The sequence below is a fragment of the Molossus molossus genome, unplaced genomic scaffold, assembly GCF_014108415.1.
Source record: "Molossus molossus isolate mMolMol1 unplaced genomic scaffold, mMolMol1.p scaffold_m16_p_1, whole genome shotgun sequence".
NCBI classification, from domain to species: Eukaryota; Metazoa; Chordata; class Mammalia; order Chiroptera; family Molossidae; genus Molossus; species Molossus molossus.
In genome coordinates this window covers 184150524-184294702 of record NW_023425344.1, presented here as the reverse complement: position 1 = coordinate 184294702, position 144179 = coordinate 184150524, and the positions used below count along the sequence as shown (strand labels likewise).

The 144179-nt window shown below is 43.0% G+C and overlaps 2 protein-coding genes across 2 annotated transcripts; both read right to left on the bottom strand.

The window, feature by feature from the left end:
* Positions 1-50578: 50578 nt before the first annotated feature.
* SQOR (sulfide quinone oxidoreductase) lies at positions 50579-98907 on the bottom strand. The gene is made up of 10 exons (XM_036261434.1): positions 98846-98907; positions 76227-76477; positions 73703-73873; positions 70223-70276; positions 66741-66935; positions 64845-65054; positions 59224-59407; positions 52574-52641; positions 52132-52310; positions 50579-50889 (listed from the first exon to the last, which is right to left on the bottom strand). The coding sequence occupies exons 2-10, from the start codon at positions 76458-76460 to the stop codon at positions 50832-50834; spliced, it is 1353 nt and encodes a 450-aa protein (XP_036117327.1). The 5' UTR covers positions 76461-76477; positions 98846-98907; the 3' UTR covers positions 50579-50831.
* Positions 98908-115296: 16389 nt separating this feature from the next.
* Positions 115297-129800, bottom strand: BLOC1S6 (biogenesis of lysosomal organelles complex 1 subunit 6). Its single transcript, XM_036240276.1, has 5 exons — positions 129655-129800; positions 123553-123694; positions 118008-118095; positions 116315-116401; positions 115297-115880 (listed from the first exon to the last, which is right to left on the bottom strand). Exons 1-5 carry the CDS (start codon positions 129716-129718, stop codon positions 115761-115763), a joined length of 501 nt encoding a protein of 166 aa, XP_036096169.1. The 5' UTR covers positions 129719-129800; the 3' UTR covers positions 115297-115760.
* Positions 129801-144179: the final 14379 nt, after the last annotated feature.

The following is a 144179-nucleotide window of genomic DNA, read 5'->3' as shown; positions in this document are numbered from 1 at the left end:
TTTTTGCTTCCTTAGATTCCAAATCAATGGTTTGCTTCTTGGCTTTACCTACTCTACTATTGAACCTGTGTAAATTATTCTTTACTACAGTTAACGCCTCCTTCATTTCTGACTGTGCATCCTTCATTTCTGACTGGTCCTTTTTTATGCTCTTGAGGCCCTCACAAAGTTTGCTGAGGTTCTCACTAAGTTCATTGAGCATCCGTATAAGCAGTGCTTTGAACTCAGCATTTGTTAGGTTGCTTATCTCCATTTTGCTTAGTTCTTTTCCTGGGATTTTGTTCTGATCTTTCATTTGGGACCTGTTTCTTTGTCTCCTGATTTTGGCTGCCTCCCTGTGTTTGTTTCTATGTATTACTTAAGGAGAGGTATGAGGCTAGCTGAGACCAGATGCTGCTTGTTTGAAAGAATTTAGGAAAACCTGAAGCAGGATCCAAGACAGGCCAATCCTATGGTTAACCAACTGGCAATAGCTTGGGTAGGCCTGAAAGTTGGGCGGGGTGGGGCCTCAGGGAATAACCAGGGCGGGACTACTGGTATTAGCCAGGTTGCTGGAGTCCCAAATACGGCAGCCATCTGCCGCCCCAAGGAAGGGCTCACCAAAGGATCAACGGCCTCTGACAGTAAGTCTGTCCAGGAGAAAGCCACCTCTCCAGCCCTCGCTCCAATTCCAAATAGCTCAGTTCTTCCCTGTATATCTCTGGTGCCCCTTGAGCTGCCTCCCCTCCAGGCTTAGAGGGAGTGAGTCCGATAAGTGTACAAGGGCCCTTTAAGAGGAGCTGCCTGGGGTTCCAGCTGCCTCAGCCTCCCTGAGCCTCAGTTCCTGCTGGTTTTTCCAGCCAGAAGTTATGGGGACTTATCTTCCTGGCACTGGAACCCTGAGTAGGGCTCCTGGTATGGGATGGAGACCCTTCAGTCTTCAGGGAGGACCTTCCCAGCCAAGGTGTCTTCCTGATTTTTATCTGTCACACGTGAGTGTGGGGTCAGCCCCTTGCGCCTCTGCCCCTCCTACCAGTCTTGATGCAGCTGCTTCTTTAATTTCTTAGTTGTAGGACTTCCATTCAGCTTGATTTCAGGTGGTTTTGAATGATGGTTGTTCTGTAGTTTAGTTGTAACTTTGATGTGTTTGTGGGAGGATGTGATACCACGTTTACCTATGCCACTATTTCATATTTAATGGTCAGGAGAATTGGTTATTTGATATACAGCCAACTTTCAATAGTCCAGGTTAGGGACGTGCAGGAATAATAAGTGGATAAATGATATATCTACCTAAAGTCTTGTTTTCTACCAAGAAATCTTCAAGACATAGGGACCAAATAACAGAGAGCAGTCGGGTGGCTTGGGGCCAGGTGTTGTGAATGGATTCTCTCCCCTGGAGGAAAGCATGGCACGTAGACCACCAATGAGAAGGGTATCTATAGATACTTCTCGTCCCAACCTCACCTCAGACTGATGGGTGGGAGAGACATCTTCCTTTGCTTCCCAGGTCACTCTCCACACTTGTGCAAGCTACTCAGTGCCAGGAGAGTGACCAGAAAGGACTTCCTTTCTGGCTTAGAGTTGGGTTTGACAGACAGGGAGCACCAGCAACAAATTTACAGGATGGAAGAGAAGGAAGCCGAGGTATTTGTTCCCCTGGCTTTCCCCCTTGTGGTGTCACAGAGGGGTGGCTGTGTCCCTCCATAAAGGTCTTAGCTCTTTGCAAATGGTCTCTCTGTATATCCCTCCCTTTCTCTGGGTTCTGCTAATTGCTCCATGCCTTTAGCCCTAGACGTAGTAACAGCCCACTTCTTATAGCACTACGATTCTGTACTACCTCTTTTTATTTTTCCCTACACCATGTGTAAACCCTTGTAAATATGTCATCTCTTCATTAAACCTGCCTCGAATGATCCTGCTTTGCATGTGCCAGCACTGAGCTGCTTTGTGACACTAGGGTGGTCCTCTTACCATATGTGCCATCTTCCTAATCCACAGAATAAAGACAATCTCCCCTCGCATGGAGGGTGGGCAGATTTTTTTTCTAAGACCCTCAGGCAAACATCTTCGAAAGGGTGACGTGCTACCGAATGAGTGAAAAGATTATGTCAAGTCAACTTGATATCTTAAAGCCTTATTGGGATTGCAGAACAAAAAGGAATTATATGCTAGAAATATGAGGTGGTATGGATGTAGGGGAAGTATCTGACTAAACATAGGGATTCGATGTGGAAAAAAAAAAAAAAGAAACATGGAAGGGATGAAAAGGAGCAAAGATTAGACTTTCACTGAACTGCTCGTCTTTGTGGTATTATTCTGATAGTGAATCAGATGTCCTACCCACCTTGTTTTCTGCTCCTTTTCATCACCACCAACTACTTGGAGTCCACTCAGAACAGTCTTTGCTTTGTTGAAAACAAAGGTTTCTTGAAGTTTGTGACATAAAACATAAATGTACTTGATGCTGACCATCCTGGATGAAAAGTGAAAATTTTACCCAGATCTGTACTTGTTGACACTGTGCCCCATACTTCTTCCTGGTACCCACACCTGACCTTGGGGCCTGGTCCCTAATATTGCACCCAACTGACTTTCACATTGTGATGTTAACACACAGATAAGTTGTTAACTTTTAATAATATTAATTTATTTGTTCATATTTATTTATTATATACTCACCATGTGCCAAGAACTCTCCTAGGCAGTGATGAACAAGAGCAAGGTTCCTTTTCTCTTAGACTTAGAACTTATATTCTAGTGCCATAGTCCACAGGGTATGTATAATTATAAAAGGAAATCCTAGAGAGGGAAAATAAAAGCACTAGTATTGATTTGCATGCATGCACAAACATAAGTGACTATTGAGTAGCCCTGGCCATTGTGGCCCAGTAGTTAGAGCATCGTCCTGCACATCAAAGAGTCGTGGGTTCGATTCCTAGTTAAGGGCACATACCTGGGTTGCAGGTTTGATCCCCAGCCCCAGTTGGAGTGTGTGTGTGGGAGACAACCAGTCAATGTTTCTCTCCCTCTTCCACTCCCTCTCCCTCCCTCCCGCTCTCTTTAAAAATCAATGGAAAAGCCCTGGCTGGTTTGGCTCAGTGGTTTGAGTGTCAGCCCACAGACCAATGAGTTGTGGGTTCGATTCCAGTCAAGGGCATGTACATCGGTTGCAGTTTGTCCCCAGCCCTGGTTGGGGTCATGCGTGAGGCAACCGGTCAATGTGTCTCTCTCATATTGATGTTTCTCTCTCTCTCCGTCTCTCCCTCCCACTCTATCTGAAAATAAATGGAAAAATATACTCCGGTGAGGATTTAAAAAAAAAAAAAAGAGCAACTTCTTAGAGTTATTCACATCATTACATAGAGTTCCACTTACAATGTTTGAAATAAAAGCCTTAAAAAAAAAAATAGCCCTGGCTGGTTTGGCTCAGCAGTTAGAGTGTCAGCCTATGTACCAAAGAGTTCTAGGTTTGATTCTGGCCAAGGGCACATACTTCAGTTGTGATTCGTCCCCAGCCCCAGTTGGGGTCATGCACTGGGTGGCAACCAGTCAACGTGTCTCTCTCACATTGATGTATCTCTGTCTCTCTCTCTCTCCCTTCCACTCTGTCTGAAAATAAATGTAAACATATCCTCTGGTGAGGATTTAAAAAAAAAAAATCAATGGAAAAAATACTCTTGGGTGAGGATTAACAAAAAAAAGACAGACAGAGAGAGACTATTGAGTACTCAAAAATAGACTCTCAGACCACTAAATTCAACCCTTGTGCTCCCACCCCATTCTCCACACACAGAAATTACAAATGAGAAAACAGACTGTGTGACCTTAAACAAATATCACAACCTCTCTGTTCCTTAATAAATGGCAGAACCAGCACTAGAATCCCTGAGAGCTAATGTCTCCTGGGGTTTCCATGCTGCAGTTACCCTTGCAGCAGCTGGGTGATCATCAGCAAGGTGTCGCCCCTTGCAGCCTTCACACCTGTCTTCTCACTCCTCCTTCAAGGCTCCCCAGAAAGGCCTCTCTCAGAATTTCCTGACCGGCCAGTTCCCCCATCACGCGCACCTCCAGTAACCTACCCTCCCCCGTTGGCATTGCTCACCACTCACACTTCCTAGTTCCTGATCATCTTCCCCCATTAGACTGAGGTCTGAGGTCTGCAAGGCCCAAACCTGTCTCTCCCCTGTGCCCAGCAGGCGTGAGGCATGTTGAAAGGATTTGAATAAACCAAACTATTTTTTATAGAGAAAGTCAGTGAGAAAACTGGGTTTATTCACAGAATTTTACATGGTAGAAAACTCTTAAGAATGCCACAGTTCTACACCTCAATGTTTTAAAGTAATGATAACTGGGGGGACGGAAGGGGCAGGGGCAGGAGGAGGGTGTCTGTGGGGGGGGGGGGACATCTGCAACAAAAATAAATTAATTTTTAAAAATTAAAGTAATGGCCCTGGCCGGTTTGGCTCAGCGGTTGGAGCGTCGGCCTGCGGTACAGAGAGACCCGGGTTCGGTTCCCGCTAAGGGCACGTACCTCGGTTGCAGTTTGTCCCCGGCCCTGGTTGGTCGTGCGGGTGGCAGCCACTCTATGTGTCCCTTTATATCGATGTTTCTCTCTCTCTCTTCCTCTCTCTCCCTCCCGCTCTATCTGAACAAAAAATGGAAAAATGTCCTCGGGTGAGGATTAAAAAAAAAAAAAAAAAATTAAAGTAATGATCATTAATTTGATCGTGTTTTTGAGCCAAAGAAAAGAGAAGGCTACCCTCTCTAGTCTGACTAAGTGAGGAGCTAGGTTCTCCTTCCCACTCTTTTTCTCATTCCCTGTTAGGGCCCTTCTCTTGTGCCAACGGTAATTAACACAAAACAGTCCCTTCCCTTCCCTTCACCCAGAGCAGTGTAGAAAATGTGTCTCCCAGCTTAGGAAAAAGCAATCTTCTCCCAGAGTCTAAATGGGAGGAGAATTGACGATTCAAGGGAGGGAGCCTGTTCCCTCCGAGTGCGAGGACGGCACAGTCCTCGGGGTGGAGAAACGACGACGGAGAAACACAGATGGCACGCTGGCAGTTGGATGAATTAATGTGATTGCATCTTGGTAATGTTTCAAGGGAGATATTCATGTAATTCATGCAAATTCAGAAATAATTGAGGTTCATGTTTCTAGGATAAAGTCGTGGCATTTTGCTTTTACCTGAATTACCCCCAAAAAGGGTCATTTTTATTATTCTATATTCAGTTATTCATGACCACACACTCGTGGATTTCAGAACCGGAAAAGGTCAGCCCTCTTTGATTCTGCGGTTGTTTTCCTCTGAAGTCGGGAAGCGTTCCATGAATATGCACGCGCACACGGTCCTGACACTTCCCTCACTGTTCATTAACAGTGTGCTCACTGTATATCTCAAAGTCAAACAAATAATACCTGTCATGAACATGAATTTTTAATATCTCTGATATTTCATTTTAAATGAAATGTCAAAATGATGGAAAATATTTCCATGGAAGTTTGGAAAAGGGCAGCCTCTCACCAACATCGCCTTGTGAAATTCAGCACTGGTGCAAAAACATCGTTAAATCAGCACCACCACTACTGGAATCAGGTTGTTTTTTGGTATTTTATTGCCTTTGTCATTCCCGGGAAATGTCAGTGCAAAATCTGTTTGCCGAGTCAATATGTGTGGGGGGACTGATGGGACCTCGGTCCTCTTTTCGTCTGAAAATGGATGCTGTTTGTTTGCAACCTGTTTCAATACCCTACTTCGGGTCTCAAACTGCGCTTTATTTGCATGTGATGCTCCTCTTTGCATATGTGCCCTTGGTCCCTCTTCATCCTTTAAATACTACTTCCCATTTCTAAAGGCTGGAAAGTCCATCTGCTCTGACCTCCCTTTTCTTTCCAGTCCCTGATCAGAGTCTATATGTATGCTGCTATTGAGCACAGGCACCTTGGGGAATCCTTAGAACAGGTCTGCAAGGGAGTTAGTGCACACGCCCCTCACCCAGCTCCCACCACAGCAGAAGACAGTGCATAGCCACGACATTTTTCTGTGCCCTAATTTTATGACCTAACACGGAAAGGGTGAAATGAGATTTATTCTGCAGTGTGAAAGGTAGAAATAGATAAATGCTACTTAGCAACTAGTCTTCACAGGGACCTTTACACATGAGCCAGCACAGTCCATAGAATATGGTAATGGCTTTGCAGGAATAGTGAAGGGGAGATGCTGCCCTGGCTGGTTTCACTCAACAGTTAGAACGTCGGCCTGTGGACCAGAGGGTCCCAGGTTTGGTTCCCGCTAAGGGCATGTACCTCGATTGCAGTTTGTCCCTGGCCCTGGTTGGGGTCGTATGGGTGGCAACCACTTGATGTGTCTTTCTCACATCGATATTTCTCTCTTTCTCCCTTCCTCTCTCCTTCCTGCTCTATCTGAAGATAAATGCAAAAAAAATTTCCCCAGGTAAGGATAAAAAAAGGGGGGGAGGAGGAAATGCTGATGGACCTGTGGTAGGAACAGAAGCCACAGAAATGTACGTGGATGGAGGAAGAGGGCACCCATAGACGGCAGGAGAAAGAAGCAGTTGGTAAATAAAGACGATGGAGAAAAAAGTCAGAGAGCCTGAGTCCTTTGTCTGCAAAGCTACTGGAGGACTGACTGGTCCAAGTTCCCTTAGAGAACCTGAATGATTAAATGTTCATTAACATGAAAAATGAAAATCTTCCACTCCTCTGAAAACAAAGCTTCTCTCTTATTTTAATTTTTATTTATTGCTTTGAGAGAGAGATCCAACTGTGGTTCCACCCACTGATGCATTCATTGGTTACCTCCTGACCAAAAATCAACCCACAACCTTAGAGTATCTGGACAATGCTCTAACCAACTGTGCTACCTGGCCAGGGCAAAGCCTCTCTTGAATTAATGATTTAATGAACAGCTCCATCAGGAGGCAGTTGGCTGCCACCCATGTGCACAGCCCACAGAAACATATGCCATTCAGCCGGGCAGCAAGGCACAGGGAATGACTGGCTACTCAGTTTTGGAGAGTGTGGGAGATAAAATGATGCCCACAGGCTTTACAGCCATTCCCTGAGGACTTCTTATAAAGCCCCCTCCCCAATACTAGGTATCAGCAGTATTTTTTTTTTAATCTTCACCCAAGGACATTTTTCCCTCTTTTGTTCAGATAGAGTGGGAGGGAGAGAGAGGAACAGAGAGAAAGAAAGAGAGAAACATCGATGTGAAAGGGACACACTGAGTGGCTGCCACCCACACGACCAACCAGGGCCGGGGACAAACTGCAACCAAGGCACGTGCCCCTAGAAGGAACCGAACCCAGGTCTCCCTGGACCGCAGGCCGATGCTCTAACCGCTGAGCCAAACCAGCCAGGGTGGTATCGGCAGTATTTTTGACCACTGAACAAATATTTGTTGAGTTACTTGTCCCGCCCCCTATTTTCTATTAATCACTGATACACACCAAAACTACACAGCTTCTGGTCAGTGTTGGATAAACACTGTTCCATGCTCACATAATAGAATCTTGCAGCCGGTGTTCTTGTTATTCCATACAGCCATTTCAGAGAAAAATGCAAGATTTCTTTCTGACTTTTAGAGATTCAGAAAATTGCTCATAGAGTCCCAACACAATATGCCTAGACCTCTAACATCAAAGGATCCTAGGCTGGAAACCACTGATTTAACTACGACTTCATCTAGAAGCGGGTTGACCCCCTGGTAAGCCTGTACAGTGGTTCACTCCAATCGCCTGTTTCTGTGGCTTTATCCTTCTCTGTCATCTCCCTTCCAACCCTTCCTTAGATGTGTAATATCTCCCCACCATATCATAACTTTGATCAATTTATTATTTTCCCTTTTTTATCACATTATTATATAGGTCAGGTAAAACTACTAAATAATACAAGAATCACTCAAATTCTTAAAACTTGAACATAATTGTTTTCTATATCATATCTTTTTTTTTTCAGTTATAGTAATTATAACAGTGCCTCAGTCTTCAGATGCAAAAAATATCACATTTGTTTTCCTCAAGATTGGTCCGAGTCCAGCATTACCTTCCAGGACCTCCCCATTCTCCCTCGGATGGTTCAAGGGCCCTGAGCATTTACACAGTCCAGAGAGAAAGGCCCTGACCTCCTCCTTGAGGAGGAACCTGGTATCAGTTTCCTTCCATGCCCTTCCCTGGCCTTGCCTTTCTCTGCCTCACAGTGGTGCTATCAACCCTTCTTCATTCACTGGTGGTCCATGAAGCTTTGCTTAAGCAGATTCCAATTCCACTCCCTTCCACGAGAAGCAATCTGGGCTCTAAACATCGCCATAATTAGTTACCAACCAGTACAGAGCCTCGGGCGGTCATTCTCCAAGACTTTGCTGCCTTAGAAGCATCACTCCTGCATGAGACCTGGCACCCACTAACCCCTCTCACCATATGGAACGTGTAAGTGCTTCTCCTCTCCCAGGCATCGTTTTACCCCCCTGAAACCAGTGTGCTGCTGTTACCTGAATAAGACTGTAGAAACACAGAGGCCTGTTTTCTCCTGTGAGGGTCAAGGGATGGAGAGAGGAAGAGGAAGTTGATGGGAAAAGGGGAATTCCTTCCACCTTTCCCTAATGAGGCACCCACAGACAGAACTCCTTGCTACAGCAATGGAAAGCAAACTCAAAGTCTTCAGCAGGTCAACCCCGCCCCACACTAGGTATATACATCCTACTGCCCCAACTTTATAAAATTTCAAGTGAAATTTTAGTACATTTTTTTTACTTTTTTTAGTAATTAATCTATTTATTTTTGTTATAGATGTTTCTCCTTTTTCCCCCACTGATTCCGCCCTCTCTCTCCCTCCCCGCCCTGTCCCAGCTTTGTTGTCCATGTCCATTGTTCATGCATACATGCATATAAGTTCTATGGTTTATCTCTCCCCCACCACCCTCTCTTCCGGGGATTGTCAGTCTGTACCCCACTTCCACATCTCTGGGACTACCCCATTCTTCAGACTGTCATGTTCATTATATTCCACAAATAAGTGAGATCATATGATACTTGTCTTTCTCTGGCTTATTTTGCTTAGGATAATACTTTCCCTCCATGTCGTCTCAAAGGACATTTGGGCTGTTTCCAGATCTTAGCTATTGTAAATAGTGCCGCTATGAACATGGGGGTACATATATTCTTTCTGATTGGTGTTTCAGGCTTCTTAGGGTATATTCCTAGAAGTGAGATCACTGGGTCAAATGGAAGTTCAATTTTTAATTTTTTGAGGTAACACCATATTGTTTTCCATAGTGGCTGCACCAGTCTGCATTCCCACCAGCAGTGTACTAGCGTCCCTTTTTCTCCACACCCTCACCAACACTTGTTGTTTGATGATTTGTTGATGGCGGCCATTCTGACAGGTGTGAGGTGATACCTCATTGTTGTTTTAATTTGCATCTCTCTGATGGTTAGTGATGTTGAGCATTTCTTCATATGTCTCTTAGCCATTTGTAGTACATTTTTAATTATAAAATACATTTTCACTGTAGGGATTCAGAAAATGCAGAAAATTAAAATAGCCTATGTAACTCTTCCAAGCCAATAAAATAAGAAGGCATGGATTAGCATAAAGAAGATCAAAGTGAGCCCGGGCCGGTTTGGCTCAGCGGTTTGAGCATCGGCCTGCGGTCCAGAGAGACCCGGGTTCGGTTACCACTAAGAACACATACCTTGGTTGCAGTTTGTCCCTGGCCATGGTTGGGTCGTGTGGATGGCAACCACTCCATGTGTCCCTTTCACATCGATGTGTGTGTGTCTCTCTCTCTCCCTCCCACTCTATCTGAACAAAAAATGGAAAGAAAAATGTCCTCGGGTGAGGAATAAAATGAAGAAATAAATAAATAAATAAATAAATAAATAAATAAATAAATAAATAAATAAAAAAAATCATGAAAAAAAAAAGAAGATGAAAGTGAGATTTTCCATTGAAGCCATGCTAAGGAGATTGCCACTGGGCAGCAAAGGGACAACTCATGTACAGGTTTATGGTCCCTCATTCATAGTGTTCTGACATCCAAACCACTATCTTTTCTGTAATTCATTTGGCATCAAAACCTAACCTGATATGTGGTTATTTATGGTCTCTTTTTATCCTAGTTAGTATAAATATTCATATACTGCTATAGAAATATTGGTACATTTGATTATTATGTGCTGTCCCAGACTATACTTGAGGTGTTCCATAGTATATATGTTACATTTGCAAATTCATACAATTCTGAAACCTACCTGTCCCAAGTTTTGGGAAAAGGGATTGTGAACCTATATTCCAGTTCTTTGAGGAACAGCATATGCCAGGAGAAAGCAGGGCTGAGAACACTCATTTCTTCAAGACCTTAACCAAGATATTTTGTTTTAATATTGGGTCATTTTGCAAGGCCTAAAATTTAAACCACTAAAATACAAGATTTGTACACTATAGACTTTATTTCATCTCCAAACTCCTTACCTCTGGGAAGTCTTGGGGATGGAGTGAAATTCAGGGACGCTGAATGATGAGGGCTTGAAAGTCAGAGATGGAGTGAGGGTTAAAGGCATCGCTTGATTTTTTTAAGTTCAATAGCTCTTCTTTTATGGTCATAAAATAGATATGAATATCATTACAGCAACCAGATGGCTATATCAAAATGTCATGAACCCCATGAGAGAAAGAAAGAAATCTTAATAGCTACTAAAGGAGAAATTGTATCTGCTCCTAGGAGGTCTAAGACCCCTGAGAGATAAATGGCACCCAGAAGTCTGGCCAATAAAACACCACAAGCCCATAGGTCAGAGCAGGAAAGCCATAGACCTGCTTTGTTTAAATGGCATTGATCCTCGCAGACTTCGTTTTGTTTTGTTTAATGTGAAGAGTTTGCCATCGTTAAATCTTGGAAGTTTTCACATAAATACCTTGGTATATGTTTTCTCTTGAAAAATCTAAAGACCCGGCAACACTGGGCCCTCATTTGTGCTTCGCCACGATCGTCTGAAGCTGCGGACAAGTCGTTGCCCCACTGTAGACAGGCATGATCTCTCCATCCTACCACAGTCCCACATTCTCCTGGGAGCTCCACAGGACCCCTGCCACTTTCGGGAGAGAGACACAGCTTTGGCCATCCCGGGACCGCTGGGACATGCCATGGATTCTGAGATGGACCCAGTGTGCATGGGGGTTACACACACTGTGGACAAGCTGGGAAAGGATCTTTCTGTGCAGGGGGTCTGAAGGCTGTGCTCCAAAGCACACATGTGAGCAGTAATGACTAGTCAAATGATCCAGGCAAGCCCCAAAGGGCAGCACTAAGAACTGGGAAGTCAATGAAGATTTTTCAAGAAGTCAAACAACAAGACCAAGAAGCAGTGGATGCGGGTAATCTTAGCTGAAAAGAACCACAGGGAACAACTAATATAATTACTTTCACTAATGAGCAATTTTTTGCTTTTCTCCCAGCCAGATACAAACATCCTTAATATTTCCAGTATACCTACTAAGAACAGGTGTCGCCTCATTTATTCTCTACAACATCCCCGGGAAGCAAGTATTATTATGTCAGTTTTAGAAATACAGAAACTGAGCCCTAGAGATTTTAAGTAACTTACTCTAGGACACTAGCTCATAATTGTTATAACCAAGACTCAAACTTAGGTTTTTATAACCCCAAATTAATCCACTTTTCATTACACCACCAGCCAAAAGTAAATGTTTATCTTTGTCCACCAAGAAAGTAATTACTCACATAATCAAAGCATCCTATTTCCTCTCTCCTCTTAATAAAAACTACTCTCAGGATCTGACATAGGCCAGTTACACCGTAGTGTGAATATAAGTCGTTTTGGAGTCATAATGAACACCTGAAAGATTTGTCACTCAAATGAAAAGAGATAAATACTCTGGGGAGGAAGGGCACTTTCTGGTACTGCTCAAGTTGCAATATTTTTTTTCATCATATGTAAGTGTTGGATAAGGTCATCAGGAGGACATGATTGCTGATTGACCCACCAGCTTGAACCCTGGTGATGGGGGGCTTTTCATCCCCCGCCCCACCTTGGTGTCAGAATGTGCTTCCTGCCCACCATTCCCATAGAGCGAGACGTTTTCAGGGATGCAGCCTTAAGAGAGCAACGTGTTGCTGGGACCATGTGGACAGTTAAGCCCTTTATGTTAACTTTTAAGATTCTGTCAAGAGGGTGCAGAGATCTACTCTTCTTTCAGCACCCAAAGTAAGCCTCATATGTAAGTTCCCTTGCTGATTATACCTGCCACCTACCAATCTGGAATGATCTGCCTCTTTCTTTGGTCTCTCCCTGCCCTCCACGTACTGGGGCCATTTTGCAAACTAACACTAAGGTTCTTGCCATACTTGCTAACATGATCCAGGAAGCATGCTCAGGGCCATGTGTCTGTTTCCTCTGTTAAACCCTAATCAGTCCAGTCGCAACCTCCTGGCAAGGAGACAGTTTGGAGAACAATAAAGCATTGATTTTTCAGGCAATGCAAAAACCTCTGGCGTCCAGGTACCTACCGCATGATGTCAGAAAACTCAATTATTAATATGAGTATATGAACATCATTTTGTTGTGATTAGATTTCACTTTAATTTAAATTTTGTTAAAGCCACAAGGGAGCAAAGAAGCAGTCTCGTGAAATAAATGAGTCAGTCTCAGTTTTATTTTTCATGTTTGCAAGCCGAGATTATCGGCAAATCTTATCAGTCAGGCGGCAAATTACCAAGAACTCCATTTAAAATGTGTATAGTCATTTTCATTTTTGAAAGATTCAAGACTATAAATAATTAAATGCATTAGACATCTGTTATTTATGAGCTAAAATGACAGTTTTAATTTAGTTCTTCATTTAGCCAAGCCTGACATATTGTGACTCTGAAGGAAAACACAGGAACTATCTAAAAATGACATCTTTTGGAGCCTGCCGTGACCATAGGTGCAAATCAAAACCTGGTTATTTTCACTTCCCTTCAAGGCCTGTCAAGACACAATCTTCATTCATGACCTTGTGCTGTCTGTCCTCAGAAATTCTTATTGGCTGACAGACCAGGCCTGCATCTGCTAATTATGCAAACAAGGCAGCTTAGTAGGATCTGTGGGCATGCTCTCAATTAATTATACATGCACAACCAAGTCACTAGATCAGAACACAGACCACTACAGGGAAAATGCGCAAGAATTCAAACCGCTTGCATGTGCCTGTTCCCATACCAGAGAAGGGTTACTTCCCAAAGATGTGCAAAGCTTCATAGATTGTGGAAAGGAAAAAGGAAAAAAAAAACAGATGCAGGAGTCATGATTTGGAAGCCAAGGGATAATATGTTAATAATTAATTAAGAGGCACTATAGTAACTAGTAAAGTCAGAAAATGGGGGGAGGGGGTGTCATTTTTGGAAATGTAAGTTCCCTAAATCATTCAGCCCCACAAACCCACCCACATCAGCCATGTGCCCTGTGACAAAATGCCTTTGGACTCCTGGCTCAGAAGGAAAGCAGTGATCTGCACTTCGGAGCATTCCAGAACTCTGATGAATCCTGAAGTGACCCCAACCTCAAGTGATGGGGAATCACAACACCTGGGCCTCTGTCGGAGCTGCTTGGAAGTGTGACAGGTCATACTGCCTGTGCCCAGCCAGCTAAGAGCTGTGTCATTTGATTGAGCACATCAAGCACTGGCCACGGGCTATAGTTTGAAAATTACTGCAGGATTTCATGTTTGCTGATTCCAATTCATTGATTCATTGACTGATTTGAAGTTTGTCCATTTTAAACAATATGCCTGGTGCATTTTTGTCTGTGTGTTTGTGTTTCATGTGTACAAGGCTTGAAGCACACGGACACCTGAGGGAAAAGGACAGCACAGAATTAGGTGAATTCTGAGCCCTGAGAATTGCTTAATAGTCTAACATGGATGTACTTTTCAGGATCATTTGGAAACAGATTCCCTTTGGGGAAGGAACCAATGTGTTGTTGTTTTTTCCCAATATACAAAATAAAAATCAGGAAGCAAAGCCATGCATTCCAGCAGAAATGGTGCACATAAGGTAAAAGTCCCCTGGCTCTCCACTCCTGTGTCTTTCCAAACCCCCGCTGGACCACTCTGCTCTTCCTCAGGCACTGGGGCTAATTCTGTGGTCAGAGAAATACAAGAACCACTAGATCTGTGGGGCTCACCTGTTGAGTCTGGAGGTGCTCCTGCCCAGACCTTGGATCCCAAAGGTCTTGCCTTGTTTCTTACAACATCTGTCCTTTCTCCCAGTGTCCACGTTGACCTCAGAGCTCCTGAACACTTGGCTTCATTCCTTCCAGTTCCTCTAGGAGATGGATTCAGCCTTGCTTGACCTTCTGTGCTTCTTCCTCAGAAACGAGTGTCCTGTGCTTTAAATCTATGGCCAGTAATGAGCTTGGCCTCTGTGATGTAGCCAGCCTGGATGCTGCCATGACCCTCCTGTGGCTCCCCAGCCAGGATAGCCACCAGTGGCCTCTGCTGGAAATCCCTAGGGTCTGTTTTGTCCCCTCTCCTTCTCACCTGCCCCACCCACTGGGTCTCCCAGCCTCTGAGATGGCCCATTCCCACAATGGCATCCCAGATCTGGTAACAAGGCAGTTAGCTTTTCCCTCTGCTCCAACAACAAGCCTAATTGACAGCTTTTCAGGGATTTCTGACTTCCCCAGCTGCTAATCCTGCTCCTCACCCAGCTCTGTATTCCCCTGCTCAAATTAATCTAGCAGGAGCTGATTTAGCTTGTAATGTGAGGTTAATTACAGAAGTGATAACATTTCTAAATAAAAATGAGCTCCTCCGTTTTGAAACTCTAAATTAAAATAAAACCAGAAGGAATCATTTTTGGTTACAAACCACAACCCCAGTTCCTGACTCCTGTCAACGCGTCTGCCGGCAGAACTTGTCCTCTAAGCAGAGCCAGCTCCGTGCAAGTACAGCCCGAGCAGTCCCTCAGAGCCCTGCCTGCTCGGTTTAATGTTCGAAGATTCCTGCCCAGAAATTCCTAACTCTATCTTTGAAACTGTGTTTTGTAAGTGAAGCCCAGTTGGACATTGGAGCATGCTAGTGAGCGGAGTCAATGTGCTTGATACGCAAATTCTCCGTAGTTCCTTGCTGCCCAATAGCGTAAAGGGGTCTCATTGCCCCATGAGCCTAGAATCCCCGTGGACCCACGATGCGTCTGCAAGACTCAAAGGGACATGTTACATCTACAAGTGAGTCTTCAGGGGTTCTGACAGCCCCAAGAGGCCATGCTTTCTGTTCCAACCAGAACTTGCTTCGAACAAAGAGAGGAAGCAATGGTTTTCTAAGAACGCCCAAGGAACCCTATCACATCCCTTCTTACTTGTTGCTTGAGTTCCTGCCAGTTACTTCCAACCAGTTCTATTGAAGATGCTGACAAAAGGGAAAGGAACCGCCCGAGCCTGCCACGGCTCCCTTCCTGGTCTGTCCTCACTCCTCGGTGAGCAGAGGCGGAGATGCTGGAACACGCACATGCCCAGAAGTGAAATTAAAACAATTGATTAGTTGTGTGACATGTTTCCACTCTTCTGGTCAGAATAAAATAGATATGCATGTGTTGTGCATGAAATACGAATCGTGTCATTTTGGTGATTCTCCACAGGCATTGAATGGTCTTGTTTGCTTTTAAAATTGGCACAACACACTATAAAGCTGAACAGCAAAATTCATGCTAATAATCTGAAATTTCCATTTGTCTTTACTTAGAAAGACCTTACATAGCGAACAAAAATCACCATGACGAGTTGTGAGAGAGAGCATGGGAAGAAAGGGAAAAGCTTTCTATTTTAGTCCTTTTAGCATCACTTCCTCATACTTTTTTAACAAAGGGCCCCACATTTTCATTCTGCACGAGGTCCCACAACTTATATGGCTGGGAGCAGGCTAGTCTTTGCCCCCACAGTTGGGTTCCAACTCTAACCTGATAAACTGACCTTGAGTCCTGCATGGCTGACTCTGGTTGGCACAATCTCGGCCACGGTGCCTTAATCCTCAGGCCAGACACCTGAGGGCCAAGCCCCACATCAACTCTCCACCTCTGCTCACCAGGATGTTCCTGGTCCCACACTTACCACTGTTCTTTTTTTTGCTCCAACAGCTGAGCCAAACCGGCCAGGGCACCACTGTTTTTTTGATAAACGAATATGTTGGTAAGACACAAACCCACACTTACCAGCAACATTCTCAATTATCCCTATTATTTATTTTTTAAATGTAACCCCCTTATTTATTCAGAGAGATGTTTATTAAAGCATAATGATCTCTTATGTGGGTAAACCTGCCCAATCCTGCTCTTTAATTTAAAACACCCCAGTCAAGAACTCCAAGGAGCCCTGGCTGGTTTGGCTCAGCAGTTGGAGCGTCGGCCTGTGGACCAGAGAGTCCCAGGTTCAGTTCCCACTAGGGGCACGTACCAAAAAAAAAAAAAAGAAGAACTCTAAGGAATTGTGAAAGCAATGTGTCTTCTGCTTGTCAGCAAGTTCTTACTTTGTCTCTTTGTTTTCTTTCCTCTTCCTCCTTCCCCTACTTTTCTCTCGCTTCAGCTTTCTTTGCCTCTCTTCCATCTCCTCTGAGCAAGTCACATGAGGAAGATTTTCTAAAGCCATCTAGTCCAGTTCTTCGGCTGATTCCATTAATAAGAGTCGGCCGTCTACCGAGGCTTCTCTCGTGTCACCAGGAGCCTCAGAGGAGACAACACAAAAATGTCCCTGTAGCACCTATTATGGTGGCTTCTCTCTCTTCCCTGAGCATAACTGGTTCCCAGCCCACGTGTAACATCCCATTTGATAATTAGAGCTTTCCTGCTTCTTTTCATCCCTTTCTTAAGACTAAATCTTGTGACTTCGAAAGGTAGGCAGTTTTCCTCGATGTCCTCACCTGTTGTTTTCATGGGGCCGTGATGGGGATGGCTGGGGGTCTGCTCTCCAAGCCCTTCCCAGCAGTCTCTCTGTGGAGCTGGCTTGATCCCTGGCTGCTTCTCCAAGTGGGCTGCAGGTGGATCAGGTAGTCAGGCCCAGAAATTGAAAACAGTTGCCAGGAGCAGACCTCAGGGTGGACTTGGCTGTGGCAGGCAGGGTCAGGGATCAGCGAGAACCTCTTCCTCTCGGAGGCAGCACAGCCCTGGTCAGCTCAGACTGCCCTTGGGGAAGAATCGAAGAGCGATTCATTACCCTGTTGTGCCTACGACTGAGTATGCCAGAGGGAAGGGGCGGGGCAGTAACGTGTAAAGGGGGCCAAATCTACGGCGATGGAAGATGATCTGACTGTGGGGGGTGGGCACACAATGCAATACACAGATCACGTATCGTAGAAATGTACACTTGAAACCAACATGATCCTAGTAACCAAGGTCACCCCATAAATTTAATTAAAAAATAAAAATGAACAATGTTATCAGAAAAGACCATAGGAAGGACACTTGTTTTTCCTCTTTTGCCTTTTTCTTAATTCACAAAACTCACACACATTCCGGACCCACACACTCTCTGTACAGCGTGGGGGGAAAGTTGGTTTACAGTTTTGAGTACACAAAACAGAGTTTGTTCTTGTATCATTATTTATTAATGATTGCATTATTTTCCATACAAACAACTGAAAACTTACTTTTGCCCCACTCTGTATCTATCTTTATAATTTTTCTTCCTCAACTTCCTCTGTTCCTTTTTCTTCCCATCTCTCTCCTTCCTTCAGACTTGAACACAATTAAAGTACATACATCTTCATTAAGTAATGGGTGAGACACCTTAGTTGTGGTCACTTAACCCTATCAGAGTCCACTCTTTTTTTTTAATAGACTATCTTTTAGAGCAGTTTGATTCGTAGCAAAATTGAGTGAAATATACAGAGAGTTCCCACATGCCCCCTCCCTGCCCCCACACACACAGTCTCCCCCACTATCAATATCCCCCATCAGAGTGGTACATTTGTACCAACTGATGAACCCGCAATGACATTCCATTTCTACCAAAATCCATAGTGTACATTAGGATTCACATTTAGTGCTATACATTCTATAGGTTTGAAAAAAAATGTATGACATGTGTTCACTATTACAGTATCATACAAGTAGTTCCGCTGCCCTGAAAATCCTCTGTGTTCCACCCATTCATCCCTCCCTCCTCTTAACCCCTGGCAACCATGGATCATTTTACTGTCTCCACAAGTGTTGCCTTTTTCAGAATATCATCTGTTGGAACCATGCAGTATGTAGACTTTTCTGACTGGCTTCATATTTTAGCAATATGCATTTAAGTTCCCTCCATGTTTTTTCATAGCTTGATCTCTCGTTTCCTTTTTAGCGCTGAATAGTATTCCCATCTGAATGTGCACAGTTTATTTATCCAGTCACCTCCTGAAGGACATCTTGGTGGCTCCAAGTTTTGGCAATTATAAATAAAGCGTCTCTAAACATCTGTGTGCAGGTTTTTGTGTGGAAATAAGTTTTTAGTGCCTTTGGGTAAATAGCAAGGAGCAGATTGCTAAATCATCTGGTAAGAGTATGTTTAGTTTTGTAAGAAACTGCCAAACTGTCTTCCAAAGCGCCTGTACCACTTTGAATTCCCACCAGCAATGAAGAAGAGCTCCCGATGCTCCCCATCCTCGCCGCGTTCAGTGTTGACAGCGTTCTGGAGTTTAGTCCTTCTGACAGGTCCGTGGCAGTGTCTCATTATTGTCTCTATTTGCATTTCCCATAATAGCATATGATGCGAAGCATCTTTTCTTATGCTTATTTGTCATCTGTATATCTTCTTTGTGAGGTGTCTGCGTAGGTCTTTGGCCCCTTTTTTATTAGATTGTTCATTTTCTCATTGCTGAGTTTTAAGAGTTCTTTGTATATTTTGAATAATAGTCCTTTATCAAATACATCTTTTACAAATATTTTCTACCTGTCTATGGCTTGTCTTTTCATTCTCTTGACAGTATCATTCACAGAGCAGTTTTTTTTTTTTTTATTTTAATGAAGTCTAGTTTGTCAATTCTTACCTTGATAGAGCATGCCCTTTTTTATCCCTGGTAAGTATCCTTGCTCTAAAGTCTGCTCTTTCATGGATCCACTCTTTAAAAAAAAAAAAAGTATTATGGCCTGACAAGCAAACCCCACCCTCAGCGTTGTCACCTGAGTAGTGACTTGCTGAGTCCCCTCATCGTGGAGAATGACCAGGGCATGTGCCCATCCCTGTGGCACAGCACAAAGAGTCAGCTTCAGCTTGTAAACTTCAGAGTATTATACATAATCAATACTTAGGACAGATCTGCGTTTGTTAACCAACCCCGTCGATTCTTATCTAGGTCGAAGAACAAGGATTTTGTGGTCCTTCAACCTCTCTCCATCTTTATGAAACGTGAAGTCAGTCCCTCATGGCGTCGTCCTTTAGCTCCTCCCTGCTAATGACACGGTTTACCTGGGTGGGCAACGTGCCTTGTCTGAGCACCAGGACTTCTGGACATTGGACTGTTCCTGGGGAACACTGTGTGAGTGACTTTGGAGTCACAGTCATGTTGCATGACCTTGGATTGGCCTCAGTTTTCCCATCCATAAGATGAGAAAGGAGGGGGAAGTGAGGAATACAAAAATAAATGTCTTCATGGTTTGTTAGAAAGATTACATGAGATACAGTAGGTAAAGTACCTAAAACAGCCTGGTACTTAGTAAACGCTCAGAAAATGGCAAGAGCTGTCTCCTTAAAATTGCTCATTAATTTACAAAGGGGAAAAACAGTAACAGTGAAAAAACCTGAGAGACGTCACCTTAACCAAGTAATCATTGTTAACATCACCAACAATCTGACATCAAGTGCCTCCTGATACGATGCACTTCTATTATATTCCTGCCACAATGCATAACTGAATCTAATTATGAAGAAACATCAGACAAATCCAAATCGAGGGATGTTCTACAAAATAATGGGCCTATACTCTTCAAAAATGTCAATGTCATAGAAGACAAAGGAAGGCTGAGGGACTGTTCCAGATTAAAGAACTAAAGAGATATGACAACTAAATGCAATGTGTGATCCTGTGTTGAAACCTGGACCAGAGAAAACAATAGCCATTAAAGATATTATTATTGGGACAGTTGCTGAAATTTCAATATGGGATGCATATTAGATTATAATATTATTGTAATGTTAAGTTTTATGAATTTGATTATTTTGCTGTGTTTATATAAAAGAACATCTTTTTCTTAGAAAATCCATGCTGAATATTTAGAGGTGAAAGATGCATCATGCCAAAAGATTCAGAAAGAACTAGTCATTTCATATATGTAGGCAGATTAAGAGAGAGAGAAAGCTAATGTGGCAAAATCCAACAAGTGGGTGAAGTAGACACAGGAGTTCTTTGTGCAACGTTTTGTACTGTGTGTTGCAATTTTTCTCTAGGTTTCAAATTATTTCACAGTTTGGCTCAGCTGTTAGAGGGTTGGCCCTCAGACCAATGAGTCACGGGTTTGATTATGGTCAAGGGCACATAACTCAGCTGCAGTTTGTCCCCAGCGCTGGTCAGGTCATGCAGGACACAACCAATTGATGTGGCTCTATCATATCGACGTTTCTCTCTGTCTCTCTCTCTCCCTCCCTCCCACTCTATCTGTTAATAAATAGGAAAATATCCTCAGGTGAGGAATAAATAAATACATAATTAAATAAATTATTTCAAAAGGTGTTAAGTGGCAGTGAAGATTACTCTTCAGGGGTAATTGGAGAAGGAAATCAAGGTACACTGTCACACTCTCGAAAAGGAGGAGGACCCTTTGGGGAAGAACATCTAACCTGAGTGTAACCCTATTCACAGACACAATATCTGGGCAGTTTCACCCAAAGCAATGCTCTGACATTTGTGCTGGTGAAGCACTTCCCTGGTGGTACAATGTCCCTCCTGGTACACACACACACACACACACACACACACAAATACACTGTGCATACACATACAGAGATACAAACACAACCGTACAGAAACACAAACACACAGAGACAAACTGAATATGTTTGGTGGTAGAATCTTAAGATCTGTCTTCCCCTTAAATTTCAATTTATCTGTTGTTCTACAACCTGGAGCCTTATAATAGCATCCTAACTGATCCCCTATTTTCAGTCTTTTCCTCCAATTTATCCTTATTACTATCTCCAGAGTACCAGTAAAATATAAATGTGATCACATCATTCACCTGTCTAAAAGCCTTCCTTGCTCCCCAAATGCTCAACAAATCCCTTCTTACTTCCTCAGACCATCTCCAGCAAGAGCCGCAGCCTATAGATGTCTCCGGAAAGATTAAAGGTAACTGGAGGAGCATTCCATTGCATCACAGAAAACCTCTGTAAGTTGAAAACGATTGCCATTCATTTTTCTTGAAGCAGAATAATTCAACTCTTTTATGCTTAACCAAAACTACCTTGGAACACCCAAAGGGAAATGGATTCAAAGTTTCTGTCCTTTATGCGATGACAGTCACCCTAGTTGTGCATGTGAATGAGCGGAGGAGCTGGAACTACACCCCACACTGGATTTGGAATCAGAATGTCTTGGGGTGGGGCCCTCCTATGGTGCCCCTCCCACAGCCACACACTCAGCTAGTTCCTATAAATGAAAGGAAAACTACATAGCAATCCATCCTTCTCCAGAGCAAGCACACCCGAATCATGGTGGTTGTATTTATTCCCCTTCTGGCCTTTCAGCATCTGGAGAACCAGTGTTGTGTGTCTTTGTCAAGTACCATAGCAAGACCTCAACAGGTAACACTGGGTTACTATTTTTTGAGTAGCATATATAGATTAGGCATTTTGTATGTTTTACCTTATTAAACAAATTGTAAAAATCCTTCAAGTTAGGTATTATTATCTCTATTTTATAGATGATGAAACTGAGGCTCAGGAAAGTAAGTGATGTGCCCCAGTCACATGCTAGTATAAGGTGATATCTAAATTTGAACTCAGATCCATCTAACACTCCAGTCTTTGCTATTTCTGCTATTGCCTCCCATGATGCCTCATGTTTGTTTAGCAAATAGGATGCAAAGAAGGCAAACTCTTTAATGTCTCTTTTCTTACATAACTCCCAACTCTTTGGAGCAATTAACAAGTTTCGTATCTCCTTAGAACTAACATCAGGAACAATCCTTGGATGTAGACACTGCTATGGATAACCCTGGCCACCAAGGCTGAGCGTCCCTGTACATCATCCCTGTCTGAACCTGCATCTCGCAGGACTGAACACAGGAAAGAGCCTGGGATAACTTGCTTCCAAATGTCTAAGTGAATAGATCTCAAGTAACAGGGGTTGGTGAGTGCCCTAAAATGCCCAGAACTGTGTGGAAATTCATGAGATCTCACACAGAACTTATAAGTGCTTTAACCCTTAACTGGAAGATAAAAAAAATAATAAGTAGGCCATGCTTGATGGTGAAGGTAACCTGTTAATGTTGAAAGCGCTGGATAAAAATAATTATTCTCAATGTTCTTCAGATGCTTGTCTGTAAACATTTCATCACCTCAGAACTCAATGATACAAGGCCATGGTTGATGCTGTGAAGCTTGTTAACTATCAGAACTTCACGACTGCTAACCATGAGAAAATAAACCTTTCCAAAGATTAATTCACACCTGTAGCAAGCTCATAATCTAAAAACACTAACACGGGGAGGCAAGATGCGACACTCTACTATATCCTGCCAACAACCAGTCTTTGATGAAGGTAAATGTGTCTGCATTTGTTGTCTATGGCTGCATCACCAACAACCTCAATATTTAGCAGTTTAAAAAACACACATTTATTATCTCACAGTTTCTGTAGGTCAGGAATTCTGAAGGGCTTTGCTATGCCTCCTGGCTCAGGGTCTCTCAAGACTCAGCTGGAGTCCAGCCGGTGTGGCTCAGTGGTTGGGCATCGACCTATGCACCAAGAGGCCACCAGTTCAATTCCCAGTCAGAACACATGCCCACATTGTGGGCCTGATCCCCATTGGGGGGCATGCAGGAGGCTGCCAATTGATATTCTCTTTCATTGATGTTTCTATCTCTGTCCCTCTCCCTTCCTTTCTCTCTCAAATCAATAAAGGAAAAAATATCTTTTTTTAAAGACAGCTGGAGGAGGGCCACTTCCAGGCTCACGCACGCGGGTGGTGGCACGGTTCAGTTCCTTAAGGGTTGTTGGACTGAGGACCTAGGCTCCTCGCCGGCTGCTGACTGGAGGCCTCCCTCCATAGTGATTTGCTGTGTGGGCCTCTCCACAGGCAGCTCACAGCCTGGGAACTTATTTCCCTCGGAGCGAACAAGCAAGAGAGCAGAACACGGGGTGCAGGAGGGAGCCAGTCTTCTCATAACCTGATCACAGAAGTGACACTCCGTCACCCCTGCTGTAGTCTATTAGTTAGAAGCAAGTCACTAGGTCACACTCCAGGGGAGGGGATTACCTAAGGGCCTGAATGCCAGGAGTTGGGGCTCATGGGAACCAACAGAGAAGCTTGCCTATTCCAGGGTCACTAGACTTGGTACAACGCATCCATGCCAGGCCCTAGGATGACCCCTCCCCACTCTCACTCCATAAACACTAGCTCCTGCTCAGGCACACCTATCCCAGAGGAGGTAGGTTTTGTTCCCATGGGGTTGCTTCCACTTTGTAATGGTCCCTGATCATCTCTGCTTCATCCTATTAGAGTGATTCTATACAAAAGCACACACACACTTGGAGTAAGCAGACACACACACACCACACACACACACACACACACACACACACACACAAAACAACAACTTTTCTCATTATTTTGAATGCAGACTGAGTAACAGCCCAAAAGAATAAACCTCACAAAAGTGGTAAAAAAGAAATGGCCTTTTAAATATCAGACAAGAGACCTAAGTTCAAGTGTGGCCTTCAACAGAAAATGACTGTACGACCTTAGGCACATTACTTAACCTCTCCTCACCTACCAAAATTTTTTTTTAAAAAAAGGATTCTAGATTCTAATACAACTGCTTCAAAGGCCCCCCTCCAACTCCTCTCCAAGGAGCATTCTCACAACTTCTCCCTTATGGGTCCAAGGCCAAAAGAGGTCATTTTCCATATTTTCACATATCCCCGAGGCACCCGGAACACTGGGCAGTCAGTCACCTCTATCAGCGAATTTAAATCCCCTCGGTAGCCAAAGGCTTTTGGGGAGAACACAGATGTAATTTTAATTTTATTAATAAATAGAACCACATAGTGGTGTGAAGGGTCAGGCTTATAAAATGACAGTTAGGGACAACATAATTCCAAATGTGGATATAGAGCAATCACATTACTAGTGAATATTTTGAAATAAAAGCTGTTTTCTAAAAAAAGCTGGTTCTAATTTTTGTTGTCGTTGTTTTGTTTTGTTTTTTGGTATATGCCCCTAGCGGGAACCGAACCCAGGACTCTCTGGTTTGCAGGCCGACACTCCAACCACTGAGTCAAACTGGCCAGGGCCTGGTTCTATTTTTTAAATAATATATCATATACAATCAGCACCATTTAGCTTATGTGTGACTTTGGATAAGTTACTTAACTTTCTGAACTTAAGTGTATTTATGGTAAAATTTTGGGGAGGAAATAACTCTTTTGGGCATTTTTTTGTGAGTAGTAAATTGAATATACTATCTACAGTACCTGCCGTAATACGTGGTTAAAGCACGGGAGCTCTAATCATACACACACACACACACACACACACATACACACTTTTTTTTAAATCGTCACCCAAGGATTTTTTTTTCCCCCATTTATCTTCAGGTAGAGTGGGGGTGAGGGAGAAAGAGGAGAGAGGGGAGAGAAAGAGAAAGAGAGAAATAGAGAGAGAGAGAGAAACATCGACGTGAGAGAGACACATTGATTGGTTGACTCCCGCATGACCCCATCCAGGGCTGGGCACCAAACCGTAACCGAAGTATGTGCCCTTGACCGGAATTGAACCCTTGACTCTTTGGTCCACGGGCCGATGCTCTACTGAACCAAACCAGCCAGGGCTCTAATTATATTTTGTAATTATATTTTATTGTTATTATTTATTCTTTTGACTGGTTCAGAAAGAAAAGTTCATGTGGTTTGTTTAAGGTGATGGTATTAAAGTTTAGGGTTATCGTGAACAGACTTTGAATAATTTCTCTTCTTAGATGGTCATCTTTCTGCTCTTTCCAGGACCAAAGTGTTAATCAGGAAACTTTTGAGATCAGTTCCCAGGAACTTCCAGGGACTAAGGAACCTGGAATACCCCATCCCCAAGTGTTACAGGGTTCTCTTAGAACCTGGAATTTCCCTCCCTTAATATATGTCATCTTTATAACCTTCGTATTTCTTTAAATTCTATGTCCTCTCCTTTTTTTGTGTGTCACCAAACTCCTAGATGCATATGTTTTTTTCAGGCAAGTTAATATCATTTCACTCAGCACTTATTAATTGTTTCTTTTAAGCTTTATATGTAATACCTTTGGAATATATCTCCAGGTCTTCCATATTATTTTCATTTTATGGCAAAGAACCTTCTGATAATGAGTATATGAAATGTGCTTATAACAGTTCCTAACACAAAGTTCTCAGTGAACGTTGGCATTAGTGTGGCGGAAGCAATGTTAGCTAATAGTTATGGAGAACTACCCCTGTGCCAGGCACTGTTAACCAACAGCTTGTTCGATGGGGCCAGATCAACCAGGATCAATGCATTTACCAGGACAATTTTAAGCCATTTAATTGGTATTCAAATTGATGGTCCAGATTCTTTCTCCTTCACAAAAACAGATGCTAGATGATGCACAGGATGCTGAAATATTCCTGTGGAGGGGGCACTTTGAACAAGCTCTTGCAATCTCATCATTCCCAGCAGTCTCACACATAAAATTTTTGATAGCTGACAATTTAACACATCCAACCAGAAACAAATCATCATCGTTAAGCATCACTGATAGGCCATCCACTAAGCAGATGTGTGAGAATTTGTGTTGTAATGACCTCCAGAAGAGTTGCCAGCAGCTATTGGCCCAGAAAAATTTTCCAAGCTCACAGGAATATTTTATATCTATTGTCTAATATGCCGGGAATCAAAGGTAATTTCGCAGCAGTATTAGCCATCCAACTATCTGTAATAACCTCTTTGGTGCCCTGAGTCTCAAACCAATATTCTTCCCAATTACTCTGAAGTCCTAAAAGTTCACGATTCGTCTTTGATTGTAACTGTGTTTCTGATCTATGAAAAGTTGAGAGTGAATATCCAATGGCCCACCTCCCCGCCTCTACTGCCAGCACACCTTCCCACAAAAAAAAACAGCAATAAAAATTGCCTGTGTGTTACAGTGTAAGTACAATCTTTCATATCCATATCAAAACCTTGGAGTGAGATCAACTACGTTAACTTGTCCAAGGGCAAATAAACAAACCCCTCTCAATGCTCCCAGGTTTCCCTCCCACCCCCAGCACTAGCAGGACCTGCCTCTTTGCCCCAGTGACCCATAATTACTATCCTAGGCTCAAATAACTGCACATTTTCCTTCCAGACTCCTTTCGGTCCTGTCCAACTCTCCTCGCCCCCCACCCCTGGCTGAATCAAGCCTTCTCTTCTCTTCCATCATGTTCAAACCAGAAGAGAGATTTTTTGATCCCTCTGCCTCTCATCCTCCACGTCCTCTCCCCTGCCACTTGGTCTCATTTGAAACACTCTCCTCCCTTCTCCATGGTTTCCAAGGAAGATCATGTTCCTACCACTCACTCCAATTCTAGGATCCAGAAGGAAGGATCCACATAGTCCTTAGTTTACTTCACCAACTCCACTCACATCCTCTTGAATCAATTATCCCACCTTCTCCCCTTTCTCATCACCGCTATACACTGACATTCAGAACTATTCCCTGCCTTCCTCACAACTTTCCGACCTTGTTACCACCCTTGTAGCCAACATCTCCTTTCATCACCTGCAGAAGTGTAAACCTCATCCATGGTCCTTAAACACCTGGTGGCCTCACCCTCTCCTTCAAGCACCCTCATGCGCTGTGTGAGCATGCACCTGCTTTACCTCCAAAATATCAAAGCAAGTGCTGATGTTCTGAACGTCCCATCCGACTGAAGCCTCTCCCCCAGAGCCCAGTCCCCTCTCTCACTGAGCCTGCTCTGCCCTCTACTCACATTCAGTCCCATTCCCGACTCAACTAGTCCCCTGTGGCCTGGTGAGTCCCCAAGCTCGTACACATAACTCTGCTTCTACTAATACCCCGAGATTTGGCTGCTCTTGACCTTCTACCCACCTGCCTACCCCACACCTGGGTGATCCCACAAGCAAGAGGATCAGCCTGGAAGTGAGATGTCACCAGGCGACACTGGAAAACTCAGGCTGTTCACCCATAGCTGGGTCCCAATGGGGGTGGGAGGAGTGCTGAGCCCAGCCCCCCCCAAGCTGTTCCCAGTCATCTTCACTGCCACTCACCTTTGCCCCATCATCTCACTCTCAGAAGATGGCCTCAAGTCCTATTTCACTGAGTAGACTTACTATTTTAATATCTTTTTTTCCTTTTTGAGATATAATTGACATTATATTTGTTTTTGGCATACAATATGATGATTTGATAAATGTATATATTACCAAATGATTAGCACAGTAAGTTTAGTTGACATCCATCATCTTACATGGTTAGAAATATTTTTCTTATAATAAGAATTTTTTTTATTTATTGAATGTATATTGGGGTAATATTGGTTGATTAAATTGTATAAGTTTCGGGTGTACAATTCTAAAATACATCTGTATACTGTATTTTGTGTTTACCACCCAAAGTCAAGTCTCCTTCCATCATCATTTATCCCCACTTATACTCTCTCCTACCTCCGCCCATTCCTCTTTCCCCCTGGTAATCACCTGCTGTTGTCTGCATCTATGAGTGGGGGGGGGGGGTGTATTTGTTTAATCCCTTCATCTTTTCACCCAGACTCCCTCCCCTCTAACAGCTGTCAGTCTGTTCTCTGTATCTACGAGTCTGTTTCTGTTTTGTTTATTAGTTAATTTTGTTCATTAGATTCCACATGTAAGTGAAATCATACGGCATTTGTCTTCCTCTGACTGGCTTATTTCACTTAGCATAATGTTCTCCAGGTGCATCCTGGAGATGCTGTCACTAAATATAAGATTTCCTTCTTTTTCACTGTTGAGTAGTATTCTATTGTGTGAATGTACCACAGCTTTTTTATCCACTCATCCACTGATGGGCACTTGGGCTCTTTCCAGATCTTGGCTATCGTAAATAATGCTGCAGTGAACATAGCGGTGCATATACTCTTTCAAATTCGTGTTTCAGGTTTCTTCGGGTATATTCCCAAAAGTGGAATCACTGGGTCATAAGGCAGTTCCATTTTTAATTTTTTGAGGTAACTCCATACTGCCTTCCACAGTGGCTGCACCAGTCTGCATTCCCACCAACAATGCACCAGGGTTCCCTTTTCTCCGCATCCTTGCCAACATTTGAGGTTGTTGATTTATTGATGATAGCCATTCTGACCGGTGTGATGTGATATCTCATTGTCATTTTAATGTGCATGTCACTGGTGATTAGTGACATTGAGCATTTTTAGAACTTTTAAAATCTACTCTCTTAGCAACTTCCAAATATATGCTATAGTGTTGTTAACTTTAGTCACCATACTATACATTTTATCTCCAGAACTTATCATTTAACTAGAATTTTGTACCTTTTGACCACCTTCACCCATTTCCCCCCTCCTCCAACCCCACCTCTAGCAACCACCTATCTGTTTTCTGTCACTTTAAGTTCAGTTTTTCTAGATTCCACATATAAGTATTTGTCTTATATTTGTCTTTTTCTGTCTGACTTATTTCACTTAGCATAACACACTCAAGACCCATCCATGTTGTCACAAATGGCAAGATATCCTTCTTTTTTATAGGTGAATAACATATATGTTTGTTTTACACACATACACACACACACACACACACACACACACATGCACACCTCACATTTCTTTACACATTCATCCATCATTGGACATTCGGGTTGTTTCTGTATCTTGGCTATTGTAAATAATGCTGCAGTGAACAGGGGTGCAGATATCTCTTCAACATAGTTATTTCATTCCCTTTGGATATATACCCAGAAGCAGAATTGCTGGACCACACAGTAGTTCTATTTTCAATTTTTTGAGGAAACCCTACACTGTTTTCCATAGTGGATGCAACAATTTATATTCCCATCAATAGTGTACCAGAGTTTCCTTTCTCCACATCCTTGCCAACACTAGTCATTATTTTTTGTTTTTTATAATATTAATTATTATTTATATTATTAATTATTATTTCTTTACTACTTACCTTGTTATTTTTAATCATCATGAGGATATGTTTTTGTTGATATTTTAGAGAAAGAGAGAGAGAAACACTGATGTGAGAGAGAAGCATCAATCAGTTGCCTTCTGTACATTCCCCAGCTGGGGATCAGACTGCAACCTGGTTATGTGCCCTGATCTGGAATTGAACCTACAACCTTTTGCGTTTCCCTGATGATTAGTAATGTTGAGCACCTTTTCATGTAGCTGTTGGCCCTTTGTATGTCTAAGTAAAGCTGCTTTTAATTCCTCCTGGCATCCACCCCATCTCTCCCACCTTCCCCCTGTGGAATGACTTCTTCACGTGGTTTTTGCCCAAGATGTATGCACAGCTTGAGCTGGCCACTGCCTGTGCCCTCCCCAACCCCAGCTGGTTGAGTTACAGAGCAGCTGCCATGTCATTGCTGTGAAAGACAGTGTTGACGGCAGGGAGTGCAGAGAGTGCGGGCTTCTAGGCAAAGAGGCAGCTCATCTGGGCCCTGCTTTTCCATCTTGCCATGAGTGATGCGGCCACCACAGGTGATTCTCCAGTGCAGGGACCCAGGCCCTCCTTGGGGACTTAAAACAGATGGATTTGTTTTGGTATTTGTTGGTATTATCAAGGAAACATTCTGGGTTTTTCACATAGACTTTTAGCTTTTTTCCTTTGCTGTTATTGCTGGTAACTTTGTTGTCTTGATTTGTGCTCATTTAAATTTTCCCTTCCTTTACTCTTATTTTATGATCTCTCCCTCTCAGTTCAAGCTTCTTTTATTTTCTTTTTACAGTATTTTTCTCTTAATCCTCTTTGGTAAAGTATTAGCACTCAAAGAGCATTTTTAATTCCTTCATCTTGTACTTAAGCTTCAAACCCATCTACTTTTAGGTTTTTAACATTTTTCCCCATAGGTTTTAGTCTGTTATCCTCTTTATCTTTTCTCTCTTTTACTTTGATGTGTTTAACCTTTTACCTTATTGATTTATGTTTTTTTATCTCTTTTATCTTAACTCTTATTTATTTGTCCTGACATTATTCTTAATTTTTATTTTTTTATTTCATACACACCTTGCTTTAATTTTAATCTCATCTTAGCTTTATTTTTTCTTACTCCTCTTTCTTTCAATGATTCCATTCTTCTGTTCCCTTTATCCCAAAACTGATTTATGTCCCACAATTACTTTAAGTCTTAGCCTTTTATCTGTATTGGGCTTTTATTGTTTTATTGTAATATTTATTCAACTCTTTTTCAAATTTCTCTTATGAAATCTCAATGTTTTTATTTTACTATTCTCTTAGACTTCTGCCCTGCTTTTATTATTTTAGCTTAAGTTTTCTCTTCTTTCTTTTAAATATACGTTTTTCAAAGAACTTATATCAGATATGCATAACCAATGGACCCAGACAACAGTGTGGTGAAGGTGGGGGTGGTGGGATGGGAGCAGGGTGGAGGGTGTTAATGGGGACAACTGTAAAAAAAAAAAGTAATTAATAAAAATAAATAAATATATGTTTTTATTGATTTTTTAGAGAGAGTAAGGGAGAGGGAGAGAGATACAGAAACGTCAATGGAGAGAAACATCCATTGATCGGCTGCCTCTTGCTCTCCCCTCCCTGGGGACCTGGTCCCACAACCGGGGCATGTGCCCTGACCAGGAATCGAACCAGCAACCTCTTGGTGCATGGGATGACGCTCAACCAAGCCACACCGGCCAGGCAAGTTTTCTCTTCTTTCTTTCTCCTCCTACATTTTTATTTATTGTATGACTTAGTTTATAATCACATGTAGAAGTAGCCGTGAGAGAGAAATCCCACCTCCCTCGGGCAGAGATTGGCAGGCTTCTTCCCCAGGAGTTATCTTTGCAGCTGCTCCCTGCCCCCCACCTTGTGGGTCCCCCAGCGCTTCAAGGAGATTTGAGAGACCCTCATGTAACTCTTCCCACGGCTGACATTCTCTGAGTGGTTGGGCGTGGGCCAGTGGGCAGGGTGGGTTTAAGAATGGGCACTACTTCCTGACATTTCAAGTTACCCCATGTTTGGATTTGGGGCTACCCTAGCCTCATTTTACACTGAAGTATTTTCAAAGAAACCGCCTTACGAAACCAAACAATGGGAATTGTTGAAGATGAGTCTCCTGCCGTTTTTAAGGGCCCATAAAAGGAACATTTTCCTGAGTTTGGCATCAGAAATAGGAAGAGCGACACCAGTTTTCATCTCTTGTACAAACTGCTCACGTTTTCTGTGTGGCCTTGGCCACTACCCGCCTCAGTGCCAAACGTGTGGCCTACCCCAGGCAAGCTCCAGAGCCAGAGGGCAGGCCCTGTGAGCAAACCACCCACCCGATTCACCCTGCCTTCCAGCTACAAGTTCCTAACTTCCTTATGTTATCCATTTCAGGTATTACATACATTTTTATGCATCATACATTTTTTTCTGAAATAAGGCCAATTTGAATAACTACCTGAGTGACCTGAGGTTCACTTCTTTCTCATCTGTGAAATGGAAATAATGGAACCTACCTCATGGGAATGAGACTGTGAGCAGATAATGTATGCCAAGCACTTGGTACAATACCTCACATACACCAAATGTTTAACAAATTGTAGCTAAAATTAAGTAAAGGACTTGAGGAGGAACTGGAACCATCTGACAAGCTGAATAAAGAGCTACAATGAGTAGCAACAGACTGTATTTTGCAAAGTTGGCAGCAACTATGTTTCCCATCCTCCCTGCTCTTCTGCAGTGTGAACGTGCTACTCCCCGGTCATACTGAGTCTGGGCTGGCCCTGTAATCGCTTTGACCAATAGAAAACGGCAGGAGTGAATGTGCCCTTCCAGCCACAGCCCTTAACTTTCCTGGCAGCTTTAGGGGACCAGTCAATATTAAAAAGTGCTACTACCCTGAAACCACCATACTGTGAGAAACCCAAGACATGTAGAGAGGCTCTAGAGGATGAAGCCATGTGGAGGAAAAGGGGTCAAGGAGCCCCCAAAGCACCAGACATGAGAGTGAGGAAGCCACCTTGGAAATGGATCCTCTCAGCCCCCAGCCACCTAGCAGACACTCAGCTGAGTCCCTCCCAAATTCCTGACCCACAAAATTGTGAGAAAAATAAAATGGTTGTTTAAGTCACTAAGTTTTGGGGTGATTTGCTTTATGGCAGTAGATAACTGAAATGGAAATGCAAGTTCTTTGTAAAATATATAGCCTTCTTGGAGCCTCACATCAATTCATTACAGGTGAGTAGAATCTAATTAAACATATTTTTTACTCATATGCTGAAAGTCGCCCTCCAGTGAACAAAGACCATGTCTGGCATTTATTTAGGACTCCAAAATAATTTCTAAATTCTAAGTAGGACATCTCGTTATAAATGCCACATACCCAGTTACTCAGAATATTTTATTCATTCATTCAACAGATGTGTTGAGCACTCTGTGTCCAACACCGTTTCAGATGTTGGAGATAAGCAATGAGCAGTCCGATCCCATCCTGCTCTCATGCAACAGGTGCAGACACTTCACCGCGCTGGTTACTCTGGCCCCGTCCACGAGATCCACCATCCTCCCTTCTCTGTCCCCTCGAGGCTGACCTCTGGTCTGCATCACCAGAGCTCCTCCCCCGCTGGCTTCCTCATTCAACAGTAGACAATTTACTGAAGGGGCTGTTTAGTAAGTAGGGTTCAGACTGGAAGGTACCAAAAGAACAAACAGCAGGAGGAGAGAAGGGTCAGGGTGTTTGCTCCCCCAGCTCCCTCCCTGCCTCTTCTGCCTCAGTGTTCCTCAGCCTAAGGCCACAGTTCCTGGAGAGGGGCCCCTCTTCCAGGTCTCCGGTTCTTCCCCAAACCCTGTAACACTGTCCCCTCTGCTTGCCCATTCAGGCCAAGGACTGAGAATAACTTCCCACTTTTGCTAGTACCTAGATGCTTCACCATCCCTCTCTGGTTCCCTTGACCCAGCCCTGACCTCTGTCATTAGTCCCATCAGTCAACTTTCTGCAGTTTCATTGCTTTCAGTGTATTGCCTGTTATTAGCCAGGAGTATGGCTGATACATTCTAATTTCAAACACTGAACCTCATTAGAGCCTTTATATGGAACACATCTCTCATTTACGTCTAAACAAAATGTCGTCAGCATGGCTACTGAGGGCTTCCAGAAGTACTGACCACTGAGTTACTGACTTTACCACAGCGCTGATACCCAGCATTCAAAGATACAGATATATGGACCCTGATGATTATTGACTATGCATAAAGATGATAAAAGAGGTCTCATTTCATGTTCTAATTCCAATTAGTTGGAAGTTGTTTCCTAGAGTACTATATTGAAAAGAATTACAGGGCTAAATCTGGGCTTTGTAGGAATGAGTTCTGGCATCAATTAGCAATGTCTGCTGTGAGCACAGCATGGGCAGCAGCAGCAGCTGAAACACATTTATCCCATTTCAGGCCATGGCTTAGGTATCACTGCTATATCACTGTATGCCATTGGTGTCTTCCACAAACACTTTTTAAAATATAAATCAATACATTAAAACCCACAATAAGTAAATCCTGTACTTTGTACACATCTATTTCCATGAGTCAGAGATTTTTTTTTTTTTTCCAAGTCAACTAGAAGATCAAGAAACTGAGCTGACCTGAGGCCTACGGTCTTGAACCTACCAATGTAGAGCTCTGGCTGAATCAAACTATACTAAAAAAAAAAAACAACAACAACTGTACTTCTTTAACTGTGGAAATATCACTGTGATTTTACATTTTTCTTTAGCAACAGAACCCTAAACAGATTAAAAGTAGAGCTGCTCTGATTACAGGGAGAAAAGCAGAGTCCCACTTTACCTGTGGCCCCCACCTCAAACACCTTAGCAGATCTCTGAGACCTGGGGGGCACAGCTTGAACACTTGGAGGAAGTTCACAGGTCCCTTGGGGCTCCACACAGCTGCAGCAGTATAATATATGATGGATTAAGCAGTTCTTTCCACCTCCAGATTCCCAGTCACCCTGTGAGCCAGCCCCATGCATGCATCTAGACATGCGGTACCCATTGCCTCGAGAGGATTCATCCCCCGGAACTACAGAACCAAAGGGTCAAGTGCTTGGCTTTTGTTTTCAAAAAGCAAGGTCCGGGTTGAATTAACCTGCCCAATTAATGTCAGGTTATCCTAGAGCAAAAAATGAACCAGACATAGCAGTGGCTTGGCACAAGATCACATATTTGGGTTGGACCTTCCTCCTCCATCTTTCAGCATCATCATTAGACCACACGGCCTTGAAGGTCAGGGCAGCAGAGGAAGAGAACAGAGAGCTCGCGCTCACTTTAAATTCCTCGGTCTATGTATGAGTCTTCCTGGGCTGCCACAACAGCAAGCCACAGACTGGGTGGCTCAAACAACAGGAATTTATTTTTCACAATTCCAGAGGCTAGAAGTCCGAGAGCAAGGTGTCAGCAGGTTTGATTAGTCCTGTGGCCTCTCTCCTGGGCTTCTAGGTAGTTGTCTTCTATGTCCTCACATGGTGCTTCCTCTGTGCACACATCCCTCGTGTCTCTCCCTCTTCTTATAAGGACACCAATCATATTGAATTGGGGCCCCACACTTTTAACATCATCTGACTTTAACTCCCTCTTTAAAGGCCCTCTCTCCAAATACACAGGGGCGGGTTAGGGCTTCAACATGCGAATCTTGAGGGGTACACTATTCAGTCCATAACTGCCTAAAACCAGTAAGTTCCACTTCCATTCACATTTCATGAGCTAGAACAAATCACATGCCCTCCCACCCCCGCTAACTATTAGAGGGGCTAGCAAGTTTCATCATCTTGGCCATGTGCCCAAGAAGGAAAGAAGAACCAGATGTGAGTGAGCATAGAAATCTCTACTTCACAAGCTTAAACAAGAAGACTTAGAAGATACGTGACTGGGCAGTCTTTCCTACCCCTAGATGGGCGGAAAAGGGGAGGGCGAGAAAAAGGAAATAATAAGGGGATTGGAGAGGCCATGTAGACAAACCACAGGCAATATCCAAAGATGTGCCCTGAAACTCTACCTGCATTCAAGCAGCAACCCCAGCACTGGAAAGATAAATGGAAGCTGAGTTCATGCTCACAGCCCAGACCCGTTCCATCTGAGTAGGCACTCTACACCTCCAGGACTGAGGAGCCAAGCTGATCATCCTTTCCCGTGACATCCGAGGGGGATCTTTTAGCCAGCACTGCCCACCGATCACCCGAAGGACGCTGCCCAGGTTCCCAGACCTAGTCAGTATCTGCATCATCATCTGATTGCTCCACACACACTCACACTCAACCTGAGGTTCGCAAAGATCCAGATGCAGAGGACGGGGGCAGTGGTGGGGGTCGGGGGTGGTCCAGGGGGAGAACCGTCATCTGCCATTCTCCTCACCTGCAGGACTGAATAAAACAGCTCAAGATTTCCTGCCAGCTAGGGCAAAAGTGACTTAACCTCATACATTAAGCAGCCCCAAACAAATGCTTGTGGAATCAAGGAACGCCACAGAGCCATCTACTGGTCACAAGTAAAAAGAGACATCATCTGAAAACAATAAACAGGAAAAACAAAAACAATCAAATTCAACTTTAACAACTTCATTATAGAAATGTGACAGGAAGTGTCATCTCATTCCCTTCAATGCAAGAAAACATAAAAGACACCTGAAGTCAGACATGCCTTCAGTAAATGTTTAGGGAATTAGAATTGTAATATACTAGAAGGTCATCTAGCACACGGCTCGGAGCCCGTCTCTCAGTTCTGCAGCTCTGCTGACAAGTGACACGCTCAGCACCCTGCTCTTAGGTACACAATCTCAGAGCCCCCCATAAGGTCGGGAGACTGGTGTCCCTGACTGGTCATGAAGATTTTTAACAAAAAGAAGTTCCAAACACTGGGGGACAGGGTGGGGTCTGTAAAAGCCTCATTTAAATAGATGTCACAATACTGGACTTAGAAATGGAGCTACAACCACTAAAACACCAAGCAGGTACTGCTTACGTACAGGAAGCTGATGAGTTTTGTTCAACCAATTCCCCCACCTTCACACTAGTAGAATGTGATTCTAAGGTGGCCTCTGCTTCCAAGTACAAAACCCAGAAAAGATCCCCCTAGCAAAGGTTTGGACGAAACACCTTAGGGTCATTTTCACAGCCTGTGGGCATAATGCCAAAGCCCAGCCCAGTGACCAGATCCAGCCTTAGGGTGAACGTTCCATTTGAGCACAGAATGGCTGACCTTCTGTTTAGGGTCAAAAATTGGCTAATCTGTTTCTCAGACGCACTCAAAAGAAGCTGAGCCAATAGATCAAGTTTAACTAAAAAGATGCCAGAGGCCATCTCCTCAAACGCAAATCTTAAGAGGCGCGCAGACAACCTGCACTGAGTACACAGCGCCACCTACAGCACTATTGGTGCAATTCATTATAGACCTCTTCAAAGGCAGCATCGGACTAGCAGAATCAATCTGGGAGAACACCTCTGGTACCTGTACAGGGCAGAAAGTATCTAACCTGAACGTTAAACTTAGCAGATATTAAGTTTATCTGGGTATTTGAAAAATAGAAAAGTTTTATAACAGGAAGGAGGTTGGAATGATTGGTTATAGGCTTATCTACTTGCTTTCTCGTCTGCTTTAATCAAAGAGCATTAAATTCTGACGCGGTGACTTTTTTGCTAAGATCTGTTGCAAGAATTCTCCAGAGAGTGAAAACAACCAGACATAAGTATCAAGAGAAGTTGACATTGAAATCTGAAGTGAAACTGTCAGTCAATCATCTGCCATCTCTGAAATTTAGGAAATAAAACCTACCCGCAGGGGCTTTAGAGGATTCCAACCTACAGAACTGGAATTGAGTGTGATCATAGCTGAGGGCTACGGAAAAGGTTGCTACAATCACCTTCCCACCAACTCCTGAAAATCCACCATATCTCCCCTCTCCTGAGTCCATCTTCACTGCATACTTTTATTTACGTTTTCATTCAAACTGATCAAGCATCTATTATGAAGTACGGGGGGGGGGGCAAATATAAAGATGAAATTAGCTCTTAACCTCAAAAATGCGTGCCCTTTATACTGCCTAGCATAACTTTATCACTTAAACATAATGTGCTCTGATAGATGGATCCATGTTTTCTACTGAGTTTTGTTTGTTTCGAGAAGGAAAGACTCACTCACTGGGTCTGTGGCAATCAAAGAAGACTTTATGAAGAGGGGGGACATCTTAGTTCTTCAAATTCAATCTCGAATTTCTGTGGAATGCATGGTCTCTGAGTCTGGTCATGAGAACACATCAGATAGACCCAGGCTGAAGGTCAGCCTTCAAATCTTTTTGTAGGTCATACAAGACAGGGAAAATACTAGACATTACAAGTATTCCAGACTGAAGGAGACTGGAGAGATATGACAATTAAATACAATGTGATCCTGGGCTGAACCCTAAATCAGAAAGGAAAACAATGGCATCATTGGGAGAGTTAAGCACAGGCCTATAGACTGGATGGGAATGTATCAATGTTGATTTTTTTAATTAGAAAAATGTCTTTTCAGGGAAGACCCACTGGAGTATTTAGAACTGTAGGGGTATCACCAGCTTGCTCTTAAGTAGTCCAGGAAAAAGAGCAATAATAATGACTATATATAATAAGGTTTTTATTTTTAATTAACATAAGATGGTATACGTAAAGCCACCTGACATCTGCTCGAACTTCTTTACAGGTTAGTTGTCTCCCCTCACAAAGAGGGAGGAAATGTTAAGGCTGTGTCTGCACACTCTGTCCACAGTAAAGACTGACGTCACACACTCTCACTCCAACATGCCAGGGAGGGCCCACACGATGACAGCAGCGATAATAACAGGCATTTAGCTACATGCTGGTAGAGACCTTTTTGGATTACAAAGCACTTTTGTGTTCATTATCTCATTTTATCCTCACAGTACTCCAGGGAGACAGGCAATTATCATTATTGTTGCTGTTTTTTATTATTATTACGAAGAAATGGCAGGTCAGAGACCTCAGAGTAGGGCTAAGTAAATAATTAAAATGACATTTTACCTTTTCAGGGGAGAAGCAAGACTGTACTCATAACTTACACGCACACATACACATGCACATGCACACACATGCACACACACACATGAATTCGCTAGACCCCAGAGACATCTCTCAAGATCCGAAGGAAAATGCTATCTGTGATTGTGTATTCAGCCACAGTATGGAGCAGGTCCAGCCTCACCTTAACATTCCTGAGAACAGGACCTATGACCCTGATATACAGCCCCATCTCTCCCTGGTTTCCACCCCCACACCTTCGCTCGTGCTCTCTCTCTGCGTGGACCCTTCTTAACACAGCAAACTTGCTCAAGGCCTGTAGTTCCTGAGCGGAGGTTGGAAGGATGCATCTACCATGACCAAAAGGGGTACAAAGAAAAGAATCAAGAAAATTAAGTCAGATACTATATGATCTCACATGTGGAATCCAAAAGAGCTAAATTTGTAGAAATAGAGAGAAGAGTGGTGGTCCCCAGAACCTGGGGGTGGGGAAATGGGGAGAGGTTGGACCAAGAGTGCAACCTTCCTGTTAGAAGATGAGTAATTCTAAGGACCTAACGCACAGCATTGTGATTACAGCTAATTATATGCCATGTACTTGAAAGTTACTAAAAGAGTAGATCTAAATGTTCTCACCACAAAAAAAGAGATGGTACTTGTGTGACATGATGGAGATGTTAGCTAATGCTATGGTAGTAATCATATAAGTGTATCAAATGTGTATCAAGTGTATATAAGTGTATCAAATCAACATGTTCACCTCAAATGTATACAATGTTATATGTCAATTATATCTCAATAAAGGAGAAAGAAAAAGTGTCATCATTACAAAAGACAAAGAAAAACTGTGGAAATGTTTCAGATTAAAGAAATCTAAAGAGCCCTGGCCAGTTTGGCTCAGTGGTTAGAGCGTCGGCCTGCGGTCCAGAGAGACCTGGGTTCAGTTCCCGCTAAGGGCACGTACTTCGATTGCAGTTTGTCCCCGGCCCTGGTTGGTCGTGCGGGTGGCAGCCACTCGATGTGTCCCTTCACATCGATGTTTCTCTCTCTCTCTCCTTCCTCTCTCTCCCTCCCACTCTATCTGTACAAAAAATGGAAAAATATCCTCGGGTGAGGATAAAAAAATAAAGAAAGAAAGAAATCTAAAGAGACATGACAACTAAATGAAATACCTGGTCTTAGACTGGATCCTATACCGGAGGGGAAAATACTACAAAGAAGATATTACATCATTAAGTCAGATGATAGAATTGGACTATGGACAGTAGATTAGATAAAATGTTATTTTAGTGTAAATCTGTGAAGTTGATAACTGTACTGTGGTTATAAAAGAGACTATCCCTTTTGTAGCATGTTATTTAGCACTTAGTATAATGTAGTATACATTATAATGATAAATGTAAATTACTCTTAAGTTATTCAGGTAAAAAAACATATACACCCACATATATAGAATGTATAAATATATTTATATGAATAGATGTATATAAATGTATGTGTATATAAATATGAACACATCAATATTCCATATATATTTAGAGAGGGGAAGAAAGACAAAGAACATGAACAATAAAGTAAATGGTAATAAAATGTTTCAATGGTTAAATCTGAGTAAAAATTATAGGGTGCTACTTGCACTATTTTATATTTGCAGCTTTTTGTAAGCTTGAAATTATTTCCAAATAAAAATTGGGGAAAAGAAAAAGAATGAAATGGCAGTCTTGGCCCCCACTACCGGGTTCTTGAAGAGCCACTGGACAGAAAATAGTCAAGTATGTCTCTGGACCCTATCAGTCCCTTTTCTGTGCCCCCACCTTTGTTAACAATAACAATGGTTTACATTAAAAATAGCTGATGCTTTAACAGCACTCTGATGCTTAGCAGGCACTGTGTTACATGCTTTATGTATATAACCCATTTAATAATGGTTCACACACTATGATTTCATGTGATATCATGATCACAATTCTAGAAATGAGAAAAGAGTATACACAAGTAAGCCAGTAGCTCTCTGTAAAGAAGGGAGTAGCCCTGGGCAAGCAGGGTAGCCAGGACTCACACCTGCCTCTTTCTGCTCCTTGTTCCATCCTCTTTCCATCCCGATGTAAGTCTCAAACCTGGCAGAGCATTCAACTTACCTCAATAGCATTTTTAAAATATAGATATCCAAGTCCTCCCTCAGGTTCACCGGTCAGAATGACCAGACAGGGTATCTAGAGACCTGTTTCTGGGTTTTGTTTGGTTGTTTGCAACCCTCCTTAAGCTCTGGCATTGCCCCTGCTCCTAACTATCTGTGCCCCACTACACACACCCTCCCAGACCCCTGCTCCTATTCATCTGGATGCTGATTCCAGCTGAGGGGTAAAAGGCTCCCAGATGATGTCACATAGGGTAGGCCCTGGGGACTCTGCTCATCTCCCCACTGTCACATCTTCTCTGGTCTGAACGCTGTTACATGGATCTCATGTCAGTAAGCAGGTACTTTGTGAACCCTTGGCTGATACTAGCAGAAGCACGAGAAAGGCAAATGGATATCTGGTGGGATCAATTCCAAAAAAGGATGTCTCCTTGTAGGGTAAAAAAGGCCTAATGAAATCAACTTGCCAGCAAATTCCAGATTAACTCCTTGAGAAGTGGTACCATATCAAGGGCTCATCTTTGGTCTCTGCCACCGACCCTTGGGTATTCAGCAGTGACATTAACTGGCCCAGCTTTGGTCAGAGGGAGCCCATGCAGAGCCTCTGTCCCTGACAGTGTAGCTCCTCCAATCATGGGCTCACTGTGTGAGCACTGGGGCCACCAAGGGCAGAGGATGACAGATTTCTATTGGATGAGTCATCTCGTCTACTTGGTGTTGTCCTGATGGTCAACACAAAGATTTGTGTACTTCATGCCCCTCCCATAGCCTCAGTCACATGTCTCTTCCCCTGACTCGGGCTCTCAAATCCTCCAGTCATGTTCCTTCCAGACTCCTAACCAACGTATTTGCCACTGCCCAGCAAACTCCCTCAGGCCACCTCTCCCTCCATACAAAATGAACAAGCCAGGGCACTGCTCCCAGCCTGCCCATTGAGAGGATGTCCCTTACCCAGTCCTAAAGCCACTGCTAAGTGGGGCAATGGTGTGGCAGCAGCCCACTTTCAGTCCCTGGCCATCGACCCATGCTCTTCCCCTGGTGTCAGAGGGATGCCCCCACCCATGGAGCCATGATATGAGCTGGGGGAGGCATCAGTGCAGCAGAGGTACATGCTATGGGGATGGGCCACCTGCGCATGTAACACAGGTTGCCAGGCTTTGGCCCAAACTGATCTAGGCAGAATACTCAGACAAAGCTCTTTTTGTCCCACCAGGTGTGGGAACCACAGATGTGGCAGTTACCCAGCATCAAGACCCAACCCAGGTGCATAGTAAAGTAGAAACGTGGCCCTTCGAAGCCTAAAGTCTGGTGGCGGGAATCAGTGAATAACACTTCCTTAATGGAGGTTTAAAAACTATCACTGTAAATCAATTAATAATTAGATAGAGTGAGTACTTACAACCAGAAATGGCCTATTGAAATGGGGCATTCAGAAATGATCTATTCCAATCCCAATATTCTCCTCTGCAAAGAATAAGTAGAATTTAGACATGCAGAACCCTCAGCCAGACCAACAGTTGGGAACAAGAGGAAACTGGCAGAGGGAAGTGGAGAAAGAGGGACACCTCTGCCTTTAAAGTTTAGAGTGTCTGAGGCAGAGGAGAGCAGCTGCTATAACTTGTTACCAGGTGAGGGAGAACCCAGGCCTAGCCTGAGAGGAAGCTCTAGGTCAGCCGCACACACCATGTGGCTTGCCGGCCACAAAGCAGGAAGGCCTCTCGCAGCTCTACAGTTTGGGCCCACATGGTATTGATCCCAGATGGTACAGGACTCCTAAATTCAAAACTTCTGCCTACTGTCAGACCAGCTGTAGCATAATTTCCAGTTCCAAAAATGTGCTCATCCTACCTACAGCCCAACTTCCCAATGCTGTCCATCTCCTCAAATAAATAAACCAACAAATATATACATACGTACATACATACATAAGGTGTTCACGTGGGGATTTTATATTTATCATAATATAATGTGGATTCCCCACCCCCACCCCCACCCCCGAAAACTAGACCCATAGGACAATAACGAAAAAGGAAGGAGCGCCCTCTTGTGGCTCTGGCCTGACCCTGTCACTAGCCAAGTCTGTCACTAGGCAAGTCACTTCCAAGTCTGTCCCCGGTAAAACACAGGTAAAAATGCCCTCTCATGCGGTGATCCTGAAGATTAAATTAGAAATTGGATGCAAAGCGCCCAGCCTGGGGTCTGCCTCAAAGTACTCAAAAATTGTAGCAATTAATATTTCGATCATGACTGCGGCTGGGCCGACTCGCGTGAGCAGAAAGCGGTAGGAGGGGGAGCGCGGCGCGGGCCCGGGGCGTGCGGGCTGCAGGGAAGGTGGCTGGAGAGGCGCGCAGGGGCCTCCCGCGATGCGGGCTTGGGGCTCCTTTGCTCAGCGCCTGCCGTGCTGCTGGGTCATGAGGCGCAGGCGGTAACACATACACACAGGTTGGCGTTACTTCAAATCAAGCGCTTCTAAGCCCTGTTTGTAAAAGCTCAGGCAGAGAGGGACCCGGCTGGACCTGGCGGGTTTCCGCGGCCTCAGCAGCGCCAGTTCCCCCGCAGGGGGCGCCCCCAGCCCGGGCTCCAGGGCCCAGCCTGGCACGCTCTCTGCCCTGCTCCCTCGCGGGCCAGTGCATGGCTGGTTCTGAGTCCACTAAGAGGCCCTGTGAAGCTGAAAAGGCCCTTGTCGGCAGGTGCTGGCAGGAATCCCTGGTGTCAACAGGCGTCCTGGAGGAGCTGCAGTTTCCCTTCCGCGTCAGGAGGATGCTTTGTACGTGTCTGGGAGGACCCTTCCTGAGAGCTCGGGCTCCTTCCCACCCTAAACTCCTCATCTTAGCCACCGGAGGGCCCCAGCAGCCAGCCAGGCAGGCCTGCTGCACGTGCATTTGTCGAATGAATAAATAAGATTAACCTTGATCATGGAGAAGACAAGCTGTGTCCACCTGCTTATCCTTGTAGATTTTACATTTCTAACCCCAGTATCTCATTGGCGAGTCACCGCCACCACCTTCTCAGTCCATGTGGCTCACACAGGGCTGACCCAATCTCCTCCCCCAAGGTTGGGCACATGATTGATTCAAGAAAAGTCACAAACCCAGCTTGGACCATCAAATCTTTCCCCTGATCTCTACCATTTTAACAATCAGAAAAGAGGGACTGTGGGGTCTAAGGACCAGGTAAGCCTGACCCTCCCTGGGGCCAGTTTGTCAGTATGTGAAGTGGTATACCTGAGGGAAAACCAACACAAAGAATGGCAGAGCAAGAATAAGAGATAAAGAAATTGAGCTTCTGGATCCAGCCATAACTGATCTACCCAGACTTCTAGAAGCGTAAGCCTAAGAATTTCTTTAGCAAATGAGAGAATTTGAACTAATACAATTTTTTTTTCTTTTACTCCTAAGCAGAAATACAACAGCACTGAACTATGAGGACCCTTGCAAAGTAATCCTGATAATCAACTATTTTTCCAAGACACTGTTCCAAATCCTAGCTCTGCTGTTCATGGGCTAGGTGATCTTGAAAATCTTTCAGGCCTTATGACATCGAACACATGGTTCCTAGTTGCAAATGATAACCCTTTTCTAGATTTATGAATTAGACCCTAGAAAAGTTTCATCTTAACCATAGTCATTCAAATTACCATGTTGTTTTTCCCTAATCCTCCTTCCTTTGTGATGGCCTTAATTCAAGCCCTCATCCTCTCTTACTGAAGCCAGTGGGCCCTGGCCTTTGTTGTAAACAGTTATTGATGTTTAAGTACTTACAGTATTGTATTTGCACATAAAAACCATGAGAAGGCATTCCTCATTTAGAAGACAACCACTAATTAGTCAGATATAAAGTGGATTAGTAGGATCTAAGGATGGATTCACAAGCTGGACTGTTAAGTATTTGGAGAAAGTAAGCTAATCAATTTTGCTGGCGTGAAAAGGCACACAGCTGCGGTCCTTGGTTCTCATCGCCTCCATTAGCTCAGATAAGGAAGAAGTATTGTGGGGAAAGCTTTCTGCCACAATCTTGTTAGATTTCAGAGCATGGCCCCCAGTCCACAGTGGGGCATCTACTCTGCAGGAAGGGCCCTGGCTGACCACTGGGACAGTAAACAAGGTGGGGCAGAGGCCTAGGCCTGGTCAGTGGTTGTTCCAATGCCCTTTCCCCACATATTCCCATTGCCCCCTTATGAGGATTAGGAGACCTCTCACCTTTTTAGTGAGGTCCATCCCCAGGTACACCCCTTTCTCTCCTTTCCACCTCTCCCTCCAGTCTGCTCCCCTCACTTCATTGTTCTGCTTCAGGCCTCAGCAGGCCACTCACAAGACTGCAAGTGGCAGCAGGGCCTTGGACAAAGAGACTGCCAGTGTTTCTCAATTCCTGGAAGGTGTCCTTTAAACCTACCAAAAGGATGACTTATAACTGCTTTAGCCTGAAAGCTGAACATTCATCAGCTGTGGAAAGATCTCTTAATCCCAGGCTTAAAATACCTGTTTTTATATCTAAAGTGTTTTATGGTTTTACTCCATGGATATCACTGTAGTGAAGGAGTCAGAGCAAAGCCTTATTTGGGCAGATGGCTGCGACTCCCAGGGGGCAGGGGTTTGGCAATCTAACCTGCTTGGCGCACTTCTCTTCCTGTCCAGAATCTTCTCTTCTGCTCCTCTCTCTCTCCTTGGAGGGCTCTGTCATCCACCACAGTCACCGAGCCTGGGAGTAGTCCCAGCCTCCATATCCCTCACCCCTTACTAGTCAATCCAAGGCCCTGGGTTTGTGTAGCCTGTCCCTTCTACACTCACCTCTGTATCAAGAAGAAAAGCTGTAAAAGACCAGCAGTTGCATTTAGAGTCGGGGGGTGGGAGCACTTGCACCAGATTAAAAACGGAAAAGCCCTCTGCCCTCTGGCGATGGTGGGCACATGTCTACAGACCTGAGGCTGGCAGGCAGTCACCTGCTTTGCTGTGGCACAGCTGAGATCAGTGGGCCAGTATTCCTGCATTTTGTTCAGCCTCCTGAAAACCACGGTAGTTTTCCATGGTGCGTGTTCCCCCAGCCATATCCCGAGTTCTGTGCGTGCCTACTCCCCATTATTGCAGGAGTTGGCACTTTTTCTGTAAAGAGCCAGACAGTGAATATGTTAGGCTTTGAGTTCCACCTGCAGTCTCTGTCACACAGCTCAACTCTGCTGTTATAGTGCAAAAGCATTCCCAAACGATACAGACGGAGGAGCATGGCTGTGTCTCAATAAAACTTTATGCATAAAAACAGGCAGTGGACTGAATTTGGTCCACAGATCATAGTTTGCAGACTTCCACAATATTTCAGTCCTTTCTGCCTGAACTGCTTACATAGTGTTTTCTGTCATCCTGACTGATGCACTATCTGCAATATCCATGAATATGGCTCTTCCCCTCCCTCCTTAGTGACTCTGCCTTAGTTCAAGCCCTCGTCTTCTCCTACTGAAGCCAGTGGGCCTTGGCCTTGGTGGTTCCATCTGGAGTCTTTGCCTCAATCCACAGCTCACTCACACTGCTATGCTGTCCTGTGACTCCTGTGCAAACTCCTTCGTGGCCCTGCATCCCTCCTCGGTTACCTTGTGCCAGGCAGGGTCCCAACGGGAAGCGGGTAACACAGTCAAGTTAGGATCGTGTCAGGTGGGCTTCTTTACAAAGGTGGCCCGGGTTAGGGAACCACGGGCACCGCGTGGCCCCTCAGGATGGGTGTAGGGAGCAGGCGTAAGAGCCCAAAAGAAGGGAGTTGTCCAGAGCAGGGCTTCTCCCACCATCTGTGCTGACGGACTAGGTTTGAAGATTTTGTTTTATTTTCGTTTGAATTTTTTTTAAATCTAATTTTTTTCAGCCAGTACTTTTATAAAATAGAATTTAAAATTAACTATTTGGAAAAAAGGAAATGTCAAGACATGAAATACAAACCCCAGGTTTTTTGTTTTTTTTTTTAGTATTAGATTCAACAGATAAAATACCTCCTGTCAAATTGCTATCCAAGTTTCTAAACTCTTACTCTTAATTTCTGTTCTTACCTCATCATGAGGCCAAGACAGCCTGCAGGGAAGGGATCGGTGGCATTAACTCCCCAACCTTACTCCACCAACGAGCCCAGCCAGAAACCAGACAGCAGGAGACACCATTCACAGGGCCCATGCCGGTCAGCCTCCCGGGGCAGAGAGCGGGGTGCAGAAGGTAGAGGAACAACATAAGCGATCCCAGCCCAAGACCTGCCATAAGCCCATTTCCCACTCTGACTTCAAGTGGTCCAAGATCTTATCCACCCACCCCCATCTCTTTACACATACAGTTTCAATGCCTGGGAAGCTTCCAATTTCGCTCCTGGCCAAGTCTTGCTCATGGTTCAGGACCACAGAATCATAATGGTTTGGGATGCTCGTGACATTTTTCTATCCATCTCTTTTCAGCAGCAAACCCCACTTCCCTAGCTATGGAGTGGCACACGGCCAACATTCAGCTAATGGGTTCAGTTATTTAACAAGTATTTACTGAGAACATTGTATGTGCTGCTCTAGAACAGGTGTGCTGGCCTTGATCCTACTGTTCTAGGCAACCAATACAGCACTGAACTAAAGACAAATCCCTGCACTCATTCAGATAGGAAAACAACGTATTTGCATGTCAGGTGATCATCATCATCCTTCCCAGAACTGGTCTGTGGACATTTAGAAAGCAAAGTTCCTCTTTTCCTCTCGGGAGGCCAAGCCAGGAAGGCATGCCTGTAGCCCTCTTCCCGGGCCATAGTCGGAAAGTCTGTCTGCCATAAAAGACTGACTCACAGGGGGAAGGACTGAGATGCTGAAATGAAAAGAAAGCACCTTGATTGTATTACTTGACTCCTAGATCTCGCCGAGCCTGAAGCCGACACCCGAGTGTCGCTGTTACATGAGCCAAGAAGTTTCTCTTTTTGCTTAGGCTTATTTGGGTTGGATTTCTGTCACTTGGAACCAGATGAGTCTGACAGGGACTTAGCTCAAACTTTACCTTCTGGATATTTTTTGAACACCTGGTACAAGTCATGTATTCCAAATGCCATGAGCACATACAGATGGGACATCTATCTTGGCACTTCACGTAAGAAATCAAACAGGGCCCTGGCCGGTTTGGCTTTCTCAGCCAGCTCCAATGATCTGTGCTCACCAATCTCCTCCTCCTCTCTACAATCAACCACTGCATCTTCAGTGCACATTCAGTAGAAAACACAAAGCAGCACTTACAGTGAGACCCTATTTGTTTTCAGGAACTTTATATGAAATATTAGGTCAATAGAGAAAAAAGACACCAAGATGTGATTGTCTGTTATAGATGATGGATTTGGAGTGATTTTTATTCCTTTTTATTCCTTTTATTGCTGTTCTCTAAATCTTCTACAAAAGTTAGACATAAGGAAGAAAGAAAATAAAACACTAACATTTTTTTAATAACCAACAAAAAAAATCTGCTAAACCTGAAAGCCTGTGTTTTCCTGGGTGACTTAAGCCCCGTTTCCCTCCCTTACCCCAGTGGCCTCTAAGCTGCCACCCCAGCTTTTTTCATTACACCCACAGCTCACCCAGGGCTGATGCCAAGGGAGGAATTTTAATTCCTGGGAGGAAGCTCCAGGGACAAAGAGCAGGAGTGGCGGGGGGTTTTCCCAAGTCAGCAGTCCTAGCTGGTATCATCTCTGGACTCTGAGGGCATCAGCCACTGAGTCAGAGCCCTCTGAACGGTGGGACCTGCAACCTCACCCCACCTTTCGACACCACCTTTCGAGAAACCACCACCCTTGTCCCTACCCTGGCCTTACTCCCTCTTCCTGCTGCAGAATTCTAGTAACTGGAAGTAGTCCTAGGAACGACCTCTCCCTTGGCAAATCCCACATTCGTGGTTAAGGGGATAAGGTTTTGAAAGCCAAGCTTTTTCTGATATTCAGCACACACATGTCTGATCTTTCCTAGCTCAGAGGAATAAAAGCTGGAGACCAATGTACTGGCCAACAGTGGTAACTGCTCCCTCCAGCCTTGGCAATAAATTCAGCCCAGAATAATGTGAACCCAGGAGCAACTCCCAGATGCTTGGTGGTTTATTCAGAATGCAAATCATAAACGCCCAGGAAGCTCCAGTCTGCTCTGCAAGGGATTTCCAAGTGACTCAACCCAGAGCCTCAGCCATTCCCAGAATCACAGCCCCATTCCCTGACATGCAGAAGCCAGCCTCACCAGAACTGTTGTCCCCGTCTAGGAAGGGTGTGCTGGCTGGTTATTCCCGGGATCTCTTGGGCGCCACAGAGGAAGATCACTCGAGGCGAAGAGCCCCCAGCCCTGCCTGACTCCCACGCCTGTGAGCGAGCAGCCCACCAGGAACCAGACTGCAGCCGTCTCAGGCAGGACTCTAACAGCACGGGGGTCTTTGCCAGGATTCGGAGGACAGGGCAGAGTGATCACAAGCCCCACATGAAAGCAAACGGTGTCAAGCACCTCATTCTTAGCGCTGCTCTCTACTCTGGGGCTGGGGTAGGGGGAAAGTGTGATCACTAGAGTAGTCATATCATCTACTGTCCACAGGGGACATTTTGGAGAAGGAAAGGAGATGCTATTAATAGCTACGCCAGGATGACAGAGGTCAACAGGAGAAGCGCGGACAAACCAGGATGCATGGTAACCCCAGAGAACATCTTCCACTCCTGGAGCCAATTTAGGGGTCTTGCTGGGCTCGTGCCCTTTTCCAGAACATGTACCACTGAAGAAAGTCCTGTTCACCACTGTATCTCCTGGGCTAAGAACAGTGCTTGGCAGACAGTAGGTGCTCAGTAAATATCTGAATTAACGAATGAATGCCTGAACAGAGTTTCTAAAGTCACCTGAACTCCAGGAAACCAGAGAGATGTGGCAAATCCTAGGTAACATACAAAAGCCTTTGAACTCTAAACTGCTGCAAAAATCTAAGGCATTGCAGAGACTGCCATGCACTTCCCTTTGGCGGAGTTTATACTCTTGAAATGTGCAAAACTTTCAAATACCAGATGGGCTGAAACTGTCAACTTCGACAGATAAACTCATTAGAAACAAATGACTTTGAAGCCACTGCTGAACTAAACTGGAACAACGTCCTGCAATATTTCCAATGTGATTTCATTCGAAATTTTCAAGGCCACAACCGGGACTGAATGAAGCAAGTGCTTACCACACACATTGGAATTCCTCTAACTCCGTCCTCACTGTGTGTAAGTTCTCTGCGGGGCAGGTGCCAGGGTAGCACTGGATTTGCAAGACTCCATGGGGGGCTGTCTGGGAAGGCTAAAGGAGCCGGCAGGGAGAGCTCTCAGAACATGACACAGGTAGGACACCTGGGAAAAGAGGAGGGAGCAGCAGCTCGGACCTGATACAGTTCTAAGAAAGTTTCAGCCGAGTGGATGGGGCATCCTCCAGCCAAGGTTGCCCAGTGGAGGGGTCCCTCGTCCCACAGCAATGGGCCGGCACAGTGTGACAGGGCAGCAGAGGGGCGGCGGCTGGGCGCTCCGTCCACTGGGCTCCCACAGCACCAGTTCTAAGGAAGAGATGCTTGGGCTATCCCACACACAGATGGGTTTTGTTTGTTTGTTTGTTTGTTTTGGGGGGCGTGCATTTATTTTCAGATAGAGCGGGAGGGAGAAAGGGGGTAAAAGAGAGAGAGAAACATTGACGTGAGAGAGACACACTGACTGGTTGCCATCCGCACAACCCCAACCAGAGCTGGGGACAAACTGCAACCAAGGTACATGCCCTTAGCGGGAACCGAACCCGGGACTTTCCAGTCCGCGGGTCGACATTCTAACCGCTGAGCCAAACCGGCCAGGGCCCACACACTGTTTAAAATAACATTCTCCTTGGCATGGCTCTTGTTTTCTGTGAATCCAAAAGGCTCTGGTGAATTATGCCAGCTATCAGTTGAACACTCCGAGTAGACAGCAGGAAAGCTATCCCACCACCACCATCTTTTCCTCCCAAGTGCTATGACTTTCATTCCATTCGTCCACATAAAATTTTTTCATAGAATCTCAATGACAAGCTTTTAGTTAAAAAATAGAAGTCTAGTCTTTTATTTTAATATTTCCAAAGAATCAAGCTCATCCTGGGCACGGTGCCTGTCCAGGGGTACTTGAAAAGGACGCATTTAGTCCCCATCATCCATCATCCAGCAGTAAACTCTTTATGGGGTTAGGTCTGCAGTTGTTCACACAGCTCTTGGTCAATCATTGACTGCGATTTTGGTCCAGAAGCCATCCAAAGAGAGCAAGGGTTGAGCCATTCTTAACTCATCCCTAGATGAAACATCTTCCGCAGAAAGGCTGGTCCTCCCCAGTAACCCCTGTAAGAAAGGACAGGGAAAAGCTATTTGCCTCAGAAAAGATAGGAGTGGCCCTAAACTGCATGTTAAAAGGAAAGCCAGACTGCACACGGAACATGCTTAGGAGCACAGAGAGCGAGATCTGTCTAGCGAGATAGAAAGATCCTATGACTAGAAGGAACGACCTGCTTCGAGGTCTGGTTTTGGCACTAACTCACTGTGTGAGCCTGGATATACTGACCCAGTTCAGCAAAGCAGTACGAAACCTCTCCTACATGCAAACTGCAATCCTCTTGGCTTTCATTTGCTTTTAAATAAAGTATAGGTCTGGGTTTCTCAACCTTAGCCCTCCTGGCATTTTGGACCAGGTATTTTTTGTTGGGAGGCCGCCCTGTGCACTGTATGGTGTTCAGCAGCACTGTGGCCTCTGCTCACTGGATGCCAGTAGCATTCCCTCCAGTCCTGACAACCAAATCTGTCTCCACATATTGCACATGTCCCCTGGGGGGCAAAACCACCCTGGCTGAAAACCACTAGTATAGATGCCCTGACTTACCTATCTCACAGTGGTTTGGATAAGTCAAATGAGGTTGTCATTTTTTGGAACCAAGAAGAGAAATTAATAACTTTTATTACTCTATTTATTTACTGAATGCCTACTATGTAGCTGTCTTTTGACGTGGTATTTCATGAATCCTCACCCTCTGAGGTTGCTTTTATTTGCAGATAAAAACTTAAACACAGAGAGGTTAAGGAACTTGTCCTAAGACAACAGCTAGTGAGTGACAAACGCATACTCAGAACAGGCCTGATCCCATGCTTATGCGGTTAATCGCTGTTTTATTTTTCCTAGTAACACAATAAAAACCAAAGTAAGGTAGCAGATGAAAAAGTATTTTAACATGTGAAAATGATCACTATTATTCTTTATCCAGCAGCAAGAAAATAGCCAGAACATGAAAGATAGAAGACTTGGTCGCTGCCAATAATGAAGAGAAGAGGCTGCACCCCCTGTGGGTGGTGGACACAGATCCCTTCCCTCACCCAGGGCAGCCTCTCTCCCAAGTGTGCCTAAGGCTTTAGCATCCTTCACAGGCTGCCATCAGCAAACCATGAGGAATGACACAGCAAGGTGGTTCCCATTCGCCAGTCCTACTGAGTCATGATTTCTCCTGCCCCCACAAGGCCTTCTTGGAACATCCCCCCAGCACAAGTGGGTGCAACATGCTAAAGGGTGTGCCTCTCCCCCTGCGATGCACTTACCTTAGCATCATATTCCAGTACAGGTAGGGCATCATGTCGGCCTTCATGAGGTACATGGACAGTCTCTCTTTGCTCTGGTCAAAGGGGAAGGTCTCCAGTGGCTGACCATTGTAGTCAAACTCCGCAAGAATCACACGGTTGTAGGCAGTCACCAGAGGACATGACGTGTAGCCATCATACTAAAATTATGCATGAGACTGAGTTGAAAAGTGGCTTTTTTTAGAATTTACCCTTTTACCTGAGCAGTTGCAATTTTTTTTCTTTTTTTGTATATTCTAATTTTTGTACACTGAAAAATGGAGATTATATAACAAAAAGTAGTACTAAAGGCAAACACTGAAATGGCCATATTGGAGAAGCTAATTAAGAAAGTGGCAAAATTGTAAGAAAATGTTTTCACGGGGAATGGAAGACGACAGTTGAGACAGTGACTCTTACAAACCTTCTTCACTGATGTTTCATTCTTCATAACCTGAGAAATTGTCCTGTCGAGGATTCCTGACTGGGCAGCTATAAGAGAAGTGAAAAAGTCAGAAAAATACAAGCATCTAGGTTTTCCACGAAAATGAATTCACAGATAACTTTAACGTGAACCAGTTATGAAGGCTCCATTCCCCATCCTTGTAACTTTTAACTAGAATACAGCTCTCACTGTTTGAAGTTCCGGATGCCAGAAGGGGTCCTTCCAAAGGCCCACACAGATGCCTCCATCAGTTTGAAACTGACAAGCCGTTCTCTCCAGCAGGACTGGCAATTTTAAACAAAGGCACTATAAGGGTGGCCACACCCCAAGCCCACTCCCCCTCCTCTTAGGGTTCAGTGGGTAGATGTGTCCAGTATCACCTGCCATCTGGGAGGCCCCTGTATCCAACCTAGATTAATAGCCCTAGGAACATCAATTAGGTAAAACAGCGAGCTATCCTCTGTACTAAACTGCCCTGTCTGAGGATTGACCAGATAAGGACAGACAGACAGACATAGATGATTGATAGATAGATAGATAGATAGATAGATAGATAGATAGATAGATAGTTTTTGTTTTTTGGTGGCAAGAATGGAAGACTGCCTTTTTTACTATGAAAGTTTTCCAACTCGGTCATTCTTGTTTCATCCAGCCCATCACAAATACCACTTTTCTTTCTGGAGTATTTTTATTTTTAGAGCAAACATCCTAACAATTCACCCATAAATATTTCTGTGTATATCTCTGAGAGAGGAGTGATTTTTTTTTTTTTCCTTTATTGAGTTTTAAAGAGAGGGGAAAGGAGAGGGAGAGAGAAACATTGATGAGGACATCGATTGGCCGCCTCCAACATAGCCCCCACTGGGGATTTAGCCCACAACCTAGGCATGTGCCCTGACTGGGAATCGAACCAGTGACCTCTTGGTGCATCAGTCAATGCTCAACCACTGAGCCACACCAGCCAGGCGGAGTGATTTTTTTTTAAAACATAAACATAACATGTTTACACTAAAAATTCTAGCAATAAGTCCTTAATATCATCTAGTACCAGTTTGCATTCAGTTTTAAATTGGTGGTTGTCAGATGGGAGGGCGGTTGGGGCAGCTGGGTAAAAAAGGTAAAGTGAACCCGGTAGGTATGACTCAGTGGTTGAGCACCGTCCCATGCACTGAGAGGTTCCAGTTCAATTCCTGGTCAGGGCACATGCTCAGGTTGTGGGCCTGATCCCCAGTAGGGAGCGTGCAGGAGGCAGCTGATTGATGTTTCTCTCTCACATCAATGTTTCTCTCTCCCTTCCTCTTTCTCTCTAAAAAAATCAGTAAAAATATATTTTTTTAAAGAGTGAAAGTGATTAAAAAGTACAAAAATTCCAATTATAAAAATAGTCATGGGGATGGACACCATAGGGAATACAGTCAATAATATTATAATAACTATATATGGTGTCTGATGGGAATTAGACTTATTGGGGTGATCACTTCATAAATTTTATAAATGTCTAATCACTATGTTTCACACCCAAAATTAATATAATATTGTATGTCAACTATAACTGAAAAATAGATATTTTTTAAAAGACTGCCCTTTTGCCCTGGCCAGTTTGGCTCAGCGGTTAGAGCGTCGGCCTGCGGTCCTGAGAGACCCGGGTTCGGTTTCCGCTAAGGGCGCGTACCTTGGTTGCAGTTTGTCCCCGGCCCTGGTCGGTCGTGCGGGTGGCAGCCACTCGATGTGTTTCTTTCAGATCGATGTTTCTCTCTCTCTCTCTGTTCCTCTCTCTCCCTCCCACTCTACCTGAACAAAAAAATGGGAAAATGTCCTCAGGTGAGGATAAAAAAAAAAAAAAAAAAAAATAGACTGCCCTTTTAAAAATACTAGTTTGTGTCTCTAGAGGTGGTGTTACCAGAGAAATCAGTGGGTCTAATTTCCTCAACATCAGTTGGGAGTGGGGCTCTTGCAATATCTTGAAAAATTAATTTTCTAAGACTTGCACAGGAAAATGGGATGAGATAAAAGAATTTCTTTGTATGGAGTTATATCCCTCAAGTTCCAAAGTCCCATTTTCCTTAGTCCAGTCCTGAAAGAGGGGTAGCTGGGGGTTCAGCAGAGCTAGAAGTAGGGCCAGTGTCCAGAGCTTCCATTCCATGGTGGAGTGGGGTCCGATGGAGCATCAGGCATCACAGTCCATCAGTCCACTGTGTGGGGTCCATGTGGCCATGGGCCAGGTGGGCGAGTACACAGTGTGAGAACCCCGCGAGCCAGGAGTCAGACAGGAGCAGCAAGAGAGACAGAGCTTCCTTTGTCCAGGAGTTTAAATATTCAGATTTCATGCTCTTGCAGTGGCCACGCCCATTCTGGCCACTAACTTGTTCCCAAGTGTGACTGACAGGCAAGCAAGCACCTTCCCACGTCACCCACACCTTACCAGGCAGGCGTCTAAACTGCCTTTGTCCAGTCCTTTGTGGGGAACAGACCTGGAGAGTGTTAACTGCAGCTTCCTGACAAATCTGTACAAATGCATGCCCATGTTATCTGGTCTGCCCCTTACTCCTTTCCTATTAATAATAACCAGCTGCCCTGGCCGGTTTGGCTCAGCGGTTAGAGCGTCGGCCTGCAGTCCAGAGAGACCTGGGTTCGGTTCCCGCTAAGGGCATGTACTTTGGTTGCAGTTTGTCCCCGGCCCTGATTGGGTTGTGTGGGTGGCAGCCACTCAATGTGTACCTTTCACGTCGATGTTTCTCTCTCTCGTCCTCCCGCTCTATCTGAACAAAAATGAAAAAATGTCCTCGGATGAGGATAAAAAAATAATAATAATAATAATAACCAGGTATGTTATTAACGGTATCAGTGGGAGACTGGATTTACCTTTGAGGAAAGATGGATTGCCTATCTATTGTAAAATGCTCATTAAAGTGATTATTTTGCAATCCCCAAAATCAGGGGTCAGCAAAATTTTCCTGTAAAGAAAAATTTTAGACCTTGTGGGCCAAGAAGCAAAGCAGAAGATATTACATAACAAGAGAGAAAAAATTGTATTAACAATATTCAAAATATAAAAATATAATAATTTTTTGTACTATGAGTCTACTAATGAAAAGAATGAAAAAAATTTTTTTAAGAATAAGGAAAAGAGCTAGTGTTCCCTGTCATCAAGTTGATTATAAATGTTCATCTGTAGAAACCATCTCAGCCAGCTGTCCCAAAACAGGCAGCATCTGGCCAACAGGCTGTAGTCTGCTGATGCCCAAAAGAGCAGTGAAATTTACACTGGAATGAGGGGATTCCAAAAAATGAGGAATAACTCTGCTTTAAAAATATTAACCAGCTATCTTTATTGTGGGCAAGGTAACATCTCTAAAGATTGTATTTCCCTTCCGGGAAACTTTGTTCCTCTTTGAGAGCCATAAAGAGTTTAGAATCTGTACTGAGAAAACCCAAAGAGGCCCCTGCAGCAGGACATCAAGGCCAACAGCAAAGGAGAGAAGGGGGCCACTGGGCGCCACCTGCAGGGAGGTCACCCAGGAAGCAGTCACACTGTCCAGGTTCAAAGTACATGTGTGTGGAGGCTTCTGTGAATTGCAGCTTTTCCCCCTCTGTATTATAATCCCCAAGCCTTCAGTTAACTTTTGTTAAATGCCACCTGCTGGTCTTGGCTGTGCTGAATGTAATTCAGGGAGAATCCTGGGGCAGAGAGAAGCTGAGGAATAGGCATGAGCCACAGGAATGCCAGACTCAATGTGGCAAGACAGGGTCTCGCTCGCAATAGTACAATGGTCTAGACTGAGGTAAGACACCTGGCTGATAAACATTGTTTACAAGTGTAAACATTGCTAGGGATACTCAGAGGACCTGGGGAGGGGGAGAAATGCAGGTCCCCTTAGGGAAAGTTAAGAGAAGAGAACATGGACTTTCACACAAGTGAAATGGCACAGGAGCATTCACTGAGCACGGTGTGAAATAAACATGGGCTGGGAACAATGCAAATGTAAGTTAAATGTGAACTTGTTAAATAATTCTGGAGCAACCAGAATTAGAATACAGACTAAAAAAAAAAAAAAGTAAAAACAACAGGGACGCTCTCTGCATGGTCAGGAGAACATAGAAGCTCAGAAGATGGAGGGTAGGGCTGGGAGTAGGACTGTGCACTTAGAACTTCTTATTTAATCATCTTTAATATTATCTATTTGGCACTCGGAATCAAATGTGTGTTTGTTTGAAGAAGGCTAAAATCTAGGTAATCTGGGTCTCGCATACAGCACAGGTATTTTCAACACATAAATTCACCAACTTACATTAAGAGCAATGTAAATTTAAAGTATCATCCCTGCAGGCTACCTATAAATCACAAGGACAGTGAAGCCAGTGACGAAATCTAGCCACACGGAGGACAACACAAATTAGCACATCAGGTTCCCAAGGTGACACAGTAGGAGGCACACGGCCTCATGTGCAGAGGGTCTTCCAAAATGTATAACCTCGATCTAATCCTAAGAAAAAACTAGGCAACTCTAAATTATGACATATTCTACAAGATAACCAGCCTGGACTCTTCAAAAATGCCAATATCATAAAAGCGAAATAAAGTGTTAGAGGAAACCAGAAACATGAAACCAGTGTAGCATATGGTCCTGTTGATGGAGGAAATCGGGCTCTTCCACGGGATCACGAGAAAAGCATCCCAAGGACCCATGGGAGACTGGAGTGTGGCAAGGTTTATTCAGGAAGGCTGCCCCTGCGTGCCTAATGTCCCATCTCCATCCATCCCACCATGAAAAAAGTCCAATTTTGTCTTCATCAAGGCCAAAGCAAAGGCCAGTGTCCAGAGCTTAGTCCTTTGGAGCCCGAGAGATTTGCCGTGGGCCCCAGTTAGCTACTAGATCTGGTTTCACAAGCTCACAGGGGTCACAAAGAAAGATGGAGAGGAGGAGAAGGACGGGGAAGGGGCGGGGAGAAAAAGAGAGAGAGAGAGATTCTTTGTTCCCCTGGGGTTTATAGCATCTTAGGCTGGGGAAGGACCAAGATCTTTTTCAAAATAACTAATCAATATCCCAAGTTTTTGCAGGCTTCTGATTGGTCCACCCCCTGACCCCTTTCCCAGGTTAGACTGACAAGCCTCTGTGGTCAGGCACCTCCCCCTGTACCATTTTGACTTCTATTGCACACGTGCTGACCTCCCCTGCTCCCCCATCCGGTACCAAGGGGGAAGGAGGAGTGTTCATCCTTGGGGGGGTGGGTAATGCTGTGAACCCTGGAGTGTGTGTGAAGCTGTAGCTTCCTGGTGTAGCAAATTGGCTCAGTGTCCAATTCCCTTTGTTTCCCTCCCCTTTTTTAACCTCCACTAACAGACCTTGACTGGTTCATGTATTTACCAGAGGACTGGGCCATAAAAGAAACATTTTAGTCTATGTCAACAATGCTGGGGGTGGGTGGGATCAGGAGTAGGGTGATAATGGGGGAAAAGGGAGAAACACCTGTAACAAAAATAAATTAATATAAATAAATGAAAAGGCAATGCCCCCTCCAAAAAAAAAAAATTTTAGGAAAACTGGAGAAAGTCAAACTGGATTGTATGTGAGGTGATTTTATAATGCAATGCTGCATGTCTTGGACGAGATAATGGTCTTGTGGATATAGCGAAGAAAGTTCTTTTTCTTAGGAAATGCAAGTTGAAGTATCTGAGGGTGAAGTATAATGACGTCAAAACTTACTTTCAAATAACTCGACAAAAAAGTGTACAGAGAGTGATAAAGCAAATACCATAAAATATTAATAATTGATTAATACCTGAAGAGTATATGGGTATTCACTGTACTTTGAAATTTCTCATAGGTTTGAGATTTTTTAAATAAAAAGTTGGGGGGAAATGACTATTCACAGTGGAAGAGCCATCTGTGGGTTTCCTTGAAAGTCTTTCCTTAGGTTGAAGTAGTTGGCGAAAGGAACACAACATGAGCTGCAAAGCACTTCCGCCCCATCGGCAGGGAGGTCTGTGTTTTACAGCATCTAGAGAGGATGCTTCCTGTCCATGGAGGACAGAATCTACAAGGCAAGTCTCCCTGTCACTGCTAGTGCAGAACATCAAGGTGAAGAATTTAGCTTTCCAGTCTGAGTCCCTGACGGTGCACCAATCAGGGCACGCTCCACTGTATTCGTCTTAACAGAACAAGTTTCTGGTCTGCAAGCATTCATTGACTTGCATGTGTTTCCTAACACATGCTTCCCTAACTTTGGTGTTTCAGGCAGAAGAAAAACAGCCAACCTACCTGGTGTCACAGAGAAGGTCAGGGATGAGCATGTGGTACTGTGAGAAGTAACAGAATTCCAGAGAGCTGGAAAAGTGGTACCCTCTCTCTAATGCACCCTCTCCTAAAAGCAACCCCTCTGACCTACAAAAGGCAAAAGAGGTCATGCTACTCTGATGTAAGGCCCTCAACACATTCTTTCTTCTTTATGCAATACTAAGTTCATCAACAACTTGTTTCTGTATCAGGGAAGTCGAAGTCATTTTTATCCCATAGAAGTTTCTTCATTACTAATGGAATACTATATGTGCCAAATTTGTGTTTCTGTTACAATGGTGCCCTGGGGTGACATCATTTGAAGAGGGGAAGAAACGCTGCTCGTTATCTTACCGACTGCAGCAGCGGTCTTGGATGTAGGAAGGTTGGTGCAGTCCCCAATCCCAAACACATTTGAGTACTTCTTATGCTGCAGAGTTTCTTTGTCCACATCCACCCAGCCAGCAGCATCAGCCACAGGGCTCTTCTTGAGGACATCCGGTGAGCTCATTGGTGGTGTAACATGAAGCATTTCATACTACAAAAAAAGGAGAGCATCCAAATGTGTGTCTTTTTTTCCAATATTTCTACAGCCCCACAAGCTCTCCCCCCATCTCCCTCACCCATACATTGCCGTGATTGCATGGAGCACTATACAATTAGTGCTTATAATCTACACCTTTCCAAGACCTTACAGGCTTCCTTGGAGTCTGGTAATAAAATAATAGTCATTCTCTTAGTTGACATGGTCTCCCCATAGAGTCCACGTGATCCCTTTAGCAGTAGGCATGGGGTAATCCAAGGTTAGAGTGAATCTTACTAACATTCAACAAGAACCCACTGATGTGTCTCTTATTACAGAAACTAAAACGGAGAGGGTGGCACATTTCATTTGTGCTTTCCCTGACCCTCATCTGTCAACCTGTAAAGTCTGGGACTGCAAAAGGTGCTCAGAGTCCTTGAAACCTGTGAAGGCTGTGTTAGGAGGTGGTAAGTGAGCACTATTCCCAAATATGGGTCAACCCTAAAAATAAAAAAAAAAAAGGAAGCCATCAAAACACCAATTAAAATGAAATAAAGGGTAGCAATGTTGCGGGAGAAATCAATGGGCCGGATTTCCCCAACACTAGTGGGAGTAGGGCTCTTGCGATATCTTCAGAAAAGGAATTTTCTAAGATTCGCACAGGAAAATGGATGGTTTCTATTTGCATGAAATTATATCCCTTGGGTTCCAAAGTCCCAGTTCCCTGAACCCAGTCCTGAAAAGGGGGCATTCAGCAGAGCTAGAAGCAGGGCCAGTGTGCAAAGTTTCGATCCATGGTGAAGCTGGGTCTGATGTGGCATCATGCTAGATTCAGTCCTTTAGTCATTGTATAAGGTCCACGTGGCTGTGGGCCATGTGGGCAAGTGCAGGACATGGAAACCCTGCAAGCCAGGGGTCTGTCATGGGCAGCAAGAGAAAAGGAAGAGAGAGAGAACTAATAGAGTATAGAGAGTGAGCTTTTTTTTTTTCACACCCTTGCATTGGCCACACCTATTCTTGCCAATTAGTATTCCTAGGAGTGACTGACAGGTAAGCACTCCCACATCACTCAGACCTTACTGGGCATGTGTCTAAACTGTCTTTGTCCAGTCCCTTCCCCCATAAATTAGCGGGGAACAGACCTGGGGAGTGTTAACTGTAGCTTTCTGACAAAGCTGTATAAATGGCATGCCCACATTATCTACTTTCCCCTTTTGCTCCTTTCCTGTTAAATAATAACCAGATTATTACAGTGATATCAGTAGGAATATTGGCTAGCACTTTGGAGGAAAAATGGAGTATTGAGTTTACTGAACAGTGTAGGAGGCAGGGTGGATTTTCCTCCCCTAAATATCAAAATTACCCTTGGCAATAGTGCACTGACCCATCCTAATTGACTCTGATGAGTCCTGTACAGTCTTTGTCTATGTACTATTCTTCTACTTTTTGTAGTGCATTTCTTTTATTCTTTTCCTTTAGTTTTAATCAATTCCATCTACAAACTTCAAATTAATTCAAATGGTCACAAAACATTACATTAAAGTGAAAACTTTAGCATCTTAAGACAATTCCAGCCTTGTGAGAGTCAGTAGGCCCATAAAGAGGTTCTGGTGTTCATCAAGGCTTGTCAACATTGATGGCGCTAGGAAGCTTTGTATTTGTTCCGGCTTTCAGACCATTATAAGCCTAATTAACCCTAAGGAAGAAGGAGTACTGCAAATGGTCAGTGCTTCTCTGCAGGGTGATCTTGGGTGGTTCTTAGGGGCATGGGTCCCTGAGGCTGGGTCTATTATGAAGGTGGAGACTGAACACATGTCTATAAGATAATGGATGGAATGGTCAACAACCATTATCCACCAAATTATTAAGGCAATGTCTGCATTGCTTTAGTTAATTACAACCACTTTTTAAAACTATGGTCTAAATCTTATGAATTCCAGACCTCTTTCTAGAAGTTCTGTATTTTTACATAAACATAAGCGCATGATGTTTCACTTGAGCTAATATCCTAGGCTAAATAATAAAACTAGACCACCTTTTTACACCATACACAAGAATAAACTCAAAATGGATTAAAGACTTAAATGTAAGTCTCAAAACTATAAAAATCCTAGAAGAAAACATAAGCAGTAAAATCTTGAACATTTCTCATAGCAATATTTTTTCTGATATATTTCCTTGGGCAAGGGAAACAAAAAAATAAATAAATAAACCAATGGAACTACATCAAACTAAAAAACTTTTGCACAGCAAAAGAAACCATCAACAAAATGAAGACAACCCACTGAATGGGAGAACATATTCACTGATACAACTGATAAGGAGTTAATTTTCAAAATTTATAAGGAGGTTATGAAACTCAACACCAAAACAAACAAACAAAGAATCCAATTAAAAAATGGGTAAAACACCTGAATAGACACTTCTCCAAAGATAATATGCAGATGGTCAATAAACATATGAAAGATGCTCAACATCACTAATTATCAGAGAAATGCAAATTGAAACCACAATGAGATACCACCTCACACCTGTCAGAATGGCTACCATCAATGAATCAACAAAGAACAAGTGTTGGCGAGGGTGTGGAGAAAAGGGGACTCTAGTATACTGCTGGTGGGAATGCAGACTGGTGCAACCACTGTGGAAAACAGTATGGAGTTTCCTCAAAAAATTAAAAATGGAACTGCCTTATGACCCAGAGATTCCACTTCAGGTAATATATTCGAAGAAATCCAAAACACTAATTTGAAAGAATATATGCACCTCTATATTCATTGCAGTGTTATTTACAATAGCCAAGATCTGGAAGCAACCTAAGTATCCACTGATAGAAGAATGTTAAGAAGATATAAGACATACACACACACACACACACACACACACACACACACACTGGAATATTACTCAACCAGAAGAAAAAAATGAAATCTTGTCATTTGTGATGACAAGGACAGACCTAGAGGGTATTATGCTAAGTGAAATAAACCAGACAGACAAATACAAATACTATATGATTTCACCTATGTGTGGAATCTACAAAATAAAATAAACAAACAAAACAGAAATTCATAGATACAGAAAACTGATAGTTGCCAGACAGGAGGGGGTGGAGGGTGGATGAAAAAGGTGAAGGGATTAAGAAGTCCAAAGTTACATTTTAAAAACAGTCATGTGGATGTAAAGAGCAGCATAAGAAATATAGACACTATAATGGGAACATGTCACAAAGACATTGGAACCATCTACATGGGCTCCCCCAATCTGGGACAATTTGAGCACCAAAGTAATTAAGGATAATAATGAATTATAAACCACTGGGAGAAAAGTAGGAATGTATGAATTCATACCAATAATGAATGAATTAAGAGAGAAGGAGGGCTTTTGCCAACAGAATGCCAAGAGTCTATTGGTAAACATAGAGAAAATGCTGGAAAATCATCATTTTGCAACCAGTGCAGTAGAGATTGGATTAGGCAAAAAAAATCACCAATGGATGCTAAATCCAGAAGACTTTAATGAGGAGCAGGGTGTCTACGTGGTCTTAAACTGTCTCCCCACAGGCTTGCTAATAACAAGGGAGAAAAAGAATAATTACAGTCCTGGCCAGTTTGGCTCAGCGGTTAGAGCGTCAGCCTGCGGTCCTGAGAGACCCGGGTTTGGTTCCCGCTAAGGGCACGTACCTCGGTTGCAGTTTGTCCCCGGCCCACCAGGGCCGTGCGGGTGGCAGCCACTCGGTGTGTTCCTTTCACATCGATGTTTCTCTCTATATATCTGTTCCTCTCTCTCCCTCCCACTCTACCTGAACGAAAAATGGAAAAAAAAAAAAAAAAAGAATAATTACACAGTAGAGAAATTGCACCATATCTTGACCGGCCTAAATGAACTTCATCAATGAGGGGCAGATGAACCCAGTGTGCTTTCAAATGTATTACCCGAGAAGGACATGACATCCCTGAAGCAGCATTTCAGTCTAAAAATCATAGCCTGAAACTAATCACAAGAAAACACAGATAAACCCAAAATGGAGAACATTCTATTTTAAAAATCAAAGTGGTGGTGGGGTGGGGGGGTATTATTCAAAATGCCAGTGTCACAGGAAACATTCCAGATTCAAGGAGGCTAAGGAGACATCACATTAAATGAAATACCTGACCAGACTGGGTTCTGTCCTAGAGGGGAAACTACTATAAATACTACTGAAAACACAACTGGAATACCCATGGTACATTAAAACATTGTATCTATGCTAAACATGCTGAGTTGAGAGCTGTGCTGTGGTTAAGTACGAGATATGTCTTCGGAAATTTACAATGAGGTATTTAGGGGTAAAGGACTATGATGTATGTAACTTTACCTTTAAATGCTTCGGGGAGAGGGACATGAAATGATAAAGCAAATGGGATAAAACTCTATTAAGTAAATCTAGGTGAAGGCTATATACAGTTTCCTATATGTTTTTATGCACTTACTAATTTTATTTCAGCAACTTTCTCTAAGCTGAGATTATTTCCCAAAAGAAGTTTCCAAAAATGATGACCTTGAGTCATCAGTAATATTTTAAACACTAGTCAATACACTCCATGTAAAAAGAAAAGATGTGTGCAATATATTTAGAAAGAGCTTGAGCTTAAAAGCTTATAATGTGAAGTTTTGATGTTTAGAAGACTAATCTTTGGTTTCCTTCAAAATTCACTTTCATAGAACCTGTCATTCTTCTGAAAATGCTGAATGAATAAAATGTCACCATGCCCTGTTTTCTCACTAACAGTTCTTGTCAGGATGATACAAACAAATGATTCTTCCATGCATGCTTCTCCAGATGCCTCTTCATCTTGTTGTTACTCCTCACACGCCTCTACAAAAGGACTGTTCCCACTCCCGGAAGAAGAAACTGAGACGCACAGAAACCGAGGCCATGTGCAAAGGCTAGACCTTTCCACGCAGGGAGCAGCTCCACCAGCTCTTCCCAGGACTTGAAGTGCTTCCTTTATGCCCAGGTGAAAAATGTTTAAAGACAGCCCCTTCAGAGGTGAAAGATGGCCCTGTCATTCTTGAACTAACCACAAGCAGGGCTGTTTCTCCCATTCCATCAACTCAATCAATCACCACATCCTGCATTACAGGAAGCCCTTCCAGAGCTCTGGACAGTATCTGAATTGTGAACTATTGACTGCTTCAAGTGATTCAGTGCCAAGAAAAACAGAGACACAAAATAGGATGAAAATATACTTGGTACCAGTAGATAAACCCTCCTCCCTCCCATGGACACAACCTCCTACCTCTTTCTCTTCCCCACCCACGCTGGTTCACCTTCCCCCATCGCTGTCCTAAGATGCTCATTGTAACCAGCCTCCCCCAGCGCACAGTGATGATGGACAGCGAGGCAGGAGCCATGGTGTCGCCTGCATCCGTGACTCTATGCACCTGACAGCTTAACCTTGCCACTCACGGAGAGCACTTGGGTCTCTCCAGGTTTGTCCAGGTTCTCAAAAACAGCCTCTTGTTTATCGGCTCGGACTTCAATGAGGTTTTGCTTGTAGTTCACCGTGAGGTTCCTCTCCTGGATGATCTCCAGCAGGGCATCTGCATACTTCTTAACCCCAAAAATGGTTCCAAGAGCAGTGTTGAAAATGATGTTGGCCTTTGGTCGATTCCCTGTCTGAGAAAAAGGAAAGAATAGAAACAACCAACACCAAAGCATTACTCCAGCCACCTTTTTTTTTTTCAACTGAGATAAGAATTAAAACTTTCAGAAGAGACCTCGCCAGCTTTCCCCATCACTCTGCCCTGGGGGGGTGAGGGGTAGACAATCCACTGCCCCCGCCTTATTTTCTGTCAGCAACACAGCAACTAAGTGCACATCTGAGTCAGGGGGTTGAGGTGGGTGCTGTTCAACTGAGGACCAAAGAGGGGGATTTATTCCAGGTAAAAACAGAGCTGGATTGTTTGCTCATTTACTCATTTGTTATTCACTCAATAAACACTTAATGAGGTCCTAGAGCTGGCCAGGTGCTGAGGGACAGCAGTGAGCCAGACTTAGCTCCCGTGCCCCCCCTGGCTCATACAGTCTAGTGTTGCTCATGTTTCAGAGAGGCTAGTATTCTCCCAAACACCTATGATCTTAGGGCACCCAAGAGAGAAACTTCTCTCAGGCCACCCAAGAGTTAAGGGAAAAGAGTTAAGCAAAGAGAATTCCCAGGAGGGAAGAAACAGGTAGTCTCTTACTCTTCTCTTGTGCCCAGCTCCTTTTAGGATTTGCTCGCCTGGTTCTCACTATTTAAAAGCAGTTAGGGGAGTAAGAACCTCAAAGGGCTGTGCCAACCGAGATTTCTCATAACCCAGGATGGTCTTTCTTACAAACAGCAGTGATGACTGAAACTGGTCCTTAACTCCCCACCCCACGGGGTTGGTGCTGTGTCACATGACTCAGGTGAGGCCTTCCCAGTCCCATCATCCCCTCCCCTTCTCCCCACCTGCCCCTTTACAGAACCACAGGCTGCTTTGAATCCTGCCACTGTCTCGAGTCAGACCACACTTTAGTAGACCTGAGGTGACATCCTGCAGAAGGGTATGAGGAATGCAGAGACAGCATACCCACCCACACCTCCTTCCATGAAGGTCTGAAATATTCTACATGAACTTTTTTTCTTGCCTTTAATGTATAAAAATAAACAATGTGCAACTAATTATCTAGCTATATGGAAATATTTAAACAGTTTCTAACATATCTCCCCAGTATACACATTAAAAAGTATGTTATGTCCTGGCTGGTTTGGCTCAGGGATTAGAGAGTCAGCCCGAGGACTGAAAAGTCTCCGGTTCGATTCCCGGTCAAAGGCATGTACCTAAGTTGCATGTTCGATCCCCAGTCCCAGTTAGGGTTGTGCAGAAGGCAACCAATCAATGAGTCTCTCTCACATTGATGTTTCTCTCTCTCCCCCTCCCTTCCATTCTATATAAAAATCAATGAAAAAAATATCCTTGGATAAAGACTAACAACAACATAAAAAAGTATGTTACAAAGCCTATTTAATATCATGTAATACATGTACATTTGTATGTACAGTATGACTGTAACCATGTTTAAAACAATAGCATAGGAAAAAATGGAAGGTCATGTCCAATTGATAACAGCAGCTGGATTAAAACAACTGGATTATGATTGACTACTTCTTTCTATTTTATAAACTTCCAATTATACAATTTTGTACATATGTAACCGAAATTTAGAAATAAAAAAAAAAAGTATTTGACATGAATAAAATGGAATTCTGGCAATCATCAAATGAGCACCGTCTGCTCCTCCCTCCCCACCCTCGTCTCTGTCCCTGGAGAGGGCACATACCTTCCTGAAATAGGCTTCCGATAAGTACATGATCTTCTGAGGGGCTCCAGCACACTTGATGGGAGTGTTGGGAAAGGTGAAAATGGCATTGCCCTCCTTGAAGTCCTGCAGAGCTTTCCATGTCTTCTCTACTGTATTCACTGAATAATTGGACCCTATTTTGGGACAGGCAAAACCTTCAGGTAGACCTTTAATCTGCAACAAAGGACACAATGAAAACATTTGTTACCATATGATTTCACTTATATGCGGACTCTAAAGAGCAAAATAAAGTTGAAACAGACTGATAGTCACAGAGAGAGGACTGGCGGTTGCCAGAGGGGAGGGGTGTTGGGGGGCTTGGTGAAAGAGATGAAGGGATTAAGAAGTACAAATTGGAAAATAAATTGAAATACCAAAAAAAAAAAAGGACAAATTGTAGTTACAAAATAGTCATGGGGATGTAAAGTACAGCATAGGGAATATAGTCAATAACATAGTGATAACTATGTATGGGCCAGGTGGGGACTGGGAATATCAAGGGGAACACTATGTAAAGTATATGACCGACTAACCACTAGGCTGTACACCTGAAACCAATACAAATAAAATTGAAAGTAAACTAAAAGAATACATTTTAACAGAAGTGCAAATGGCTTTTCTTTGCCATTTCTACAACCTTGCAAGCATTTCAGTACCATTATTAGCGCCAGTCCTCACACACAATGCAGCAAACAAGTGAAGAATCCACTAAGACCAGCACTACAGCACCTGGAGTCACCTGCCAAGCTGCAGGTTGGACTCAGCCCAGGGGAGCCCCTCCGGTCCCTGGCCTTGAGGCCGTGATTTGAATCATCTCCCACCATCAGAGCAAGGACAAGGATCCAAACATACTTCCTTTAGGGAGAACCAGTTTCCTCACTAGGAAGAAGAAGACTGATAGGCAGAACCAAGAACCACAATGTCAATAATAGCAAACTTAAAGTCCCCTTCATCGAGTTGTACCAGATCCAACTCTTGGTAAAGGCAAGTAATTAAAAACATGGAATTGGGAATCCCCAGACCTGGTATGAGTCCTAGCTTTTCCACTTGTGAGCGCTGTGACCCTCGGCAAATTAACCAATATCTCTAAGCCAGTGAGTCTCAAAGTGTGGTCTCCAGACCAGCATCACCACCACCACCTGGGAACTTGCTGAAAATGCACATTATCAGGCCCCACCACAGAGCTACTGAATCAGAACTCGGGGGTGAGCCCAGAAATCTGTTTTCACAGATGATTCGATGGGCACCGAGGCTTGAAAGGCTTATGTTCACCATCTGGAAAAGAAGATAAAAGTAACAACTTCGGAGGGTTCTTGGCAGGAGTCAGTAAGACCACGCAGGTGAAGTGCTGAGAAAAGTGACACGTGTGGTAATGCTCCCTACAAGGTAGCGTATTCCTGCCAGTCAGATAACCAGTACTTGTCTGTGTGTTAGAAGGGTCACAGCATGCAATAAAAAAGGCACAGACTGAGGTAAGAGGCTCAAGTACCAGTTCTTTCACAAGAGAAGGAAACTCTACAAAACAGTCATCAGGATAGGCTGGTCCTTCAGAACCTCCCCAGACTGTTGTCCAGAATGTAGGGCCACCTCCAGAGTCACTCAACACCTGTCCCTCAGGTCTCCAGGAAACAGAGTTCTATGACCTCCTTCATCACATTCAACGTCAAGAGCGGCTGTTCCTCTGATTACTGATCACAGCTCCTGCTACAGTTTAAGTAGCTATAATATTAGCAGTTTCAACAATAGTCATTTATTATTATAACATTACCTTGCATTTTAATGTTTCTGTAGTTTCACATCTAGGTTGACATTGGGAAGTTCTCTGTATTCCTTCCAAGGGAGGGAGGGAAATATTATTGGTCCATAGACACCGATGAGGAAACTGAAGTACAGAAAGGTTGAGACATCCACCTAGAATCTTACAGAACTAGATGCCAAGGCCTCTGACCGCGGCCTAGGGCTCTTCCCACAAGACTTCTATAGTTCCTGGTTCCCAAAGAAAAACCATCCAAGGGATAAACAAACAGCTCCTCTCTTACCACCTTCATTGTTTTTCTCTGTCTGAAGAAGCTATTGTGAAGGGAAAGGGTACTATCAGGTCGGAGACCTGGTCGTCCAATCCCAGTGCCTCTCTGGGAATCCATTCATTCTGAAGACCCAGCCACATTTGCAGACACCTTGGTGTCCTCATCAAAGAAATCCCCCTTTTGTCTACAATAACCTGAGTAGTTTTCTATTGCCTGTCATCAGGGTGTCAGGTAAGACAGCAGCCTCAGTTTCCTTACCTCTTAAGTGGAGATAAAAATAACTATCTCACAAGTAGCTGTGAGGAATCAATATTAGATTCCCAGCATGTACCTGGTACACAGCAGAGACTCTAGAATAATAGCTACTTTTAAATATTATTATTTCTTGGTTTGCTGCAAAAGGTTGCTAAGGACTCTCAGCACTGGTGTCTTCAAACAGCAATGGGCCCTCAGGGAGATGCACCACCTCTGCTCAGTCAACTCTCCCGGGGCTCTCGTGAGAGACACGGACCTCCCAGAAGGTGTAACTGGCACCTTTCTCCACATGGTCTATCCCACAGCTGGTCTTTCTGAGACTCATGGCCATACCACCACGACCCAAACTCACCACAACTTCACCCCAACTCATCGCTTCTATGAAACGTCGCAGAACATACCCCAGGACATTGTCACCACCTTCACCCTGGACAAGTCATGATTTGTGTTTTACACAGAAACACACTTCAATGACCCTTCCTGAGCCAACTTGCTTGCATTACATTTCTGAAGCTGTGACGTGGTTATCACTACGCTTCGTGTGTTCCAACTCTTCACCCAGAGTCCCCAACCAACTTCTGGAAATCATAATAATTACTGACTTACTCTAGGATGTTTTAGAAAACTAAACTTGAATCTCACAATTATCTGACAGCATCTGGCTCCCTAGCTCGTGGAAAAGGGAGATCGAAGAAACTTCTAGGGTAGTAGCTATATTGTGTCGGTCACTTCGTACCAAGAAACGCAGCCGACACAGCAAACCCCAAACCTCCCTCCGGCCCCTGACAAACAAACTGCTGGAATTCTACCCTTAAAGTCTGCTTTCAAAATTTCAAAATCTAAATCTTACTTCCAAAGAACAACGTAATCTGTCAAACAGCCAGCTCGGTCCTACACAGAAGGCGGTTCTCCTGGAAGTGTGGGCCAGGCTGCTCTCTGCACGAATGCCCGTCAGGGCACGAGTGTGCTGAACTGTGATTAAAGCTTAGAGCTCGATCACATTATCACTGACAGAATCTTCGAGGAGACTCTTTTAAAACCATAAAAAGACTGCTGAGAAATAAAACTAGATGAGGATTTCTTAGTACTTTTTCTTGTCAAAATGAATATAAAGGCACTTGAGGCCGTGTCTGAAGTTGGCATACGCAGGCGAGGGCACACAGAGGAGTTGAAGCGTACCTTCTCATAGTCCAGCTGGATTCCGAGAGCAATGATGAGATATCTGTAGGAGATCTGCAACACAAAACAAGGTCATTTCACACCAGGCCCCAACAGTGGCCGTCCAAGGGCTGACTCCGGCCCCAGGTGAGTGTGGCCAACAGTGTTTCTATTTTTTCATGTGAAAAAAATAATCAGTTATTATTATAACAGTACCTTGCATGTTAATGTTTCTGTACTTTCACATCTACACTGACACCGGATGTTCTCTGTACTCCTTTGAGAGGAAGGGAAATATTGGCCCATAGACACCGATGAGGAAACTGAAGTACAGCAAGGTTGAGACATCCACCTAGAACCTTACGGAACTAGATGCCAAGGCCTCTTCTAACAAGACTTCTATAGTCCCTGGTTCCCAAAGCAAAACCATCCAAGGGATAAACAAACAGCTCATCCCTTACAACCTTCATTGCTTTTCTCTGTCTGAAGAAGCTGTTGTAAAGGAAAAAGGTGCCTTTAGGTGGGAGACCTGGTCATAAAGGGCGGTTTATGACCCCTTATCCAAGGCTTGAGGCTGTGGGTGGTGGGCAGGGCGTCAGACACCCCTCCGGTCTGCCATCATGCCCACATTCTCATGCCTCACTGTGGAACCTGCCTGGCTGCTGAGAGTTGGGGACTCCTATACTTCTACACAATGAAGAATGACGGCAAAGAGGCCACAACTTCTTGTGCAGTGCTTATGTTCACATTTTTTCATGTTAAGCATGGCTTTCTAATCTTAAGAACAGTCAACTTTCTTTAAAATCTATGGGGTAATGTGTGAATCCCAAGCAAATCTGACCTGTCATGTGGATGGATCAAAATCATAGCTGAGAAACTGCTCTTTTGAGGGTCATTGAAAAGGATGTGATACAATGCATTTGATATTATATCATGATCTGTTTGGGATTTAAAAGTCCCCTCTTTAAATAGGGGTCTTGAGACTACTCGGGCTGAGAGCAAGTCTCCATATTCACTGTGATGGAAATGTGGGTTGAGGATCCGGAGAAAGGTAAGCGATGCCAGAAAGAGTCAGCAAGAAGGATGTAAAGTAGAAGGACTTGCCTAGGTGAAGAATGGCTGCAGTGGAAGCCGGGAGCCCAGACAGGACATGGGGTGATGGCTGCCTCACTCCTGTACTAAACAGAGAAGCTCAGACGCATGCTGTGAAGATCACAGCTAAAGAAAGGGGATTCCCAGACACAAGAGTGCTTAGCTCATGCTGGGGAGCTGGAGGAGCAAGTCACCCAAGAGATCCTGCCCTGGGACCCAGATCAGCTCTGTGGTCACCTCCACAGTGAGGTCTTCCTATGGCTCAGTCTTCCTCCGGCCCGCCCCTCCTGGGAGCTCCCTTAGCACAGTGTACAAGGTGCTTCATAGCACTTGTCAAGTTACATAGCAGTCATGTCCTCCCCCACCACATCGAAATCCTAGAGGATAAAGGTTGTGTCTTACTCCTTATAGTCCTAGAATCCAACATAGTCACCAAACTAAAGTGAAGCACGTGGTAATGTTTGTTGGATGAATGTTTGGTTCCAGTTGCTTATGAAAATACAACTTATCAAAGTGGACAGATGACACATACATCATCATCCATGTGACTGGCCTGTCCATGGACAGCAGGTGCCCTGAAGTTCCTTGTTCTGTAGGAAAGCGCACTAGGCCCGTTAAATGGCTGGCTGAAGTGTGCTGGGTCGTCAGCGTATGTGAGGGGAGAGGGGGCATGGGGTTTGGGGAGATGATCTCCACGTATAACATCTCAACACTATCAGCTAGAAACGCTTAGGTTTGTGTGTGCCTTGATGGTTCTACTAGAGCATCATGCTGATTATTTTTTAGGTGCAGGAATAACAAATAAGCTTAAGATTATGAAAAATCATTAAGGGAGAATAAACCCTAAAGTAGCAAAGTCTAAAATGAAAGCCTCAAGCCTTTGAATGAGTTCAAGTTTCCAGGCCAGATGATTTAAACTCTAAAGAATTGCAAAAATTTGTAGACAAGACTTTTGAGCCATTGCCAAGAACAGTACAGACCTCTCCAGGGAGCTAAATATGGGCAAATATTCTCATTTTATACAGAGGATGGAGAAGGTAACTAACAACTTAGTTAACAGGATGTTCACCCATTTCAAAATTCCAGGCTCGTCTACTGGATAGATGTCTCAGCAATTTGGAAAAAGAAGAGCATCGACATGGAATCAAATTGCAAACCTGCTTTAAACAACTATACTGGCACACAGTGGATGCTCAATAAATATTTCCTTTTTTCATGTATTCTTTTAAAAATAACAGCAACATTTTTTGAACATCCACTTTATCTATTTTAGGATGTGGGAAGCCTGACTTGACAGGGAATCGTGTGAGAAAAGGTCTGAGCTGACCACAGGCATGAATCTGCACTGTGGTAACTGTCGCTACACAGGGAAATGCTCACTGAAGCTGTATCTGCCTGGGGAGGGCATGGTGTCACGCTATTCTGAGTTGTTCTGTAGAGTTGCTTCCTCTCCCAGGTGCCTCCTTCATGCAGGACTAACAAGTCCGATGCTGTCTAAAGCAGGGTAAAGAGAGTAGTGAGGGGACTGAAGACCATGGAATATGAGGAAAGGTCAAGGGACGAGGGGACAAGTCTACCTGAAGAGAAGACTGACCCAGACTAAAAGAACCATCTTCGAAAGGCTGAAGGGTTTCTCCACACAGAGAGAAGACATTCTCTCCCACACTACAGGGAGCACAGGGACGAGAACGGTATTAGGGTGCAGCACGACGGCCGCACTGCCTGCTGCTGTCCTGGGCTCACAGTAGATGAGGGGACATGACACTGCAGAGGGTTTCTGAGCCCGCGGTCTCATCATCCTGCTCTCGTCCCCTCAGTCAAACTCAGGGCGGCAGTTTCTGAAAAGCTTTCACCCCTAGGTGGTGGGGGTGGGAGGAGACTTCTAAATTATGCTGCTGAATTATGAGCCTCAAGCTCCAGCAGCGCTGTCCTCCTGAGCTCTGGCACAAAGCTGTCACCGTTCCCTCACAACTCTGCAGAGCGCCCTCTAGTGTGACTGCGTGGATATTTTCCAACATCTCCTTCCTCAGGGAGGCAGCTGTCAGGTAGAGAAACCGGCTGCTCCAAAGGAAAAAGGAGGCAGGTGCCTGCTTTTTAACACGTAGCCGTATTATTTGTTCAGTAAACGCTCAGATGCAAGACACTCTACCAAGCAATATGGAAAACTGTGGGTGTTCATAAATACTTGTCTCCGTTGTTCATTTATTAATTTAACATCATCCAGTCCTTCCATCTGCCCCATCCTCCGTTCACCACACACCCTCCCCTCTCATGCAGTATTAACATGCACGCATACATGCACTCACATATATGTACCACCCTCCCACCATGAAGCTGTCCAGTTTGATTATAGCTGTGCGTTTTACACAAGCCCTTGATTAACCGAAGCCGAGGGATCCCAGCGGTTACCTCCTTGCCGTTGTCTGTGCGAATGCAGTTCTTGTCCGGGTTCAGCTCCACCACTCTAGCTTTGACCCATTCTACACCAGATGGAATCACACTCGCTGTGGGACGGCCAGATGAGGACAACTGTTTGGCACCAGCACCCACCAGCGTCCATATTGGCTGGTAGAAATGTCTCTGAGAAACAAAGTATTTGGAGATTCATTTCAATTTGAGGCTGATGAAAGTGTCATAGTTAAAGGTACATGGGCTAGATTCTCAATTATGCCCTCCTGACCCTTGGAATATTGCATAGAAAGTCTCTGGGTGGTCCTCCCCACCCCCTCCCACTGGTGTCTCCGATTACGTTAAACTCTGAAGGGTAGTCACCTACAAGAATTCTGCCAAGCTCATCGAAAAAAGCCAAAAACTGTTTAGTGACCATTGTATTACTTCTTGCTGACGGTTGATTTGGGGTTTAACATGTACATTACACACACACACACACAAATTATGGATACACTTATGTGCACAGGTATAAAGAAATATTAAGCCCAGCAGCCTAAATATGGTTCCTCAGAAGTTTGTGGGGACTGCGCTAAGCGTGAAAAGTTTACAGCCCCTCTGGGGATCCTCAAAACTTCACTAACTTCCAACTGTGTTTGCAGAGCCTGTGGAAGACACAGATATTCCCCGCCAGCCCTATTAGCCCTCTTCTCCTGTCTCAGAGGTTTTACACCCAAAGCCAGGAGGCACCAAATGCTACCCTATAATGCCCCATCCACCCAAACTTCCACTATTTTTCGGAGTTCTCTTGCTTCCAATGACTCACTCTGGATCTAAGTTAGTTGTGCAAGTTCGAGGCTCAGGGGCGAAGGGCAGCTTGGTTTAATGTCGCTGAGCATTCCCGTTCTCTCAGGGAGTGCACTGGGGACCACGAGTTCTCAGCATCGCCCAAACACCTCAAACTGGCTGGACAGAATTGCCAGCACCCACAGAGAGGTGAAGAGAAGGGAGGGATGGCCTCGCGATCTCCCTGCAGTCCGAGGACAGGGGGCAGAGAGCCGAATGATTTCAAGTCGATCTTGAACAGAAAGAGGAATGAAAACACAAGCCCAGGTTTTCTGGGGACTACATACAAGCATCAGCTCCAGCAATCACTGAACCAGACAGAGGGAACGTGCCACCCGCCTGAGCCCCTGCAGCTCCTTTGAGAGACACTCCTGTGTTGCATGTCCTCTCGGGGCAAATCAGACATGCTTCTGGCCTCCTGAACTGTGTCCAGTGCCTCTGTCTCATTATAAGGAGTAGCCCCTGCCCATGGGCCAGCTACAATAGTCCACCTGACACAGCTCTCAGACCACCGTTGTGTATAATGTTGTCCCTGACTTAGTCACTTTACAAAGGAAAGTAACAGAGAACACCCTCCAGTCTCCTCTCAGATCACAGCACACCTGTCAGAGATGGCAACAAAGCCGGAGCGGCCTCACTGGGCCTGGGGAGACGTCTTGGAAAGCAGTGTGCCCTCATGCCCTCCCCTCCCCACCAAACAGGCGCCAGGTCCACTCTGCTCCCGGCCCCCAAGGATTCAGTTCCCAGCCGGCACATGCCTGGCTCCTTAGGAAACATCAGACAAACCACCAAAAATCTTGACTATTTACCTGCAGCTTTTGGACAATTTTTAAGTGTTTTTCATGAAATAGTGCCTTACATACAAACACTTCTCAACTTCCCTCCTGGTGTTTACTACCTTTTTCTGCCTTATAATCTGTTTAAAGTTAAATTTCTGAAACCCAGTGACACCTTCCCGGAGGCCCCCTGGTCCTTCACTCATCACATTATCTTCAGACTGGACCAGAGATTGGAAAGTGCAGTGACCATCGATTTTCCTCTGGACACTGTATGGGAGGGGGAGAGCTTCATGGATACACTGAAGTCCTAACCTCAGTACCTAGAAATGTTACCTTATATGGAAACAGGATCTTTACAGATGTAATCAAGTTAAGGGAACTATGAGAGAATATGTATCTGTTGTTTTAAGACACTCAGTTAGGCTCTGGCCGGTTTGGCTCAGTAGTTAGAGCCTCTGACAGCAGACTGAAGGGTCTTGGGTTCAATTCCTGGTCAAGGGCACATATCTGGGTTGCAGGTTCAATCCCCCACCCCAGTCGGGGTCATGTGTGAGGCAGACAGTCAATGTTTCTCTCTCCCTCCCTCCCTCCCTTCCACTCTATCTAAAAATCAATGGAAAAATATCCTCAGGTAAGGATTAACCAAAAAAAAAAAGACATGCAATTTGCGGTAATATGTTATAGCAGGCCTAAGAAACATACAGAGAAGAAGAACATAAAAAGCCAAGAGATTTGTCCCCTCTCTCCCTTCCTCCACCTTCTCCAATTTTTTTGGGCTGCCTGACTTTTGTGCCCAGAAGGAGAAACACTAACCTGGAACCCGGGGACATGACAGCCCAGTGCCTGACAGGCATCCCACCCACCTCCTAGCCCACACGCTCATGCACGCACACTCATGCACTCAGAAGGGGGGAACTTACCTCACTGGGCTCAACGATGGCCACATTCTCTGCACCCACTCTCCTCTTCATACGGGAGGCCATGGTGATCCCACCGCTGCCCCCGCCCAGCACCAGCACCTCATAGTGGTTCTTGGCTGCGAGGCCGGTGTCTGTGTGCAGCTGAAGTGGGCCGGCCTGCTGAGCGCCCAGCCTGAGGAAGCAGGTGAAGAGCCGGGCACGGGGGCTGGACACCCCGGCAACCAGCGGGGTCATCTTCTCACTGGATTTGGCTGGAAAGGAACAGGCTGGGCTGAGCACAAGGATCACTGTGCAACCAAGGCATTTTCTTTCCAGAGGAAGGGGCAGCTGGCATCTGGCCAGCTCCAGCTGGTGCCCCCCCCATCTCCCCTCAAAACCACCTCCCCAGCTGGCTGTGGTCCCAAAGTCTCCTGACAGCATAACATTGGTAACTAACCATTGGCTAAGCTCCCATTTCTCCCCTTCCTCCTTCTTTCAGGATGTCTAGGACTTTTTTGTCCATCCAAAAATTCTAGGGCCTCCTGTGGTGCGTCCAGCTGCCACCCATCCCCCACTCGGGCACATGCCTCAACTCTTTCTCTGGATTTTCAGTCCATCAAAGATGTATGAGTCCACAGACCGACAGACACCTGTGCAAGTCCTTGCCATAGGGCCCCTAAGACCGTGCTGAGACAAATAGTCCTGCAAGAAACCCACCTTCTGCAACTCAGAGTTCACACCAAGGACATCAGTGCCTCGGCCCCACTCAGAGCCTCCGGGCTCTGCCTGCCCAGGAACACGCAATTTTAGCAAATCACAGGCTACAGACATGCAAACAAAGGCCCTCCACACCTTTGACAATTTCAACCAGATGACAGAAGAGCCCTGCCTGGTATCATAAAGATATATTTTATATAAAGAATCTGCACATGTTGCTGACCAGTCTTTTATTATATGTAACCAGTAAACAATCTCCTTTTTTTTTATCCTCACCCGGGGATATTTTTGCATTTATCTTCAGATAGAGTGGGAGGGAGAGAGTGGGGAAGAGAGAGAGACAAACATCGATGTGAGAGAGACACATCGACTGGCTGCCACCACCCACACGACCCCAACCGGGGCCGGAGACAAACTGCAACTGAGGTACGTGCCCTTAGCAGGAACCGAACCCAGGTCTCTCTGGTCCGCGGGTCAACACTCTAAACTGCTGAGCCAAACTGGCCAGGCCAATCTCCTCTTAACAGTGCCTCCGAGATGCACTCTGAGCCTTCGGAAAGGGCAGTTCTGCTCTGAGCACTCAGCGCTTTGGCAGTGAGGACATGAAGGCTTCTCAGACACTGGCCTGGGCTTCACCCCACCCTCGGAACTGGCCTGAAGTCTTGGACACCCTTTACTAGCACAACTTGAAGGGCCCAGACTCCAAATATCTCCCTCTCTGGGTATTACCCAGCCCCAAATTCCACCATCAAGTTCAGTCCTTTGAGTTCAACACTGCTCCAGGAACCCTTTATTCAAATGCCAGGACCCAGCTGTAGGTAACACCTCTAGCTGCTCAGGTCACTAACTTCTTAATGGGGCTGATTTAATTACAGTCAAACCTCAGTTCTCCAACATCTCCGGCTGGACCTACAACCCTTTCAAGCTGATATATCAGCATGACAAAAAGCGTCTCTCAGGCCACAAAGGAGAGAATGTGAGTCAGTTTACCCCTAAACCTCCTGTTGTTAACATCTCAGAGAATTGTGCTGTGAATATTCTTGTGTTTCTGTTTTTTTGTTTGTTTGTTTTTTGCTTTTTGCTTTTGCTGCTGGTGAAATGGATGATTAGCACAATTTTAAAACAGAGAGGCCATGGAGAGTGCTGTTACAAAGGGTGTGAGAGAAACAATGACCACAGGCAACTGAAGAGGTAGAAAAGCTGTTGTTGATTTGGATAAAGGTAAAGTGGTTAGCAGTGACAGCATCTCCAAGGCAGTGATAGTGAAAAAGCCATGATGCACATACTGTATGACCTCCTGAAAGACACCCCTGGAATGTGTGCCCTAGGTGACTCGTTTAAGGCCAGTAGGGGTGGGGTGGGGTGGTAAGTTTAAGAAAAGAAGTGTTTGTTTAAAGATTAAACAGTGCATTACACGTGTACTGTATATAAGAAAGGTTAAAATGGAATCATTTGGTGGTCTGGAGTGAATTAATTCAATTATATTATTTCTAATGAGAAAAAAAGGATTCGGTTTTCAAACAAATCATTTCTCAAACAGCCTTCCGGAAGGAATCAAGTTTGAAAACTCAAGGTTCCACTGTACATCATTTTCCCCAAAAACTGGAGAAGCAGGAAGCTCCCCGAGGGGATCAGAGGACACTGGGAGGGAGAGAGGGCCCTGAAGGGAAGAAGGAGACGCCCCGGAGGGGGGAGGAGGGGCAGGAAGTGGAAAGGAGGAGCCACAGGGCTGACTTTAATTAGGATGAATTTATTCCGGTGTCCTGGCACCCTGACAACTTCCGCAACATTTCAGATCTGAAGCGACTCGGTCCCAGAAACTAAGGCAGATTCATACATTGTTGCTGCAAGTTTGAAATCTGTGTGACTCTTCTAGAAAACAACATTTATCCTTCTTTGCCCTTGTATGTCCATTTCTGGGACTCTGGTCTAAGGAAATAACCTCTAATATGAAGAAGACAAACCTTTACAAAGATGTATCTCACATATTCATTCATAGCATAGAGTCAAACCTCAGTTAACTGGCTTGTGGATGGGATCTGATTACGTCCGGGTCACAGAAAAAAACTCCACACTGACCGGGGAAAGCACAGGTCCCAGACTGCTTCAAACAAGGTTAATTTGAGATTACTTCGATTTAATATGGGGAGCTGGGGGGAGGACAGGGATAGCAGTCTGAACGTCAAAACTTGGGGGAAAGGTTAAGTAAAAAATGGTTGCACAAGATGATTATATAAAGCTATATAAAAGACTATATAAGTCCTTCCAAATTATGTTTGCAAAGAGCATAATAAATACTTATGTTATGATCAGTACTGTATACAAATGGGAAATGCAATGAGCTCAACTATGTAAGAGAAAATGCACTAAAAAAAGAGCGAAAGGCCCTGGCCGGTTTGGCTCAGCGGTTAGAGCGTCGGCCTGCGGTCCTGAGAGACCCGGGTTCGGTTCCCGCTAAGGGTGCGCATCTCGGTTGCAGTTTGTCCCCGGCCCTGGTCGGTTGTGTGGGTGGCAGCCACTCGATGTGTTCCTTTCACATCAATGTTTCTCTCTCTCTCTCTCTCTCTCTCTCTCTGTTCCTCTCTCTCCCTCCCACTCTACCTGAACAAAAAATGGAAAAATGTCCTCGGGTGAGGATAAAAAAAAAAAAAAAAGAAAAGAGCAAAAGGTTAACACTGGGTGAGTGGTTTTCGAATAATGGGTGGTTTTCAGTCTTCTGCTTTTCTATATTTTATAAAATTTTTACTATATACATATATTAATGTTATAATGATAAAATATTTTTCCTTTATTAAATTTATTGGGGTGATACTAGTTAATGAAATTATAATGGTTTCAAGTGTACATTTCTATGACACATGACCTGTATATTGCATTGTGTGCCCACCACCCAAAGTCAAATCTCCTTTCATCACCATACACTTGACCCCTCTACCCTTCACTACCTCCCCACCCCTTTTTCCTTCTGGCAACCATCATATTATTGTCTGTGTCTATGAGTTTCAGTTTTATACCCCACATATGAGTGAAATCATATGGTTCTTAGCTTTTTTCTGCCTGACTTATTTCTCTTAGTATGATATTCTCAAGATAAAATATTTTGATGATAATAACTAGCATATATTAAGTCCTTTACATAAGTGCTTAACTTGTGAGTTGGCTGCCATTATTATCCCCATTTTACAGACGATAAAAATGAGGCAGGGAGTAGTTAAATAACTCCCTCAAGGCCATACAGCCTGTAGGTGGTAGACAGTGATTTCAACCCGGCACTCTGGTCCCTTCTTTAAATCCCTACACTCTATATCTCTGTGATCTTTATCAACAATGACAAAATAATGCTAATGTGATGGTTAAATGAGAAAAAGATATATTTCCCACACTTGCCAGAAAAAATAATCCATTTTTCATAATACTGACACTTAAATAAAAGCGATGTTTTGATATAACTAAAATTCAGGTTTTCTTCTTCTTTGTATGTGCTTTTCTCAAGTTTTCTTTAATGAACTCTACTGTTCTAAATTTTTTAAATCACTCAATTTCATTTTTATTTCTTATGATTGAGAAGTGGAGGAAATCGTCAATTAGGATGTTGCTGTTTGGTAGGGAAAGAAAAAGATACTTTACAGTGAATCGAAAACTGTCACATCTTCTTTCTAAAATGTCCATAGAATGACAGAATCACAATGAAACTCCTCACTTCCCAGAAAAGGGAAACCATGTTTTCATGATCCTGACCCTACAAGGAGTCCTGGCTAAGTTTCCAGTTCCAGCCACTCGGTCTGAGGTTGACTCCCACTGCCCGAGCAGCCTAACATCCTATGGTTCTTCTCTTTAAAGCAGCAGCACTTATGCAGATATTTCCCTCATTCAGCCAAGAAGGTAAGTTCTGTTTTATTTCAGCAGTTATCTGTGGCCCATTTCTGGAATCGGTGTTTATAAATACAAAGTCCATCTGAACCAGTTTTATGAACTTCATTAATAACAGCTGTCAAGCAGAATGCCTGGCCTTTGCCGTCAAATTTCATTTGTAAAGTATAAATAATTTCAAAAACACACAAAAACATGTGAGAAGAAGTGTTCTAAGTTTCAAACTCTTGGAAATCTCAGTAACACTCTCACTCTAGTGATATAAAGCCATCTAAATAAACTTCCAGGTCAGAAAAACCAGAACCTAATCTAATGCTGTTTGTGGAGAAGGTATGATACCATGTCAAAGACTACAAACAATCAGGCAGTAATACATAATCAGAATTACATAATAGCCCACTTCAGAACTGTGGTATAAATATATATAAATAGATACACACACACACACACACACACACACACACACATAATTTTTTGGACTTTGTCCCCAATCCTGGCACAAAGCTCCTAAATCCCTTGGAATTTCCTGAGTGAAAAGAGTTATTTGTTAGTCAATAACAAATAAGAATAATAGCCTTGGCAAGTTTGGCTCAGCAGTTAAAGTGTCGGCCTGAGGTCCGGAAAAACCTGGGTTCAGTTCCCGCTAAGGGCACGTACCTCGGTTGCAGTTTGTCCCCGGCCCTGGTTGGGTCGTGTGGGTGGCAACCACTCGATGTGTCCCTTTCACGTCAATGTTTCTCTCTCTCTCTCTCTCTCACTCCCACTCTATCTGAACAAAAAATTGAAAAAATGTCCTCGGGTGAGGAAATAAATAAATAAATAAATAAATAAATAAATAAATAAATAAAATGCTTTAAAAAAAAAAAAAGAAGAAGAAGAACCAGCCTCTTTTGATCATAATTGATTTGATGCTATTGAGGCTACTCCAGGTGAGATGGGGACTACTCACCAGAAAGACCAAACTTGTGATTAGAAGGTTAGAACTTTCAGCCCCACTCCCTCTGCTTACTGGACACTGAATTCTGTGACAACTCCCGAACAACCAGATTCCGAGAGCTTCCAGGCTGGTGAACACATTGGTATGCAGAGAGGGTGAGGGGCATCAAACACCCCTGGAGCTCTCTATATCACCCCCCAAAACCTTGCCCTATGCATGTCTTCCATTTGACCATTCCAGAGTTGTATTCTCTGTAATAAACTGGTTCATTAGCAAAGTGTTTTCCTGAGTTCCATGTCTCATTCTAGCAACTTATCAAACTTGAGGGGAGATCCTAGGAACCCTCAAATTTAGAGTCAGCCAGGCAGAAGTGTGGGTCACCTGGGACCCCATTTGCAGCTAGCATCCATAATGGGGACAGTCTTGTGGAACTGAGCCCTCAACCTGTGGGGTCTGAGATAACTCTGGGAGTTAACATCAGAACTGAATTGAATTGTTGGACATAAAATTGGTATCAGTGAGCTGGTTGATGAAGAGAACAAACCACACATTTGGTGTCAAAAGTAGTGTCTGAAAACATCACTCAGGAACCCATAGGAAGTTCTGATACTGTCCTACATCAGGTCTATAGCAACAACCACCAAAACAACAACAGTTCATTGAAAAAGCGACAGTCACACAATCTTAACCAGAAGTAAAAAAAAAAAAAAAAAAGATAAAGCCAAACTTGACCCTGAAGTCAGCAGAAAAGAAACAAAAACTGTCAACAAAATAACTAAGGAGCATAAATTTAATATGATTTCTTAGTCTCCCTTGAAGGTAGCTTGGAACATGTATAGACATGTTAGGTTAAGAAATAAGAATTAACTACCAATTATACAGAAGAATATAGCCACTTCAATCTCTACATTCTTACAAAGTGAAATATACACACACTTTAAAAAAATAAGATAAATGTAAATTTCATTTAACAAGTTGCACATACATTTTCTAATTAAATAATGTCATGCTTTTAAGTTAGATAAAAATTCCTCACTTAATCTTAAATCAATTGAGTGCTCCTTTCAAAGGATCAAAATAAATGCTTTGCTGTAGGTGTAGTCTAACTGGAGAAGTAAATCCCTGCTGACTGAAACGAGACAGCCTGCTGGGCAGCTCCTACTTACATCACCGCCATGGGCTCCAGGCGCCTGGCCAGGCAAGTCTTGGGGATTTCACAGCTTTCCACAGCCGGGCCCCTCCCAGACATCGTAGATCCCCTGGGTCAAAGGCTCCCTAATCTTTTTTTTTATCCTCACCCGAGAACATTTCTCGATATTTTGTTCAGATAGAGTGAGGGGGGGAGGGGGAGAGAGAGAGAAAAACATCGACGTGAAAGGGACACATCGAGTGGTTGCCACCCACATGACCCAACCAGGGCCGGGGACAAACTGCAACCGAGGTACATGCCCTTAGCGGGAACTGAACCCGGGTCTCTCTGGACCGCAGGCTGACGCTCTAACCGCTGAGCCAAACCGGCCAGGGCACTTCTCTTTTTTTTTTTTTCCAGCTGTCACACCAACTTCATTTATTTATTTGGAATTATTTTATTTTTTTCAACTTCATTGAGGCATATATAATAAAAACTACTGTGTATAGCATGATGTTTTGATATATGCATATATTCTGAAATGTTTACCACAGTCAAGCTAATTAACATATCTATCATCTCACACAGCTATCTTTTTTTTTTTTTGGAAAACACAATTAAGATTTACTCTCCTAGCAATTTTCAAGTATACAATACAGTATGGTGAGCCACGGTGACTATGCTCTCTGTTATATCTCCAGAAATTATTCATCCTGCATATCTGAAACTGTACACTGTGACCAACATCTCCCCATCCCCCACTTAGCCCCTGGTGACCACCATTCTACTCTCTGCTTCGAGAGTTGAACTTTTCAAGATTCTACATACGAGATCATACAGTATTTGTCTTTCTGTGTCTGGCTTATTTCACTTAGCATAAGCCTCTAGGTCAGCAGTTCTCAACCTGTGGGCCGCGACCCCTTTGGGGATCGAACGACCCTTTCACAGGGATCGCCTAAGACCATGGGAAAACACATATTTCCGATGGTCTTAGGAACCGAGACACCGCTCCTCTATCCATCTCCAGGCGGGTCCGCCCACATGCAGATACGCCCACATACAACATGAGGAACTGTATTAAAGGGTCGCGGCATTAGGAAGGTTGAGAACCACTACTCTAGATTAATCTATGTAGTCACAAATGACAAAATTTCCTTCTTTTTAAAGGCTGAACAATGTTCCATTGTATATATATATGTCACCTTTTCTTTTTCTTTTTTAATCCTCACCCAAGAATATTTTTCCATTGATTTCTTTAGATAGAGTAGAAAGGAGGGAGGGAGCGAGAAAGAGAAACATCAATGTGAGAGAGAGACACATCGATTGGTTGCCTCCCACACAACCCCACCGGGGCCAGGGATTGAACCTGAAACCCAGATATGTGCCCTTGACCCGGAATCAAACCTGCAACCCTTTGGTCCCCAGGCCGATGCTCTAACCACTGAGCAACTGGCCAAGGCTATATCATCTTTTCTATATTACTTCATCTGTCGATGGACACTTAGGTTGTTTTCATATCATCTGTTGTGACTAGTGCTGCAGTGGATATGGGAATGCAGATATCTCTTTGAAATAGCTATTTTATTTCCTTTGGATATACACCCAGAAGTGGGATTGCTGGATCATATGGCAGTTCTATTTTTAATTTTTTTTAAAACCTCTATACTGTTTTCAATAGTGGCTGCACCATTTTACATTCCCACCAATAGTAAAAAGGGTTCCCTTTCATCCACATTCTTGCTAGTACTTATCTTAAGGGCTCCCTAATCTTAAATCACATTACATACTGCCCACTGGGTGTCAGCTGGGACACCTGTCTTGGTTCAAATAGAGCCGGCCTCTGAGCGGGGATTACTCAGCATTCTTAACGGAAGCTCCATCACCAGCAAGCAGCCAGCCTTTCAGCTATTTTTGCTGTTGAAGAAACAGTCTTTGCACGATACACAATCGTTTTATTTCAGTCCTACACCAAGCTGGGCTTCAATAACCACAAGGCCATCCTTTGCTCTGGGTTTCAATAACCACAAGGCCATCCTTTAATATATCATTTTTGTAGAAAACTTCCAAAGACAAAAAGGAAAACAACCAACAAACAAAACAGCCTCCCCATTCCTCCCACTCCGTTCCTCCCACCCCACCTCCCTGCCACCGGCTTCCATGGGCCGAGCTTAACTTTGAGTTATTAATGTCCAGATGGTCTGGATGCCTGTGAGATGCCGCCTGGTCTACACAGCACAGGGGCCCAGGCGTGAGACTCCTGCGAGGCTCCTTCTTCTCCTCTGGCTCCTGCCCCTTGGGCTGTTCAGGCCTATTTAATTAAATCAGCCCTAAGGCTGTCATTGGTTAGAAGTCTTAACCAAATTACTTCCAGAAGACAGGATTTGTTAAAAAAAAAAAAAGGGGGGGGGGCTGTCATCATAATAGCTAATAAGAGAAAATTGGGGTTTCGTGTAAGGTTAGAGAACGTGCCTAAGGTCACATCGCTCGTTTAAGCAGCAGAGTTTATTTCTCCTCTATTGAGATCTCACAGCAGACCCCAGAGATGATTCCAGAAAAATGCCTACCAGTCGAACTTTATTTCCATTTAAATTTAAAATACTTGATTAAGCCCCATAGAGTGGAGTGGGAGGGAGTATAGGGTGTTAAATTTTAGTTTACTATGTAAATTGAAAAGAAGAAAATCTGGGGGGTTGTGTGTGTGTGTGTGTGTGTGTGTGTGTGGTGGTGGTGAGGTACAATAATTGTATCAATATAATTTTTTAAATACATACTGGAATTCTTACGGTTGAAATTGAGACAGGTTAGTAAGAAACTGAGACAAATGGCTGAACAAACAGAAAGGCTGAATGATTAACAGCCAATTGATAAATCACAAGAATCTATCCTCCCTAACCAAAGACACCTAAGAGCAGGTGGTTTAAACCTATCCTCCCTAACCAGAGCTGCCCAAGAGCAGGTGGTTTAAATTACCTTAATCAGGGAGATAGATAACAACAACAACAACAAACCAGAGCCAGAGGTGAAACTAACCAGAGAACACCCTGCGCTCTGGCCTCTTTTCTTTTCTGCCTGAATAAAACGTGCTTTGTTTTTTCTCCCTCAAATTCATCCTTGAAATCTTTTCTAGGTGAATCAAGAACTTGGAGGTCACCTGACATGTAAAAAATCCTGGACTGTACCTGGGTAGGGCAGCCCCTGGCGAGGAAGCCATTGGGTAACAAAATGATTTGGAATTTTCTTGACAATATTCCAGGAGGTGAAAGTTGGTGGGAGTGTAGATGACACAGAACTGGCCATGAGTTGATAACAGTTTGAAGCCAACTGATACATATATATATGGGCATTCCTTTCAGCAGTCTATATTTGAATATAACTGGAAAGTTTCCACATTAGAAGGTTTAAATGAATGAATGAATAAAACAGCAAAAAACAAATATCAAAAACCAGTGTCAGCCCGGCCGATGTGGCTCAGTGGAATGAGCACTGTTCCATGGACTGAGAGGTCCGGGTTCAATTCCCTGTCAGGGCACATGCCCAAGCTGTGGCTGGATCCCCAATAGGGGGCATGCAGGAGGCAGCCGATCAATGTTTCTCTCATCGATGTTTCCATCTCTCCCTCTCTCTCTCTCTCTCTCTCCCTTCCTCTCTCTCTAAAAGAAAACAATAAAAACATTTTTTTCCAAGTGGACACTAGCTTTGCTCTTTAGTCACTAACATGTTAAGGTTCTGGGCACATTTCAACTAATAGAAAAATAACAGAAATACAAATAACAACAACACAATTATGACTTCCCTCACAGGTACATCGAGCTTTATAATGCACAGAGCCTACATCTGAGCCTACACTAGAGTACTGATACCACTTTACAAATGGGGAAACTGAGGCTCAGAGAAGAAAGGTGATCTTCCAAAGTTTACACAGTGAGTCAGCAGCCAGAATGCCCTCTGACGCAGCAATGCAGGCATTAGCAGCAGCTAGCAATTCCAAGGTGAGGCAGCTCCCAGTCTAGACCTTCCCCCAGCTTCTAATATTGGAGCGGCCTCATTGCTGGACCATGCGGGACAGAAGAGTCCTGCTACAGTGGGACTCAACCTTCCTAATGCCGTGACCCTTTAATACAGTTCCTCATGTTGTGGTGACCCTCAACCATAAAATTATTTTTGCTGCTACTTCGTAACTGTAATTTTGCTGTTATGAGTCGCCATCAAAAATATGTGTTCTCCGATGGTCTTAGGTGACCCCTGTGAAAGGGTCGTTTGACCCCCAAAGGGGTCGCGACCCACCGATTGAGAACTGCTGTGCTACACCAAGCGGCCCCACTAGCTGTCTCCCAGAGAGGCAGGCCTCTAGGCAGGGGCACATCCAGGTTTTAGGGCAGTGAAGCCTACAATTTAGGGACCTGAAATTATAAATACAAAAGTAGATATAATAGTTAATATTCATTTTGAACGAGAAAAAAATCACATAAATATCTGAATCCTTGGGGATTTGGGACTCTTCTGAGATCTCTTTTAGGCAATTTATCAGAAAAACAAGCATAGAAATGCTTCCTGGTTACAACCTGGCTGCAGGAGACTGGCTACCTCCCTCCTCAAGGCCACACAGCCAATGAAGGACAACACTAGGATTCAACCAGAGGGGATGGAAGAGAGGGAGGAAGGAAACCAAAGCAAACATCATCACTTTCCCTGTTGTATGGAGGACACTCCTGGGAACTGACTCACACAATTATGGGGACTGACAAGTCTCAAGTCAGCAGTCAAGCTGGATCCCCAGAAGAGCCAATGTGGTTTCAGCCCAACGGTCAACAGGCTCAAGTCCCAGGAAGAGCTGATATTTCAGTTCGAGAGAGAAGGCAGGAGAAAACCCGTGTCCCAGCTCCAGGCAGTCAGGCTGGAAGAATCTGTGGGAGGGTCAGCCTTCCGGTTCCATTCAGACCTTCAAATGATTGGGTGACGCTGCCCACAGTGGGGAGGGCTACCAATTCCTCCAGAAACACCCTCATGAACACGCCCAAAATACTGTTTGACCAAATGTCTGGGCACACCAAGTCCAACTGACACAGAAAATTAACCAACATACTCTCTGACTTCAGTTATAAAAAGGACAGGGCCAAATCTGGAAAAAAATCTCAGGAAAGAAACTGTTACTGTGACCAATTCTTACCACCTGAGTGCCAAGAAAATGCCAAACAGTACCCTATAAATGCTATAGTCCCTTAATGTGATCTCATCTTAGTCTGAAATATATGCAGGTAAAGTATGCAGTCATATTGTGGCACTTTTTTTTGTTTGTTTATTTTATTTTATTTTTTTTATCCTCACCTGAGGACACTTTTGCATTAACTTCAGATAGAGCGGGAGGGAGAGAGGGAGAGAGAGAGAGAAACATCGATGTGAGAGAGACACATGGACCGGCTGCCACCCACACAACCCCAACCAGGGCCGAGGACAAACCGCAACTGAGGTACGAGCCCTTAGCGGGATCGGAACCCGGGACTCTGGTCCGCGGTCCGATGCTCTAATCGCTGAACCAAACCGGCCAGGGCTATTCGTGGCACTTCTAATGGCACTAAATTAGACAATAATTTTTTAGTTTTTAATTTTCCGTATTTTATGATTGACATTCAGGGGCTTTGTTAGTCCTAACAAAACTGTCCCTCCCATGCAAAATTACAATGAGATACCACTCCACACCTGTTAGAATGACTATTATCAGAAGTTATAATAGAATGATTATTATCAACAAGTAGTAACAAGTGTTATTACTTTAGAGAGGTTGTGGAGAAAAAGGAACCCTCATTCACTGCTGGTGGGAATGGAAACTGGTATAGCCACTATGCAAAACAGTATGGAGGTTCCTCATAAAAATTTAACAAAAGACTTACCACATGACCCAACAACCTCTCTTCTGGGTATCTACCTGAAAAACTTGAAAACATGTATTCACAAAGATATATGCACCCCTATATTCAATGCAGTATTATTCATGGTGGCCAAGACATGGAAAAACCAAAGTACCCTTTGATAGAGGATTGGATAATGATGTGGTACATATATACAATGGAATACTACTCACCCACAGGAAAAAATGAAATACTGCCATTACGGATCTTGAGAATGTCAAGGTAAGCAAAATAAGTCAGACAGAAAAAATCAAGATCCATATGATTCCACTCATATGTGGGGTATAAAACTGAAAGCAACAAATGAACAAACAAAGTAAAACTTATAGACACAGACAACAGAATGGTGGTTACCAAAGGGAAAGGTGGAGGGCAGGTAGTAAAAGGTAAAGGGGCTCAAATATATGGTGATGGAAGGAGATTTGACTTAGGTGGTAAACAGACAATGCAATACTCAGGTGATGTATTAAAAAACTGCACACTTGAAACCTATATAATTTTATTAACCAATGTCACCCCAATAAATGTTTTTAAAAACAATTTTTAAATGTATCTATTTATTTATTTTTGTTACAGATGTTTCTCCTTTTTCCACTGACCTCCTCCTCCCCACTCCCACCCCCTCACCATCCTCACAGTATTGTCTGTGTCCATTGGTTGTGCATATATGCATGTAAGTTCTTTGGTTTATTCCTTCCCACCTCCTCTCCCTCTGAGGTTTGTCAGTCTGTTCCCCACTTCCATGTCTCTGGATTTATTTTGTTCATCAGATTATTTTGTTCATTACATTCCACAAATAAATGAGATCATGTAATATTTGTCTTTCTCTGACTGGCTTATTTCGCTCAGCATTATACTCCCCAGGTCCCTTCATGTTGTCTCAAAGGGTAAGAGATCTTTCTTCCTTACAGCTGCATAGTCTTCCATTGTGTATATGCACCACAGCTTTTCTATCCATTCATCTCCTGATGGACACTTGGGGTGTTTTCAGATCTTACCTATCGTAAATAGCACTGCCATGAACATAGAAGTTTAAAAAAAAACTGCCCCTCCCAGGACTAGCTAACTCCTAAAGACAGTAAACCACTTGTCTGGGAACACATCTTTGATAAGTAAACCAACCAACCCAGAGCCCATACACGAACCACTTCCCCCATCTGGCTTTTACACACCAGAGGCAATACTCCTCTGCCCTAATCATCCAGGCCCAGACAGCAGACAACGAGGGCAGCCCTAACCCAGAGCCCAGGAAGAGTATTCAAATCAGCCAATCCCAAACCTGATCCGCCTGTGCCCCCGGCCTCACAAACACTACATGTAGGTTTGTGTGCATTCTTTCCCCTCAAGTGTTCTGCCTCCTACCAACCGGGTGCTTCCCCATGGGCCCTACATGGTGCACCCCGCCTCCAGTTCCTGGGGACCTGGGGGGAAGAGCCCCTTCCTTCACGGCAGCAATCTCCCAGTGTGTTGCCCTCACCATACCTGATGAAAACAAATCCCAGGTACATTTCAATACACCTACCTTAGAGTGCATTCACTGACTGTCCAGATGGAAGATTTTACCTGTTTAACAAAATGTTACTCTGTTCCTGCCTGTCCTTACCTATCCACTGAACTGTCAGGTGGCATTTTAAAAGCAATTTAATTACATATTACTGTAGACTCTTATAATTATGTGGGTTAGTGAGACAAATTCTTGCAGCCAAATAACATAACTACAGTATAATTTTTTTAATGAAATAGTTACTCTGGAAGAATACAGCACCTGGCCTTCCTTTGTCACCCTATCACCTGCTCTATTGAAACTTCAGGCAGCTCCTCCACCAAGGAACATTTTCACATCTCTTTAGTCTTTAACCTTGATAAAGGGGAAGTGTCACCAGCCAGAAGTGCTCAGAAAGGTATTTAAGAATCTTCTACAGGATATAAATATAGGTGCAAATTCAGGTTTATACCTGTACTGACCTTGTCTCAATCATAGAGTGGCTAAATTTACAGTTTTATTCCCTACACAAACGCAAATTAAATTACATTTAGCTATGCTAAATGTATAAGTATAACATTATGGAAAGAACAGGGTTAAATGGAACCCACATGGCCACAGTTCTGCAATGTTTCCACAACTACACATTGAGTATCTACTACACACGAGGCACCGTGCTGAAGGACAGAAACTGCCCACCTCAGTCCAGTCCCACTCCCAGTCTATCAGCTTTAGGTGCTAAGGGAGGAACAGTAGGGCTTCTCAGCTACTGATAATGTAGGTCAAGAGTAAGGGGAGCCAAACTTCAGGGGAAAGTCCTTTTCATGTTGGAAGGGCTAATTTACATATGAGAATGATAAGGGTTGTTGGATGCGTGCACATCTTTCTCTTTCTGGCTTGAGTAAGGATGTGCCTAGTGCTTTGTTTTCCCCCACACTCATACAATTTTTTTTTTTAATAAAGTAAGTTCTAGCTCCTTTCACGTGTACACATCTGGCATGTAAAGGTACTGAATAAATCCATCGATCCATTAATTCATTCTTTGGTCTAAAAGTTTGTGTCCCCCTCGCAAAGTCATATGTTGAATCCAAACTGCCAAAGGCGATAGTATTAGCAGGTGGGGCCTTGGGGAGGTGATTAGGTCATGAGGATGGAGCCCTCATGAATGGATGAGTGCTGTATAAAGAGGGTCCAGAGAGCTCCGAAACCCCTTCTATGTGAGGACACAGGAGAAAGGCATTGGCTATCAACTGGGAGAAGGCCCTCACCCAACCATGCTGGTACCTTGATCTTGGACTTCCCAGCCTCCATGACTGTGAGAAATAAACGCCTGTTTTTTATAAGCCACCCAGTCTCTGGTATTTTTGTCCTAGCAGCCCAAACAAATTAAAGGAATGACTGAGATCTTTCACTGTGCCAGGTGCTGTGCTAGGGACTGGGGGGTGGGGGCAGTGAATGTGTCACAGCAGGTCCTGGCGTTGACAGAACTTACATTCTAGTAGAATGGAGTGCATATTCATCCCTGATCCCCAGACTAGATACCCTCTTGAAATGCCCTTTCTTGTTTCCTATCTTAGCCAGGGCCCCAAGTCCCAGCTTCTCTAGTTCCTCCAGCCCAGGTTGATTCTACAAGTCTTTATACCTATCTTGCCCTTCTTGGAACTTTCTTTGGTCACTCAGTTATTTGTTGGCATTTTGATGCATTTATTTCCCCACAGAGATTGAAACCAACTAGTGGTTCCAGACACTGGTTCTAGACTCTGGTCTCAACTATCCTCACTGACACGTGTGGAGTATCTGGGCCCTTCTTGTCGTCCCTTGGGGTGGTCTAGACAGAAAACCTCTGCAGTCTGCTGAGAGTGTCACACTGATCTCTCTGGCCACCTCCTCAGGAACAGCTACAAAAAATGGGGTACCACTGCCCGGCCAGTGTGGCTCAGTGGTTGAGTGTCGACCCATGCACCAAGAGGTTGCCAATTTGTTTCCTGGTCAGAGTACATGCACTGGGCTCAATCCCCAGTGGGGGAATGTCCAGGAGGCAGCCAATCAATGTTCTCTCTCATCAATGTTTCTCTCTCTCTCTCCCTCTCCCTTCCTCTCTCTCTAAAACAATAAAATAAAATAAAATAAATTTTAATGGGGTACCATTATTTTCCAACACTTATATTATCTCTGGATTAGTGGAAGGAGAGCTGGGTTTGGCTTCCAAAAATCTGAGTTGATATTCCAGCTTAGGTTTAACTAGCAGAAGCAAAGTGCAATGCATTCAATATGAACTAAACATCTTAGGCGTCTGACAAGAGAAGGCGTAATCGATGAAAGCTTGGTGAAATGGACAGAATCCAAGCAGCAGGTGAAAGACTGGCAGCGCTGTGACCGGAAATGCATGGGAAGGAACAGCAAAGGTAATGAAACAGCAAAGGTAATGAACCAGAGATGGTGACTGCCTCCCGCTCTCTCTCCAGCCCTCCGGCCCTCTCAGCCCTGAGAGCTGAGCTGGCAGGTGGGTATCATCTGGCCTCCCCTGTCCTCTGGCTTCCAGCTGGGTTCAACCCAGTAGATTTGAGAATGGAAAAGATGTAAGATTAGGGTATTTATTCCTCAGACCCCTCCTTGCTGAGCCGCTAGTCATCACCCCCTCCACCTGCTTCTTCCGGCCCCAAAGCAATACAATTGCTTCACCACTCCTGGCTCCGCTTAACCTTGCCCACACCTTTGTAAATATTTATTTTGTTAAACTTTTCTTAATAATATGTTTGAATGTCCCAGCTGTTTCCCAGAAATCCCTGCTGATAAGGTGGGAAGGCCCAGAGTACGTTTGGAAGTCCCACCAGATCTGACTGGGGTTGTGAGGAGTCAACAAGAAAGAAATAGCACAGCCCAGATATAAAGGGCCATGCTCTGGAACGGAAGCTTTATATTGAAAAAGCAAAGTTTTGAGAAGTGATAGAATAGAGGGGCAGCTTTGAGAAAATGAACCTAGTGAGGGAGCAAATTAAGCTGGAGGAGAGACAAACCAGTTCTGGAAGCCAGTCCGGAGACCAGCGCAGCGGTCCAGGTGCCAGTGATAAGGGCCTGAGGAGGTGCTGGCACTAGAAATGCAAAGAAAGATTCAGATAAGACAGAGGTAAGAAAGAGGGCATGACTGGATGAGAGGTAGGAAGGGCTCTTGGGAGGAAATAAGTGAAAGTTGACATCCAGGCAGCTGGAGAGGAATTATGTGGGCAGAAACAGGACAGTGAAGGCCAGGGCCTGTCCGGGGTAGTTTGGGACAGTTAGGTTTGAGGTTTGGGAAGTAGAATCACTGAGAATGAGGATCACGTAACTACTTGATGGAGGAAGGCAGCCTAGATGACCACTGGGTAAAGGAAGAAACGAGATTGGAAAGGCATATGTAAGCAAGGTTTTGGTTTGGGGCTTAATCCTAGACCATCCTAACCCCATCCAGGGCCACAAAGTAGCCACCTGCAGGCCAATGCAGACCAGAGCTGTGTTTTGTTTTGCTCACAGTGTTCTCTTAAATTCTGAATTAGTGCCAACATTAAAAATGTTGGCTATCTCACAAAAAACATTCCAGATTTGTGGCCTCTCTGACAATAATGGGCCCACATCCTCACATGTCAACACTTGGCCAGGGTAGTTAATGTCTATCTGGATCCAGCATGAGGATGCCGTTCACCCCAGCCCCAGTTGGCCATTGTCATTGCTCAGCCCTGGCACCCATTTTGAGCTTGTGGTCCCTGCTTATGGTGTGAGAGTTCTTGGAAGTTCTTAACAAAACAGATGTCTTTGAAGACACCCTGGGAAAAATTGAGAGGACGAACTTGAGTAATTTGGTTGAGTTCATCACTTTTGAGTGTTTACCATGTGTGGCGTTGTGCTAGGCACCGCAGAGCATGTGATACATAGGATGAGTCTGTCTATTGTGTAACAGGAAAGACCAGGAATGTGAAGGTCTATTAAGTGGCTGTTTCAGAAACTCAGTCACCAGTGAGGACTTAGAATAGACAATGAGAACAGAGATGAAGGTGTGAATGCAAAACACGTGTCGAAAGAATTTCTGTGACAAATTAGCTACAGGGGATAAAGATGGAAGAATGTGAACTATAACTTCGTTCTGGTGGATATAATGAAAAGAAGGTGTGAGCAATAGAATTGGATTACTCAGTGCAGTAATGGTCCAAACCAGGTGAGAGAAGAAAATGAAAACTGGCCTGAGAAGGGATTACGCAGGCTACACTGTTGCTCTTGGCACACCTCCTCTAAGTAACAGCAGTGCTATCACCACCTGCTGTTCAGAAACTGGATTGCTATTTTGTTAACATAATAAAGAAAATGAAGTCTGGGTGGCTCGGTTGATTGAGCATCGTCCTATGCACCAAAAGGTTGCAGGTTCTATTCCCAAAAGGTTGCAGGTTCTATTCCCAGTCTGGGCATGTACCGAGGTTGTGGGTTGATCCCTGGTTGGGGCACACAGGAGAGGCAAATGATCAATGTTTCTCTAAAATCAATGAAAATATCCTTGGGTGAGAATTTTAAAAGAAGAAGAAGAAAGAAAGAAAATGAAGCAATCTTTATTTAGTCCTGCAAGGCCAAGTTGGAACTCTGCCTCCAAAGCTGTTTAAATATTATTAAATATTTGTTTAAATATCAAACTGTGAAGCAAGGCTTTGGTAGTGGACCAGGAATAAGTCACCCAGGAAACAGAAACAATCATCTACAGCTCCCTGGTGATTCAGGGTTTAGAGCCACACTGGGGTTCTTTAGTTCCCGAAGGTGAAAATGTAGGAATTTTCTGTGAAGAGTCACTGATTAAGGGTTACTAATAAGGACCTGGCAATTTAACAGTGGTCACTCTGCTGCTGAGAAATGTCCTACAAGTGTCCCCAGCTTACACTCATTTACATTCAGAAAGCCTCATATCAGGGAGGCACTAACAGTCTCACTAAAGCCATACACTCGCTAAGCAAAAATACAAATTATATTTACAGGAGGAAATTCTTACACTGTGGCTTCAGAAACAGAAAAAAGTCAACTGGATTATTACAAATGAGAGTTAAAGGTTTTGACTGAATTATATGCCTTGTTTTCTTTGTTTGCTTTTTGCTTGCTTTAGTCAATGGGAGCTTGACCACTCATGTTCTAGTGTATAAATTACCACAGTTTAGTTCTTAAAATCCATCATTCACAGTTGGCCTCTAGTCAAGTGTACTGAAGTTTTCCTTTCAAGGCCTGCATATGCTTGTATGTGCCCATCCCCAGACTACAACACAACACACTGGAGAGGGATGTGGAATTAATTTGCTCCCAGTGACAACAGGGATCAGCTTAGGGCTTATCTCCTGAATCCATTCAATGGTCACAATAAAATCACTTACCAGCCTCAGGAATGCTGGGTGGGATTCCCACTCAGAGTCTCACATAGAGAATTCTCTAGGGTGGGGCTTCATTATAAACAGGAGTAGCCAATTAGTCAGACATATTCCCTGAAACGCAGCTTGTGAAATCTTAACACAATGAGAAAAGACTATTTAATTACAAGTTATACATCTGTTGTTTGAACATGATTGAAGAGATGCCAAACCCCTTTAAAGGTTAGGACAGAATGAGCTGTAGACTAGGTAACAGGTGTGCCAGGTTCCCTACGCTCATGTTGTTCCTTTGTCTAACTAAAAGGCACAGTTCCCTGTCCTGGGGAAACTTTGTCTGAGGGTGTATCAGGAGTCAGGAGACCCAGGTTCCCAACCCAGGTAGTGCCAGGTAGGGCTGGTCCTTAACCATTCTTGGGCATGCTTTCTTCTTCAATGGATAAAGGATTGAACTGGATTGCTTCAACGATCCCTTCCTTTTCTAAAACTGTCATCCTCTAAATGAGCAGAAAGAGAAAATAGGTTCACAAGCAGGTACTCAAATGGGAATACTTGTTCTACTAACAGATTGATCAGAGCTGTGAATCACTGCAGCAAAGAATGACAAGTGTTTACAACCAGGCCTGCCCCTGGTGTCTCTTCCTCTTCTTATAAAGACACCAACCAGTCCTATTGGATTAGGGCTCCACCCTTATGTTCTCATTTAACATTAACTCCCTTTTTAGGCCTATCTCCAAACAGTCACATTCTGAGGTACTGGGGGTTAGGACTTCAACATACGAATTTTGATGGGGCACAATTTAGTCCATAGCACCAGTATTTGCCCTCCCAAAGATATAGGCATAGATAGCACCCCCACCCCACCTTGTGTTCTAAATGTCCTGTTTTTTACAAAGTTCTTTCCCCATCTTCCTGCCCCAACGTGGCACTTTTACAATGTAAATCACAGGGATGGCTGGCTGGACCTACCTTCCTTCTTCCTATTACCATCTACGTTTGTTGCATTACACAGACTTTTAAGGCTGGGAATTAAAAAGCAACTAATTGAGCCCTGGCTGGTTTGGCTCAGCGGTTAGAGCCTGCTGACCAGAGAGTCCCGGGTTTGGTTCCCGCTAAGGGCATGTACCTCAGTTGCAGTTTGTCCCCGGCCCCAGTTGGGGTCATGTGGGTGGCGGCCACTCGATGTGTCTCTCTCAGATGGATGTTTCTCTCTCTCTCTCTCTTCCTCCTTCTCTCCCTCCCGCACTCTATCTAAAGATGGATGCAAAAATTTCCTCGGGTGAGGATAAAAAGAAAAAAAGCAACTAATTGACTTCAGGCCTAGTCTGGGCAGCTTCTAACAATTTACCCTCACCTCTCCCATTTACCAAATCTTCAGGTCAAAGAGGAGTTATGTAGTAGGTGGCAGAGCAGGGAAAGGTGAAAGAGTAGAAATGTGCATCTCTGCCCAGAAATACTTCTTCATGGGTCTGTCCCCATTCACTGTAAGACATTTCCTGTGTTACAACATCTTATGGTAACAAGCTTAGACACAAGCAAGGTGGAGGAAACTGTTATGAAAAGACTCCTCCCTTTCATTTTCTCTGGCAGGACACCAGCCACAGACTCTTACACACAGACCCTTGAGCCCTAATTGACATTTCAGCTCCAGATGTGTTGTTTGCATATTTGTTCATCCAGTTTAAAATTTTTTTTAAAGCCCAAATGTTAAATAATTGCTTCTCAAACCACCAGCTCTCTTCTTGATGAACTTTGGTTTTTCAGATAAGTGGTTCTCCAATCCACTTATTCATTCAAAAAATATTTAGTGAGTGCATTCCATGTACCAGGATTGGAAATACAGTGGTGATGACCATGAGCTTGCAGTCCAGTGAGGGAGACAAACAAGTTCTAATACATGGTCCTTATTTCACCTCTTGTGACAGGTGCTGGGCACCTTACATACAAGGTAAAGCATGATCCTCTCCACTGTACAATGAAGAAACAAAGGTGCAAAGAAGGTCAAAAAGCCAGGGTCATGCTGCTAGTCAAAGGAAGTGTCAAGACCAGAACCCATGTCACCTAACTCCATGAGCAGTGCCCTTTCCATCAAGGAATCCTAACTTGGAGCCCATGAACTTGGAGGTGGGTGGGGGGGACGACTTTTTACTAATCTCTAACTGAAATTCAACACTTTCTTTACACACACACACACACACACACACACACACACACATATATATAACAAACCACAGCAACTATTAGCAATACCTGTGATTTTGTCACCAAAAGAAATCACAGGTATTTTCTTATATTACAGGTGTTGCCTATATCTTGAAATATTATTTATGCTCATTACTACTTGAAAATTATGGTAGCTATTAGATCCACTGCTAGATCTTATTTAATGAATTACTTTTAAAGGAATATATTACTATATAGTAAATTATTTTAATATTTGACAAGTGTTTTGGAATTGGTTTCTTTTATAATACTGTGCCTTTTATTGTACACCTTTAAGAGCACTGTCCCGAACTAGTCTTCCCAGAACTGTCAAAAGGGTACATGGCACACAGAAAATGGGTCAGCACCCTACATTACTGCAATGGGCAGCCCATACAAATCCAGGGGCTCTGCTCACCCCTGTGTCTTTGAGCAAAAAGCTAGGTTGGGATTTTTATAAACGAGAGACGTCAACAGGAAAGCAAAGCCGCAGTTCCTCCAGAAGACCCTTTCTTTCTCTCCTTTCCGCCTATTCAGTTCGGCATGTGCCCAAACGCTCTCCTCTGCCTGTGGCAGCCGCCTCAGGGGGCGCCCATCTGTCCCACGCACTGTGTGGGCGGGTAAATGTGTCCCCGCCGTGGGCAGACTGTTGACGTCAACCTCTGACCCCGAGGCTGGGCACCCACCGCGCCCGGGACGGTGCCGAGGGGCAGTCAACAAGACGGAGGCGACAGAAATTCCCGCCCGCCCACCGAGACGGGATTCTGCGGCTGTTACCCGCCCCCAGCAGCTCAACCCCTCGGTGCCGCCAAGGCCCGACACCCCAGAAGGAAGCAAGAGTCCCCAGACCCGGGTTCCCGACGGGGAAGCAAAGGGCCACGGTCAGCGGGTGGGAAGAAAAGTGTGAAGCGGCTGGAACGCGCGGCACAAGTCCGCGGAGCCCCAGCTGCGAGGGCAGAGTCGGACCCACAACCGGTCCCGGGAGCTTCTGTCCCCGCCGCCCCCGCCCCTGGCCGACGCCTCTTACCCAGCGGCGAGCGGAGCCTCCGGCCGCGGTGCTGGCGCAGCACAAGCTGCGGCTCCCGGCCAGGCTCCTGGCCGTGGTGGGTGCCCCGCCCGCCGGCCGGGTGGAGGCTGAAGGCGGGGAGAACGAGCCTGCCCCTGGAGAGGTCCTGAGAGGTCCGCCACTGCCCCGCCCGGCGCCACAGCCCGGGCACCAAGGCCAAGTGCAGGCTGCACCCGGGCTTTGTGAGCTCACAGAGGGCAGAGCAGAGACGCGGGTCCAGCCGGCCGGGCGCCACCCCGGGGCAGACTCGCCCCTACTCCCGGCACGCCCGGAGAGCCGCCCGCGCCCCGGCACCGGCGAGGGCAGGGGACCACTGTGGCTCGCCCCCGCCCGCCTGGTGGCAGCCGCTGAGTAACTGGGAGGGGCAAAGGGGCAAAGGTGGAGGCGGGGCTGTGGGTAGAGGCCCTGCTGGTTTGTGCCTAGTCCTGCCGTGAGTCCCGTGGTTCCCCGGACTGCTCCGGATCCGGTACTCATTGCACAGATATGACAACCGAGGCTCTGAGAGGCCCCATGACTTGCCTTGGTAAGTGCAGGGGTAAGGCTGGGGTCAGCTGCCTTCCAGCCACTGCCCTCCACACCGTGTTCAGTCCCACTTTCATGCCTGCACTTCCAATGGCATGCTCTTTTTTTTTTTTTTAATCCTCACCCCAGGACTTTTTTTTTTTTTCTGTTTTTTGTTCAGATAGAGAAGAGAGAGAAAGAGAGAAACATCGACGTGAAAGAGATACATCGCATGGTTGCCACCCACACGACCCAAACAGGGCCAGGGACACACTGCAACCGAGGTACGTGCCCTTAGCAGGAACCGAACCCGGGTCTCCTCTACTGGACCGCAGGTCAGGCGCTCCAACCGCTGAGCCAAACCAGCCAGGGCTCAATGGCATGCTCTTACCATGTGGGTGCAAAGTGTAAGTGGTTCTTCACAGTATCAGACCCAAACAGCCCCCCTTTAATAATACAGGGTGCCCCAAAAGTCTTACTGCAACTTTGGATGTGTTACTGGCTCCCCACACACACACACCCAAAAAAACCCTTGAAAGTATAAGTATTTACTTTCTTTTACACTTATTTTGTTTTGTGACTTTTGAATAATTTTTTTTAATTTTTGTTACAATCAACATTTTCTATTTTGAGTCAGAGGGACTAACCGCATCTATGATAAGATCACTATGAACACTATAGCTACAAATGCAGTCTGCAGACTTTTATTGGCATTGCCTCTGTTGCATGATTTTCTGAAATGGGGAGCAACTCTGGTAAAGAAGCTGTGAACAGAAAAGGGAACCCTCATTCACTGCTGGTGGGAATGTAAACTGGTGCAGCCACTATGGAAACCAGTATGGAAGTTCCTCAAAAAATTAAGAATAGAGTTACCATATGATACAGAAACCCCTCTTCTGGGTATCTACCCCACAAAGTTGAAAATATTTACTCACAAAGATATATGCATCCCTATGTTGATTGCGGCATTATTCACGGTGGCCAAGACATGTAAACAACCAAGTGTCCTTTGATAGGGGATTGGATAAAAAAGATGTGGTACATTCATAAAATGGAATACTATTCGGCCATAAGAAAAGACAAAATACTGCCATTTGCAACATGATAGATCTTGCAAATATCATGCTAAGCAAAATAAGTCAGAAAAAGTCAAGAATCATATGATTTCACTCATATGTGGAATATAAAACTGAAAGCAACAAATAAACAAAACAAAGAAAAACTCACAGACACAGACAACAGTATGGTGGTTACCAGAGAGAAAGGGGAGAGGGGTGTGGTAAAGGGAAAAGGGGGTCAAATATATGGTGACAGAAGGAGATTTGACTTTGGATGGTGGGCATACAGTGCAATATACAGATGATGTATCATAGAATTGCACACTTGAAATCTATGTAATTTTATTAACTACTATCACCCTAATAAATTTAATTTAAAAAAAATTTTTAATAAACTAGTAAAAAAAGTATTTGCTATTATGGTAGACAAAACAAAAGCTCTTAACAAAATAAGTATAATCTTCTCTGTTTTTCCAATAAATGAATTCCTGGAAATTTCACCCTATGTAAAATTGCATATTTGTAATTATCTCAGCTAGAACCCAATTTATTTTACAGAAAAAAAAAAAAGGTTTTGTGTGTTTGTTCATATTTGAATGTTGTAGCAAAAGGTGGGGACACCAGGAATCATGCAGGACTTATGACAATTGTGGTATAGCATTGTCCACACAGGCCAGGATGTGGGCATCCCTGGCTCCCACCCTCTAAATGCCAATAGATTATGTTCCAATCATCTTGACAAATAAAAATGCCCCGCCCCACATCCTATCACACAACCCTCTCCATCCCAGTTAAGAAGCCCTGGTTTGCCCAGCCAGTGTGGCTCAGTGGATTGAGCATTGTCCCATGGACTGAGAGGTCCCTAGTTCGATTTCCAGTCAGGGCACATGCCCAGGTTGCAAGCTAGATCCCCAGTAGGGGGCGTGCAGAAGGCAGCTGATTGATGTATCTCTCTCACATCAATTTTCTCTCTCTCCCTTCCTCTCTCTCTCTAAAAAAATCAATAAAAACATTTTTTTTCTTTTAAGAAGAAGCCCTGGTTTACAAGAGAAGACTGCAAAAAGGAGAGAGTCACAGGAGACATGCTGCTTGCTGGATGGTTTGAGGTTGGTGGGTGTGTAATCAGATTCCGTTAAGAAATGTGTCCTGAGCAGATCTCACATGCTGGGGGCTTCTACATGTATTCATTCTATTACCTCACATAAAACCCCTCCTTCTCCTTTGAGGAGCAGGGACTGCTACATCAGACAGCCAGGATGGGGGCTGAGAGTTTGCTCACTCACTCATGCAGTGTTCTTTCATCTGATGTTATTCCCTGAGTATCCTGCCTCCTATGCGTCAAGCAAGCCCCCTGTGCCTGCTGCCTGGTCATATACTGTTGACAAAATCAGACTCAGTTCCTACCCACGTGGGGCTTTGCAAAGTTGTTTGGGGAGATGGGAAACTAGGAGAAGCATCATTAAGGAAATAGTAGGAAGAAGATGTGATAGGAGGGGTTGGCATGAAGAGCAACACACCCCAATTCAACAACATTCTAATGAAAAGCAAGCCAGCAGAGCTCTGGGAAGATGCGCAAGGCTAGTGAGCAGGAAGGGCTCGCAACAGGAATTGGGTGAGAATAGGGAGTAAAACAGAGAAAGGGGCCCTCTGGAAAACAGGAAGGGTAGGCCTAGGAGGAAGAGCACGGTAAACAGGCCGTTGCTTCAGGCAAGCAACTTTAAATTGTACCCTCTGTTTTGCCAAATCAGCAAGCCCCATTCTCATCCCTTCCCTGTAGCAAACTCTTCCCTGGGTGAGTAAGTAGGTAGAGCAGCAGCTCATCCCTGGGCCGCAGCAAACCCTCCCTAACCCAGAGAGCAGCCCAGCCAAGGTGACACCAGTTTCTAAGGAGCTGCAGTGAGATTTGTGGAGAAGCTGGGAATGAGTTCCCTCTATGTCCTACTCAGGGACCAAACAGCACAGACATTGTTTATCCTGCCAGACCACCAAGCAGTCTCAGAAACTCAGAGGTGGGTAGGCAGACAGAGTATAATGATGGTGTATTGTGCCAGGTTTTTTAAAGGCAGCCCCACCATCTCTCAAATATGCTGTTTTCCTCACAGCTGTCCCACATATCAAATAACAAAAACGGCTATCAGGCTACAGAGTAGCTAGTTTCCTCATCTGTAACACAGAGCATCAAGATTTTTTTTAGACCAGAAGGTGGTGCGTATGTATATGGAGATGCTTCACAAACTACGAAGGCGCTCTCTCAATCAGGATTCTTGGTCGCAGGCAATAAACCAGCTCTGGGTAACTTACATAGAAAAGAGGCATTAAAGGCTCTCAGGGGTTCACAGACCCATCACAATGATGGAGTAATGATAGCAGGAAAAGTGAAAGAAATCAGGACAGCTCTGCAGAATCAAAACAAAGAAATCACAACACCACATCTTTTAGCAGGAACAGCCTGGCCACCGCAGTCCTCCCCCTGCCTCCACAAGTGACTCCAGGAGGAGTGACACAAATATAAAGGGAGGGAGAATTCAGGTGGAGTGTCCATTGACCAAATCTAAGCCAAAGGCCAGCATCAGGGAGAGAGCATCCTTGGCCCCTCTGACTTCCACCAGGATGATTGTGATGAGTATCCCTCCCAAATGGGGTAAAAGGTTGAATACTAGGCAGCCAAAACAAAAGGAAGATACCTGTTGCGTAAATATAAGAGCTTATTTCACATATTGTCTTCTACATACATAAGCAAGGCAGCATAATGGTGAAAACCCTCAGTCCCAGAGCAACAAAGAGCTCTGCTAAATGTGTGCGTGTGTGTGTGTGTGTGTGTGTGTGTGTGTACACATACTGAAGAGCGAGGGTGTGGCAGGCTCAGACTCTCCATCCAGAGGGGTCTCCGAGGATGCAGGAAAAATACTGAATCTGGAATCAAGTCTTTTTCAGAAACTTAGTCTCAAACTCAGTTTTGGGCAGTTCTTTTTGCCTAAATTTCCTCATCTATAAGAGATAAAATCTGTCCTCCTACCTCAAGGATATGCTGGAAGAATGAACAGGCTATACAACTCAGAATATGTGGGCCTGTGAAGACAAAATGTTATCTTTGTGTTGTACACTACCACTCTCAAAGAGAAAGTATGAATAGGCCTCAGTTAACTGCGTCAGTAAAATGAGTATTTTATACATACCTACCTCCTAGGATCCTTATGAAAGTTAAATGAGTTAATACAGATAAAGTTATTGGTACTATATGTGGCATTGAGTAAGTACTCAGTAAATGGTAGGTAATGTAAATTACTAAAATGACTATAGTATTATAGTTATTTTTGTTATCTAATATTCAGACAGCTGTTACACTAGATCCTGAGGAGAAAGAAGTTCCACATGCCTACAGACAAATGGGATGTATGAATACTGGGCCTGGTATATGAATAGTAGATTCAGTTTCTCTTTTTTTTTTTTTAATCCTCACCCAAGGACATTTTTCCCAATTCTTTTGTTCAGGTAGAGCGGGAGGGAGAGAGAGGAACAGAGAGAGAGAGAGAAACATCGATGTGAAAGGGATACATCGAGTGGCTGCCACCCGTACAACCGACCAGGGCCGGGGACAAACCGCAACCGAGGTAGCCCTTAGCGGGAACCGAACCCGGGTCTCTCAGGACCGCAGGCCGACGCTCTAACCGCTGAGCCAAACCGTCCAGGGCTAGATTCAGTTTCTCAAAGATGGGAGCTGAGCTGTGGAAAAGCTACTTACTGTACAGGCAGATGTACTGCACTGCAAAGTGTCCCTTAGACACAAAACTGAGCCTGACAGTGACAGCGATACTCCCAAGAGATGAAGCAAAAGGTGCGGGAGGCCCCAATCTACCCTCCAGGGCAAATAAATGTTGCAGGTGTTCCTTCTGACTCAAAAGCACCACCAGGCTCTCCAGGGAAATGCTCACTGCCCAGAACCTCGGCTATGGAACTTCATAGCTTCCCCGAGCTCCCTTCTGGATGGACTTCTCCTGTGTTCAAAACATGACTAGAAAGGAGACATAGGAACTAGAATTTCTACCTGCTCCAAGGATCAGGAAGGCCTTAAATCCCCACACTTTCCCCAACTCCTGAGTTTGCCTTGAATACTAACCTTCCAGGTGTTTATCAAATGTGAATTATAAATTTACCAGATTTGTAAATCTTTTGAGGCAGTGTTTTAGCTCATTTAGGTGCTTATTTCCTATCTAGGAACCATTCTGCTGAACCCAACACACTTTTATTAGATGAAAGACATAGTGCGAAGCCCTGAGGAGAAGAAGATGGACAAGATGGTACCTGCCCTCAGTGGGTTTTTATTGTTCTTAGAAAGACACAGTTTCTCATGTTATACTTCACTTTATTAAAGGGAGTAATAAGGAACCATGACATCAAGTACCGAAGCAAGAGAGACTGGGAATGATGGAGCTCGCTGCTAGGACTAAGGCAAGTGTGGGAAGGAGTAACCAACAATGACACCCAACCATCAGCTCCAAAGGAGCCCCTCCCACTCACCAGCTCTTGCTCCAGGTGACGCATTACAAACACAGCCAAGGATCCCAAGGTCACCGCCCACCCCCACACCTCCTCCACTTGGATGCTCTGCTCTATGGTACTCCATACCTGAGAATCCAGACAGAAATGCTGGCAGAGGCTCTGTGGGCAGGAAAAAGACAATACTCACTTATAGTTTGCCTCATGGTTATGTTAACTCTGCCACCTCCTATTATAAGAGTCTGAGAGAGCTGGACTTCTTAGATAGCCAAGAGAATAGCACACTGATCCATTACACTGTTGATATAAAGCTGATTGGACAGGATGAGCAAGAGGGGGCTAATATGCTACAGGTCCCAATAAGATGCATGCACCCCAGATGATGGGAAATAAACCTTACGAAAGTTAGAAACAGGCCATTTCATTTACTACTTAGGCTTTTTAAATTTTTCTATCCAGCCAGTTGACTCTTCTTTAGCTTTTCCCAGGATTTTTCCTTTTGGAATTGATCACAGGATTGAGCCTGATAGGTTAAGCAGGCAGAAAATATCCAAACTTTAGAACTACCTGGCCGATCTGAGACAGGCAGAAGAATGGCTGATTTTGTGACTTGTGAGAGCACAAAAACCACCTTGCCTCTGGGTACCAAAGATGCCCAGGTCAAAGTAGAAAGGTTAAGAGATGAGGAAGTATCCCAGCCTGTAAGAGCATCTCAGAGTTCTCTGAGTGGTCAGCAGACAGTGCCAGGAAGTGAACAAATCCAAGAGGACATTCTGATTAGTCCACAGTCTTCCTCTATAGGTAAAATGTTTCTGTGTTTTTTGTGATGCTATAATGAAGTCAATTCAAGCATTTAAAATAAATATAAATAATCCTATCTAGCCCTTTACCTAAAAAGTTTGCTGACCTGTTAGATACTAAGGAGCACCCCTGCTGACAACTGTCTGCTATTTTGACCCCAGGTGCAAAACTGATGCAGTAACTCTCTCTACCACTTTGTATCTGTAAAGCCCATTGACTATCCTCCAACATGGCCTTGGGGCGGGGGGTCATTATGGCCTCCTGGCTTCTGGCAGTTATGAGCCACCTCCAGCATTCTATCATCCCCAGAGGTGCCAACAAGCTCAGTTTAAAGATACCTCTCCTTCCATCATCCTGGGCCTTAGTGATCTGGTGCCCCTCTCACCAGCACATTTGGATGGCTGGGTGAATGGCTTGGTGAATGGCGTGCCCTGTGCCCTCTCACGGCACATACCTGTGATGGGTCTTTCCAACATGCCCAATTCCCTCAGCCTCTATTCCTTCCAGTACTGTCGTCAGAGTGAAGAGAAGGAAGGTTGAGGGGAAGCATCCTCAACTTCAGAGCAGAGCTTCAGCAAAGCCAAGGGGGAGTCCCGTCGGAGAAGTCCCATGTCTCCCAGGAGTGGGCCACTGGCTAGGAGCAGCCTGTAGAAAGCACGCGTCAGTCCAAATGCAGACAGATCTCAGGGCTCCGCAGCTGAGTCTCGGTCAGTTCCAGTCCCTATAGTTAGAGGGGTGTGAGACACATTCTCATGGCCACAATAGGAGCCCAGAACAAAGATTAGAGTGGGTATGGCCCAGCCTGCTGTAAATTCCGGTTTGCATCTTTAATCACAGGTCTGACCTATAAGGTGGCACAAGCTGCCACAGGACAACACCACTCTTGGCTAGAGAATCAGTGAGAATAAGAGGGCTCCAGGGCGGGCTGCAGAGGGGCAGGGGACTCGTGTGCCTCGCCCCCTCTCTCCTTGCCATTATACTCCATCCAGACAGGATAGGAGCATCTGCCCTCCTTCAGAAGCCAGTCTTCCCTGCCCCCCCATTCCAAGAGGGTAAATTCATCTGAGGCCCAGGCTGTGAGGTAGTTAAAGGTCAGAAACAGCTCATCTGAGATGAGTGCACTGCCTGGGTGCTGTCACCACATCGAGCAGGTGGACTGGTGCCATTATAAGTGAAAACAACAGCCTATGAGCCAACACTCCTGGGGACCCAAGGGACAAGAGGTGTCTCAGAATGTTAATGCTAGAAGAGCCTTCGGGATCACCTCCTGTCTGCATGTTTACCCCAGAGGAAAACTGAATTGCTCAGAGCCCTCCAGTGAGAAAACCTGGCTTCTAATCCCCCCAAAGCCATACTATGTGTAAAAGAGACAGAGCTGAATCATAAGCTGAAGACCCAGAAATGCAGGCCCAGCATGGCACCATCAAAGATAGCTTTCTCATCCAGACAGTGTGGGTCAGTGGTTAAACGTCAACCCATGCACCAAGAGGTCGCCGGTTCGATTCCCGGTGAGGACACATGCCCAGCTTGTGAGCCAAATCCCCCGAGGAGGGAGGGGGGCATGCAGGAGGCGGCCAATCAATGTTCTATCTCATCAATGTTTCTCTCTCTCTCCCTCTTACTTCCTCTCTCTCTAAAATCAATAAAGGAAAAAAAAAAGATAGCTCTCTCAAGGTGCTGATGGTGGTGGTGAAATACCTCAAAAGTGCCACAGTGGGAATGTCCGGGCCATTCTGGAGTTGTTCACTTCTCCCTGCAGCTTGACCTCTCTCCTGTCTACTCCAGTGTCAGCATCACCTCGAGGGAAGGCTCCTGAGCCGATCTCACTTAGTTTCAGTCTCACTGTTGTTTGTTTCTTCCGGCGACGTGTGGAGCTGCACTGGCAGGCCAGAATTAAAAGAGCCTTGCAGGAAATTCCTAAAGAGGAGTTCTGGGCATTCTTCCCACTAGGCTCTCTCATAACGGGGACACTCGTGTCTCCTCCATTTCTGTTCTTCCAATATAATTGGATTAGCAGCTGGAGTGGTATATATCCACATAAGTCCCTATCTTCAGTATAGTTTTATCAAAATATTAAAGTTCCTGAGGTCTATTTCTAGGGTCTCCAGCTTAAGAAAATTCTCTAGCAAAGTGGCAGCTATGGGTTTTTTCCAGAATGAAATCCTAGCTCCACCACGTGAGGTGTATGATCTGGGCAGTTACTCAGACTCAATGTGTCCTCCTCTGTAAATGTCCTCACCTATAACATGGTGATGAGAATATGGTGTTATGGTAACAACCTCCCAAGGTTGCTGTTACGAGCTAGCCCGCATACAGCACCTGGCACGAAACAGATACTCGGCAGAGCTGGGGTTCTGGGTTTTAGGCTTGGGAATGAGCTAGAAGTAGATCTGGGATTAGAAATCCAGCCAGAGATGAGAATACTCTAAGCAACTGGACAAAACCAAGGGAAAACCCAGCAAGCAATGAGAATAGGTATGCATCTGGGTGCTGGTCATTGCCATTTCCTTCCTTGAATTCCTGGATTGGCAGGCATGGAAATGAACTCCTAAGTAGCCATCTTTATTATTAAATTAGATAATGCATATTAAAATGCTTTGAGAAATAGAGCATGCTAGAGGAACCTAGAAGACAATAATAATGTTAGATGCTTATAGGTGCAATAAGTAGAGATTCATTAAGGTTATCTCATAAATGGGGGAAGTAAGGGGGGTGATATTGTGAATATTTGTGAAAAACAGGAATCTTAGTCCAGTAATTATATCCTACGGCAACCTAAGAAAAGCCCACCGCCCAGGTGGCACAGAGCCTTATACAGGAAACGTGCTCAGGATCCAGCATCTTGAGGGTCCTGATGACCCTGTCCTCTTTCAGGAGAAGTTCATGGACCCCTACTCCTGCCCACAACACTCAGATGTTCTCTGCCTGCTTCTGTGTCTTCTCACTTCTCCTTCAATTGCTAAAGGGCTGGTTCTCTAAGTATTCTAGTATCTACTCCCAAGACAGTGATTAACTAAGCCAGTGACAGTCCCCATAGTCCCCATCTAAGCAGAGTTTTCCTGCCTGGAGACCATGGGTTGGCTTCCCTTGGGCCAGATGCCCAACCCATATCCTATCAGCTAAGACCTAATGTGGAGGGTCAGGTGAATAAAAACATACAACTCCTAGGGCTTTGGCTCCCTGAAAAATCTTTGGCCTGTAACAGTTTTCTTGGAGCATGGTTGATGATGATAGACTGCATGACTGGAGGAAAACATTAAATAAAAATTTTAAATCTCAAGCCCAACATCAAACTAGAAGACTCATAAAGTTAGGAAAATGTAATTTTAAACCTTATCAAATGTTCCACACAAATCACTTTTAAACATCTCACTGTTTAAACAAAAGTTCAGACCATATAGAAAATCCTGACCGAAAAAACTTAGGCCAAACTACATCAAATTCATTCATTCAGACACCAGAATTTGTAGAACTGGAGGAGCAAAGAGTACCACCAGATGGCAGCATTGTCCCAGCTATGCTTTCTCAGGTCCCTGCTCATCTGTTGAGCCTACTCTAAAACTGCCAAATTCTTCCTTGAAGCTACTGGGTTTTTTTTAAGAGTCCTGAACAAGCCCTAGTAGGTAGAGAAGGTGTAAATCTGAACAGCAGATGTGGCATCTATTTTTACCGTCCAGTGCGCTCATCATCTCTGGGCTCATTTGATTCCCAAGATCCTGGGACTGGCTATCATTTTCTTAGTCTAACTGAATATGTAATTAGGCATGGAAGCAGTGGCTTGGATTACCCAAGAATTACAAGCTCCCAAGCTACATTTGAATTGCAGGAATTTAATCTTTTTGTTGTAATATTCCTTATTTAGTATTTATGTAGTCCAGTTTTTATTATACCTATTTTTAATATCTGTATATCTCTATCCTACTAGATACCATTTTATCTCAACTGTGATGGTTAATTTTATGTGGCAACTTGGCTAGACCATGGTACCTATGTATATTTGGTCAAATACCAGTATAGACACTTTTTTAAGATAAGTCTAACATTTAAATCAGTAGACTTTCAGTAAAGATTCCCTCCATAGTGTGGATGGGCCTCAATCAGTTGAAAGCCTTAGAAGAAAAAGACCGAGGTCCCCAGAGGAAGAGGAATTCTGCCTCCAGACTGCCTTTGAACTCAAGCTGGAACATCAACTCTTCCCTGGGTCTCCATCCTGACAGCCTGCCCTGAAGAGTTTGGAACTGTCGGCCCCACAATCATGTGAGTCAATTGCTTAATATCTCTCTCTCTCTCTCTCTCTCTCTCTCTCTCTCTCTCTCTCTCACCCTACTGGTTCTATTTCTCTGGAGAACCCTGGTTAATGCACCAACAATAGGCCAGGCACTACTGCATTATGAAATAGGATGATTAAGAAATATCCTGATCTTGAGAGACATGTAACATATACTGTAAATGCTAAGGCAAATGTATTATTAAGTACTATGACAACGCACAAAAAAAGACCTTTGGGAGGTGGTTTGGAAAGCCATAAATAAGTGACAATTGAGTTGCAAAAAATGAATAGGTACCCAACAGGCAGGCATTACTGGATGAAGGATCCTAAACAGTGGAAACCCTGTGAGCAAAAATACACATGCACAAAGGGGCAGAATAAGGACCACCACCCCCATGTGGATGTGACTTCAAGATACTATAAGGTAACATCCAACACTTCTTAAGCTTTTACTCTTTTGTTAAGGGCTTTTATATGGATATAACACCTCAAAACCTTATGAAGCCAGAAACACTTATCCCAACTTTACATTTTAGGAAAAAGAAGTATACAGGGCTTAAGCAAGTCCAAGGCCCCAAATCAAAAAGGAATGTAAGCCAGCAGTCTGACTTCAGAATCCATAGTCCTAAACACAGTATTACTAAGGCCGTATATACTATAAAATTTTAAATGTTATGATCAAAGCAGAGGCCAGGAACCTTCAAGTCTATATACCTGTTTTTGCTGCTTAGTATTCCCTGCACAAAGTGTTCACTACACTTTTGACCACCTTCTCCGAAGTCCTAATGGAAGTCAAGCCTAGCACAGGAGTGAGCAGCACCCATACAAACACAGCCCCCTTCTTACCAGATTTGAGCATTGCGGGTCTCCTGAAACACATTAGGAAAGTATTTCTGATCCAAACCAGAATGAGGTGACAGTAGGGGGCAGCCTTGCCCTAAAAATAGGTGAATTTTATTAATTTATTATTCTTTACATGACTATAAACCTCCCTTATGCGGGGTATGCAAAAGATACATCACCTTTCCCTTCTACTTCAGTCTTGGCCTATCCTTTTCTTTCTCAGTTACCACCCCATTCCACCCCAAATTTTACCTATCTTCTTTTTGACTGCCCTGCTTCACATTGTGGGGGTTTGGGGGAATTTTTGCCTTCCATGTTTTTTAAACTAGTCATAACTGTTTCCCTTGACTATTTTTTTAATGGCTTTGAACATAAACTTAGTCTCACCCAAATGGCCTCATACATGCAAAAGAGCTAAAACAGTACAAGCGAGCTAGTAACAGAACAAACCTTAAGTATCTGACTAATCAATACAAAAATAATATCTGAACAAATATACAATATAGAATCTATCTTCATCCAAATAGAAGACCTAGAAACTAAGTACCTTCCTAAAATATGTGCACTGTGATGTTTAGAGGTTTAATCTTTGAGTCACTGCTTTAGGGAATATCACATATATATGAATCTACTGAAAACCAGAGCCCCAGTCCTGGGAAACACATATGTATAAAATTATATGAGAAATTTTTGAGAGCTCATGTCTCCTCCAAAGGTCATCCACAGAAATCCTTCTCCCAGGGGTCAACGGACTTCCAAGTTAAAAAAAAAAAAAGACCTAATATATTCCACTGGTTGGAATTTTCCATTATTTATAGGTATAGATGCAGGGATCCTTATGAAGCACTTCCTACCAAACCACTAAAAGTAGTAGCTATTATTTTTATTCTCAAATAAACACTTTATGAAGTTGGGTTATTTTAACTAGAATTTTTTCACACTTTCCATCACTTTTTTGAAAAAGATCTCAGGAGTGGACTAGTTACTTTGTGGCACAAATTCCAAGAACATTAAGAGGAAGGTGACAGGAGAGGAAAGCACGGAGCGGACTGGTTAGAGGGAATGGTATACTTCCATAAAGGGAAGTACACAGTGCTATGTACACAACAGTGCTTGATCAATGACTGGATAATTCAGACGCCATTTTTTAATTAAATGTGTAAAAAGTACTCCTTATTTTACAAGCTCAAAATCAGACAAATGCATGAGGGTGTGTAACCGTCACATTTATAAACTGTATCCACCCAAAAATTCAGAGGACACAATCCATTTACATTCCACATCTGCGTATCTACATGACACCTACAAAGTACAAAATTAACTCCCATTACGTATTTTACTTCAGTACATGTGAAATAGTTTCAAAACAAAGGCAGTATTTTTCAATCAAAAAAACCAAAGGCAATTTTTTTCAACCAAAGTACTAATTCATTATTTTGTGCAAAAATACAGTATGAAGGTTCCATCCAGGTTTAGTCAGCAAGATATGTTTCTATGTTACTGATATACACCTAAAGTTTTTTATTTGAATAACCAAGGTAACACTACTTCTGATTTACAATTGACCTAAATACAGTGGATGCTACTTTTTAAATAACATTTTTAAAAACTGTTTTTATTGATTTTTTGATGTTTGATTTTTTGAGAGAGAGGAAGGGAAAAAGGGAGAGAGAGAGAGAGAGAGAAACAACGATAACCCATTGCCTCCTGCATGTCCCCTACTGGGGATCGAGCCCGAAGCCCCAGCATGTGCCCTGACCAGGAACTGAACTTGATCCAGTGATCTCTGGGTGCACAGGATAACCCTCAACCAACTGAGCCACACTGGCCAGGTTAAAAATAGCATTTTTTTTAATCTTCAAAAGTTGCCCTGCCGGTATGGGTCAGTGGTTACAGTGTCAGCCCATGGACCAAAGAGTCGCAAGTTTGATTCTGGTCAAGGTCATGTAACTCGGTCAGGTTGAGGTTCAGTCCTGGCCTGGTCGGGGTCGTGCGGGAGGCAACCAATCAATGTGTGTCTCTCACATCTATGGTTCTCTCTCTCTCTCTGTCTGTCTCTCTCTCTCACTCCCCCTCTCTCCCTCCCTCTCTGTCTAAAGATAAATAGAAAAAATATCCTCAGGTAAGGATTTAAAAAAAAAACACATTTTTTTTTAATCTTCAAAAGTTAAATAATACAATTCTAAAAGTATATGTGCTTTGCCATCCATTCAATAAACATGATGTTAATACAGGTCACAAAAGTTCAATTATAGTAAAACCTCGATATAAAAGACTAATTTGGGGAGAGGGGGTAACCGTTATATAATAAAGCAGGTTTTCTGAATACATATGTTTAAAAATGGACAAATTAGTTAGGTTACCTGTTTTTACTTATGTAGACACATCTGTGTAATTAAAATTATGTATGAAGAGTTTAATTTCACAGAAAATTTTTCTATATGTATTACAGTAATTTTAAATTTACACTGACTAGGTCTAGAAAATGCATGCATTCACCAGTCACAGCTGGGGCATGGTTTGGCGCACACAGGAACATGGGCTACAGAAAGGCATGCCACGTGACAACAGAACCAGTTACCAAGCACGTGTGATCACTCGCTAATCATTCACTGAACATTGTTTACAAGCGGTGACTCTTGGATTTAAATATGTAGACTATAGTTGTAAATACGTAGTATTTATGTCGGCAAAATTACAGTGCTTTTTCCAACATATGGCCTATTCATTAATTTGTTAAAAATAACAGTGAATTAATCTAAAACATAATCTGTTAATTTAATTATAAGCAAATCTTAATTAAAAGCATTTTAAAATTAACAGTGTTATTTTTCATATACGACATTCGGACCACAAATTTTGTCCATTAAATCTGAAGTCTGTTAAATCGAGGTCCACAAAATCAAGGGTTTATTGTAATTAACCTGAAATCATTTCCTTCCTGCTATTTCAGTCTTAAACCTGACTTTATATCAAAAGCAGCAGTTCAGAATTTATTTCATAAGATCAATCCCAAAAGTTACTGGGTGGTTTTTTAAACTACTTCACTCTTTACAAATATAAATCATAAAATAGTTTAGAGCAGTGTGGGGAGCTCTCTGAAATTTGCATGGGACCCACCTCAGAACTAATGAGTAAGAATCTTCCTGAATGTTGGGGTGTGGGTTTTTTTAAAGTTCCCAGGTGATACTGATATGCATCCCAGTGTGGGAACCTCTTCCCTAGACCTCTAGACCAATGGTTCTCAATTTTTAAGATACATGGATCACTTGAGGAAATTCTTTTTAAAAAAGCAAAACGAACAGACAGATCTGCTTCAGTAGACTGAGGGTGGTATGCAGGAACCAGCATTTAAGTAACCACTGCAGCTGGTCCACAAACCACTCTGAGATACAATGCACATCCTTTGTCATATAATAATTGAGTACATTCAGCAATTCAGGGGACACTGTCCTGCCAGCACTAATGAATCCTGCCCTAAGCAGTTTTAGCTAGTACTTGAGGGCAGCATGTAGCCTTTTAAAATATAATGTATTCTTAAATATAATGTTAAAGTCAAGTGAATTGTGAGATCATAATCCATTCATTAAAGAAGGTAAAGGCTTTCAAACAAACTATTTAAACCTTCAAACAAACCAGTTCTTAGGACTCTACTTAAATCTAATGCCTTCTCCATCATTATCCTGCTATGTGACCAGAGGTATTGATTCCAGCTTATCAAGAATGTAATGTAGATTATAAAAGATAACACATTCTAATCACACACCTTCATAGATTCTGTATGGCCTTGGTGTAACAGACTGAAGACCAGCTGGATATCAAAAGATATAAAAGAATAAATAATATATTCTCACTTTAAACAATGAAACTTCATATTTCCCTCACATAAGTTTATACTTATGTTATGGGGAGGGGATCTCTAGAAAACAATAATAGTATCATGCTGCCTCTTTTACGAAGAAGCTAGTTACCAATTTTCCACAATTCTTGTCATTATCTATAAAACTGGTAGTTGGTATCTATCATTCTACTTTAGAATTTTTTTAAAGCACAAAAAAAGTAATCACATGTAAGGCCACAGCAAATCAGAGGATAGAACTAGCGATTAGACCTATTTGGAAAGTTGAGCTATCTTATCAGCTTGATGACAGTGTGTGAGGACTCTATCATAAATATTTCAGCATATGTGAGTGTGACAGCTCTACACCACCCCTGCCAAGCGCTGAACCCAGAAGCTACACAAGAACTAAGTAGCAACTAGGAAGCAGATAGAGTGTATGGTTAGTGGAATCTATCTGGCATCCTCCTCACCGAGCCTATGTCTAAGATGCTATTATTTGCTGCGTACACATGTTCTTCACAAAGATTTATACCACCTCTTTTCCAGTAGCATTTGACTAAACAATTGGCATTTCTTCTTCATCAACCAACAAAAAGACAACTGCCAAAAACCAGCATTGTATTCCAAAAGAGGTAAGTCATTTCATGAAAAAAGGAACTGAAACTTATAATTCCACAGTAATTAGGAAGCTAAAAAACTCATACTAATTTTTAACCACTTAAAGTCTAGACTGTTAAAAAAAAACAATCAAACCATTTTCCAGTTCATAAATGATTCAAAGCCAAAATAATGAATTTTAAAATTAAGCAAAATAGAAGTTGAAAAGTTACCCATAAATATCCAACCAAGTGACATTTTATCTTTTACTTTGGGGGGAAAAAAAGCAGCAGCAGCTTCTTAAATGGCTAAAATGAACATATAGAGACAGTACTTCTGGGGAAAGGATTTCAAACGAGGACACAAAGGTGTAAGGCACTACCTTAACTTCAGTCTACATTTGAGTCATCTTAAAACCCCGGAAACATGGGACAGGGGAAGGAAGAACACGCAGACACATTCAACTGTTCATGTCCTTTTCGCTGGTCTGGCAGTTAACTGCTTTTCTCTCTCAAATTCCTTCTCTCGTTGCTGCTCCCTTTCCAGCTCTTCTTTTTGCCTCTTCTGCTGCAGTTTAAGTGCTCTTTTCTACATCAAACATTCAAAAACCAAGAGAATAATCAAGGCTTATCATTTATGGCGTCATTTAAAAGTAACAGTGCTTTGATTTGAGGTAATCAATACATATAAATAAATTTCATATTTAACTTTTAAAAGCATTCTGGGTAATTAAAAGTCTATTTGAAACAAATAAACAAATATTTGCTACTCCATTAAATGAGAATTGCAGTGACATGCTAAGAGAATATGAGCCTATTAGCCCAGCTATTAGTAAAAAAGCCCAGAGTGGGGTTCAAAGGGATGTTTTAAAATAAACAGTTAAAAATAAATAAAACAATGTACCGTGAATTAAGTATATTATTGTATACGGATACATAAGAAGTCAGAAAATGAATACTGAAGAAAAAGAGACAATTAAAGCTCTACTTTTATAAAGAATGTAAAAGAACTTTCCAACTCACTTTTAACTTAGATGTCTTTTCATGAAGCATCAGCATTTCTTTCCTTATATTCACCAACTTGGCATGATAGTGTTTCGCTTCAGTGAACTTGACATGGAAAAATAAAAAGTCAAGTTCAAAGAAACTGAAATCAAAATGGATAAATAAATCAATGCCTAAATTACAGTTTATTCTTCCTAAATTGGTCAAAATTTTTAAAGCCTTACTATCTCCACAATTTAATTCCAAAATTAAAATCACATGTAAACCATTAATGGGATTTTGAAAACATATGATTCGGTTCAGATTGATAAAAAGTTACTAAACATAAAATTGATTATTTATATAGTATACAGATAACATTTGCTTTATAAACATGCACCATAATCCTTAAATTTCAGTAAGACTACCCAATAATGCTACCGGTTTCATTTGAGAAAAGTAAAAGACTCTCTCCTACCTTTACAACGGAGAGACCAAGCCAGGACACACGGGACAGTGCAGCGTCTGCCCACCGTGTCTAGAGCCCTGAGAAGGCTGTGGGCTTTTGAAGCCGACTAAGCAACACCTCTATAAGAACACTTTTCTTCCCAAGGAGTTAGAGGTGTAGACCTTCCATCTCAGCCAGAGATGGCAGAAAAGGAAAAAAGCGCCTCCTTCTCAGGCAAGACAACAGAGAAGACCAGGCAACAAAAATGAGAGACTAGCAACCTTCATGCAGCAATACATAAAGTCACAGTCTGGTAAGCTCTAGAGCTTACAGATCCTCTCTCTCTCTTTCTCTCTGGATCTTCCAGTTTTCAGTTCCTAAGTGATAATCAGAACAACTCTGAGGAAGACTTAGTTTCTGCTCCTTCAGAGAGACGCAACAGTATTACATCTATTTGGTTTTATAATTCAGTAATTCAACACATATTCATAGCCTTGCCCATCTCCTGCAAGAGAAATCGAGAACTACAGAGCAGAAGACTTTATATTTACTACCACAGGCCTCTGCCTAATGCTAGAGAACATGGACTTCCTTTTTGAATGTTATAAAAGGAAAACATTAATAAGCCACATTTGCCCAACCAAAAGTCCATTTACTGAGGTATGTGTGAAAGTCCGTAAAATCATGCAAACCAAGTTATTTGTAATGTTTTTGTGAAGAGAAAAGTAGTTCCAAGTTCCTTATTTTTGTTCATTCTTATTTCTTAAAGAGTATCGGTTCCTCTCATCAAAAAGCTACAGAGCTTCTGATGAAATTCAGCTACTGTCATTTATATTAAAAGCTTTAAAGCGTCCATAAAGGAACTTCAAAGAGTCTGTTTCAGCATTAATTTGCTATAACATTATGAAAATGCCATACGAAAGTACAAATTTTAAAAAGCAAGTAGTTGATAAAAAGAGTTGCACTTCCCTTAAGGGGAAAAAATTGTATTCTAAAAATTTCTTACTTTTAAATTCTCTTTTATAAAAATAAAGATCTATTCTAGACTTCCATAAATAAGTTCTATTACCTATCACAAGTTCAACATTTGAAAGATTACAATTCAAGACAACGAAAGTTCCAGTAAAGTAAATCAAAGTTTTCTATTAAAAGATAAATTCTAACCTTTAAGAAAGTGGAGGAAAAGATCCCAAACATACATACGCATATGTACAAAGTTGGAGAATAAACCTACCTATATTAAAACAAGATGTCATTAAGCTATGTCAACTAAATCATACTTACCAAAGCATTAATATCCAACATAGAATGACATTCTTTAAATTTTGAAATCTCTTGTTCCAGTGTGTCTAATAACACAACTTGGTTCTGCCTGCAACAAAAACACACAGCCAAAATAAACATTCTATACTCTAACTGCTGGTTCATTAAAAGGAATCACATTCATCTTGGTTAATGTTAAAGGTAGAAATTAAGTTGGAAATTTATTGATTCTCCAAACCTTAGCATAATTTTTTTTCTTTATTGATTTTAGAGAGAGAGAGAGAGAGAGAGAGAAAAGGAAACTGGCCACCTCCAGCACGCCCCCCATTGGGTATCGGGCCCACAACCTACGCATGTGCCCTGACCGGGAATCAAACCAGGGACCTCGTAAGTGCATGGGCTGACGCTCAACCACTGAGCCACACCGGCCAGGCTAGCACGATCTTTTTCAAAATAATATTCCAAAGTCACATTCCGATAACTAAATATCTTTTATTCTTGTTTCAATTTCAGATTCTAGAAACTAAAATCACCAAATCATTTAAAATGACTTTATTATTTGTTATTTTTAGCAACTTTCTGTGTTGTCCCAAAAAAGTTTTTTATACTGTCTTGCTCAAGAAACTTGATGTTTTATATACACTAAAATTGGAAGAATCCCACAAAGGAAATAAGGAGCAGTGACTTTTCAGAGTTGGGGAAAATGCAGTATCAAGGGATAATAAGTCTAAAGGGATAAATAGGAAGCAAGTTGAAAAAAAGACTAATAAGCACAAGATTCCCCTACCAATAATCAGTTGTGTGATCTTAGAAATTTAGTTTATTTCTCTGAGCCTAAATTTCTTCATTTATAAAATGAGAAGGTCAGACTGCATAACTTCAAAGGTTCCTCATAAAAATTCTGATTCAAAACCCACTGATTGGCCAAGCTAGGGTAAAAGGTCATCAGTCATCATAGCAGCTGGTCCTAAAGTCAGCTATGATGTAACTTCTTGTTTTGCTACATTTCTGGACATGGAGCTGAAACAAAACTGAAGTCTAGATATTACCTCTAATGTGAGTCAGAACCTCATTGTCTTGATGCCTTAATGTGAAGGGTGTGGTGGTGTAAGGGCTTGTATGGGAGTAGTATGAGGCGATTCTTCCGCCCCTAGTTCCTCCTCTAAGGGGGTCTACAGCATGACTAGGGACATGCCAGAGGAGGAAAGGTCAGGGGAGAATCCAAACCGCATGACCAGCTATATGAAAGGTCAGGGAGTTGAAACTGTATGACCAGTGATATGCTAGGAAGGAAAGGTTCCCCTGGGGAAACACCTGCCCTAGGGGAAAGGTCCTACCCTACAATACTTGTTTTCCCAGTTTTACCCGTTTTTAGGCACCCAGGGCTTTCGGCCCTGGTGACCTTCTGTACCTGGCCTATTGCTCCTACTCTGCTCAAGTCTGTCTAACCGCCTACTATATCATATTCATTAGAGAAACTGAATTAATAAGTAATAACCTCCCAGAAATGAAAGCACCAGGACCAGAGAGTTTCACTGGTGATTTCTACCAAACATTCAAGGAAGAAATCATGGCAATTTTTCATAATCTCTTCCAGAAAACAGAAGTAGAGGGAACATTTCCTATGAGGCCAACATTATCCTAAAACCAAAACCAGATAAAGACATTACAAGAAAGAAAAATCTACAGCCCAATGTATTTCATGAGCATAGATGCAAAAATCCTCAAAAAAATACTGGCAATCAAATTTGACAATGTGGGATTTACTCTAAGTATACAAAGCTGGTTCAATATTTAAAAAGAAGAAAAGAAATCACATAATCCTACCAGTTTATGCAGAAGAAAGTATTTAATGAAGTCCAACACGATTAATGATTAAAAACACTCAACAAACTAGGGACAGGAACTTCCTCAACTTGTTAAAGAATATCTAAAAAAAACTATAGCTAACGTCAGACTTGTGGTGAGAAACTAGATGTTTTCCCCCTAAGATCAGAAACAAGGAAAAGATGTCCATTCTCACTACTCCTATTCTATGCCACACTGGAAATCTTAGCTAATGCAATAAGAAAAAGAAAGGAAATAAACGGTACACAGATGACAAAAAAATAAAACTATTTCTGTTCACAGATGACATGAATGCCTATGTAGAAAACCCCAAAGAATCAACAAAAAACCTCCTGGAACTATTATGTCAGTACAGCAAGGTTTCTGAATGCAAGGTTAATACATAAAAGTCAGTTGCTTTCCTATATACCAGCAGTAAACAATAACCCCCTCAGATTTATACTTTGGTAAAATCTAACAAAATATGTACAGGATCTACATCTATATGTAAAAACTGTTAAGACTCTCAAGAAAGAAGTTTTATTTGTTTTTTTTAATTTATTGATTTTTTTTTTAAGAGCGAGAAAGCAGGAGAGAGACAGAAACATCAATTTGTTGTTCCACTTATTAATGCATTTATTGGTTGATTCTTCTATGTGCCCTGACCAGGGAATGAACCCACAACCCTGATATATGGGTACAATGCTCCAAGCAACTGAGCAACCTAGCCAGGGCCTCAAGAAAGAAATTTTTAAAAAGACATAAAATAGCCCTGGCCTGTTTTTCTCAGTGGTTAGAGCATCAGCCCTCCAACCAAAGGTCACAGGTTTGATTCCAGTCAAGGGCACATACCTCAGTTGCAGTTCATTCCCCGGCCCCTAGTTGGGCTCATACAGGAGGCAACCAATCGATGTGTCTCTCTCACATCTCTCTCTCTCTCTCTCTCTCTCTCTCTCTCTCTTTCCCTCCCTCCTCCCTCCCACACTATCTGAAGATAAATGGAAAAATATCTTCAGGTGAGGATTTAAAAAAAAATTATACAAAGTAGTCTTAAAACACAACAATAAGAAAATAAGCAGCCCTGGCAGGTTTGGCTCAGCAGTTGGAGCATCGGCCTGCGGTCCAGAGAGACCCGGGTTCAGTTCCCGCTAAGGGCATGTACCTCAGTTGCGGTCGTCCCCAGCCCTGGTTGGGTCATGCGGGTGGCAGCCACTCAATGTGTCCCTTTCACGTCGATGTTTCTCTCTCTCTCTCTCTCTTCCTCTCTCTCCCTCCCACTCTATCTGAACAACAACAACAAAAAAAAAGGAAAAATGTCCTTGGGTGAGGATAAAAAATAATAATAATAATTAAAAAAGAAAGAAAAGAAGCAGCCCAATTTTTAAATAGGCAAAATACATGAAAAAGAAAGAAATCTTACCATTTGCAACAATGGTATAAACCTATAGGGTATTATGCTAAGTGAAATAAGTCAGACAGAGAAAGACAAATATCATATGATTTCACTTACATGTGGGAGCTAAAGAAAAAAATAAACAAAACAGACTCACAGATACAAAGAACAAACAGATGGGACAAACTGATGGTTGCCAGATGGGAGGGGGGTTAGGAAACTGGGTAAAAAAGGTGAAGGTATTAAGAAATACAAATGGTAGTTACAAAACAGTCACAGAGATGTGAAGTACAGCCCAGGGAATACAGTCAATAATATTGTAATAACTATGTATGGTACCACATGGGTAATAGACTTGTGGAGGGTAATGGACTTATGGGGGTGATCACTTTGTAAGTTATATAAATGTCTAATCACTAGGTTGTACACCTAAAGCTAATAAAATACTGTATCAACTGTAATTAAAAGTTAACTTTTAAAAAAGAGAAAAAATACATATGCTCTGTAAACAAAAAAATAAGAAGGTAAAAAAAATGTTTTTAATATGCACTAAATAAATATCTATTATATAATCACAACTTTTTCTGATCTTTGTACCAGGTTCCTGGCATGTCTATTCTAAAACACTTAGAATTTTCTAAAGATAGGAGTATCTTTGTTATTCATGAGTCCCTTGGAATGACACCTCAGTTTATGCTACTGAGGTGACCTATAGTGGGCCCCTAGAGCTTCAAGTTGGGGCTGGTCATGCCAGAAACATCAATCATGTAGTCAGAGGGTTGGGGTTTGAGCCATGATATCAGCCCAAAGAAAGGAGGGGGGCTGGAGACTAGTTCAGTTACATGGCCAATGATTCGATCAATTGTGCCTACTTAATGAAATCTCATTAAAACTGTGGACACAAAGTTCAGTAGAACTTTCTGGTTGGTGAACATATCTGGGTAGGTGATGTGCCCTAATTTCACTAGGGAAGGGCACAGAACCTCTGTATACAGGATGCTCTCAGACCTTGCCTTGTGTGTCTCTTCATTTGGCTGGTCCTGATCCATATCCTTTATAACAAAACTATAATCATAACTACAATGCTTTCTTGATCCATGAAAGTTTAGAAAGCCAGAATGCTGTCAACTCCCTAACTACAGTAGTATACCAGATATAGAACACAGTACTACTTTTATACTCATTTATCACCTTCAATCCAAGGATTATAACATTACTTCTTAATATTTATAGAATGGACACACTTGAGTATCTCTCCTTTTGCCCTAATCAAGTCTTTTGAGATAAGTTGTCAAAGAGTAGGTCTTAGAGAAGCAACAGCTCAGAGTCAGTTTAAAGATGAGCATCATAAAAAGAAACAATAGGCCAGTCTGGGCAATCCAGAGAGATCTTGACCCTAGAGGAGGGAGAAACTCAGTTTCTGGGTTCCAGGGAGCTAATAAAGCCAAGTGTATGTCTTTGCATACTGACCCCACTCTATGGGTTCCATTCTTCCTTATCTTGTTCCTAATGTTTCCTCCAATCCTTTAATTAGCTAGTTGGGTATGAAAAGGGCCATCTAAAATAAAAGATACTGCCCTGGCGGGTTTGGCTCAGCGGATGGAGCATCGGCCTGTGGACCAGAGAGTCCTGGGTTCGGTTCCCGCTAGGGACACATACTAGATAGATAGATAGATAGATAGATAGATAGATAGATAGATAGATAGATAGATAGATAGATAAAAGATACTTAAGAATTTCTGGCAACTCATGAACCAGCAACTGAATACAAGTGTGACTCTTATGGATGCAATTTTGCAACTCTACTCAGAAACAGGTGTATACCTATCCTGCAACATTCCCAATAGGCAAGACTTTTAATAAAATAATGGCAAAACACCAAACAATCAAAGTCTGTCCTAGCTGGTGTGGCTCAGTTTGATAAGCAGTGTTCCATTCAGTTTCACTTCCCAGTTGGGGCACATGCCCAGGTTTCAGGCTACATCCCCAGTAGGGGGTGTGTAAGAGGCAGTCGATCACACTGATGTTACTCTCTCTCTCTTTCCTTTCCCTTCCTCTCTCTCTAAAAATCAATAAAAAAAAATATTTAAAAATAAAAACTAATCAAAGTCTAGATAAGATTTAGGGGTACTTCTTAGAAGCCAAATACTCCAGAGGTATTCATTTCACTTTTTGTATTTAGATTACTATGAACTCCTCCACTCCTACCTGCTATCAATAAAGATGTAGAAATTCTCAATTGTATAAAATGTTACAAAATAATATACCTTAATACAGTATATACTTATACAGTAAATGACTATAGCAGAGGGGAAATGAGTGCATCTCTGGGTTTGGTTAGCTCACGTGAGTTCCTGCAGGGCTTGTTTTGATCTCTGCAGATCTGGTAGGTAGTGAGAAAGCAATCCTTCTGCCAGTTGCTCCACAGCTTTATCTTCTACAGTCAAGTCCTCTATTAAGCCTTCATCTGGAGAAGTGTCACTTAAACCTGTCCCCAAGAAAAAAATCAAATTTAAGTTGAAACAGGGATAATAGAGTAGTAGGGAGGCAGGGAAGGAGGCCGGCAGTGGGGTTGAGCACACATGTACAGGGTAGTACAGGTATCCTTCTTTTCTCTTCTTTTTTTTAACTTTTGCATTCTGAACATCCTCTAAAAATGGATTATGAGCATTCAAAACATGTTTTGAAGCTACTAGTATTACATAAAGTCTAGATTAAAAGAATATTAACTAATGCAAAATTCTCTATGTTTATGTACTTTTCATGATGGAGGATTTATAGTTTTCAATGGATTACTAAAGGAGTCTGAGGCTTAAAAGTGGGAAACAGTCACTGAATAAAAGCAAAAAATTCTTCTTTTCAAAAGTATGCAGCAATTAAATATAAATATATATAAAATCCTTACCCGAGGACATTTTTCCTTTTTTGTTGTTGTTGTTCAGGTAGAGTGGGAGGGAAAGAGGAATAGAGAGAGAGAAACATCGAAGTGAAAGGGACACATCGAGTGGTTGCCACCCACACAACCAACCAGGGCTGGGGACAAACTGCAACTGAGGTACATGCCCTTAGCGGGAACCGAACCTGAGTCTCTCTGGACTGCAGGCCGACGCTCTAACCGCTGAGCCAAACTGGCCAGGGCAAATCTATATATTTTAAAAACACAATTCTAAAAATACTTTCTTTATTTTTATGGAAGTAAAAATATGAGTCAACATTTATTTTGTATACAGCTTGTTATATTACTTACATGTAAAAGGGGCTATTTTGTCTTCTTTTAGGAAATTTTCTAAGAATTTCTCCTCTCTTGAGATTAACATCTTAATTTACTATAGAAAATAATGTATAATGTCTTGTGTGTAAATCTATATGTGACACCAGGAACTATACCTCATACTTTTCCTTTGAATAAAAGCACTGTGAGCATTGTACCAGGCATTCAAAATGATCTAAAATGAATACCCATCAATCATTATTACTACTAAGACAAGTACAAAACAACTGCTAAACAGGATTCTGTGATTGGTTTGTAAGATTTTAGAATGAGAAAAAAAATGAGATGGTCACATTATTAAAATTGTACTCTAAAAGCCTTTTTAAACTAATATTAAACTCTGAAAATCTCTCTTTAATCATAATCTGGTAATAAGCAGAAACATCAAATTAGATCATTATATAGAATACATTTATCACGACGTATTGCTTATAACCCATTTCTAAGTTCAGTGTTTCCAAGATGTAAATTTTGGCAAGACCAAGGAAAACAACATGCTGTCATATTCAAAATAAGCTTTTAGAGATCAAAATAAAATTGTATTAATTTTAATTCTGATCCTGAAAAACATATGAACAAACTTTGACATTCTCAAAGTTGTAAGGCAATATTCAAACAGGTAAGAGCTAACTAAAAACAGAGGCACTCCACAAATGAAATAAATATAATGGGAGCCCTGGCTGGTTTGGGTCAGCAGTTAGAGCGTCAGCCCATGGACCAATGAGTTGTGGGTTCGATTCTGATCAAGGGCACATTCCTCGGTTGTGATTCGTGGCCCTGGTTGGGGTTGTGCAGGAGGCAGCCACTCAATGTGTCCCTTTCACATCAATGTCTGTCTGTCTGTCTGTCTGTCTGTCTGTCTCTCTCTCTCTCTCTCTGTTCCACTCTCTCCCTCCCACTCTATCTGAACAAAAAAATGGAAAAATGTCCTCGGGTAAGGATAAATATATATAGATAGATAGATAGATAGATAGATATAGATATAGATATAGATATAGATATAGATATAGATATAGATATAGATATAGATATAGACACACACACACACATAATGGGGAAAGTGGAGAATTTATGTACCATCAGATGAGAAGTAAGTATATCTGAGAATTAACACCATTGCTTAAGGCTTGATTACAATTACAGTGCAAACAAGAGCAACTCTCTTTAAGAAAATAATAGCCCGCCCTGGCCAGTTTGGCTCAGCGGTTAAAGCGCTGGCCTGCAGTCCAGAGAGACCTAGGTTCGGTTCCCGCTAAGGGCATGTACATCGGTTGCAGTTTGTCCCCGGCGCTGGTTGGGTTGTGCAGGTGGCAGCCACTCAATATGTTTCTTTCGCGTCGATGTTTGTCTCTCTCTCCCCCTCCCACTCTATCTGAACAAAAAATGGAAAAATGTCCTCGGGTGAGGTGAAAAAAAAAAGAAAGAAAAGAAAATAATAGCCCTGGCCAGGCAGCAGCAGCTCAGTTGTTACAACATTGTCCCAGTATGCCAAGGTGTGGGTTCGATTCCCGGTCAGGACACATACAAGAATCAACCAATGAATGCATAAATTAAGTGGAACAACAAATCAATGTTTCTCTCTCTTCTTCCTTCCATTCTGTCTCTAAAATCAATAAATAAAAATAGAAAACATAAGTATTATAAATAAATCAAAACACCCAAATAAGGACATTTCAACTTCAAGGAATAATAACTAACACACCATCATTACAATATATAGGGTGGGGCAAGAGTAGGTTTACAGCTGTAAGTATATGAAAGTTTATTCTTGTATTATTATTTATTAATTATTGTATTACTTTCCTTAGAATTGTAAACCTACTTTTGCCCCACCCTGTATATACATTTTAACTCACAGACCCCCTTCCTACCCTGCCCCAATCTTCTAGTTAATTATTGGGAGTGTTCATGCTTTTACATTTAGTAACTAAGTCCAAGGTTTATTGTGGGAGATTAAAGAAAAAGGGTCCTTACTCTATTCATATAAGAAACATATGTCTATATCATGTTCCAGTTTCTGAGTATAACAATAAATTAGGCAAGTCTCCTTCCGTGAAAGGGTACAATACAGGGGAATCATAGAATGTGAAAAGTATCATTAGAGAAACAGTAACTCAGAGGGGAATTCAGAAGACAGAAAGATCACTTTCACGAGAGAAATCTGGGAATAATTCCTAAAGGGAATGTGGGCATTTGCACTAAAGCTTGTAAAATGAATGAAATTTTTATTTCTTTTTCTTTTTAAATGTTACTCTTTTAACAACTTAAAACACAAAAGAAAGGGGGACATAAGCTGAAAAGTTAAAATACTCTTTCTCATGCCATTATGGAGTCACTCTGGAGTTTCTAACATAGCCGTCAAGAAACTGTCTTTGCATACCCATGCATAAACCCTGTTGTTATCACAAATGAATTACTCGTATTTTTTTTCTTTATTTTTTTTTATCCTCACCTGAGGACATTTTTGCATTTATCTTCAGATAGAGCGGGAGGGAGAAAGGGAGGAAGAGAGACAGAGAAAGAAACATTGATGTGAGAGAGACAAATCAGCGGGTTGCCACCCACACAATCCCAATTGGGGCCAGGGACAAACTGCACAAGGTACGTGCCCTTGGCAGGAACCGATCCTGGGACTCTCTGGTCCACGGGCTGATGCTCTAACCGCTGAGTCAAACCAGCCAGTCGTATTATTTTTATAACTTTTCTCTTAATATATAGCTTTCCAAATTAACATATAAGTGAATAGAGTTCTGACATAGTTTAACCAGTTCCCTACTGTTTTGGAGTGAATGTTTGTGTCCTCATCAAAATTATGTTTAAGCACTAACCTCCAATGCAATGGTATTTGGTAGTGGGAGCCTTTGGGAAGTAAATGGGTTTAAATGAGGTATGAGGGTGGGGCCCCCATGATGAGATTCTTGTCCTTAAAAGAAAAGGAAACCAGAATTCTCTCCCTCTACTATGTGAAGACACAGTGAGAATGGCAGCTGTCTAAGAGGGTCTGCACCAGGAACCTAATCTGCCAGCACCAAGATCTGGGACTTCCCAGCTTCCAGATGTTTAAGGAATAAATGTCTGTTGTTTAAGCCACCCAGCCTATGTTATAGCAGCCAGAGTAGACTAAGACACCTATGAATGAGTTCTTAGGTTACTGTCACTTTTTGCCATTTCAAACAATGTTGCAGTGAGCTTTCTTGCTTGTCTTTACATCATTGTTTTCGTGAGACAAACTCTTAGAAATAGACTGATGGGACAAAGGGTTTACGCAATTTTTTTTCTTTATTGATTTTAGATAGAGAGGAAGGGAGAGAGAGAGATAGAAACATCGATGAGAGAGAATATCGACTGCCTGCCTCCTGCATGCCCCGCACTGGGGATAGGACCCACAACCTGGGCATGTGCCCTAACCAGGAATCGAACCGGCCACCTCTTGGTGCATGGGTCAACCCTCAACTGAGCTAAGCCACAGCAGCCAGGCTGAGCTAAGCCACAGCAGCCGGGCTGGTTTACACAATTTTTGTTGTTGTTGTTGTTGTTGTTCAGATAGAGTGGGAGGGAGAGAGAGGAAGAGGAGAGAGAGAGAGAAACATGGACGTGAAAGGGACACATCGAGTGGCTGCCACTTGCACGACCCAACCAGGGCTGGGGACAAATTGCAACAGAGGTACATGCCCTTAGCCGGAATTGAACCCCTGGGTCTCTCTGGACCGCAGGCCGATGCTCTAACCGCTGAGCCAAAGCGGCCAGGGCGGTTTACGCAATTTTTAATAGACATTGCAAAACTGCCTCCCTAAGAGATAGCACCAATTTATATTCCCACCAATAATCTGAGAACTACTATTTCCAAATGGGTAAGAAAGTGTGAAGACAGGATTGGGATACAATATGGAAAAGGAAGCAGCATGAGAAAAGGTGGGAACACAGAACTGCTCTAGGCAGAGAAGGTAGTTGGAGCACAGGACACAAGCAGTAGTGAGCTGTAAGAACCATGTGGCCAGCCTAGGAGGACCCTTAATGCCAAGCTAATGAATTTGGCTCTTTATTTAGCAAGTAATTAGAAACCACTTAAGGCTTCCAAGCAAGGAAATGTCATGATTGGAGCTTATCTTAGAGAACGGATGTGACAGCAGTGGGACAGACTCGGTGGAAGAGTAAGAGACTGTACGCGGACTAACGTTACAACTGTTGTCTTAAGGGTGAAAATACAAGGACTTGGAAATTGTATAGAAGAATCCCCTAGACTGAATAAAGGTAGGAGGCAAATGAGAGGAAAGAGTCCAGAGTAATATCAAAGTTTCAAATGAGTGACTTGGCACCATTGATATCAGACAACTAATTTTATTTATGTACATGCTTTAAGTGAGGTTAGTGCAAAAGAACCATGTCAAAGTATCCAGCAAGCAGGTGGAGGAGCAAGCTGAGAGGGACACAAGCTGCACAAATATACAAGAAAGTCATATTCATAAAAGCAACTCATGAAGGTGGCAAGTGAGGGGGATCGCTGAGGAAAAACACGACCAAGAAAGGACTGAGCACCATTTTGGGGTACCTATATTTCTGGAACAGGAGGTAAAATTCACATCCAAAGCCCTGCAGCCTTTCTCAGCTAGGGTTCTTCATCTAAGCCACAGAACACGAAACTGCTTTGAGTGACCACTTTCTCAATTCACCCAAGGATGGTGCAAACATAGGGCCATTCTGGATGCACTGCGAGTCAACCCATTACATTCACTGGGTGCTTTAGGGACATCGGGACTTAAATCGCTCTTGGAACTCGGGAGAGAAAGACTGCTGGAGGAATAGGGATGCAGTAAGGTCAACCGGCAAGCCAGAGCATTTCGTGAGTGAGTGGTTCCTAACACAGGGCACATCAAGGCTAAATTACAAAGCGAGCATCCTGACAAATTCATCCTCGACCACGAACGTGTAAGAAATAGCCAAGGAGCTGGAGCCAACGGAGAATGAATGACTTCATCAGCCGCCTCCAGCTGCCCCCGGAAAACACCGCTTCCCCCGCAGACCTCGTCTCCCTCCCACCCGCGGGGCAAGAGGCCGGCGGCTCCGCACTTCGCGCTGGGCCAGAGCCTCTGCGCCGCGGCGCCGAAGGCAGCTTGTCCCGCGGGGCGAGCCGGCGCCCACCGCTCGGTCCCCGCTGCCCGCCCCTCCCGACCACGTACCCGGCGTCGTGGGTCGGGGGGCCGCCAGCACCCCGTCCGAAGGCGGCGGCCCGGGGACACTCATATCCCTCCCGCTGGGAACACGGAAGGGGCTGTTATGTAGACAATCAGACGCAGTAAGAAGGGACCAGCGCGTCGGCGCTTGGCCGGACAGATGCAGCGGTCGGACCGGAAGTAACGGAAGCGGAAGCCGCGGACTTGGGGCACGTGGCCGCGGATCCGCGTCCGCCTCCAGTCCCGTCTGCCCCCACGGTGGTCCCCACCCCCGCCGCTCCGGGGACTTCGCGCTGACGTCGCAGTCGGGCCGAGGGCGTGGTGTCAGTCAAGTCCGCGGTGCGGGGCTCGCTTCCCTGCGACCGACTGGGGCGCGGGAGGGAGAGAAGAGGGCGGTGACCGGAAGGCGCTGCTCCCGGGGGCTCTCGAAGAGGGGAGGAGTTCTGTCGAACTGGGGGAACAGGCCGACTTGGTTCGCTGGGACCCTGCACGCACAGCTCTTCAATTTTGTATCCGCGTTAAGGCAACACCGTAAGAGCAAGGACTGCATGCCTTCCCCGCGATGTGGCCCATTAGAAAGTTCAGTGTTGAGCTCTCTGTGAGCTTCAGCCTTGCTAACGGGGGGATGGGCCAGGATTCCGATTTCCCCTAGTTGATTGTAAGTGAATGATACAAGGCCTGGGTTGCAGCATCTACTGAACGAATTTAGCCATGTTACTAGAAACTGCACTCGTTGAGATCCTGTCATAAATTTTTATGAAAAACACTTAGAAATAGGCAGAAGCAGCCTCAGACCAAATAAAACCATCAGCTACGCTCTCCCTACTGTAGACCCTCTCACATGGACTGCAATAGTGGCCTCCTAATACTGCACCCCAAACTTGCTTGCCCAAACAATTTTCTATGCTGCAGCCAAGCTGTCTTAAAAAAAAAAAAAAAAAAAAAAAGAGGATTTATGTCAAACCTCAGAAACTTACACCTGCAACCCCACTACCCTTATCTGCATTCACACCCCTTCTTTTGGCCTCCTCAAGAGTAGCTATTCCTTACTTCCTGTGGTGAGCAGAAAAATGACCACCCCAAGATGTCCCAGTCTTAATTCCCAGGACCTGATAATATGTTAAATTTCATCTAAAGGGGTAATGAATGTTACTAGTCACCTTAACATAACAAAATAGATCCTGGATTATTGAGTGGGCCCAATATAATCAATCACAAGGGCATTCAAAACTGGGAAAGGGAGGCAGAAGAGGAGAATGAGAAGGAAGATACAACTATGAAAGATGATTAGAGAGTTACAACATTGCTGGCTTTGAAAATAGAGGAAGGGGGCCACCAGCCAGGATTGTGGTAACCTCTAGAAGCTGGAAAAGGCAAGGAAACAGATTTACCCTTTGAACCTCTAGAATGGAACTCAGTCCTGCTGACACCTTAATTTTATCCCAGTGTAACCTGTATTGGACTTCTGACCTACAAAACTGTAAGATAATAAATAATTGTGCAATGCTTTAAGTTTGGGGTAGTTTGTTACCACAGCAATAGGATAGCCTTTAGGCATCTTTTGTTCCATCCAAGCTTGGAATGTCTGCAGTGCTTTTGCTCATGCTTCAGCCTGAGATATTCTGTTCAATGCCCTACTCATCTTTCAAGGCTCAGCCTAAATAATACTTTTAATTTAAAACCATTCACAATTCGCCCTGGCCGGTTTGGCTCAGAGGTTGGAGCGTCAGCCCGTGGTCCAGAGAGACCCAGGTTCAGTTCCCACTAAGGGCACATACCTTGGTTGCAGTTTGTCCCTGGCCCCGGTTGGGGTTGTGCGGGAGGCAGCCACTCGATGTGTCCCTTTCACGTCGATGTTTCTCCCTCTCTCTCTCTCTCATCCTCTCTCTCCCTCCCGCTCTATCTGAACAAAAATGGAAAAATGTCCTCGGGTGAGGATAAAAAAAATTTTTTTAATAAATAAAATAAAAGCATTCACAATTCTACCTCCCCTTTCAACTTTTAGTAATTACAGTAACAACCTTTCTCAATACAAAGCATCCTTCTGCTATTTAGCACTTAATCCATTCTTGTATTAGTCCCTTATTTCCCTTGACTTTCTCTATTAGATTGCAAACTCCAGTTATTCACAGAGAACCATAATAGATTCTCAATAAATATTTGCTGAATGAATGAAATATTAATTTTGCACCCCCAAATTCCAAGTATTAATAATTTCCAAAGTCTGAATCACACAAGATGGTGCTTGATAAACTGTCTGGTAACCTTAGTTGACTGTTGTTATCTCCCAACTAGATACTAAGGCCCTTTAGAATAGACCCATGTCCTATGGGTTGTCTGTGATCTCTTTAGCTCTTAGTATAATATCACTCATAGTACTTAGATTTTAAAATACTGGTTATTTAAATTGAATCGATGAATTTAGACTGTCACACCCTGCCTATTATTTTATCATCTTTCCCTCTCTTCTATTTTGCTTTAAGGAAAAATTCATATTAGAAAGCTTGATGAATACTCTTTTTCAGCATTCTAACTTTACTTAATGTAACAAAAATGAATCTAGTAAATAGACCAGGAGGACTTTCTACCAGACCCATCTTGGTTTTCTCTCTGCTTTTCCTTCTTTACTCCCACACATTTCAGCTCAGGGCATCGAGTGCTTGTTCAAGACCCTCTGTGCTCCAGCCTCCATTAAGCAAGTGCTGTGTACCTAACACTGCTAGTGACAGAGCCCAAAAACAGAAGATTGGAATTTGATGCCAAAAAAGTTCATTGATTTATATGTCTTTCAAAATGCCCTTTGTTTCCCCACTGGTGCCATTCTCTTTTATGCACCAAACTTATAATCCACTCCAAATAGCTGAGTACCTAAGATTAGACTAGGCACTTCAGGGTATAAAAAACAGAGTAAAAATTTTGGTTCCAGCCTACTAGGAATTTATATTATACCATTTATACATAGTAGAATTAGACAGCATGGCAGTGAAGAACTAACTTATGTGGCGTGGAGCTAGAGGACTGTAAAGGACTCAAATGACATTGAATCATTTTCCTGGGGCTGCTATAACAACCACAAACTTGGTAGCTTTAAACAACACAAATGTATTATCTTACAGTTCTGGAGTTCAGAAATCCAAAACCAGTCTCGGTGGACTGAAATCAAGGTGTCAGCAGGGATGGTTACTTCTGGAGACTCTGATGAAGAATCTGTCTCCTTGCCTTTTCCAGCTTCTAGAGGCTGCCCACATTCCTTGGCTCATGGCTCCTCTCATTGCCTTTTCTGCTCTATTACCATTGCCACATTTCCTTCTCTCCTGATTATCAGCCTCCCTCTTATTAGGACCCTTGTGATTACACTGAGCCCACCTGCATAACCCAGGAAAATTTCTCCATCTCAAGAGTGTGGGAAACTTTTTGCAAGGCATCCATTTTGTTAAAATCTGCTCTGCCATCTCCCGCCCCAAGGCAGGATATCTCTGCATACAGTGTTCCTGCATTCCTTTAAGTAACCATTTACTCAGCCAGTTATGCTCTGTTTATCTTTTGTTCCACCCAGGATATTTACTTGAAATTGCTTCAGGGTGGTTACACAAACTTATCGCTTGGCAACAAATGTTCTTGTTTTTCTGCTTCTTGCCTTATATAAAAGGAGACTTGATCAGAACCCTGTCTTGTCTCCATTTCTTGTGTCTCTTGTCCCTCCTCATCCTCACTTCCCCTCTAGAGTCCTCGTTGCTCGACCTGCGGGATGGGTCACAAGGGCCTTCATTTAACCAAATCTGCAGAGTTCCTTTTGCCATGTCAGGTAACATTCACCAAATCTGGAAAATTGAAAGTGGACATTTTTCGGGGGAGGATGGCATTATTCAGCCCACCACAGATGTGCAACTGTGTAGTAGGGCACAACTGAGAGTAACAAGAGAAATTTTTAAAACTTAATAGAGAAAATGAACTTAAACTGTACCTTGAAGGACAGGTCAGATGTAATATGCAGAGAAACACTAGTAAAGCCTTCCAACAGAAAAACACCATAAGTAGTAAAAGTATACTTCACCCTGGCCGTTTGTCTCAGCCAGTTAGAGTGCTAGCCCGAAGACGGAAGGGTCAGAGGTTTGATTCCCGGTCAAGGGCACGTACCTGGGCTGCAGGTTCGATCCCCAGCCCTAGTCGGGGTCATATGGGAGGCAGCCAATCCATGTGTCTCCCTCACATTGGTGTTTCTCTCTCCCTCTCTTCCTTCCACTCTATCTAAAAAAAAAAAAAAATCAATGGATTAACAAACAAAAAAAGTATACTTCCGACTAAAGGACCTAAAAGTACTAATAACTATCTTTTGGAGAAGACAGTAATACAGATTAAGTGGCTAGTAAAAGAACTTAATGGAGAAATGTGTTATATAGTCGTTTAAACCAAAAGAACATAAGACAAAAAATAACACAAAATGTAGTCATACAGCTCTGAAAAAGATAATCCAAAGAAATGATATCCAGAAAGATTTAAACACTGTGTATATTCATAGCAAAAGCAAAATAAGTCCATTGGATTCCAAGGACTTTGAAATCCAAAAGAGGGAGAGCAAATAGAATGCAATAAATACTCCCAAACTATTTATCCACCTTTCGGTTTTGCTGTTTTCCTTAAATTTTCCTGTATCTTTTATTTTTGCTAATCAACACAGACTAGGTAGGAGGGAGATTCAAGTAGAGAAAAAAATGTTAATACATGAATATTTTCTGTTTCTTTTATTGATCAGGATGTCCTACATTTAAAGTGCGCTAAGATTTGATAAAATCTACCCCAAGTTTGGCCTACTTCTCTTACAGGATTCACTTCCCCTCTTCCCTTTATCTCTCTCCATCCTTTTCCAAAATTAAGAATAAAGGTAGGGGGAGCAGAAATATTTGAGTGAGAAGGATGTAGGGACCAGGAACTGCAGGGAAAAGGGATGGAAAAAAGGTAAGATATACAGAAGAAAGACATTACAGCCCATGGCCTTATGCTTCTAATAGATTCAAGTGTTGATAATTTGAACACATTTATATAGGGTACTGTGCTTACAAAATAATAAAAAAGAAAGGAAAGGACATAAAGGTAGAAAATCAGGGAAGTTGGATAGCAAAGAAAAATCATTTATCATTTTGCCTCTGAAAATGATTCTCAAGCAATTTTAACCACTTTTCTCATATCTACATGAGAAATATTCTTTCACATTTTAGCAAAGTGCTAAAATACTTCCACCCAGTGCAACTCTGCTACACTTTCCATCATTCCTTCCTTGCACTATGTAAAAAACATATTTTTACATGGAGTATTTCACCAACACATTCTCCTAAATCTTGCCACCAAAAAGTTTGTGAGACATATGCAGAGGTCAAAGCTATGACTTTTGAAAATTTTCAATACACTTTATTTTTTAGAGTTTTCAGTTCATAGTAAAATTGAGAGGAAGGTAGAGGTTTCCTATATACAGTACCTCCTATTCCCGCATATGTACAGTCTCTCCCATTATCAACATCCCTCATCAGAGTGATACATTTGTTAAAACTGATACCTACATTAACACAGTATAATCACCTAATTACATTAGGGTTCACTATTCATGTTGTATAATCTATGGGACTGGACAAAGTTATAGTGACATGTATCCACCACTATAGTGCTCTAAAATATTCTCTGTGCACTACCTATTCATTCCTCCCTCTCCCCTAAACCCTGGAAATCACTGATCTTTTTACTCCATAGTTTTGCCTTTTCTAGAATATAATACATTTGGAATCATACAGTATGTAGCCTTGTCAGATTGGCTTCACTTAGTAATATGCACTTTAGGTTCCTTCATGTAATTTCATGGCTTGACGGTTGATTTCTTTTTGGCACAGAGTATTATTCCACTGTCTGGAGGTGCCACAGTTTGTTTATCCTCTTACTAAAGGACATCTTGGCTGCTTCCAAGTTTTGGCAATTATGAATAAATTATCAACATCCATGTGCAAGTTTTTGTGTAGAAATAATTTTTCAACTTTTTTGGGTAAATACCAAGAAGCAAGGTTATTGGATCATAAGGCAAGAGTAGGTTTAGTTTTGTAAGAAAACACCAAACTGTCTTCCAGTGGCTGTGCCATTTTGCATTTCCACCAGCAATAAATGAGAGTTCCTATTGTTCCACATCCTCAGCAACATCTGGTGTTGTCAGAGTTCTAGATTCTGGCCTTCTAATAAGAATGTAGTGGTATCTCTTAGTTTCTTTAATTTGTGTTTCCTAATAACATATGATGCAGAATATCTTTTCATATGCTTGTCATCTGTATATCTTCTTTGGTGAGATATTTGCTCAGATCTTTTGTCCATTTTTTAATCGAGTTGTTTGTTTTCTTCTTGAGTCTTAATAATTCTTTGCATGTTTTGGATAGTAGCCCTTTATCAGGTATGGCTTTTGCAAATATTTTCTTCAAGTCTTTGGCTTGTCTTCCCATTCTCTTGACAGAACTTTTACAATGAAAACTTGAAGGAAACCCAAAATAGTGTGTGTCCATGAAAGGAGGGCAGGGTCTCTAGTCTCCCACAAAGGTGCCTGATCAGTTTTGACATTTATATGTAGCGGCACCTTTCTGAGGGTTGCAGCAGTGGAAATGGTCAAGTATTTGATGTCAAAAGACATGTTTCAATAACAGCTAAGACATTTACTAGTTAGGATTTGGGGGGGATTTTGTTTGTTTGTTTTCTGTTTTGGTTTCAAGTGAAGAAGTCCAAACCTACCTAAACAAAACAAGGAATTTACTGACTCACTGATCTTGAAAATGCAAGAGTTGATCCAGCTTAAAGCATAGCTATACCCATTTCCTCAAATGAAATCAGAATCGATCTCCCTCTCTCTCTCATTCTCCACTAGGCTTTCCTCTGTATTAGCTTTGCCCTAGCAGCTCTCTCTGGTAAATAGCTCCAAGTTTTCATGGTCCTTACAGTTCCCCAGTGAAGCTTACTCACCCCTAGAATTCATATATTTATCTCTTTAAAAATAAAAACTCAGGCCCTGGCCGGTTTGGCTCAGCAATTAGAGCAATGGCCTGAGGACCAAAGAGTTATGGGTTCAATTCCGGTCAAGGGCATGTACCACAGTTGTACAGTCCTCGAGTCTTGTCAGGGTCATGTGGGAGGCAACCAGTTGATGTGTCTTTCTCTCTCCCTCCCATTCTGTCTGAAGATAAATGGAAAAATATCTGACTGAAGATAAGTGGAAAAATATCCTTGGATGAGGATTTATAAATAAATGAATGAATGAATAAATAAATAAATCGCTCAGCCTGGCTGGTGTGGCTCAGTGGACTGAGAGGTCCCGGTTCAATTCCTGGTCAGGGCACAGGGCCAGAGTGCAGGCTCGATCCCCAGTAGGGGGCATGCAAGTGGCAGCCAATGGCTGTTTTTCTCTCACATCAATGTTTCTCTCTCTCTCTCCCTTCCTCTGCCTCTAAAAAAATCAATAAAAACATATTTTAAAAAAATAAAAACTCAAATTACTTGGATCAGATGCCTACCTGTACACCAGTCTCTGCATCCAGGGGATATAGAGGGTTCTGATGAGCTGGTGTTGGTCACATGTTAACAGAGAGGCAGTCTCTTTACTGACAGTCCTGATAGAAGTTAAACAAAGGCACAAGGTAGTTTCTTAGAGGAAAATCAGAGTCCTGTTATCAAAATGAGGAAGGAAATTGTTCCAACCAAAGCAACAGATGTCAACTGTATCAGTTATGAAATTTTAGTCAAGTCCTTTAATCTCTCTGAGGTGCTATTTTTTCCATCAGTAAAAGACCCATCACTTGACATAGTTCTTGTGAGAACCAAACACTCAATAGAACATATGAGAAAGATCTATAAGCTGGGAGGTATGACAAACAATAGCAGCCCGTAAGTACTCACTACATGCTAGGACAAATATTATTTCTGTTATTAGTGTCTTGGTTACATATATTCACCAACCTCATTGAGGTTTGAAGGGGTACAGAACAGGCAGTTTAGCATGTGAATTATTTTGAGCTGAAAACAATCTAGATGAGGGTTCATAAGAAACTTTTACCTCTCTTTTAAATAATTTAAATTAGAGGTCTTGCCCATAAAGAGGTATCACAAGAAATAATTTTTTTATGACCTATCTAAAGAGCAGGGCAAACTTCTAATTGCCAAACATCTGCTCTTCCTATCATCCTGCAAATGAATTTTCCTCCCTTCTGAAGACCCAAGGAGCCTTACATGATCCTTAACTTGAAAATGCCTCATTTTCCCTTTCTGTCCCTGAACCTCTCATGTATGTGGCATTCCCATATGTACACATGTAATTAAATTTGGTTATTTTCTCTTGTTAATCTGTCTCATGTCAATTTAATTGTTACAACAGCCAGCAGAACCTAAAAAGGTAAAGTTTCTTCCTACCCTAAAGTTTCCTTTTTGTTGTTGTTGTTTAATGTTTTTTATTGATTTTAGAGAGAAAAGGAGGGAGAGAGAGAAAGAGAGAAACATCTATGTGAGAGAGAAACATTGATCAGTTGTCTTGTATACACCCCAACCAGGGATCAAACCTATAACCTAGGCATATACCCTGACCAGGAATTGAACCAGTGACCTTTTGGGGCATGGGACGAGGCTCAACCCACTAAGCCACAGCAGCCAGGGCTACAAATTCTTAACTAGGCTTTAGGTTTCTTAAATAACCTTTCAACCATAATTTTTTATGGGTTTTCTTTTCCTTTTTTTTAATCTTTTTTTTTCCAACCATAATTTATTTCTTTTTTATTAATTAACTTTTGTTACAGATGTTTCTCCTTTTCCCCCCACCACTGATTCCCCCCTCCCCCTCCCTCCCTGCCCTGTCCCCAGCTTTGTTGTCCATGTCCATTGTTCATGCATACATGCATATAAGTTCTGTGGTTTATCTCTCCCCTACCACCCCCTCTTCATAATTTATTTCTTAAGTAGAATTCCATGATGAGATAAGAATGATGAAATAGTTTCAATAAATATCAGAGAGTTTGGAAATTACATATTTTATTGCAAACTCACTTTTTTTTTTTAACTTTTTTATTTATTTATTTATTTATTTATTTATTGTTACAGATGTTTCTCCTTTTTTACCCCATTGACACCCTCCTCCCCATCCCCCCTCCATGCCCCGTCCCCAGCTTTGTTGTCCATGTCCATTGGTTATGCATACACGCATATAAGTTCTGTGGTTTATCTCTCCCCAACCCCCACCCCCTCTTCTGAGGGATGTCTGTCTGTGCCCTACTTCCATGTTTCTGGGTCTACCATATTCCTCAGACTGTTATGTTCATTATATTCCGTATATAAGTGAGATCATGTGGTATTTGTCTTTTTCTGCTTGGCTTATTTCACTTAGGATAATACTTTCCAGGTCCCTCCATGTCGTCTCAAAGGATAAGAGATCTTTCTTTCTTACAGCTGCATAGTACTCCATTGTGTATATGTACCACTGCTTTTTTATCCATTTGTCTACTGATGGACACTGGGCAGAGGAGCTAAATAGACACCTCTCCAAACAGGACATACAAATGGCCAAGAGACATATGAAGAAATGCTCAACATCACTAATCATCAGAGAGATGCAAATTAAAACACCTGTCAGAATGGCCGCCATCAACAAATCATCAAACAACAAGTGTTGGCGAGGGTGTGGAGAAAAGGGGACTATAGTACATTGCTGGTGGGAATGCAGACTGGTGCAGCCACTATAGAAAACAGTATGGTGTTACCTCAAAAAATTAAAAATTGAACTGCCATTTGACCCAGTGATCCCACTTCTAGGAATATACCCTAAGAAGCCTGAAGCACCAATCAGGAAGAATATATGTACCCCCATGTTCACAGCAGCACTATTTACAATAGCTAAGATCTGCAAACTCACTTCTTTTATACAAATCAGTATCATACAATAAGGTTGTGTTTTAGGGGTAAAGCTTTCTGCTGGCTAAACTGGCAACTGAAGTTCCAGACTTGCAGAGTTAGTAGATTAATTCCTGAAGTATAGAGAATACCATCAACACCAAGGCTTGCTTTACCATCAATACCACTTTCAATGTTTTGCTTTTATTGAGGGGTAGGGGATGGAGAATGAGGTGTCTTGCTTTTTTTTTTAGTATTATAATGTCTGACTCATGATGTTATTCATGAGTAAACAAATATTCATAATATTGAGTGGTGATCATTGGAAATATCATCAGTGCTTCTGGACTATTAGTAAAACTAGTGGTATAGTTTTTTTTGATTCAAAGAACTTGACATTTTTGTATATTTTTATTTAATTTAATGGGGTTACATTGGTTAATTAAGTAGGTTCCATCTGTATATTGTATTGTATGTTCACCTCCCAGAGTCTAGTCTCCCTCTATCACCATTTATCCCCCCTTTACCCTCTTCTACCTGCCCTACCTCCCCTTCCCTCTGGTAATCATCATACTAATGTCTGTGTCTATAAGGTGTGTTTTTGAGGTGTTTTTTTATTAATCCCTTCACCTATTTCACCCAGCTCCCCACCCCACCCCAACAGCTGTCAGTCTGTTCTCTGTATCTAAGTTTGTTTCTATTTTGTTAATTTTGTTCATTAGATTCCACATATAAGTGAAATAATATGGTATTTATCTTTTTCTGACTGGCTTATTTCACTTAGCATATTCTCCAGGTCCATCCATGCTGTCACAAAAGGTAAGATTTCCTTCTTTTTCACTGATGAGTAGTTTGCCATTGTGTAAATGTACCACAGCTTTTATTTTATTTTATTTTATTTTATCCTCATTTGAGGACATTTTTCCATTTTTTGTACAGACAGAGTTTTGTACAGGGAGAGAGAGGAAGAGAGAGAGGGGGAAACATCGATGTGAAAGGGACACATCGAGTGGCTGCCACCCGCACAACCAACCAGGGCCGGGGACAAACTGCAACCGAGGTACATGCCCTTAGCGGGAACCGAACCCAGGTCTCTCCGGACCGCAGGTGGATGCTCCAACCGCTGAGCCAAACCGGCCAGGGCTGTACCACAGCTTTTAATCTATTCATTTACTGATGGGCACTTGGTCTGCTTCCAAATCTTGGCTATTGTAAATAATGCTGCTATGAACATAGGGGTGCATATACTCTTTCGAATCAGTGTTTCAGATTTCTTTAGATATATTCCCAGAAGTGAAATCTCTGAATCATAAGACAGTTTCATTTTTAATTTTTTGAGGAAACTCCACAGTGGTGTATCAATCTGCATTCCCACCAACAGTGCACGAGAGTTCCCCTTTCCCCACATCCTCACCAACACTTGTTTGTTGATTTATTGATGATAGCCATTCTGACAGGTGTGAGGTGATAATCTCACTGTGGTTTTAATTTGCATTTCTCTGATGATTCATGACTTGAGCATCTTTTCATATGTCTATTGGCCGTCTGTATGTCCTCTTTAGAGAAGTGTCTATTCAGGTCCTCTGCCCATTTTTATTGGATTATTATGTTTTTTGGTGTTGAGTTGTTTGAAGAATTTTGCATCTTAAATTTCTTTTCTAATATGCTTATGGTGGTACAAAAGACAATTAAAACAAAAAGACCCTAAACCATAACTTCAGGGTTTTCACAAAATTTATTTATTAATCTTACTGTGTAGATATTAAAAAGGGCACCAACCACTATTGCTTTATTCTCTTTCTATGTGATGCAGAAAGTTTATTAGCATAGTTTATTAACTATGTGCAGCATGAATTATTCCAGTCCTCAGCTCTCCTTTTAGAATGAATTTATTTAAACTAGCTAGTTATATTAACCATGCTTCATTCAAAATTGCTAAAAGTAGTACATGCATTAGCTTTCTAAAATAGTCTTTATTTCTTAAAATATTCTCTTCAAAGTGTTTCCATTGCTAAAATGAATAATTTCCAAATATTCTCCAGACCAGATGGTGAAAGAGATATATAAAAATTCAATTTTCTTTGTAATGTGATGAGGTCATTAGTACAGAGATCAGAGTTTTCAATTCCTTTTTTTCAATTTAAGAATTCCAGTGGCTCAAGCTATTTTTAAAGTATTGCCGTAGTCTTTGGCCTTCCTCTAAATTTCTTGTCAACATCTTTTCAATTGTTTAATGAAAGTATTCTGTCTTTAAAATTAAACATTAGCTTACTTTCATCTTAAAGTATTTTTTCTAAACTTTTCATTTAATTTACTAGATGGAAAAGCACATGTAAAAGCATTAATTTTTATTAATAGCTGTTAAAAACAACAGGCCCAGGAATATGGCTCAGCCATTAAAAGAAGAAAATCTTGCCATCTGCAACAACATTGATATGCTGAGTGAAATAAGTCAGACAGAGAAAGACAAATGCTATATGATTTCACTTATATATGGAATCTTAAAAGTAATAATAATAAACAAACAAAACAAAGTCATAGCTGTAAAGAACATTTTGACAGTTGCCAGATGGGAAGAGGGTTAGGTGAATGGGTGAAAAAGGGGAAGGGATTAAGAAGCACAAATTGGTAATTACAAAACAGTCACAGGGATATAAAATATAGCATAGAGAATATAGTCAATAATATTGTAATAACTATGTAGGGTGTCATATAAGTACTAGATTTATTGAGGTGATCACTTTTTAAGTTGTATAAATGTCTATCACTATGTGTTATATGCCTGAAACTAATATAATATTGTATGTCAACTATAATTGAAAAATAAAATTTTTAAAAAACATAACAGGTCCAAAATAAAGTCGCTTATACTAAGTTCCATGTCACCAAACAGAGACTGAATTACAGTTCTGGCTTTCCCAGAAATGGAATTTTAAACCAATCAATCCCGAATCACTTGATCAGCACTAGTTAAATAATCTGCCTGAAAGACCTCTGCCATCCCCTAACTTTGCAATAACCAACTCATTTCTTTTTTTATTTTCTTTCGTGGTACATGCCCCTAGCAGGAACCGAACCCAGGACTCTCTGGTCCGCAGGCCAACGCTCAACCCCTGAGCCAAACTGACCAGGGCTCAACTCACTTCTTTGCCAGTATAAATTCCTGTTCCTGCTTTCTTCTGCCTATAAAAATTGCATTTTGTACAGCTCCTCAGAGCTCCTTTCTATCTGCTAGATTGGATGCTGCCCAATTTGAATTGATCTTTGCTCGATAAACTCTTATAAATGCCTCTGGGGAAAGCAGAGTTTGCCACCCCAAAATGTGGCCTTTTTTTTTTTTTTTTTGGCATTGATTATTTTAAGCTAGTTATTTTTAAGAAATGGAAACCTCAGAAAAAAACTTTGACCTTCCCCCTAACAGCCTAAAAGAACTGATAGAGAACCTACTCCAAGAAGAGAGCTATCATCATAGATAACTATTGTTTAATATAAACTAGGTGTGATAGGCAGGGAGGAACCTAGCAGGGTCCATTTGATCAAAGTTCTCTGTGTCCCTTTGCTAAAGATGATCCAGCAAACGTTTATTTATCAAACATTTGCTTTTCCATCTCCATGTGAATTGCCTTCCTGCCCTTTGAAATCCTAAACCACACCACCTCCCTTTCTCCTTAGTTCGAAGTGGCATATAAGTCTCAACTGCCGGATTTGTCCTGGGAGCTCATATTCTGATGAAACTCTCATCTGTACATAATAAATGTGTTTATTTTCTCTTGTTAGTCTGCTTCCTGTCTAGCCAAAAGAATTGAGAAGGGTAGAAGGAAAATTATTTTCCTCCCCACACCTCAGTTTCTCTTTTAACACAGCTAAAGATTGCAGAATGGCATTTTTCCTTTGGGAAAGTCTCGATTATGTATTCCTGGGGGGGGGGGGGGGGGGGGTGCGGGGACAGACACTAATTTGACTTGCATAAAGAGATAAATATAATCTGTCTATATTTTATCTTAAACCTAGTGGAACTAATTCCTTACTGTCAGTGACTAACTGTGGGATTTTGCCAGTCTCAGGGGCCCTCAGACCCATTCCCCACCTTTCCCTGTTATACTCTCACAGGGGTCCTGTTCCCTCGTCCTAGTGCTAGCAGGCTTCCAGCTGGGTTTGACCAATAGTGAGACTGGAGGCCAGGAGATTGGAAGGAGGAGTAAAGAAGAAGGAAACATTCCATGTTACTCAGTAAATGTGTTGGAATGTGAAATATGCTGCCTCCAGAACCCAAAGAATCTATGAGGTGTTGTGCCTCCTTCTCAGTAGTGGGAAGTACAAGTGCAATAATTTTGTCCCTTACTTTAGAGGGGAATGTCCTGGTACGCCCAGACCGCTGGACCTCTAAAAACTTTGCTCATGTTGTAGGCCGCTGAAATCTTCATAGGGTTTATCTCCCATCCTCTGGAGCACAGGTATCTTTCCAAAGTCACCAACATACTTGTTACTTCTTGCCCATCCAGTCTAATGAAACCATAAATATAATAAATCAATGTTATATTCTGCATCTCCACGTGGTCCAAATCCCTTTGGTCTATATTACGCCAGAGGATGGAAAGTTAACAAAGACCAAGAACAACAACATAAAGGTATTCTGCTGT

Excerpts from the sequence above, each read along its gene's own strand:
- SQOR (XM_036261434.1), bottom strand. The coding sequence starts at position 76,460 with ATGACCCCGCTGGTTGCCGGGGTGTCCAGCCCCCGTGCCCGGCTCTTC. Across the intron at positions 59,408-64,844 it reads GAGAGACCCAAGTGCTCTCC|TATGAAATGCTTCATGTTAC; the intron begins GTGAGTGGCAAG and ends CTTTTTTTGTAG. Across the intron at positions 52,311-52,573 it reads ATGAAACATCAGTGAAGAAG|TATGATGGCTACACGTCATG; the intron begins GTTTGTAAGAGT and ends GCATAATTTTAG.
- BLOC1S6 (XM_036240276.1), bottom strand. The coding sequence starts at position 129,718 with ATGAGTGTCCCCGGGCCGCCGCCTTCGGACGGGGTGCTGGCGGCCCCC. Across the intron at positions 118,096-123,552 it reads CAAGCCCTGCAGGAACTCAC|GCAGAACCAAGTTGTGTTAT; the intron begins GTGAGCTAACCA and ends TTTTTGTTGCAG. Across the intron at positions 115,881-116,314 it reads AAAAGACATCTAAGTTAAAA|AAAAGAGCACTTAAACTGCA; the intron begins GTGAGTTGGAAA and ends TGTTTGATGTAG.